This window comes from Microcaecilia unicolor, chromosome 8, assembly GCF_901765095.1.
Source record: "Microcaecilia unicolor chromosome 8, aMicUni1.1, whole genome shotgun sequence".
In the NCBI taxonomy this organism is placed as follows: Eukaryota; Metazoa; Chordata; class Amphibia; order Gymnophiona; family Siphonopidae; genus Microcaecilia; species Microcaecilia unicolor.
In genome coordinates, this window is record NC_044038.1 from 121,584,362 (window position 1) to 121,728,540 (window position 144,179).

Below are 144,179 nucleotides of genomic sequence, written 5' to 3' on the forward strand. Positions count from 1 at the left end.
GCACTTCCTATCCAACTGGAACAGCTTTAGACTTCTTACAGATGGTGCAGGCATGCAGTCCCTTATTTCTAATAATCTTTTTCAATTGTTTTGGGTATACTAGAACCGCGGCAAGCTCTGTGTACTGGCTTCAGCTCACAATGGACTAGATAGGCTCACTTCGTCTCCTGTTTTATCCAACCTCCTTGTCCCTACCCTGCCCCCATCCCCGGTTCGGCAGATCTCCTGCAGAATATGGCGGCGACGGCGGCAGAGCAGCTACAGGTTAGTGACGGTGATATGAAGTGCCGGGCACGGCTCAGCCGCTTTCCTGCCAGGGCCTGGCTGCTTGTACTGACACGTCCCGGTCTCTCCCCAGCCCAGACTGCACCTCCATTTCTGAGTCTCTCTGTCTGCACCCGGCTGGCGGTATTTCTCTTCAGCACCGCAGGATGAACGCCTCCCTCCACGCTGATGCACAAGGGGACAGACCCGGCCCTCTGCTGCCAAACAAGGACTGGGGGCTCGGCTTCTGCTATTTGGGCACTATGGGAGAGATGCACTAAGCTTTAACGAGCAAAAAATGAGCCTTTAGCGAAGAATTTTCAAACCGTTGCATGCACTAAAGCCCTTTTTCCGACGATGGTAGCAGCTACCGAAAACGGAATGCAGATGAACAAAACCCTATTGAAACGACATACACTAACCTTTTCCGATTGGTTTAATGCAAGAAAATCGAACGAAACGCTGTGAAATCGAACGAGAGATCTGGACCTCTCGTTGTGGCTGCGTGGGCCTGGAAAACCTGTTTAAAAAAACCAAACAAATCTGGAGCCAATCCCGGTGCATTAGCTGAGCTAAACGCGCTGTGATTGGCTCAGCTGAGCATAGCACGTTTCCAAAGTGCCTGCAGCACCAGAGGCTGATTTTTAATTTAAAAAAAACGTGAATCCTTCATAGGTTGTCAGGCATGTCATAAGCAAGTTTATGTAGCGCTCGCGTATCGATGCGCTATATAAGCGTGGCTACGTCTGCTTGCACATGTCGGAGAAGTTATGGCTGCACGTGGGAGAAAGCCTAACTTCTCCAACATGGATGTGCTGTGGCTTGCCCAGCTCATAATTATAAAAGAGAAGCGCCTTTTCCCACGTGTTGGCAGAAAGAGAAACATTATAAGAATGGACCAGGGCTGAGAGACACTATAACGCCTGTTCAACAAACGTTCATCGTACCCCAGATCCGTAAGTATGGGACTTATGTGTGTCCCACTTTCCTCACAGTGCAAATGTGGACGTTATATGCATGTACAGAATGTGGGATCAGCTAATGAGCATGACAGTGCATCATATTATCTCAATTCTTGCATGACAGTGCATGACTGCTGTTTTATATTTGTTTGTCAACGTCTGATCGCCCTTCTTCTTGTTTGACAGGTTGAGGAGCTGAAAAAAAGGGCGAGAGCCCTCAGGAAAGACCATCAAGAATGGCTCCAGGAGGTGAAGTCTAACCTGGACAACAGCCCAGGTACTGTTTGATTTCACATGAGTCTGCCACCTGAGATTTGATACTGCCCTCGGGGTGTTATCTGAAAACTGATATTGGTCTCTGCAGAAATGTCTGAGGCAGAGGACGAGGAGGATCCTGGCGATGATGATGATGATGATGATGATGGTGATGGCGGCAATGAGGGGTCACTGGCTGGTGTTGCTCCTCCCCCCCCCCCCCCGTCTGGTCCTACCCCTGCCCCCCCACCTATTGCCTTATGCCCTTGTTCGTCCCGGCCCATCCTCTGCTCTCCCACCACCAAAGAGATCCCGCCATGACATTGTACTGCGGCTCCCAGCACCAGCACACGGCCCTTCCCACCTTTCCTCTCCTCCTTCCCGAACACACTCGAGCCCCCCTGCCTCTCCCCCCCAGCTGCAGAGTCCTGCCAGCCCTCCTGTTTCCCCTGCCTCCCCCCCCAGCCGCACAGTCCCGCCAGCCCTCCTGTTTCCCCTGCCTCCCCCCTCCCCAGCCACACAGTCCAACCGGCCCTCCTCTCCCCCCTGCCTCCCCCTCCCAGTCGCACAGCCTCTCTCTTGCCACCACCTCCCACACCACCCCTCACGAAGTTACCCCTCTCCTGGAGCGATTCCAAATGGAGGTGATAGTACTACATGGTGAGTTTCAAAATAATTATTGTGCGCATGTCAAGGTTGTTTTCTCTTTACTGGCCCGGTCCACGGAATTGTGATAACACATAAATTTATAATTTTGTACAAAAGGAGGATGTGGGGGAAATATATAGGGGGGGCAGATAATATTGCACGGTATTGCATAGGGTTTGGAAGAGGGTGGTAGCAGGGGGAATGGGAGAGTTATAACGGTCTAGGGATGTGGGGTCTGGGGTGTGGGTGGAAGCTGGGGGAATGGTAGGGAAAGGGGAAGCTCACAGACAGCTTTAACAGTCCTTTTGTCTTTACTGGCAGGTGGCGTGGTAGACCTGACAGGGGAGGATAGTGAAGATACCCCCTCTCATCCCCCTGCTACCCTTGACCGCAGTGTCTCCCCCATTCCTCCTGCTCCCACCCTCGCCAGATCCACCTCCCCTATCCCTCCCGCCCCTACCCTGGACCGTTGTACCTCTCCCATTCCCCCTGCTCCCACCCACACCCGATCCACCTCACCTATCCTCCCCCACCCTTGTGGACCGCGCCTCGTCTCCCATCCCTCTTGCCTGTACCAGCCTGTCCCCCGGGGAGCTGCATATTTTGGTTGAGAACATGCGCTTGGGAGGCGTGGCACTGGCTGACCTTTCCGAGGTCCTCCTATATCTGGCTTCCCAAGTGCAGGTGGAGGACGACGAAGACGAAGAAGAGAGGGAGGATAGTTAAGGCTGCAGCTGCCCTCCAGACCTAATAATTACAATAAATAATTTACAATTATTTACAATAAGGGCAATGGCGGCAGCTGGCCTCCTGACCTGCACATACATTGAGATGTAAAATAAAAAGTTTTGTTATGTACAATAATACTTACAATAAATAATTAAGAATTATTTACAATAAAGGTTATGTTAAGGCGGCAGCTGGCCTCCTGACCTGCACATACATTGAGATGTAAAATAAAAAGTTTTGTTATGTACAATAATACTTACAATAAATAATTTACAATTATTTACAATAAAGGCAATGTTCAACTTGTTAAATGTTTGAATACTGACATGATCAAGGCATTGCCTGTATATGTACGCATATGTATGACGTCATAAACGAGCGCCCCGCTACGTGACACAGGCGTGGACGATCCACATGTTGCTGCATTGCCTGCGCTATTGTGCATATATATGACGTGCATATTGTGCGTTTCAAACAAACGCTGCTCCTCGTGTGTGTGTCTCGCTTGTGAATTGCTACAACAAAATGGATGGTGGCTTTTTCCTGGCACAGTTGGACTTTTTTCCTGGTATGCAGTATGACTACATTGCAGCCATGCAGGGACAGGATCAAACACAACCCACTGAAGAACACCCTGCCAACGTTCGCCCTCGCAGGATCCCCCACCCACTTGTATTTCGTCCACGGTTGGTTCTGGAAAACATGTCCGACAGGAAAATTGTGGATGACTACCGCTTATCCAGAACAGCTATATATGAGCTGTACCTGGAAATAAGACATGATATCGACCCAAACACTGCAAGATCTCATGCAGTACCTGGCATGCTGAAGCTGCTGACTGTTCTGCAGTTCCTTGCAACAGGCACATTCCAGCATGTTTTAGGGGGTAACAGTGGCGTGGACCAGGCTACAGTTTCAAGACATCTAGCCCAGGTACTAATCTTCATTTTGCTAAACCCTCTCCACATCTCTGCGCCCCACCTTTATTACACCCCCTTTTCATATCTTTACTGTATAAAACCTGCTAAACTAAATACCGACCTTGCTTTTATGTTCCAGGTTCTGCATGCCATGAAAAAATGTGCCCGCAAGCATATTGCTTTTCCCACAGGGGAAGACGAGCGGAGGGTGATCAAGCAGGACTTCTATAAGATCGCAGGCATGCCCAATGTCCTTGGAGCTATTGACTGCACACATGTGGCCCTCGTCCCGCCGGTGGAGCAAGAAATGCAGTACCGTAACCGCAAGATGGGTCACTCGCTGAATGTGCAAGCTGTGTGTGATGCATACCTGAAAATCCTGGATGTTGTAACACGTTTTCCAGGGAGCTGCCATGACTCCTACATCTTGTCTCACAGTGCGCTTGGAAAACAATTTGCAGAGGGGAGAATTTGAAAAGGTTGGCTTCTTGGTGAGTGGTTTCCATGTTATGTACTGATACAGGGCTGTATTTGGCATACTAATGCTATGGGCATTATTGCGAGGTCTACTGACCTGTTCCTCCTTCGGGACAGGAAAGAGACCCCTCTTTCCTGGCCCGAAGGACGAAAAGGTCACAAGTAAGTAAGGGCACAAGTAAGTAAGGGGAGGCTAGTAATCTGGCCATTTGTAAATGTGCTGGTTGCTATGTATTTTTGTGTTCCTGCAGGAGATGCCGGATATGGATCGAAAACATGGCTATTGACCCCGCTCGGATGCTGAGAAGCGCTACAACCAGGCACACATCTCAACTAGATGTACAATTGAGCGTACTTTTGGGGTACTGAAGAGCAGGTTTCGCTGCTTGCACATTTCTGGTGGATCCCTGCTATATTCCCCGGAAAAGGTTGCTGATATTGTGCTGGTGTGCTGCATGCTTCATAACATCGCACTGAAGGATCATCTGGACATCGATATTGTAGTCCCTGATGAAGTGGACATAACCCCTCCGGACAGAGGATCCGATGTAAGCATGGGAAACGCTGTGCGTCGGCAGGTCATCCAGAAATACTTTTCAAACCCTCGCCAGCCTTTGGAGCCATGAACCACTTATATGTGAAACTAGCCACCCATGCTACTATTATATTAGTATCCCTTTCCCCCCTTTCTTCAGTTTCTCGATTTTAGCCTTTGTGCTTCATTTCACATGCAGGTTATTACTAATTTTATTTGTTATATGTTTTCTGAGTTTTCTGTCTCGGTTAGATTGTGTCCATGTTTGTTGGCAGTTCAATGAGACCTCGTTATATGTTTTCATGGATGCTTTATTCAAACCAATAAAGAAACAGTGCCCAGAAGAATTGACTTGAATGAATACATTACGTGAACTAAAACTTGAAATGATGGTTTAATATATTAAGTAACTTTACTTAAACTGTAACAAACAAGCAATGTATACATGTTAAATCTGACAAACGTCCAAAGTTATGTATGCATGAATTTTGAACACAAACGTCCAAAAACAAGTTAGGTATGCATGAATATTCAACACTAATGTCAAAAAAGAAGTTATTGAAGCATGAATATTTAACACAAACGTCCAAAAAAAGTTAGTAATGCATGAAAATTGCACACAAACGTCCAAAAATAAGTTATTGAAGCATGACTATTTAACACAAACGTTCAAAAACAAGTTAGGTATGCATGAATATTTAGCACAAATTGGAACAGATGTGTCAGCTGCCTTTTCAAACTTGACCGTGCCACACAGGGGGGGTAAAGGAGAGTGTCCTGGTGATCGTTGGTCCTGCCAGTGGTGTTCTATGATTACAAAAAAAGAAAGCGTTGAAGTTTACATGACTGTGCATTGAACAATATAAAGTATCAAGTCAGGTGCAGGTGACACACAATCACGCAAGATACTTACTCAGAAAAGGAGGCCCGGGAGAGCATGGTTTGCCCTGTAGAGGCTGCAATAAAAAAAAAAGGTACAGTGAGGAGAACGGACACAGAGCGTGGCAGTGACGAAATAAAAATAAGGTATTACACAGGGGGCACATGAGATTACTACGTACTTTTAAGAGGAGGAGACCAGGAATAAAGACCATGGGCGATGGGAGGCAAGGGAGGGAGCGTGTGCGGTACAGCTGTCACCAAGACTATGTGAAAAAAAAAACACAGTAGGTTTTAGTACATACATCTGCAGGATTGAACAAAGAAGTGTGGACACAACTAGCACCAGAGATACTATACTTACTTGGAAGAGCATCGTTGGTAGTCCTTGGTTGGCCTTGTGTCCAGGCTGTAATAATGGAGGGGAAAAAAGAACACACACATTAAGCGAACACATGGTAACAGAGGGGATATTATATGTGACTAAGGAAAGATATATTGAGGGAATACATAAGGAGAACATACCATTTGCAGTGTGGGTACTGAAAGCGGAGTCCTCCCGCAATAGCTCACGCTGCTTCCCCCTGATCTCCTGATGGAGATCCCCAAACATCTGCTGTTGCTGCTGGAACATCCGCTGTTGCTGCTGGAACATCTGCTGTTGGTGCTCAAACATCTGCTGTAGCGTCTGGGAAGAAGCTCTCATCAGGTTGCATAGCTCATTCAAACTGGCGTTGGTCTGCTCCAATAGGGCGTTGGTTTTCTCCTGTTGTGCACATATGGCAGTTGTGGAATGCTGTACACATTCTGCCACTTTTTGTAGCTGTGTGTATATACCCTCATTCCACTTGCCCTGCATCTCCCACAACTGTCGACGAGCCTGCCATTCGTCCATAGCGGTTCTCTGAGGCCGGTCCATGGGCAACTGCATAGCGGAAGATTGGGGGGCCCCATGAACATTGAGGGGGGTGTGACATCAATAAGGTCGAGTGTCACGGTTTCCTCGTCCTCCCCATCCTCTCCTCCCTGTGTAGGCGTCATCAACCGTACACCTAACCAATATAAAGGCAAGTGCTTAAACTGAGAAACACAAAGATACACACGAAAAATGCAAATGTGCAATCTTTCTGTTACACACAATAACTTGTCTGTACTCACGTGCTTCCTCTTCCTCGTGTTGTGTGACACATGGTGTTGCACGCCATGCTGACCGTGTTGAAAACCCCAGAACAGGCTCTCGTGTGGCAGAGGAGAGATACAAAATAGGTTTATAAATAATGTTCTACTAATAATGACATATAAACAAAGTGAAGAAGAAGTCCCAAAACAGTTTGGACACAACTACCACCTGAGATACTATACTCACGTGGAACAGCGTCACCGGTACTCCAGGAAACATCGCTGGTAGTACAGGAAGGGGCAGAGGGTGTCATTCTGGCTGTAAGACAGGGAACAAAGGAACACACGCATGGAAACAGGTCTTTCCCAGCATGGCAATAGTTATGTACTTATGTCATTTCAAGCACCCCCAACAAGCACAGCACAGTACTCACCACCTTCTATGTCCTCAGATGTGGGACTTGACAATCTGGAATTGCCGAGATGTTTCCCTAGAAATGTAGACAGAAACGAGGTTGACCCAAAACCATCCACAACGAATGTTCTCACCCACACACCCCCCATTGTATGCGCAACGCTAAATAAACTCACCTTCAATACCTCCAATGGGAGCCTCCGACGTGTCCACAGCAGTAGAAAGTCCAACAACCTGCGCATGACCAAGGGTGCCCAACACAGCCTCCTCCAGGGGAGTCAGCTCCACGGTACATGGAGGGCCACCCCCTGTACCCCTTCCATGTGCCCACTTCTTTTGAGCCTTTGCTTTCACCGCACCCCTGAAGTCATGCCAACGGTGCTTACACTGCTCTACAGTCCGCATTCATTCACCGAGAGCATTCACCTCATCCACAATCTTCAGCCATATGTTGTTCTTTTGTCTACCCGTTAAGGTGGACCTTTTAAATAGCCATCCAAATTCATGACAAACACCGCGAATCAACACATCTAGCTCGTCATCTGTAAATTTTGGAGCTCGCTTCCGCTTACCATGGAAATGAGGGCCCTCACTGCCAACTGTCTCCTCATGCTCCTCACGCCAATTACCCTCCATTGCTTCTATAGAAATAAAATGGAGGAGATGTTAACGACCACTCCACCCCCCCCCAAAAAAAAAACCAGCAGTTACCTCATTCATACCCCACACATTTTATCCTATTCATAAGCTCGATGGAACGTCTTACTCACCTATGAGCACTTTTACGAGAATAAAAAAAAGGGTACACGCCACACACCTTGAAACGAATAATAGGAGAAGTTAGCAAAAAGGAATGGCAGCAAATCATAATAAAAAAAACGCTAATGAGACCGTCACTTACCTATAAACTATTATTTGTTGAAAACAAACAGGATGAAACCAACAGGGAGAAACAAACAGGATTGAACACAGCACACACCTAGAAAAAAAGGGCGAAACAGCGTGGTACACACACCTTTAAAACAAGAGAATAATAGGAGAAGTCAGCAAGAAGAAATAGCAGCAAAATCACAAGTGAAAAAATTGAAACGCCGTTTCTTTTCGGAAACGTCTGACTTACCCATTCAAAATTACAAGCAGAAACAAAAATACGACGCACCTTTTACACGTTCTGGGCGCACGGCTATGACTCACGGCTATGACTCACACGCGCACACTAACCACGCCTACACCGCCTACACCGAATGAATCTGTGCGCATGCATTTCCTACTCCGCTACACCAAAATAACAAAACTATCGCGCATCCCACTTTCGAATACCGCACCAAACATTTCGGAGCCGTTCTTTTGGTGCATTCTTTGTTGTTTCAAATTCGTTAAACACTTTTACGATTTTCATTATTTTACGTTTGCTTGATGCATCTCCCTCTATAGGCCTTTCCAGCCAGTCTGCACATCCCTTTAGTTTTGTCCTGCATCCCAGCGATCAACGGCACGGGCCTGTGCTCCACTGCGTCTCACCTTTGTTTCCGTCTTGGGGTGTGTGTGTGTGTTGCTTACACACTCAAAAGCTTATCCAGTTTCTATCCAATGTCAAACTATCCATATATTTAGAGAAAACTTGCTACTTTTGTCCACTCTATTACTGTGGGGCAGTTTTCGTTTGCTCTAAATATATGGGAAAGTGTTGTCAGTGTACCAGTTTGTTTGTTTTTTTCCAGCTATGTACTCGGCTTTATACAATACTATTATGTAGCAGCTGTCTTATATTGCTTTTTAAGGTACTAACATTTTAGTCCAAATAATAAGCACAAAATTACATGTAGTCCTGAAGGTTTATGAAGTTGAATGACTGTTGGTACAGTTGAAGTGCTGCCGTTAAGGAACATATTACTATAAATCAGGGTATATCCATAAAAAAGCAAAAATACCTGAAGATGGTTGCACAGAATCATGTTACAGTTTTAGGTATACACCATTTTCAAGGGTTACCGCCTTTATTCCTTGTTCAGGCTAGCTAAGTTAAGTGGGTGGATTCTTGGTCTCAAGGAGAGCAAGAACACCTTTTCGGTTGAAGAGGCCAAAGAAACCAATCTCTGGTCACACACTTAAGCTTTCTAATTACTGATGCTGTGCTGGGCAAAATATTGGTAGAAACTACCTAAAAGGAGCTGCTGAAGTGCAAAAAATAAAAACAAAACCTATTCTAGATTTCTGAAAAAAGGAGAGGAAAATACCTCTTCCAGCTGGTGCAACTAATGTAGTCAATCCCACATAACTGCAGCTCAAGACCATCAGTTCTGAATAAACACAAACAGATCTTCAAGGTTTCCAAGAAGACCAATCAAAAATCTTAATAAAAAATGAAACCTCAAAAACTCCCAGTGAGGAAATTCATTAAGCATAATAGCATCACCCTTTGATACCCACTCAACTGATAATGGAGTAGGCTATTATCATTGGTTTCTATTGTTGCTAACCTGAGTCTTACCAATTATGTTTAAAGCTTTTTGTTGACGGTACCATAACATATAAAAAATCTCAAAGCAACACACAGTCACTACATATCATCATCGTAGCTGATGTCACCATATAGTTTTCCATTTTCTCCCCACCTCCCAATCCCCTTTCCGTAACCACATACTTATTCTGTAGTTTCATTATATTACGCTTCACATTGTATGCGTGAATCTGCTTCTTTCAACTTATATAAAGCTATCATCAACAAAGTGTACAACAAGAAGTTGTCAACAGTACACAGATCTTCCTATTGCATGAGGCTTAATACAATTCAGTATAATGTACCGCAAAGGGCCTTGTTTCTTATAGCCCTTCATCTAAAAGTGTCGCCTCCATTATGTTTACATTTATATTTCAAATAGTTTTTATTGACAACATAACATTTCCAATAACACAATACAAATGTATATAGCAGACTAATTTATTTCTGTACTTTAACCATACCGCTGTTGGTCTTTAGACTCACATCTATCCCCCCCCCCCCCCCCACCACCCTTGGCAGGCCGTATCAAATTGGGATCCTTTCCCAGGACTTCTGGCAGATCTCTCCACGTTTTAGCAGGTGTTGAGTAACAAACTACGTCCCTTAGGACTCAGCAAATGTAAATATGGGCCCAAACCTGGAGGAATTGCTTTTTGCGCTTAACTGACCATTTCGAATCTCGAGCTTCCCATGAAGCCAACTGGTGTAGCTGGTTTCGCCAGTGCCAATAGGCCGGTGCCTCTGAGGAGGTCCAATATTGCATTATGCATTTACGAGCAACCAAACTCAGCTTCCTACATAGAAGAACTGCATGCGCAGGTAAAGAGGCAAAAGCCCTAGGTTGGTCCAGCAAGAATTGCAGTTCTGTTCCTTGAATTTTGTTTCCCAGCCGAATCAAGAATCCACGTACCCGTTGCCAAAATGCGCGTATCTTTGTGCATTGCCACATTGCGTGAAAGAAAGAGCCGGGACCCCCTCCACATTTGGAGCAGCTAGAGCTCTCCGGCTGCAATATGTGAGCCAGCTGCGCTTTGGTCATGTAGCCCCGTAGGAGCACTCTATAACCACATTCTCTGTCTTTCATCCTGACCAACCGTCGGATCCCCCTCAAGGCAGCCGCCACGTCCCATGACTCTAATGTAAATCCTAAGTCATGCTCCCATTTGTGTTTGATTCCCTCATTTTGTCTCGTTGGCCTACAACGGACCAGGGCCCCATATAAATCTAAAACCGAATGTCTCTCTGTCGCCAATTCACTGAAAAAGTCCCTGAGCTTTGCCCCCAAACGGCTTCTCAAAGAGGCCTGATTTAAAGCCTTCATATAGTGTTTAATCTGTATATAGGCAAACCGATCACCCCAATTCGACCCTATCTTTTCTTGTAAAACTTCTGAGTCTTACCAATTAAATAGAAACCATGAAGGAATGTAATGTGAAAAAAAACAACTCAAGATTGTGTTAAAAAAATGCAAAACTGCAAAAAAATGGCAGAACCTGCAGGCAAGTGTCAACACAACATTTCCCCCCCCCCCCCCCAAAAAAAAACAAAACCCCAGCAAACAGTCTATAGGAAAATACTTAGAGTCCACGATTCCTCCTAATTCTCTCCGAAAAGTTCTAGAAACTATGCATTGGCAGAGAAGCTAGGACCTTGGACTGTTTAGGAAGGAAGCTGTTTCAGGCCTCAATACTCGTGTCCTGTATACAGTCTTTCCAGCTCTTTACGAGTGTGTACTTGCAGGCCTCAGTGCATAAACTGTTAGACTTGGTGGACTGTCTCCCACAGGAGCAGGCTGAGTCGGTATGCCAGTTGGCCAAGCAGCAAAAGGTGTGTCATAAGTTCTTGGCCAGGAAAGCCTACGACACCTTTGACGTGGTATCCAGGATCTTTACTGAGAGTATAGCATTGTGCAGACTCTCATGGCAGCATAGTTCTGACTTGAACAGTCTGTTCAGCAAAGGTTGGCGGATGCTCTGTGCCGGGGGATAACCTTTTTGGAGAGAAGGTTGAGGAGGTTGCTGAACAGATCAAGCAGCACACTGATACCATCTCTTTTCTCTCCCTCTGGGTGCCTACTGCATCAAACTCTTCAGCTAGGAGGTTTTTTGGTAAGTCAAGGAGGGGTGCCTGCTACCCCCGGAGACGTAGGTACACCGCCACCTCTCGCTAGCCTGCTCAGGCTCAACCCTTTTGACTGGCTCTAGCAGAGCATAGCTGCTGTCTGTCCGTGCCTTATGACCTACTGGTCGGAGGGAGGCTGAAGTTTTTCTATGAAAGGTGGCCCCTTACAACTTCTGACCGGTGGGTTCTACAAATGGTACGCCTCGGATAGGCCCTACATTGGCTTTGAAGACCTCCAAATTGCCCACGAAGAGCTCATTACTTCAGCTCTCAGCACGAGCAGGTACTTGCAGAGGAACTTTCCATCCTTCTGAAGGCCCATGTGGTCGAGCCTTCCATCAGGGGAAGAAGGGCAGTGGTTCTATTCTAGGTACTTCCTTGTGCAGTATTAGGGAGACATTTTCCTGGTTGTTATTGTCGGGGATGCCGCTAAAGCGCAATTGTTCCAGTGCCCCTGATTTTTGATGTCATCCATCTTATATTGTAAATCCTCATATGTATTTCCATGTCATCTTGTTAGGACCTGAGATCACGCACATCCCTATGTAATGTATCCATCCGGGAAGCTAGTTCGCCTCGAATCTCCTTCAATTCAGAGCGAAGGTCAGCAAAACACTTGAAAAACTCTCAATTCAAGCCAATCAAGTTGATCGGAGCTGTTTCATACTCATCTGTGGAAACTTCCAGCGAAGTGGGGATGCAGGTTGTTTGGTGAGCCGTGGAGGCCTCCTCACCTCCTGTCTACCAAAACTGCCTCAAAGAGTCCTTAATTTCTCTCTGTTTTAATCACTGAGACATCGTGGGTGACAGCCACATGGTAACCAAGTCCCAAAAAGCCAAAAGATTGCACCGAAGTGAGATAATGCCACATACAAAGATTAGAGTCAGCTCACTTTTCAGGCTGCCATCTTAGCGACTCATTTCACTTCTTCCCTCCAGTTAAGTATTTAAGCATAAAATATATAAAACTTTACAGATGTAGTTATTTTAAAAAAATATTTTTAGACGGTCCAAAATTTATTCTACTAGTGATGAATGCCGCATATGCATGCCAGAGCATGCATAAGGAGCAGGTTCTACTCCTTTGTACACTTCTTCATATGCACCCTGAGTACATACCCCTCTTTTCTTGGGTTTATTCTGGCCCCCTTGGACTAGCATTATGTTTTTTATCCTCTTAGAAGCCACCGTCTGATCATTATATGTCTGGCACAGCCCATCCCGGCTATCTTGGTCTGTCGGCCACACTCTAGCCATTCATGTCCCTCCTTAGGACAGGTAAGACATCTTTTCCCCTTCGCACCTCTCTACTCCCAATCTCTGTACTCTTTTAGGTGGTCTGATGAACTGCCGCTCTGTCCACAATAAGCACACTGTAGTATATGATCTTGTCCTTTCTCACAATTTTGACCTTCTGTTGCTTACAGAAACCTGGTTAACCGATATTGATGCTGCATACTTAAAACATGCAGTTCCTCCTGGTTATCATTATGTTGTTTGCAATCACACTAGTGTCGGGGATGGGGAGTTGCAGTTTTCTTTTCCTCCAAGCTGGCTTAGTCTTAAAATTTCTACCCTCTCACACCCCTTCCTAGAATCACTTAAATTCTGCTTGCATAGCTATCCACCTTCAGATTTTCTCTTAGTGTATCATCACCCCCCTCTTCTGTTGCATCATGCAAACTTCTTCATTCACTGTTAGCTGATTTTTGTCTTAGCTCACGTTGCCCAATTATCTTAGGAGATTTTAATATTCATCTATATGATCCTGTCTCTTCTTTCTCAAAAGATCTCTCACCCTTTCTGCTAGATCATGGTTTAACACACAATATCACTGGCCCCACTTGTCATCTACTGTAACCCAAACTAATTTTTTGCATGTTACCTCTATGGTTTCATTGCCATGATAAGACCATTCCCTTATCATTTCCATTTTCTCTTCACATATATCTCACCGTTCACTACCACTTAAGACAACGCCCCATAGAGATCTTAAAGCAATTGCCTCAAATTCACTCCTTACCCATTCTAATCTTGGTCTTAGTTCCTTCACCTTACCCATTCTAATCTTGGTCTTAGTTCCTTCCCCACTCCATCCCTGAGAAGATTTCTGTATGGGATGCATAACTACATGTATAATTCAATACTGTTGCCCCACTTCAGCTCTCAGAACAGTGTAGGACATATAGCCCATGGTTTACAAAGGTCTACAGCTATTTAAAAGCAGATCTGCCAAGCTGAAAGGAAATGGCATCGACACCCTTCCAATATCCATCTCTCCATTTTCAAAAGCATTGCTCATTCTTACAAATTAGCCATACTGACAGCTAAAAGGAAGTACTTCACTTACAAAATTGTTAAAGCACCCAATACCTCTATCCTCTATAGCACATTTCTTACCACTTTTCACACCACTCGCACCATTTCCACGCAGGCTGTGTCTGCTCAGTCATCAGCCCGTTTTGAGAAGACAATCATTACTTTGCGTGAAAGTCTCCTACCTTTGACTACACGTCAGTCATCTTTACTTTGCTCATAATTGGTCTGTTCCTTGTAGTACCATGACTTAGTTCAACCAACCATTCCTCTTGGAGTCGAGCAAAATCATTAAGCAGTTGAATTCCCCAACTGTCGCGTGCCCGCCCATGCGGGACGCGCTCTCGCGGTCCTTTGCATACCTTCAGGCTTCTTCCCCGGGAGCGCGGGGTTTGTGAGTCCTTTAAGGCAAAATCACCCTCCAGGTAGAGAGGAGACAAAACTGGACCGGAACTCCGGACTGGATTTCTACACTGGAACACTCGGAACTGGAACGCACCGGACAGGTGCGCACTGGAGTGGGGCCCGCTGGACTGGACACACCGGAGTGGCCCCACTGGACAGGAACATACCGGAGTGAAACCCGCTGGACTGGAACACACTGGAACGGAACTGGAACACCCTGGACCTAAGCTTCACCTACACTTGACTGCCTCCCCCTCGGGTTGAGCCCTCAGGTTCTGGAAGCCGGTAGGACTTACAGGAACAACAGGAAGGAAGGTCCAGGGGTGCCCCCTGGCACCTAGGCGAAGGCAAGGCAGACAAGCAGGAACTGTCCGGGTTCTGGCAGTCAGCAGGAATCAACACAATGACTAGTAGACTGTACCCAGGCTAATAGGAACGCTATACCCAGGCAACCAGTCATACACAGGTACATACACAGAGCAAAACTCAGGAGACTTAGAAAAGCTATAAACCAGCTAACAACAAAGCTGTGCCCAAGCTAACAAGTCATGCACTGGAAACATACACAGAACAAACTCAGGAGACTTAGTAAAGCTATACACCAGCTAACAACAAAGCTGTGCCCAAGCTAACAAGTCATACACTGGAAACATGCACAGAGCAAACTCAGGGGACTTAGTAAAGCTATACACCAGCTAACCACAAAGCTGTGCCCAAGCTAACAAGTCATACACAGGAAACAAACACAGAGAACTAGCAGAGCTAGGCACAGGCTACAAACCAGACGGAGCTAAGCTGGCTAATCTAACACTAGGAACAAACACAGAGAGCTAGCAGAGCTAGGCACAGGCTACAAACCAGACGGAGCTAAGCTGGCTAATCTAACACTAGGAACAAACACAGAGAGCTAGCAGAGCTAGACACAGAAGGGTAGGAAGCCCATAGAGCAAAAAACACAGAAGGGCTGAAACCCTACAGAGCTATACACACAGAAGGGCTGGAAACCCACAAGCGATAAACACAGAAGGGCTAAAACCCTACAGAGCTATAAACACAGAAGGGCTGGAAACCCACAAGCGATAAACACAGAAGGGCTGAAACCCTACAGAGCTATAAACACAGAAGGGCTGGAAACCCACAAGCGATAAACACAGAAGGGCTGAAAACCCACAGAACAAAAGACAAGGAAAGCAAATGGTGCTAACAGCACACTAACCTCGGGACCTAAGGCACTGCAGAGGAAATGGCAATGCAAAGGCCAGGACTGTAGTCTTCAGGTGACTAATAAAGCCCATCAACACCAGAGCCACAGGTGCAGCAATCACCTTGCAACCAAACAGAGGCTTGACACTCAGAGCAGGCATCCCATAGAAAGTAACAGCGGGAGCCATCTTGGATACTGGCAGAGACGAAGAGGCGGCAGCCATCTTGGAAGAGGCAAAGCCCACACAGGTGAGATTCAGTAGGGCAATCAGCACACAGAGCCAGAGAGAAACTAAGACAGAGACAGACACAGACACAGAGACAAGCAGAAGCCAGCACAGCCACTGACTCCCTGAAACAGGGTAAGTATGAGGGTAGTCACGGCCATAGTCGTGACAGTACCTCCCCCTCAAGACCCCCCTCCCGGTCCCCACAGGGGATTCAGGTGTCCAAGGGTAAGTGTGGTGAAACCTCCTGATGGGCTTCAACACACCAACATGAATCACTGGACTGGCAGTAGCAAGCACAACTGGAACTTGAAAAGAGGAGTGGCCCTTGAAACCAGGAAGTCTTTTTGGGCAACCACTATGCCGGCTTAGAGTCTGAGATGCAGCATCTTGGCTGGAACTGGAACTCGGAGCAGGCTCAGCATCTTGGCTGGAACTGGAACTCGGAGCAGGCTCAGCATCTTGGCTGGAACTGGAACTTGGAGCAGGTGCAGCATCTTGGCTGGAACTGGAACTCGGAGCAGGCTCAGCATCTTGGCTGGAACTGGAACTTGGAGCAGGTGCAGCATCTTGGCTGGAACTGGAACTCGGAGCAGGCTCAGCATCTTGGCTGGAACTGGAACTCGGAGCAGGCTCAGCATCTTGGCTGGAACTGGAACTTGGAGCAGGTGCAGCATCTTGGCTGGAACTGGAACTCGGAGCAGGCTCAGCATCTTGGCTGGAACTGGAACTCGGAGGAGATTCAGCTGCAAGGCTGGGCGCCCCCCTCTGGCCGGACTGGGACGTCTCTCTAACATTAGCTTCAGGCAGCGTCTGCCGAGCAGGGTTCAAGAGGAGACGGCCCTGGGATCCCCAGAGCATGCTAGCAGGCTGAAATGCAGAAAATGGGTTTCTCCGGGCCCCAAGCCGTTGAACACATCTTCTCTCAGCTATTGCTTCGGACTGAACAGGAGCTGAACCGGGACTGGGACCCGGACTACAATCAGAGTCTTGACTGGAGCGGGAACTCTGGACAGGAGCTGAACCGGGACCGGGACCCGGACTGGTATCAGAAGCTTGACTGGCAGGGCCCCTCAAACTGGACTCAGGAGCTTGGCTGGGAGCGCCCCGCGAACTGGACTTTAACTGAGGCTTGACAGAACACACCCTTTGGACAGGGATCGGAGGCTCGAGCGGAAGCGCCACTCGAACTGGCCTTCGGAGCTTGATTGGAGGTACCCTCCAGACTGGAAGCGGAGGTGCCACCTGAACCACCCTGTGGACTGGCACCGGAGGCTTGATTAGAAGCCCCCCTCGCACTGGACTCAGTGGCTGGACTGGACGGGTCACTTGGACAAGAACTGGAGACTTGACCCGGAGTGCCACTTGCATAGGCCTTGGAGACTCCATCGAAGGCTTCCCTCGGACTGGACTCGGAGACTTCAAAGGGCGTGCCACTTGAACGAGGACTGGAGGCTCGACCTGGAGCGCCACTTGCATAGGAATCTGAGGCTCCGTCAGAAGCATCCCTCGGACTGGACTCAGGGGTTTCAAAGGGCTTGCCACTTGAAGGAGGACAGGAGGCTCGGTCAGCTGTGCCACTCGAACTGGAATCGGAGGTTCAATTTGCAGCGTCCCTCGGACTGGACTCAGAGGCTTGACTGGGAGCGCTACCTGAACTGGAATCGGAGGCTCAGTATGAAGCACCCCCTGGACTGGATTCAGGGACCTAGGTGTCGGCCCTTCTTGGACTGGAATCAGAGACTTGGTACGCCGTCTCACTTGGCCGGACCTCATGGACCTGCATAGAACCGTCCCTCGGGCTGAACTCAGAAACTTAGCTGGCGGCTTCACTCGAACAGGATTCGAAGGCTCTGCTTGAAACCCTCCTCGGACTGGACTCAGCGCTGGTGGACTGTAATCCTGAATAGGAACTAACCCGCTATGGTACCGCAGGCTGCTCTGCTGAGGAGGCCTGAGCGGAGGAATTCCCCGGCGTCTTCTTTCGGCCTCAGCCTCCGGAGTATCCCGCAGAGCTGGCTCCTCCAGAAGTCTGAGGCGGTAATCCCAGAGCGAGATAGCAGGATTCATGTCAGAAACTGGGCTATGGCGGACCAGACGCCACCAGAGACGCTTTCTTTCAGCTGCTGCTTCAGGAGTATCCTTCAGGGCAGGATCAGACAAAAGTATTTCCCGGTAATCATGGAGCGTCAAAACAGGGTTCAGAGAAAAAATTGGGTTGTAGAAATCCACACCATAATCAGGAACTGCACTGGTGCTGGACCCTGGATTGTCCACAGGGAACGAAGCTGTGGACAGGTAGCCAACCTGGACGGCTGATCTTGCCGGACTCATGGCTTTTGCATTCTGTCGCGTGCCCGCCCATGCGGGACGCGCTCTCGCGGTCCTTTGCATACCTTCAGGCTTCTTCCCCGGGAGCGCGGGGTTTGTGAGTCCTTTAAGGCAAAATCACCCTCCAGGTAGAGAGGAGACAAAACTGGACCGGAACTCCGGACTGGATTTCTACACTGGAACACTCGGAACTGGAACGCACCGGACAGGTGCGCACTGGAGTGGGGCCCGCTGGACTGGACACACCGGAGTGGCCCCACTGGACAGGAACATACCGGAGTGAAACCCGCTGGACTGGAACACACTGGAACGGAACTGGAACACCCTGGACCTAAGCTTCACCTACACTTGACTGCCTCCCCCTCGGGTTGAGCCCTCAGGTTCTGGCAGCCGGTAGGACTTACAGGAACAACAGGAAGGAAGGTCCAGGGGTGCCCCCTGGCACCTAGGCGAAGGCAAGGCAGACAAGCAGGAACTGTCCGGGTTCTGGCAGTCAGCAGGAATCAACACAATGACTAGTAGACTGTACCCAGGCTAATAGGAACGCTATACCCAGGCAACCAGTCATACACAGGTACATACACAGAGCAAAACTCAGGAGACTTAGAAAAGCTATAAACCAGCTAACAACAAAGCTGTGCCCAAGCTAACAAGTCATGCACTGGAAACATACACAGAACAAACTCAGGAGACTTAGTAAAGCTATACACCAGCTAACAACAAAGCTGTGCCCAAGCTAACAAGTCATACACTGGAAACATGCACAGAGCAAACTCAGGGGACTTAGTAAAGCTATACACCAGCTAACCACAAAGCTGTGCCCAAGCTAACAAGTCATACACAGGAAACAAACACAGAGAACTAGCAGAGCTAGGCACAGGCTACAAACCAGACGGAGCTAAGCTGGCTAATCTAACACTAGGAACAAACACAGAGAGCTAGCAGAGCTAGGCACAGGCTACAAACCAGACGGAGCTAAGCTGGCTAATCTAACACTAGGAACAAACACAGAGAGCTAGCAGAGCTAGACACAGAAGGGTAGGAAGCCCATAGAGCAAAAAACACAGAAGGGCTGAAACCCTACAGAGCTATACACACAGAAGGGCTGGAAACCCACAAGCGATAAACACAGAAGGGCTAAAACCCTACAGAGCTATAAACACAGAAGGGCTGGAAACCCACAAGCGATAAACACAGAAGGGCTGAAACCCTACAGAGCTATAAACACAGAAGGGCTGGAAACCCACAAGCGATAAACACAGAAGGGCTGAAAACCCACAGAACAAAAGACAAGGAAAGCAAATGGTGCTAACAGCACACTAACCTCGGGACCTAAGGCACTGCAGAGGAAATGGCAATGCAAAGGCCAGGACTGTAGTCTTCAGGTGACTAATAAAGCCCATCAACACCAGAGCCACAGGTGCAGCAATCACCTTGCAACCAAACAGAGGCTTGACACTCAGAGCAGGCATCCCATAGAAAGTAACAGCGGGAGCCATCTTGGATACTGGCAGAGACGAAGAGGCGGCAGCCATCTTGGAAGAGGCAAAGCCCACACAGGTGAGATTCAGTAGGGCAATCAGCACACAGAGCCAGAGAGAAACTAAGACAGAGACAGACACAGAGACAAGCAGAAGCCAGCACAGCCACTGACTCCCTGAAACAGGGTAAGTATGAGGGTAGTCACGGCCATAGTCGTGACACCAACCTCTCTGAATGAGCCAATTCCATCTTCCTTAATTAAGCATTCCCTTGACTCATTGCTCCTTTATCTGTTCTGTGGTTTTCCTCAGTCTGTCCCTAGTACCAGACTTTTGGAAAACAGATATTCTTCGTCTGAAGATTTCCACCTCTTCTACAGATCTCAACAACACAAGCTCTGCACTCTAATCAAACTGCATTCCACCAATACCACAGTATAAAGACTCTGTATTACGCATTACTTATTTTATCTATTGCTCCCTTGATTCGGCCAAATCTGTCCTTCTGCTATCCCTTGATCTTACTGCCACTTTTGACTTGGTCGATCATCATATTCTCCTTCACCGTCTTCAGTCTATTGGTCTTTCAGGAACAGTGCTGGACTGGTTCTCATATTACACATACAGTATCTATTAATAACTTTCTTTCTGCATCTTCAGCCCTTGCTCAGGAGTTCCACAAGGTTCTTTCCTGTCTCCAACTTTAACATTTTTCTGGCCCTCCTGTTGACCCTGGTGCAACCATTTGGATTGACCATGTACATCTATGCTGACAACACTCAAGTTCTCATTATCTTAGACACCTGATCCTCTCTTGAGATCACATATTCAGATTTCAGAATGGCTTAAGGAACACAAATTAGTTCTGAATCCAGGTAAGTCCAAATCCATATTATTTCAGAACAAAAGAAGTCTTTCTTTACCTGCATCCATCTTTCTCTCTTACACCCCCATGCCTCGGGTTGAAACTGTCCGCATTCTTGGAGAGCTCTTGGATTCTGAACTTTCATTCCTCCTCCATATCTCTAACCAGAATTCTTTTTATACACTTCGACTTATTCGTTCTATTCGTTCCTTCATGCTTCTAGTAGTGCTTAATGTACTGGTTTACTCCTTGGTCATTTCACAGTTAGACTACTGCAACTCTCTCTATAAATGTCTTTGAGTCAAGGAAATGCGCCATTTACAGACTATCCAAAGTACTGCTATCCATCTGATCTCAAATTCACATAAATATGATCATGTCTCCCCCCCACCCCCCATCTTAGAGATGCTCACTGGTTCCCCATTACTCATCATATCACCTTTAAGATCCTGCTGTGTATATTCAAGACCCTGAGCTCAGGACAACCTCTTTACCTCTCTGATCACCTCATTCCTTATAGCCCAGAACGTATAGTTGGGTCTGCCCAACACAACCAGCTGGTAGTTCCCAGTCACTGAGAAATAATCCACGAGCACACCAGGCATGCCATTTTTTGTGTTTAGGATTCCCAACTTTTGAACTCCCTCTGCTTGCAATCATCTCTTGACAAATTGAAGATGAACCTTAAGACTCACCTGTTTAAAGATGTTTACCATTAGTGCCCTTATACATATATTTCTAGCTAGCCTCTGGGGAGAGTCCTGGAGATATTTGTAGCACCCCTTTTTTCCTCCTCCCTTGTCCTATCTAATATTGTAGTTCTACCCTTGTGGGTCATGTCCTGTCCCCCTCTACTTTGATTTTCTGTCTTTTCCCTTATTTTAATTTTTAGGTTGTAAGCTGCCCTGAAGGCTTCTGATAGGGTGGGATAGCAAAACTATAGTAAACTTGGAAACTAGTGGAAAGGTCTTGTTGGCCTTTCCTATTAAAAGGGGCATGAGGCAGGGCTGCCTGCTTTCCGAACTTCTTTTTGTGTTATATATTGAACCTCTGGTGCAACAATTATGGCAAGATGTTAAGGTTGCTGCTATTAAGACTGGCAATCATGAAAGCAAAATTCTTTTATTTTGCGGATGAGGTTTTGCTCTTGATAATCAGCAAATCACGCTTTCTAAGGCCTTGGCCAATTTCAAGACGTTTGAGTAAATTGCAGGTTTAAAAGTTAATTATGATGTCATCAATTATGCTTTTGCTTGTAGGGGGAGAGTGGAAGTGGCAAGGAACCGTTCCTCTTACATGAGCATCAGAAAAATTGAAGTATTTAGGATTGCTTATTTTTATTTGTATTTTAAGTATCCACTTGCTTTAGTAACACAGAATTAGCTAAAAAAAATTAACAAGGAACAAACAACAAATAACAAGGAAAAAACATAGTATTCTTCCTTAGACTACAAACAAGGGGAAGTGGATCCTAAAGGAGGATAAGGAAATCCACAAGGAATAAACAAACTATACAGGCTAACATGATTAACCCCGCAAAGTTCCCTTAATACCCAATCTTAAAAGATCTTCATTTCAATAAAAGCCTTAAGTTGTTCAGGATTCAAGAAAACATATTTAGTTCCACCAAGTCTCTCACCAGACACTTGCAAGGATAAGCCAGAAGAAAAGTAGCTCCAAGCTTTATAGTCTCTTGTTGCAGTGCTAGGAAGGACTTCCTCCTTTCCTGCGTTGCTGTAGTAACATCAGGATATATACACACTTTCTGACCAAAAAATAAAGCTTGGGCATTGTGAAAATAAAGTCTCATTACCACATTGAGATCGTGTTCAAATACAAAGCTCACTAGAAGTGTGGTCCTTTGAGATATATCGGTCACTGATATTTAAATCCACCTGTGTATTTGAGCTTCATTCTCTATCCTTGGGAACTTTTTGAAAGAACAGGTAAATAATACTGTTGAGGAAACTTTAATACTTCCAAAAGATACTTTTTAAACAAAACAGAGGGTGTCATAGCAGGATCCACCAGAGATTTCAGCAACCTTAGATTGTCTCCTATTAAAATTCTCAAGCTGCTCAATCTTCCTTTGTGTTTGTATTTTAATCAGAGCTGTTTTGAAAATCCTGGAAACCTTTAATATTATCATCTATCTGCTGGATTCAACCTGAGTGTTCATTCTTTATCGCATCCACTGTTCCAGTCAAATCTAATTTAGAGTTCAAAGAAGTTACTTCTTGAGAAGTTTTGGAAACAGTGGTTTTCATGTTCTGGAGCAACTTTCACAGGATTTCTAAGGTGACCATCGCGGGATGCAATGGCGACAATGCTGTTACTCCTTCATTGACTTCTAACCAGGAGGCAGAGCTCAGCCTTCTACCTGGACCAAATTAGCTGCTACTTTCAGTCTCTTCGACCCAGCTGGAAATGCTGATAATGCTGTCAGACATAGTGGCTGATTAGGCTCTTGAGGGGACAGCCTGACATTTTGTCCCAAAGTGGCAATCTCTCCTGACTGCCATGTAATAAGACCCTCTTCTCCATTTCTCGTTGAGGCTAGAGCAGTGAAATGATTGATTGTCAGCTCATGCAAGGAGGAAGTATGGACTGGCGCAGGAACTGCCCCCACTATACCCTTCTTCTTGGTATGTGGCATAAAAGTAAAAAAAAAAAAAAAGTAGACAACAGCAATGAAGAAACAAGGCATCCATTCAGCTACTCCTCACATCTTGCCAGCCAGCACATGATGCCATCTTGGCCACTCCCTACCTAGTTAGTTTATATGCCTCTAATGTGCCTCTATTGTTAGAGGAGTTAAGGAGATCCTTTTCTAATTGGAAAGATTTTCCATTGTCACTGATGAGCGTTAGTTCTCTGGTTAAGATGATTTTCCTGCCCAAATGGCTCTCTATATATTACAGAATCTCCCCATCAGATTATTCAGTAAAACTCTTATATTATGGAATGGTTTATTAACCAAATTTTTATGGAAAGGGAAAAAGCCCAGAATGAAATTACACTCTTGAAGATTCCAAAGGAAAAGGAAGACTGGATCTTCTGGATCTCAAATTATATAGTATTGCTTGTCTGTGTCAGGTGAGAGATTGGGTAGTTGGAACAAGAGTGTGAGGGGGTTTAAAGAGCACTGCCCTACACCCTTAAGGATAATCCCTCACATAGTCTGAACCTCTTTAAAACCACTAGTCATGCCCAGGGAGGAATTGAGAGGGGAGATGTTGAGTTAAAAGGGGACAGGAACCAGGAAGTATAAAAGATGTTTTTTGCGCAGAATTTGGCGGCTTTTCTGAACTGGCCATGGGCAGTTTCCTACTGTTATGGGTTGCTCTTTTTTGGGTGTGTTTTTCAGCCACGTTGGTTGGTTACTACTGCTACTACGCTACTTATAATTTCTATAGTGCTGCTGGATGTATTCTATGCTGTATACTGAACATAAGAGACAGAGCTTACAGTCTAATCCTGAAGCTGTTTAGGGGCGAAGTAAAGAGAACATTATCCAACATAAAGTTCAAACCAAAAACAAGAAATTAAAAAAAAAAAAGAATTGTCTCAGCCCAAACCAGGACTTGAGGTTTTAAGGCCAATAAAACCCTTCTTCTGAGTTGGGTCCTGAAAAGGAATCAGGGAAAAAGCACTGAACGCTCCCGTGAACAAATCCCTCACATGTCCAAGATATAATTCCAACATCATAATCTGATCAGGTTCCAGCAGAAAGGTCAGCGATAAAGTTCTTAGTCACTAAGTCCATGGAATTCTCCAGATGAACCATCAAATCCAAAGAGTCACTTTATGCTGACTGTCATCCAGGCGTACAAACCCTGGATGCTCACCCAGGTTGAGATTGGCAGTAATACTATCTTTTAGAAGTAGATAATTAAAGATGTCACCTGTAGACAAGAGTTCACTCTCTGAAAAGCATCTCATAGCTGGTCTAAAATGACCTCAGACTTTCCCACATGACTCGGCTAATCAGCAGAGGGAATAAGTTGACCCCAGGTCAGTGACACTGTTTTTATTCCACTCAAACAGTCCCAGTCCTCTAAACTGGGGAAGAGGCCACTAGGATGTTCCCCTTCTTGGACAATGAGCCCTCCTGAACTCCAAGCTGGAGTGATTCCGGGTTGTAGAGGTGCGTTTTACACGTCAGTCTAGCCGATGTATATTCCCAGCACTGCCCCAACCTCTCAGGGCCACCTACAGCCACAGTTCCTCCATTACTGGACGGACACCAAGATTATCAGAAGCTAGGTGGACAATGTGGAGAGAGTCCTCAGGCATAGAAGAGCAAGTCTGGGGTTTTCCCTTCTGTTCCCCATTTCAGAGCCAGAAGAACTCTGATGATCGTGGAGCTCTGTCCAATACAACATCCACTATCTTGGGCCTCCAGCAGGTTTGGGACACACTTTGGTATCTCCCCAGAGGCCTGTTTGATATGGCTGGCCCTACAGCTTAGCTTTCTGAGTCATGGAAACACACAAGCCCTCTCCACCACAACAAGGTGGAGGGGCTCAGTTCTGTTTTGAATACTCTACTGAACAGATGCAAATCAAAGATCTCTTGTGAAATTTTTTCTGAACTGTTTTCTTCAATGCCGTTTTTTATCAGTTCTTTAAAAAAAAAAAAAAAAAAAAGCTAATGTCAGTTTTTAGACCATGCTCAAAATGCAGTAAAAAGATCCAGAATTTTGACCTTAATTCCAAGTGTCCCATATGCTTGAGTCCCAACCATGATCAAAAAATAATGCGAGCATTGTGCTCAAATGACACCACCAATATGGAGAGATTGTCTGAATTATCTTCGGTAGCAAGACAGGGACCCAGCATTATTATCCACTATGGAACTAACACTCATAGTTCCCATCAAAGAAGTTCTAAGATCCAATACCCTATAGCTATAATACAAAGAAATATCACAATTGTTAAGCATATGCTGCCAGCACAGTATGTCTAGGGTGTGTTATCCCAGTCCCTCTTACCCTGGCACAGATAGTAAATCTGTTTTATTGTGGATAAGAATCAGTACAAAAATAAGCTAATATGAAAAATGTATCTCTCTCTCTCTGGCAACAAATGAATGGAGGAGTGGCCTAGTGGCTAGGGTGGTGAACTTTGGTCATGGGAAACTGAGGAACTGAATTCAATTCCCACTTCAGGCACAGGCAGCTTCTTGTGACTCTGGGCAAGTCACTTAACCCTCCATTGCCCCATGTAAGCCGCATTGAGCCTGCCATGAGTGGGAAAGTGTGGGGTACAAATGTAACAAAAAAAAAAATCACAAAATAGATCTTTTTTTTTTTTAACTTTCAATTTTTATTGAGAGCTCAGAAAAGCATTACAAAATATCAACCAGTGACATTCAGACAAAGTTCCAATTCCTAACTTATATATCTACTACTTAAAGAAGTTTCAAACAACAACAACAAACAAGAGAAAAAAACAATCTCATTTTTCTAATACAGTTGCTCTCTATATAATTCCCCTCCCTCATCATTTATCCATATATTGCTTCTCCACCCCCTCCCCCCTCCCCCATGACCCTCCCCTCAGCTACCCTCCCTCCATTCCCCGAACCCTCACATGCATTCTATTAATTACAAAGTTCATGTAACCACTACTAGACGCTCCAGATATACCCACTCTGTTGCTTCTTGATTAAGGCGCCCCACTCTTCGATCTGTCATTTTATTCATCTCAGCCAACAACTTGATTTTTGCTATCCAGTGCTGCTTGGTAGGGCCCGTCTTTGACTTCCAATGGAGCGCTATGTTGTCTTCGCTGCTGCCAAACAAGGGCGCTTTATATGCCTCTGCCACTTTAGTCCTCTTCTATTCCCCCATCCCAAGAGGCACCATTTAGGTTCACATGGAAATTCTCTGTCCAAAACCAACGTGAGACTACATGCTACTTCCCCCCAAAAGTCTTGCAAAGCTGTGCATCACCACCAAATATGCCAATATGTTCCCACTGCCCTCCCACACGGCCAACATTGATCACTAGCATCTGGGAACATGGTTTTCACCCTGTCTGGCGTATAATACCACCTACTTAATACCTTGTATGCATTTTCTTTAATCAACACACATGTAGAAGCCTTTTTCACTTCCAGGCGTATTACTTTCCACTCTGCCTCACTAAGATCACTTTCCAGATCATGCTCCCATGCTCTCATATAAGGCAGTTTCTCAAAATCCTCCCCCCTTATATGGCGGTACAGAAGAGTAATAGCCTTCCCCTGCTTACTTATAAAATCCCATAATCCCTCCAACCTTTCCCTTCCCTCAAAATCTGGTTTCAGCCAACCTTGCCTGGCAATAAAGTGCTTGATTTGTAGATAGGCAAAGATTGCTGAATTAGGTAATCCGTGCAATTTCTGTAACTCCTCAAAGGGTCTCATGGTTCCCTCATCCATTAAATCTCGAAATCGTACCAGCCCCCATCTATCCCATTCTGCAAATGTTGCCCCCTGGTTTCCAGCTGAAAAGCTGGGTTCCTGCCTTATCTGTGCATAAGTCGACGATAATCTCTTCCCCCGCAGCTTAAATTTTTGTGAGCCCCATAAGTTCATCAAATGTAAAATAAATGGATTGGAAGTTAGCCTTTTATATATGTTGGCCGATACCGAAGCCCAGAGAACCCCATCCAGGGAATAGTCCGGTACAAAGTATTGTTCCAATTTAGTTATCGAGGACTCATCCCCTCCACTCCATTCTGTTATCAATTTTAATTGAGCCGCCCTATAATACCACTGTAGATTAGGGATACCTCTTCCCCCTTGCTCTGCCGCCTTCCACATTACTCTTCTGGAGATCCTCGCCGAGCTCCCTCCCCAGATAAATCTAGATATTTCTGATTGTAATCTATTAAGTTCTCCCTGGGGCACCGGTATGGGCAAAGTCTGAAACAGAAATAACAGCCTAGGCAGTAAGTTAATTTTTATTGCTGATATTCGACCTCACCATGATAACCACCCATTCTTCCACTTACTCAAATCCCTCAGAAGTTCCCTGAACAACGGATTATAATTTAACAAATATATTTGAGATAAGTCTCTGGGAATCTGGGCAGTTCAGCAAACTGAAGAGTAGCAAATCTGTTGGACCAGATGGTATTCACCCTAGAGTACTGGTAGAACTGAAAAATGAGCTTGTGGAGCTTCTGTTAGTGATATGCAATTTATCCTTAAAATCGAGCGTGGTACCGGAAGATTGGAGGGTGGCTAATGTAAGGCCGATTTTTAAAAAAGGTTCCAGGGGAGATCCGGGAAATTATAGACCGGTGAGTCTGACGTCGGTGTCGGGGAAAATGGTAGAGGCTATTATCAAAAGCAAAATTACAGAGCACATCCGAGGACATGGATTACTCAGACCAAGTCAGCACGGCTTTTGTGTGGGGAAATCTTGCCTGACCAATTTACTTCAATTCTTTGAAGGAGTAAACAAACATGTGGACAAAGGGGAGCCGGTTGATATCGTGTATCTGGATTTTCAGAAGGCGTCCGGTCGAGCTGCTAAGGTTTGACAAGGTACCTCATGAAAGGCTACAGAGGAAATTGGAGGGTCATGGGATAGGAGGAAATGTCCTATTGTGGATTAAAAACTGGTTGAAGGATAGGAAACAGAGAGTGGGGTTAAACGGGCAGTATTCACAATGGAGAAGGGTAGTTAGTGGGGTTCCTCAGGGGTCTGTGCTAGGACTTTTGCTTTTTAATATATTTATAAATGATTTAGAGATGGGAGTAACTAGCAAGGTAATAAAATTTGCTGATGACACAAAGTTATTCAAAGTTGTTAACTCGCGACAGGATTGTGAAAAATTACAGAAGGACCTTACGAGACTGGGAGACTGGGCGGCGAAATGGCAGATATCATTTAATGTGAGCAAGTGCAAGGTGATGCATGTGGGAAAAAAGAACCCGAATTATAGCTACGTCATGCAAGGTTCCACGTTAGGAGTTACGGACCAAGAAAGGGATCTGGGTGTCGTTGTTGTCGATAATACACTGAAACCTTCTTCTCAGTGTGCTGCTGTGGCTAGGAAAGCGAATAGAATGTTGGGTATTATTAGGAAAGGTATGGAAAACAGGTGTGAGGATGTTATAATGCCATTGTATCGCTCCATGGTGCGACCGCACCTTGAGTATTGTGTTCAATTCTGTTCGCCGCATCTCAAGAAAGATATAGTAGAATTGGAAATGGTGCAGCGAAGGGCAACTAAAATGATAGCGGGGATGGGATGACTTCCTTATGAAGAAAGACTGAGGAAGCTAGGGCTTTTCAGCTTGGAGAAGAGTGTCAGGTCCTCGAGGCCAAACCGGAATACGTGAGCCATTGGACCACTGCCGAGGAGCAGCAGCAGCAGGCAAGACCACCCTGGAACTGGATACACGGAAGGACAGGGCTGGACCTCTGGACTGGAGTCGGGACTGAGGCAGGTAACTGGAACCAGCAGAACAGGAACAGCTTCACCTGCACTTGACCACCGATGCACTTAGGGAGTAGAAATCCAAGGGAGGCGTATGTGTTAGGTGGGGAGAGCCTGATAGACACGGACGGGGAGAGGGATTTTGGGGTGATAGTATCTGAGGACCTGAAGGCGATGAAACAGTGCGACAAGGCGGTGGCCGTAGCGAGAAGGTTGCTAGGCTGTATAGAGAGAGGTGTGACCAGCAGAAGAAAGGAGGTTTTAATGCCGCTGTATAAGACGTTGGTGAGGCCCCACCTGGAGTATTGTGTTCAGTTTTGGAGGCCGTACCTTGCGAAGGATGTTAAAAAAATGGAAGCGGTGCAAAGAAAAGCTACGAGGATGGTATGGGAGTTGCGTTCCAAGACGTATGAAGAGAGACTTGCTGACCTGAACATGTATACTCTGGAGGAAAGGAGGAACAGGGGTGATATGATACAGACGTTCAAATATTTGAAAGGTATTAATCCGCAAACAAATCTTTTCCGGAGATGGGAAGGCAGTAGAACGAGAGGACATGAAATGAGATTGAAGGGGGGCAGACTCAGGAAAGATGTCAGGAAGTATTTCTTCACAGAGAGGGTGGTGAACGCTTGGAATGCCCTCCCGCGGGAGGTGGTGGAGATGAAAACGGTAACGGAATTCAAACATGCGTGGGATAGGCATAAAGGAATCTTGTACAGAAGGAATGGATCCACAGAAGCTTAGCTGAAATTGGGTGGCGGGGTGAAGAGGGGTTGGTGGTTGAGAGGCTAGGATAGGGGAGGGCAGACTTATACGGGGTCTGTGCCGGAGCCGGTGATGGGAGGCGGGACTGGTGGTTGGGAGGCGGGAAATACTGCTGGACAGACTTATACGGTCTGTGCCCTGAAAAAGACAGGTACAAATCAAGGTAAGGTATACACATATGAGTTTATCATGGACAGACTAGATGGACCGTGCAGGTCTTTTTCTGCCGTCATCTACTATGTTACTATGATAAAGGTTTGAATCAAATTGATGCGTGTGAACATGACCCAGGAGGAGTCCCCCTGGAAGAAATATCTTTGTGAAGAACTGATTCAAACAGCTGTATGAGATTGAGAATACTGTGAAGGGTTGGAGTACTAACTGATTCCCAATCAGATATACCGGATTGATTACTGGATAAGTGAACGCTGCGAACAATATTTATGATTGGAGTATCAACCGATTTTCAAGTGGATATATTTGTGTGACTAGTGGAATATACAAGTCGTACACGCTGGAGTGTTCCCGTTGTTTGGACATCTATTAATGGACATATGGAGGTGGCTTGCCCCCCAGTTTAGATCTTCAAGATTACAGAGGGTTATACTTTGTGTGGGACATTATCACAATTCTTGTTCAGTTGATTTATAGAATAAGAGTGTTCAGTGGTGACTCCCTCTGAAAGTATGAATGGAAAGATTTGATAGTGAATAAATACAATAATAGAAGATATTGATGATATTGTTGTATGTATACTACAATTATAGGATAATAAGAAATCAATAGTCAAATTTTTTTTGTTACATTTGTATCCCGTGCTTTCCCACTCATGGCAGGCTCAATGCAGCTTACATATTGTATACAGGTACTTATTTGTACCTGGGGCAATGGAGGGTTAAGTGACTTGCCCAGAGTCACAAGGAGCTGCCTGTGCCTGAAGTGGGAATCGAACTCAGTTCCTCAGTTCCCCAGAACCAAAGTCCACCACCCTAACCATCCAGAAGGATGCTAGGCTGTATAGACAGAGGAATAATCAGCAAAAGGAAGGAGGTATTATTCCTCTGTACAAGTCTTTGGTGAGGCCTCACTTGGGGTCCCTTTTACTAAGGCGCATAGGCGCCTATGCGCATCAAATTGGTACTACCACCCAGCTACCGCGTTCCCCAGGCGGTAATTCCATTTTTGACGTGCATCCAAAACACACGGTAGAAAATATTTTCTATTTTCTACCATGTGGCACTTACCTGGCGCTAATTGGCAGTTTACATGCACTGATGCTTACTGCCCGATAGCGCATGAGACCTTACCGCCAAGTCAATGGGTGGCGGTAAGGTCTCAGGATGAAAACGGACATGCACTGGTTTTCATTTTGCCACAAGTCCATTTTCAGCCACAGGAAAAAAAGGCCTTTTTTTCCTGGGAGCACTGAAAAATGAACCTGCGTGCATCCAAAACATGTGCCTACACCAGCGCAGGCCATTTTTCAGTGCGCCTTAGTAAAAGGGCCCCTTGCAGTATTGTGTTCAATTTTGGAGGCTGTATTTTGCTAAGGATCTAAAAATCAGTTATGAGGAAAGCAACCCGAATGATATTGGATTTGTGCCAAAAGAATAATTGCAAGAGGACCTTATGAGACTGGGAGACTGGACATCCAAATGCCAGATGACGTTTAATGTGAGCAAGTGCAAAGTGATGCATGTGGGAAATAGGAACCCAAACTATAGCTACATGATGCAAGGTTCCACATTAGAAACTACCACCTGGGAAAAGGATCTAGGTGTGATTGTTGATGATATGTTGAAACCTTCTGCTCAGTGTGCAGTGGTAGCTAAGAAAGCAAATAGAATGTTAGGAATTACTAGGAAAGGAATGGAAAACAAAAATTAGAATGTTATAATGCTTTTGTATTGCTCCATGGTACAACTGCAACTCGAATACTGTGTGCAATTCTGGTCAACGCATCTCAAAAAAGGTATAGCAGAATTTGAAAAGGTACAGAGAAGGGAGATTTAAATGATAAAGGAGATGGGACAACTTCCCTATGAGGAAAGGCTAAAGCGGCTAAGGTTCTTCAGCTTGGAGAAGAGATGGTTGAGGGGAGATATGATAGAAATCTATAAAATACCGAGTGGAGTGGAACAGGTAGAGGTGAATTGCTTGTTTACTCTTTCCAAAAATACTAGGACTAGGAGGCACACAGTGAAGCTACTAAGTAATACATTTTAAATAAACTGGAGAAAATTTTTCTTCACACATTGTGTAATTAACTTTGGGAATTCGTTGCCAGAGAATGTGGTAAAAGTAGTTAGCTTAGCAGGATTTTAAAAAGGTTTGGATAATTTCATGAAACAAAAGTCCATAAGCCATTATTGAGCCTGCCATGAGTGGGAAAGTGTGGGGTACAAATGTAGCAAAATAACAAATAAGATGGACTTCGGAAAATCCACTGCTTATTTCTAGGATAAGCAGCATAAAATCTGTTTTATTGTTCTGGGATCTTGCCAGGTACTTGTGACCTGGATTGGCCACTGTTGGAAACAGGATGCTGGGCTTGATGGACCTTCGGTCTATCCTAGTATAGCAACGCTTATGTTCTTATGACATATGAGATTTTAAGACCTAAGCAAGTATATGCTAGAGGAGAGGAGAAACAGGAGATATATGATGCAGATGTTTAAATACTTGAAAATTATTAATGAGCAAATGAACCTTTTCCAACGACTGGAAAATTGTAGAACCAGATAACATGAAATAAACCTGAAAAGAGGAAAAAGTAAAAGCAACATCAGGAAATATTTTTTCACAGAAAGGGTAATGGATGGTGGAAGTGATTGGAACACAAACAGTTATGAAATTCAAAATGGCATAGGATAAACATTCTGGATCCCTATTACCTAGAGGACAGAATCAAAGGATGGAGCATTTCTGCTCAAAGCAAAACATACATAACTTTCATACTTCAAAAAAAGCATAAAGGGAGTAATCTATTTGGAGCAGCAATAACAACCATAACCACATTACTAGGGAATGCCATCATTTACAATTGTTGCACTTATTTATTCATTCATTTATTCTTATACCCCACTGTTGTCCAAAACTATGTTTCGGTTGAAACAGGCTTACAGTTTACATTCTGGTTGAAAATTACAATGATTGTTTACATTTGCTTTCTGGTAGAAATTACAGTAATGATTTACAGAGCTGGTGGTGGGTGGCGGGGCAGGTGTGGCAGACTTATACGGTCTGTGCCAGAGCCGGTGGTGGGAGGCGGGGCTGGTGGTTGGGAGGCAGGGATAGTGCTGGGCAGACTTATACGGTCTGTGCCAGAGCCGGTGGTGGGAGGCAGGGCTGGTGGTTGGGAGGCGGGGATAGTGCTGGGCAGACTTGTACAGTCTGTGCCCTGAAAATAACAGTTACAAATCAAGGTAAGATATACACAAAAACTAGCACATATGAGTTTGTCTTGTTGGGCAGACTGGATAGACCGTGCAGGTCTTTTTTCTGCTGTCATCTACTATGTTCCCCTGGAGTTGAGCTCCAGTGCGCGGGTGGCCGGCAGGACTTACAGGACGAGGCCGGAACTGGAGATCCAGAGGAGTCACCCTGGGTCAGGGAACACAAGGAAGCTAGATTCATTACTAGACTCAGACTGAAAGCTGCTGCGCTGCCACTAGCAAGGAACACAAGACAGACCAGGGAGACAAGACGAACAAAAGCGTAACAGGAGCAAGGACTAGGGCACGCAGCAAGCTAGGTGGAACGGGGTTCAGGGAATACCCACAGGGTAAACCCACTAGCTAGGTACAGGCAGGATACAGGATAAACACCCAGGAAATACACACTAGCTAGACAGAGACAGGATTCAGGTTTACGCTCAGGATATACAAGCAGGGTTCAGGATATACCCTGAGGGTAAACGCCCTAGCTAGGCAGAGGCAGGGTTCAGGACAACCCTCTGGGTAAACGCCCTAGCTAGGCAGAAGCAGGGGTCAGGATATACCCTCAGGATATACAAGCAGGGTTCAGGATAGGCACTCAGGGTAAACACCCTAGCTAGGCAGAGGCAGGGTTCAGGATAACCCCTCAGGGTAAACGCCCTAGCTAGGCAGAAGCAGGGTTCAACAGGAACCGGCAGAGGACAGGGCAGGCAGCAAGCGAGGAAAGTCAGGAACAAGCAGGAGTCAAACTCATCCAGCAAACAGAAGGAGTAACCAGGAACTAACAGAGTCTTAGGGCTGGCAGCAGGTAGAAGAGTATATCAGGATTCAGGCAATAGTCAGAGACAGGCAGCAAGCAGAGAGTATTGGGGTTCAGGCAATAGTCAGAGGCCGGCAGCAAGCAGAGAATATCAGGGTTCAGGCAATAGTCAGAGACAGGCAGCAGATGATAGAATACACCAGGAACTAGCAGATTCAGGCTGAAGCTATAGTCTCCCACTACAAACCTAGGGAGAGTGGCTGAAGGCTTCAGACTCCAAACACAGAGCAAGGGAGTAGAAGGACAAGCAGTCCACAGACACAGAGAGAAGCTGGGCCAGAACCCAGAGAAAGGCTACGCAGTAGTGCAGCAGAACACTAACTAACCTGACCTGGCCTAAAGGCATAACACCATGGAAAGGCCCTGAATGCCAGCACAGCACTTCCTTATGAAGGTCCTCACTGATGATGTCACCTGCGCAGGACAGAAGCAGGAAACACACTCACACCAAGGGGAGGCTGGGAACACATAGGAAGTGAGCACACAGGAAAGACAAGCAGGAGCCATCTTGGAAGCTGGCACAGAGTAGGTGGCAGCCATCTTAGATGCTGGCTCCCCAGAGAGGCATAGCCCACACAGGTGAGGTCTAGTGAAGTAATCAGCACACAGAGCCAGAGACAAAACTAACACAGAGACAGACAGAAGCCAGCACAGAGGCTGACCCCCAGAAGCAAGGTAAGGCTGAGGGTGGTCACGGCCACAGACGTGACAAAGAGACGGCTGAGGGGAGATATGATAGAGGTATATAAAATAATGAGTGGAGTGGAACGGGTGGATGTGAAGCATCTGTTCACGCTTTCCAAAAATACTAGGACTAGGGGGCATGTGAAGAAACTACAGAGTAGTAAATTTAAAACAAATCGGAGAAAACTTATCTTCACCGAACGCATAATTAAACTCTAGAATTCGTTGCTGGAGAACGTGGTGAAGGCGGTTAGCTTAGTAGAATTTAAAAAGGGGTTAGACAATTTCCTAAAGGACATGTCCATTAACCACTACTAAATGGACTTGGGAATAATCCACAATTCCAGGAGTAACATGTATAGAATGTTTGTACGTTTAGGAAGCTCGCCAGAGTTTAATTATGCGTTGGGTGAAGAAACATTTTCTCCGATTTGTTTTAAATTTACTACACTGTAGTTTCATCGCATGCCCCCTAGTCCTAGTATTTTTGGAAAGCGTGAACAGATGCTTCACATCCACCTGTTCCACTCCATTCATTATTTTATATACCTCTATCATGTCTCCCCTCAGCCATCTCTTCTCCAAGCTGAAAAGCCCTAGCCTCCTTAGTCTTTCTTTATAGGGAAGTCGTCCAATCCCCGCTATCATTTTAGTCGCCCTTTGCTGCACCTTTTCCAATTCTACTATATCTTTCTTGAGATGCGGCGACCAGAATTGAACACAATACTCAAGGTGCGGTCACACCATGGAGCGATATAACGGCATTATAACATCCTCACACCTGTTTTCCATACCTTTCCTAATAATACCCAACATTCTATTCGCTTTCCTAGCCGCAGCAGCACACTGAGCAGAAGGTTTCAGTGTATTATCGATGACGACACCCAGATCCCTTTCTTGGTCCGTAACTCCTAACGTGGAACCTTGCATGACGTAGCTATAATTCGGGTTCTTTTTTCCCACATGCATCACCTTGCACTTGCTCACATTAAACGTCATCTGCCATTTAGCCACCCAGTCTCCCAGTCTCGTAAGGTCCTTCTGTAATTTTTCACAATCCTGTCTGGAGTTAACCTTAAAGCCAGACAACCCAGAGGAAGTGATGTCATGCATCCGAATGGACGCTTGATCCTCTCGCTCCGCGATCCCTCGCCGATTAAACAGCAGCAACTGCGTCTAAAAACACCCTAACTGGCAGAAATAGCACTGTCTCGAAGGTGAACACTTCGCCAATAACATGAGCAAAAAAAATATTGCTCCTCCGCGGGACAACGAGCGGCTCTCCACGAGGCAGTTGGCGCGGTGCCTGTCTCAGCCAGCTTCTCCCAAACCACGAGGCTCGCTGATGTCCGATTCGGATGGATCCTTTTCCCGCGACGGGGCTGGCGACCCTGCCCCAATACCAGCCCTACCTGCTGAACTGACGAAATGCCTTGAGGTAATCTGTGCCAAAATCCGGGCTTCCAAAGATTTTTTTTTTTTTTTTGTTACATTTGTACCCTGCGCTTTCCCACTCATGGCAGGCTCAATGCGGCTTACATGGGGCAATGGAGGGTTAAGTGACTTGCCCAGAGTCACAAGAAGCTGCCTGTGCCGGGAATCAAACTCAGTTCCTCAGTTCCCCAGGACAAAGTCCACCATCCTAACCACTAGGCCACTCCTAGACGCGCTAAATGTGGATCTGAGGGAGCTGGGGGGCAGGGTGGAGATACTGGAGGAAAAAGCGGACGAGCAGGAGGAAAAGAACACTGCAGTAGAGAAGAGACTAAATAAGCTGGACGAGCAGGCCGAGGAGCTGCAGTATCAGATGGACGACCTTGAAAATCGAGGGCGCAGGCAGAATCTAAGGTTCCGTGGTGTCCCGGAGAGCAATGGTATGGAGGACATCCAGAAGGTGGTGAGAACTATATGTGAGCAGCTGATGGGAGAGAGCTTCGATGCTGCAGGAATGGGCATTGATAGAGCCCACAGAGCGCTGGGTAAAAGCAGAGACAACAGACCATGAGACATAGTGGTCAGATTCACCTCTTATGTCAGCAAAGAGCAGTTATGGCAGAGAGCACGTCAGAATCCCACCTTGGAGTTTAATGGGGCACGAATATCGATTTATCAGGATTTATCCATATTTACTCTCACCCAGAGAAGAGCCATGAAACCGGCTATCGAAATCCTGATTAAAGAAAAAATAGCATACAGATGGGGTTTCCCATTTGCTCTTTGTTTTGAGCTAAAAGGAGAGCATATCCGATGCAGAAAAGTGGAAGAGGCGTGGAGATCCCTGCACAAGGCGGGATTGGCCCCCGATGGAAACCTTGCCTGTGGGTATGGCGTCCTCAACAAAGATCCGGATGCAGAAGTGGAAACGTGTGGAGAAAGCAGGCAAGAGGAATGTGAATCAGACATGAAAGACTATAAACTGAACTGGGTGAATTACCTTAACTTTTGGCTTATTTGGACAGTTCGGGGGAAGTTAGAACTCGGAGGGAAAACAGCAAAAGTTTAATTTGGGTCTGGGTAGAAGTTCGCAGTTGGCTAAAATGAGGGTGAAGTGGGGGGGGGGAGCGGGGGGATTGAGTGTTCTAATCTGGGGGTTTATAGTAACCCTAATTTAACTTTAATTCGGCTGGTGAGGTTATCTTTCTCTTACACCCCAGGTAGTGCTAATTAGCACTAGTTGGTGGGTAGACGTTGGAGGGAGGGATTGGGATGGTAGGGGGTGGGGTGCAGATAGGATGGGGAGATAGGGACAAGGTTATGGGGCTAGATTGGGAGGGAGGAAGTGGGGAGGGGGATGGGTAAGAGGGAGTGGACTATTGGATTAAAATAAACCTTTCATCAACAAGAGGTACTGCAATGCAGAGGTAGATGGCTGATTTTAAGTTGCTAACTTAAAATGTAAAAGGCTTGAACTCTCCGTATAAACGACATGCCTTGGGGAGGGAACTACGTATGATGCACCCACATGTGGTATTCCTACAAGAAACCCATTTCCTAAAAACACATGAGAAATATGTAGCCTTTAAGCAATATCCGAGGGTGTATTTTGCTTCGGATGCAAAGGGAGCCAAAAAGAGAGGAGTGGCTATCATGCTTCATAGAGATGTACAGGCTCAGATATTGCATGTGAGAAGGGAAGCGGAGGGACGATATCTATTTTTGCATGTCCTTTTGGAGCAGGAGGAATACACATTGGTCAATGTGTAAGTCCCTAATGAGCGACAGGAGCGCTTTTTTGTGCGACTCCGCAGAGAACTACAGGCCTTTGTTAGAGGGAAGCTGCTGGTGGCTGGAGACTTTAATGCTACCATGCAACTTGGATTAGACCAGTCAGCACCTCCAGCTCCAAATGACTTGAAAATATCTCGATCCCTGAAGAATTTTGTAGATGAGATGGGGTTATATGATGTGTGGAGAGTGGGACACCCTAGAAGGAGGGACTACACTTATTATTCCCAGGTGCATCTTTCCTATTCTAGATTGGATTATGTATTTGTCGATAAGACTCTCTCGGAGGGGGGAGGAGAATCTCACATAGGTCATATTACTATTTCAGACCATGCTCCGATGTGGACCACCCTCCCCTCTTTGAGAGAGGAAACGAGAGATAAAAGATGGACACTAAATAATTGTCTATTGCAGGACCCGGCCACTGTGGCTAAATTCACGTCAGTAGTACAAGAGTACTTTGAGCTTAATATGGACTCAGGGCCGGAACTAGACATAGTGTGGGACGTCTTTAAGGCGGTAGCCAGAGGTTAATTTATTAAGAGTGCTAGCCAGAGGAATAGAATACATAAGCAGCGTTTGGCTCAATGCATGGAGAGATTGGGGGCCTTGGAGGTCAGATATAGGGCCACTGGCTCGGTGTCTGACTACCGAAAGCTCCAAGCAGTGAGAATAGAGATAGCAGACATGCATGAAGAAAGCTTGAAATTTGTACACACACGTTTGAAACAGGTATATTATGAGTCCACAAATAAACCAGGGCGCTTATTGGCTAACAAATTGAGGAAGATGAGAGTGAACAGACACATTTTGAGAGTGAAGAATGACAAGGGAAACATGTTGCACACCTCAACACAGATTAGGGAAAGATTTGCACAATACTATGAATCTCTATACTCGGAGGATGCTGCTGTACAGACAGGGGAAATAGATGATTATTTGAATGACAGGGGACTGACAGTGCTGACGGAACAGCAAAAGAGGGACCTGGAAGCCCCGGTGCAGGTGGCTGAAGTGATTCAGGTTATCAATACATTGCCAACAGGGAAGGTGCCGGGCCTAGATGGATTTACCAATGAATTTTTAAAAACATTTGGGGGGATATTGGCCCCATACCTTACATTGGTTATTAACTCGGTGAGAGCAGGTGCCCCTCTCCCTAAGACCATAATGGAGGCCTGGGTAGCAGTCATACCGAAACTGGGCAAAGATAAAACGGACTGTGCTGCATATAGACCAATATCAATACTTAACACTGATGTAAAAATATTAGCAAACGTACTAGTGAACCATTTGGGTGGGATGCTCCCATGCTTGATCCATCCGGATCAGGTTGGATTTGTGGCTAAAAGACAGGCAGGGGATAATATACGAAGAATGTTGGACCTAGTGTATCAGGCACAAAAGAAAGCTTGCCCGATGGTGCTGTTAGGCCTAGATGCAGAATAGGCCTTCGATCGGGTCCACTGGGGCTATCTGGACAAGGTCCTTCAGAGAGTGGGGATTGGACAGTTTTATAGGTCTTGGATTCGAGCGTTCTACACATCCCCAAGGGCGTGTGTGAGGGTCAACGGAAGGAACTCGGCGGCATTTAAGCTGGGGCGCGGTACAAGGCAGGGGTGCCTGTTGTCCCCCCTCCTATTTGCACTGGCGATGGAGCCTCTAGCGGAGGCCATACGGGAGAATGTCGACATAGCGGGGGTCAGGGTGGAAGGACAGGAACATAAAATTGCGTTATTCGCGGACGATGTACTTTTGTCACTGACTAAACCGTTGATATCCTTCCCTAATGTCATGCGAGAGATAGAGAGATACACTCGAGTGTCAGGATATAAACTCAATGCCAGTAAATCGGTTGGCCTAGTGGTGGGAGTTCCGGAGGCACTGTTAGATTCATTGAAAACATCTTTTGCTTTTAAATGGGAGGAGCGGGCAATAAGATATCTGGGGGTGCAAATTCCGAATAACTTGTCCGCGGTGTTTGATGTTAATTATCCGGGCCTTCAGAAAGAAGTAAGGTGGGATTTGGAAAGATGGATGCCAATGGGATTGTCTTGGATGGGGCGGATAGTGGCCCTTAAAATGAATATTTTGCCTCGGCTGTTATACTTGTTCCAGGTACTCCCACTTAGATTGCCAAGAACCTTCTTGTCAGGACTCCAGGACAGTCTGGTTCGATTTATCTGGAACAATAAAAGACCGCGTTTACCATGAGTGTTTTTATATAAAAGTAAGAGGGAGGGGGGCCTGGGGGTTCCCAAACTATTTGGGTATTACTGCGCGGTGCAGTCGAGAGCAGCGGTGGAATGGTTCCGAAAGGAAGATCATAAAATATGGGTGAGCATTGAACAAGCATTGGTCGGGTCTCGAACATTAGGGCATTTAATGTGGTTACCTGGTAAACAAAGAGGACAGGTAGATAAATTTCCACCAACTGTACAGGCTACATTCCACTATTGGGACCGTATGTTCGTGGAGCGCCAGCCCTTGGTGTCCAGGTTGGCACCCATAGTGGACAACCCAAGGTTTAGTCCGGGAGTGGGAAATACCACATTTCGACGGTGGGCCAAATTGGGGTTAGATCTGTGCGGGCAATTGCATGTGGGAATAGATATGATATCATTTGACAGACTGGTAGAAGATTACGGGCTTAGGTCTGATGACAGATACGCATACATACAATTACAACACTTCCTGCAGGGACCAAGTTATGTAGAATGTATGAAAAGAGAGATACATGCTCTGGAAGAAGTATGTGTAGAGACACGGACCACGCGGGGTATGATTACTTACCTGTACGAATTCTTCGGTACTCATCTCAAGCCATACACCTTGCACCGGCAGCAGTGGGAACAGGAATTAAATTTCACCTTGCTGGAGCCGGACTGGCTTAGGCTTGAGAGGACGATCTTGAGATCCTCTCGGGCTGTATCCGTGAAGGAAAACACTATTAAAATATTTTATAGATGGTACCTTACGCCGCTAAGGTTACATCACATGTATGCCCATGTTTTAAAAGAGTGTTGGAGAAAGTGTGGAGGAGTGGGAACTATGGGACACATTTGGTGGACCTGCCCTAAGGCGCAGGCATATTGGAAAAGTGTGCAGTCACGACTTCAAGTCTGGACAGGAAGAGCTGTGCAGTGGCATCCTTTGATTTTCATTTTGGGTCGGAGGCCGGACGGTCTTACGGCTAGTCAGTGGGTCCTTGTGAGGGGGTCCCTACATGCTGCCCGCATGAATTTGGCTCAGCAGTGGAAGGTGGAGCAGGTTCCCTCACTGGTGTCCTGGATTACGAAAGTGAGATATGTGAGATGGAGAGATTGACAGCTATTAAACGACACTCCTTGCCTGAGTGGGAAAAGGCCTGGAAATCCTTTTTGAGTGCATGTGCTTGATGGAAGATATAAAAATGGTGGGGGGGATGGGGGTTGGGGGAGGGTGGTACAGGGTTAAAAGGGAGGGTTAGGTAGAGTTAGGAGGTAGGTATCTTAATAAGAAAATTAAAAATGTCTTGAAGTGGCATTAGACTTCAATTAAAATGGATACAGGATCTCACTATCTGTTCAAGAATGTAATTGGTGAAAATTTTTGATACTTGTTCAAAGATGCGTTGAGTTGAACTGAATATATATATTTTTTCAGTTCTGTATCACTATTATTCAATAAAGACTTCTACAAATTAAAAAAAAAAAAGCCAGACAACCCCCCAAATTTCTTAAGCTCCCTAATTATAATGGGCAAAGTGAGCAAAGGATTACCTACATAAAACATCATCTGCGAACATTGCTATCTTACGTTCTATCCCCCCCCACCTGAATTCCTCTTATATCCGTTAGGGATCTTACCTGCTCTGCTAATGGCTCAATAGAAACAGCAAATAACAGGGGAGACAGAGGGCAACCCTGGCGAGTACCCCTGTAAATCCTGAACTGTTCAGAATATCCCCCATTAACCTTAACTCGGGCCACAGGAAATTCATAGACATTTAAGCCATCCCACAAACTTAGCTCCCAACCCCATTGAATTTAAAACTTCCCACAGATATGACCAATCTACCCTATCAAATGCCTTCTCGGCGTCAGTGGTCAACAAAGCCAGTGGGACCTTCTGTCATTGGGCTTCCCAGAGAATACGTAAGGACTGTCTGATATTATTTACTACTTGTCTCCCGGGTACAAAACCAGATTGATCTACATGAACTAACTGCAGTAGTACTTTCTCAAATCGATTTGCCATAATTTTGGCCAATATTTTAATATCTACATTTAGCAAGGATATCGGTCTGGACGAACCACATACCACGGGATCTCGTCCTGGTTTTAAAAGTACCGATATCCCCGCCTCATGCATCCTAGAGGGAAAGGAACCTCCTGTGAAACAATTATTTCCCACCCTACTCAAGATTGGTACCAACTCTGAAGCGAATATTTTATAGAATTTGGCCGTATACCCGTCCAACCCCGGGGCCTTTCCCCCTTTAAGACCTTTAATCACTTTTATCATTTCCATATGAGAAATGGGGCACTCTAGCTCCTCCCTCTGCTTATCAGAAAGTCTCTGAAGTCCTAATTCCTTTAAGTATTTCTGGGTTTCAAATTTGGATACTCCTTCCCCCCTAAAGAGTGGTGTAATATTGGACAAATTGCTCTCTAATTACTCTATCCTGGTGTATTAGTGTCCCACCCGCTCCTTTTATGGTTGTTATCGTACTTTGATGCTGTCGCTGCCTAAGAAAGCGGGCCAACATACTTCCTGATTTATTACTGAACTAAAAAAATTTTTGCTGGAGCAAACGTCTGGAATACTCCATTCTCTCCACCTGTAATTTTTGTAGTTCCGCTCTGCAATCCAATAATTTAGGAAGAATTTCTGGGTTCTCCCCCCCCCCCCCCCGGTGTAACGCCTCAAACCTGGCCAATTTCCCTTGAAGCTCCAACTCCTGAGCACACCGCTCCCTCTTACGAGTAGCACCCCATTTAATTAGGTGCCCCCGAACAACTGTCTTAAGGGCATCCCATAAATTTCCATCAGTTACCTCTCCATTGTCATTGAATTCCATATATTCTTTAATGATCCCCCTCAGTTCCCCACATGTCTTCGCCTCACTTAGTATAGATTCATTTAATCTCCAGAACATATTTTTACTTTCCTTCTCCAGCCCAGAGAGTGAAACCCAAATCGGTGCATGATCAGAGGTGTGAATGTTCTCTATTTCAGTTTCCCGTACCTGTCCCCATAAAGAATGACTACACCAGATCATATCTATGCGTGTATATGTTTGCTGTGCAAATGAGTAAAAGTAGAAGATTCGTTGCCTAGGATGTTGTAATCTCCACACATCTATTAAATCCAGCTCCCTAACCAGTGCCATTAGTTTGCCTCTATGTGTCCAGGTGTCCCTTGCCCTGCCCTTGGAGTGATCAAGTCCTGTCGCTGTTAGATTAAAGTCTCCCCCCATAATGACTCTACCAGATACAAACTCTATCAGCTCCTCTCGTAGTAGATCAAAGAATTGACCCTGACCTGTATTGGGAGCATACAAGTTGATAATTGTTACTGGTTGGATATATAACTTCCCTTTTATCGCTATGCATCTCCCCTGGGCCTCTGTATATACACTTTCCTTGATAAAAGGAACTCCTTTTCAAATATATGTGACTAGTCCTCCTTTCTTGCCTCCCCTGAGGTCGGCTAAAGAATAGCATTCCTTATAACTCTTGTGCCTGAGTAGTGGTGCGTCTCTCTTTTGTATATGTGTTTCTTGAAGCATAACAACATCCCATTTTAAACCCCCAAGTTCCCGAAAGATAATGCTTCTCTTTCCTGGGTTATTTAAGCCATTGACATTCCATTAACCCACCCTCCCCCCCCCCCCATGCACTCTCGACAACCGGCCTCCTCCCCTTCCAGCCAGTGAGCTCCCCAAGGAAGTGTGTCAGCACCGAGGGGCCATGTAAATGTCTCAACTGCTGGTTCCCCCCCTTTCAATTCAACCTTCAACCATTCACTCCTCCATTCAGCTTTCCATTTCCACACTTGTAGTTATGCAAATCGCAATGCAAACTCGACGTTTGCCCTACCAGTCTAATAAGAGTTGCACCCAAACAATTCAAAAAAGACCTCACGAATCAAATAAACTATAGACTCCTACATGGTCTCTTCCCTACGGAAAATGGAAACATATTACTCACTCCGCTGCCAAAAGATGCCAAGAAAAGCTCAATGGACTTAACTAATTACCGACCAGTCGCCTCTATCCCACTCACTACAAAGTTGATGGAAGGAATAGTGACGAAGCAACTTACGGACTATTTGACCAAACACTCCATCTTACACGAGTCACAGTCAGGTTTCCGATCAAATCATAGCACCGAAACCGTACTTGTGTCTGCAATGAACTCCTTCAAAAAAAACCAATTGCAACCAGCAAGAACATACTCATATTACAATTTGACATGTCCAGTGGATCATAGAATACTAATACACATACTAGAATACTTCGGAATCGGAGGCTCAGTTCTCAAATGGTTCAAAGGATTCCTCACTACTAGATCCTTCCAAGTTATAACGAATACTGCCAGATCACTGCCTTGGACACCGGAATGTGGAGTACCTCAAGGTTCCCCCCTTTCACCCACAATCTTCAACCTAATGATGATACCACTAGCCAAACACTTGGCTAATCAAAACCTCAACCCATACATATATGCTGACGACATCACAATCTACATCCCGTTTAAGAGTGACTTAAACGAAATAAACAACGAGATCAGCCAGAGCTTCCAGATCATGCACTCATGGACGGACTCATTCCGGTTAAAGCTCAATGCAGAACAAACCCAATGCCTAGTTCTCTCCTCCCAATACAACACAAACAACTACTCCACCATAACCACACCTCACTGTACACTTCCTATCTCAGAAAACCTGAAAATTCTCGGAGTCACCATTGATCGAAACCTCACACTTGATACCCACGTGAAGAACACAACAAAAAAAATGTTCCAATCGATGTGGAAACTCAAAAGAATGAAACCTTTTTTCCCAAGAAACGTCTTTCGCACCCTGGTTCAGTCGCTAGTAATAAGCCACCTGGACTACTGCAACGCTCTGTTGCAGACCATCAAAAAACTTCAAACAATCCAAAACACGGCAGCCAGACTCATCTTTGGAAAGCCTAAATTTGAAAGTGCGAAGCCCCTAAGAGAGAAACTACATTGGCTTCCGCTCAAGGAACGCATTGAATTCAAGATCTGCACAACCGTGCACAAAATCATTCATGCAGACGCCCCACTATACATGCTAAACCTAGTGGACCTACCGCCCAGAAACGCCAAAAGATCAGCCCGCAAATTCCTCAACCTGAATTTCCCCAGCTGCAAAGGAGTGAAATACAAACAGGCTTATGCTACGACCTTTGCATACAAAAGCACACATTCTTGGAATGCGCTACCCAAGGCCCTGAAAACCATGAACAATCTAACCAGCTTCCGCAAAGCTCTGAAAACACACCTCTTTAACAAAGCTTACAAAAGTCACCCTCAATGATACTAATCATCCCCAAACCACCCAAGCACACCTAAAACACTTCACATAAGCCACCCAGCATCTGTCCATCTAACGCCTTGTTTACCTCAGCTCATGATCAACTATCTCTTAATCATGTACTAACTTTAGCTAACTCCTTGTTTACCTCAGCCCTTGATCAACTGTATTTTAATCATGTACTGACTTTAACATAACCCTACTCTGTAAGCCACATTGAGCCTGCAAAAAGGTGGGATAATGTGGGGTACAAATGCAATAAATAAATAAATAAATAAATGGACTGCTACAGCACCCCCCCAGGTCAGTATGTCCATAACTTACTCAGCTCCCGGCTTGATGCTGCTATAGGAGAAGCACGCCTCTTCTCCCTGTTTACGTTTTTACATCCTGTTTGAACTGGCACTGAGGAACCCAGGGTTTCGTTTTGCGACTCTACTCCTTCTGCCGGTAGATCTGTCCATCCAAGCTCTGATAAGGCCTTTCGGGCACCCGCCACAGTTTGAACCTTCCTGGATTGGGATCCTACTGTTAATTGCAGTCCAAATGGAAGTAGCCATTGATATCTTAAGCCCGCCTTCTTGCAAGTAAGCCGTCACATCTTTGAAGTCTCTTCATCGCCGCAAGGTCTCCTGGGCTAAATCCTGAAAAACTTTAAGTTTGCAATTTTTCCAAGCAATTTCTCCCATATTCCTGGCTTTTTTCCAGATTGCTTCCTTTACTGTGAAGTCATGGAAGCATACTATTATATCTCTAGGCATTTCCCCTCTCCGAGGTCCCAAGCTTCTGTGTGCTCTGTCCAGATCTATGGCTTCAACTCTTTTGTCCCCATGGGAAATTTCTCCAGATTGTTGAATAAAATCACAGATCTCTCGTATCACTTTAGCACTGTCTTTAAACTGGTCTTCCTCAGGAACTCCTTTAAATCTTAGATTGTTTCTTCTTGATCTATTTTCTAAGTCTTCCACCTTCAGCTCCATGTCCAATCTTAACTGCTTCTCCCTCTTTAAAGAAGTTTTAATATTTTGCACCTCATCCACTACTCCCTCCACCTTTTCCTCCATTTCAGCCACCCTGTTTCCAATGTCTCTCACCTCCCCTCGGAGCTCTGCTACCGCTGATTTGATCTCTCGTTTGGTATTCATCAATTCTGCTTTTAGATCCTTAAACCACCAGGCAACGTCCTTTTTCGTAAGCTCAGCATCACTCTCCAATTGCTCCTCATGGTCTGGATCTGTATCCGAGTTTTCCGCCACCATTTTTGCTCCCTGCATCGCCGCCCTGCATTCCAGGGTTGTTCCCGCTTTCTGCTTGTCAGCTTTGCACCGGACCTTTTCGAGCTTTTTCCGGGTCGTCATTCTCCTTGGCAACTATCACTATAGGTTTGGAGTGAAAACAAACGTTTTCCTAGGAGGAATCGATTCTTGATTCGTAAGCACTGGCAGAGCTCCGCGATCAGGCAGCCATCTCTCAGCGGTGACGCCACTTCCTCCAAAAATAGATCTTATATGGTAAAAGGTGCTAACAATTTCTGAGTTACAATGATTGTTTTAGAAAAAAAACAAAATTATACTTCAGGAATCCTTCTCCTTTAAGTGGGTAAAGGGAGGTCTAGCTTATTTGGGGGTCACTATTACTGCTAACTTCTCAGCAGTGGCGTAGGAAGGGGGGGCGGTGGGGCGGTCCGCCCCGGGTGCACGCCGCTGGGGGGTGTCGGCGCCTTGCTGGTTCCTTGCGCTCTCTGCCCCGGAACCTGTTCCGGGGCAGAGAGAGCAGGGAACCAGCGAGGCACCGACACCCCCCAGCGGCGTGCACTCGGCGGATTGGCTCTCCCACCCGCCCCTCACCGCCTTCCAGGTATGTTCTCGGGGGGGGGGGGGGTTGCGCTCCAGAGGGGGGAGGGTGCGCCGCACTGCTCCCGGGGGGGGGGGGGGTGCGCAGCGGCGACCTGCCCCGGGTGTCAGCTGCCCTTGCGACGCCACTGCTTCTCAGAGTTGTTTGCAGCTAACTATCCGCCTCTCTTGAAGGTTATCTATAGGGATCTTGAGAGATGGGATACCACGGGCCTGTCTTGGTTAGATAGAATTGCGGTGCTAAAGATGAATGTACTGCCAGGGTTGCTGTACCTTTTTCAAGTTTTACCTATAAAGGTTTCCAGGGGCTTTTTGGCGGGGGTACAGGATAAATTGGTTCGCTTTGTATGGCCTCGTATGCCTAGGGCCTTACTTTATAAAGAGAGGAGGAGGGGGGTTTGGGTGTTCAAAATGTTTTGTGGTACTACAAGGCTGCTCAGGCACGAGCGGCTTTTGAATGGTATCAGGATCATCCACACAAGTTATGGGTTGGGCTCGAGCAGGTGGAGGTGGGCTCTTGTCCGCTCCGTGCTTTGCTGTGGCTTCCTCGTAAACATAGGCCACTGTGTGGGGGTTTGTGCCCTTCGATTCTGTCCACTTTCTTTTATTGGGATGGATTGTTTGCTAAGCCTGATGATGTTTTATCTAGGCTTTCGCCGATAACAAACAATCCACTCTTCCCTCCTGGTATCTCCTCGGGGCCCTTCTCTAGGTAGCATTCTTTGGGTCTTGTAACATGGGGTCAGCTATTTGATGATGGGCAGGTGCTTTCGTATGATACTCTTCAACAACAATACTCTATTTTACCTAATGAGTTGTTTGCTTATTTTCAATTGAGACATTTTCTTAACTCCAGGGAGATCCATTCTAATATAGTGCGAGACAGTACGTTCCTTGAGGACCTCTGTGAGGACTCCAAAACCACTAGGGGCCTTATTACTTGTTTGTATTCTCATATGCGTGAGCAATTAGGCCTTACTTTAGCACATAGGGAGCGGTGGCAGCAGGAACTGGGGGTGACTATTGGGGAGGGGGATTGGTCACTTTTTGAGAATAATTGGTCCAAGATTTCCATTTCAGTTCAGTTTCAGGAGAATGTAATTAAAGTACTCTACTGGTGGTATTTAACTCTGGCTAGATTACATCATATGTTTCCTGGGGTGTCACCACTGTGCTGGCGTGGCTGTGGTCAAAAGGGTACGATGGGCCATATTTGGTGGTCCTGTTTTAAAATTAGAGCTTACTGGAAAGCAATACAGTACAGATTGCAGTCTTGGTTTAAAAGGCCCATTAAGTGGTCTCCAGAGTTTTTCATTTTTGCAAAAAAACTGCCAGGGTTGACTCAGTCTCAGGCCTTACTGACCAGGCAGGCAGTGGTGGCGGCGCGTGTTGTGCTAGCAAGCTATTGGAAATCAAAGCAAGTCCCTCCTCTGTGGAGATGGTTGAACAAATTATGGTTCATCTGTGAAATGGAGAGACTTCAGGCGGTGAGAGGTCATACGGAGGCAAAGTGGGAAGCAATTTAGGAGCCCTTTTTACGGCATTGTCAAAGTTGAAGGGGGAGGGGGGAGGAGATGATGGATAGGGGAGTAGGGGGGGAGAGTTTTGTACCTGTTGTGGGTTGGGGGGAGGTTAAAGAGGGGACTCAGGTTAATTTCACAAAAACATTAAAATATTGGAGTCTATGTTTGAAATTTTGCTTGAACTGGTAATACTATTTCTGTTAAAATGTAGAAGGGTATTTTCCTGTAAATGAACTTGGGGTCATTCGGGTTTTATTCTCATGTATAATTGTGACTTGTTACCATCTTGTGCAGTACCTTTTGTTTATTGTATTCACTGTATTTCAATAAAGACTTCTTATAAATTAAAAACAAAGAACAAAACTATACACTGCATATCAGCACAAGTGAAAATACAGTCCTCACACAAGCTAATTAGACCGGATTTCCCTTTTTATTGGACAAGGGGCTATTTCTAGCTAAGCCCAAACTATAGAAGTGTGTCCAGAACTCGCCCAGTGGGTCCCAGGGATGACAGAGTTCATAGGTATATGGAGTCCATAAATCTTCTAATCTTGTGCCTGCAGTGTCTTCTCTGGCTGTACAGTCTTTTGCAGAGAGGCTTAGAAGGTAGTTATTTTGATGGGCACCGATGCACATGCAATAATTCCTTCTTGCAACTCCTCATAGTACCTGTCTGACAAGCAGGATAGGAACACTGTCTCATTAGCTGTTACTTCAGGTCTTCACTGCCCCAATCAGAAGTATTGAGTCCATCTAACCAGCCTGCTCGATGGTCCAGTTCCTTCCTTCCTTCAGTGCCAGACTGGTTTTAACTGGTTCTGATACAATGTTGCTTTCCAAGTTTAGTCTTCAGCTGGGAACCTCACATGCCCCAGGTCCACACAGTGAATAATAAACAAAGATGATATTCAGGCAAATGGTGTCCTTGATGGCACAGCACATAATCCACAAAACTGGAGGGCAGTGAATTTTGCAGAAACCATGACAGTATGGCTTAGAGCATGGTAGGCCTCAGATCATAAAGGTGACCCCAGAAACACTTCTATAGTCCTAGACTTAAAGAAATTGGTTAACTGATCACAATTTGGACTAACTTCCATCCCTCAGATTATGTTATTGGCTGAGTGCAAAGTTCATGCACAAAACATATGTTCCCTTGAACTAGTTGCACTTCTAATAATCTTGTCTGTAAAAATAAATAAAAAATTCCCAGCCAGTCTACCTATCTGCAGAGATCTAAGAGTAGTGAAAAGGATGAGAATAATACTGTCATGGAGTCAGGAGTAGTGAGTCACTGCCGGCAACCGGCAGCAGCAGGCGAACCACCCAAACAAGGATTGAGGCTGGAAACAGGACTGGTACAAGCTGGACTGGAACCGAAGCTCAAGACAGGCAGGACCGGAACAAGCGGGACTGAAACTGAAGCTGAAGACAAGCAGGACTGGAACAAGCAGGACTGGAGCTGAAGCTGAAGACAGGCAGGCTGGAACAAGCAGTAGTGGAGCTGAAGCTGAAGACAGGCAGTAGTGGAACAAACAGTAGTGGAACTGAAGCTGAAGACAGGACTGAAACAAGCAGGCCTGGAGCTGAAGCTGAAGGCAGGCAGAACTGGAACTGAAGCTGAAGACAGGACTGGAACTGAAGCTGAAGACAAGCAGGACTCGAACTGAAGCTGAAGCCAGGCAGGACTGGAACAAGCAGACCTAAAGCTGAAGGCAGGCAGGACCAGAACAAGCAGAACTGGAACTGAAGCTGAAGACAGGCAGGACTGGAACAAGCAGGACTGAAGCTGCAGGCAGGACTTGAATAAGCATGACTGGAATCGAAGCTGAAATCAGGCAGGACTGGAACAAGCTGGACTGAAACTGAAGACAGGCAGGACTGGAACAAGCTGGACTGAAACTGAAGACAGGTAGGACTGGAACAAGCTGGACTGGAGCTGAATCCGAAGGCAGGCAGGACTGGAACCGAAGCTGAAGACAGTTAGGACCGGAACAAGCGGGACTGGAACTGAAGCTGAAGACAGACAGGACTGGAGCTGAAGACAGGCAGGACTGGAACAAGGACTGGAACGGGAGCTGAAGGCAGGCAGGACTGGAATAAGCAGGACTGGAACAAGCAGGACTGGAGCTGAAGCTGAAGGCAGGCAGAACTGGAACAAGCAGTAGTGGAACTGAAGCTGAAGACAGGCAGGGCAGAATACATGCAGGGAAGGGACTGTAGTAAAAGACAAGCAGAGCTGAAGCAGAAGCAAGATTATAGACAAGAGACAAAGCAGGAGCAGGCTCGAAGTGCAACAAACACACACAGACAACAACTCATCTGAAGACTTCTGTTGCAAAGGCAATGCATAAATGTTCCAAGTTGCTTATAAAGGACTTTACTGATGATGTTACAACCAAGAATGAGGTTTGGCAGCAGGAACACCAGAGTAAGGCTAGAATGCTGGAATATCAGAATAGGACTGGAATGACTTCTGGAACATGATTGGGGAAACAGAGAAAAAGCAGTCTACAGCAGCCATAGGGCCTGGTCACTGGAACGAGAGGTGAGTATAGGCACGGGGCACGGCCACAACCATGACAAATACATTAATACCTTTACTTTGTATTGTTTTATTTTATTTTTAACAGCGCTCCAATTAATGAATTGTGTTCTGTACCACCTCTTTTGTAGACCCAGCCACCAAACAGATATTTTGGAAGTAGCATCCAGTGGGTATGTGATGTTTGGGTGGGGGTGGGAGGGGGTTGTATTAAGAATTATTTGTATATTGATTTATCGGGATCCAATTCTCTTAATTAAAGCTCTATATATTAAAGAAAATCAGGACAAATGTGTTCAGTTTTAATTTCACACAGTACGGCCTTCATGTTAGTGGAGATTGAGGAATTTGTGCTCTAATCTCTGCTCTGGAGAATTTATTAACTTTACCTATAGTAGTTCTTGTGTCTTGGGTCACTTTATGAAACGCATCTATAAATGTAAAACCGTGAAAGAAGGTGAGAGAAACCAATTTTTCCACTCTTGTTTCCGCTAAAGTTCTCCTACCTGAGGCGATCTAATATACAGAATAATAGGTGTGAAAAGTTCAGCCGAACTGGCAGTCACGTTATCTTTTGTTTGAACTCTGAAGATAGCTATATGTCTCTCTCTATTTACAGAGCCTATCTGAACTGGTAGTTCTATGCACTCAACTGTATGAAGGCACAGATCTAGGACAGTGGGTACAAGCAGAGAAGGTGCTAGTGGAGCTCATTGAAAGCCCAGAATGCCTTAGCAAATGCCAGCTGTTACTGGAGCAAGGAACTGTAAGTCTGGACTTTTTGCTGCTATGCAGGAGACGTTTTTGGGGTTCATGGTTCTGGGAATAGGTGGGTGGAGGGTGGGGGCAAGCCAAGGCACTTGCCCTGGAATCCCCAAGCCTATCCAAAGCTGAAGAAGGCTTTGAGGCCCTCTCCTGGTTTCTGCTGTGGGCCCCAGCATACCAAATACTGGTCCTGTCTGAGATTGCTACTGAATGAATGAACACTTTTGGAAAGGCATAGCTTGGACCAACTATTAATCATTTGTGTCAAGATGCAGGGGAGTATTGTTAAGTAATGGAATGGAACTCGGTTCTGTCATCTCTGCCACTGCTTGCCTGGGATGAGTAGCATGAAATCTTGCTACTATTTGGCATTCTGCCAGGTACTTGTGACCTGGATTGGCCACTGTTGGAAGCAGGATACTGGGCTACATGGACCATCGGTCTGATTGAGTATGGCTAGTTTTATGTTCTTGTGTTGTGCTGAATATAAAAATGTGTGGTTGGTCCTGGGGAAAAAGTAATGTACTACTACTACTTATCATTTCTAAAGCGCTACTAGACGTACGCAGTGCTGTACACTTGAACATGAAGAGACAGTCCCTGCTCGACAGAGCTTACAATCTACTTAGGACTATATGGGGTGGTTTCCTGATCGGAGGTGGAGTAGATTGGTGTAATATCAGACAGGATATGCACAAGAAGATTCTCTTTTGGTATCTTTAGATTCTTAAAGTGTTAATGCTAACTGTATTTCTTTCTAGGTTTCTTTCCAACTTTCATATTAAACTTCTGTTTAGCAATATGTTTGGTGTGTTGAAGGCAAGAAACTACATACAGCAACAAAAAAGTTAAATTTCCTGTAATTGGAGCAGTGGAAAACATTTCACCAGACTTGTTAGAATAACATGAGTTACTTGTAAAAATAAGTAAAAAAATAAATACAATTGAATGGAATGGAATGTGTAAAACAAAGATTGTATGTTTTGCATTTAGATTTACAAATGAGACCATTCAGAGTAAACGTTATATAACTTCTTTAATTTATGGATTAGTGCCCTATTAGATCTGAACATATTCATTTTCCTGTTCTAGTGACCCTTGTTTTATAAGCAGTTTGTGGTCATTAGCGGGAAGCACGTTGGGATTATACGAGTTGTCTGAGGACAAGCAGGCTGGTTGTTCTCACATGTGGGTCGACGTCTGCGTCGGCCCGGAAAGCAGCATTTTGCAAGCAAAATATAAAAAAACGTTTTGCTAGAGTCTTCTGGTGTGCATACGCAGACAGATTTCCCTGCCTGTCGCACATCCTCAGTTTTCTTTTTTCTGTGGTGAGGTGCGACAGGTATCTCCTGTGATCCTCGCTTTGGCCCGGGATCAAGAGTCTTTGGTTGTTTTTTTTAAATTTTTGCGTTTCTTATATATTTTTTGGTTTTAGTTATTTTCTCCAACTTTTAAGTTGTATGTCTTTTGCGATGCAGCCGGCCTTCTCCCCTTTTTGTACCCTCTTCTTTTTGGTACAATCACGTCATTTGATTTCGCCGACGCCGTTTTTCCTTCCATGTCATCGATTACACCCAGTGGCTACAAACGTTGTACTCGGTGCAACCGGACCATCTCAGGTATCGATACTAACTCGTGGTGTATCCAGTGCCTTGGGCCTGACCATAGCCCAGCCGCTTGTAGTCTGTGTTTTTCTATGAAAAAACGGACCCAAGTGTCTCGAGAAGCCCAGCGAGAAAAACATTTTGGGGCTCGGTCTGGTCTTTCGACATCGACATCGGTACCGAGGTCGTCGACATTGATGGAAGCATAGAATTCGGGAGAAGAAGTAATGGCTGCCGAGAGACCAACTTGTGCTGGGAGCAGTGAGGTGTCGAGTGGGTCTCCACCTGCCTCGAGGCCTCCTGTTATGCAAGCCCCCTAGGACTGACCTTCGTCGGACCCGGCCCCGAGGAGATGTGAGGAATCCACGTCGTCCTCATCGGTGCCGAGGAGTCTCGACAGGTGTCGAGCGAAGGCGAAGAAGCACCATCATTGTTCTTCAACAAATGGTGCCAGGAGCTCCGGGGCATCGATGGCTCCCAAGAAGCGTTGGTGCTGAGAGGACCGCTCCCCCTCTATACAGGAGGTGCCGATGCGTCGGTCTCCTGGCAGCCTGGTACCTGCTCCCGAACCTTGGCAGATTCTGCCACCTGTTGTTCCACTGACCCCGCAGCCTTCTCCGATAGTGGCTCTTGACGAGCGCATCTGGGCCCTGCTTCCAGAGCTTCTGGAAGGATTGCTGCGCCAATCTGCTTCAGTGTCGGGGGTGCTTGCACCTTCTGTACCATCTGTTGCAGCGGCATCTGGCCCTTCACGTGCGGTGAGGTCTCCAGCCTTGGTGCCGGCTGCCACCCAGGTCGACTCTCCTTCGACGTCGGTAGAGGAAGCTTCGCTGCAGTCCAGGTGGGCATGGGCCTCTCGACATTGCCATTGAGGACGTCGTTCCTCGGTGTCAAGGCAGGCTCAGTCTTGGAGTGCCCTGAGAGAGGTCTTATCTGATACTGAAGAGGAACGTTCGTGGGAGTCGGAGGAAGATCCCAGGTACTTTTCTTCTGATGAGCCCTATGGGATTCCCTCTGAACCTTCCCCTCCACCAGAAAGGAGACTATCTCCACTGGAGAGTCTGTCCTTCACATCTTTTGTTCAGGAAATGGCTACGACTATTCCTTTCCCTATAGAGGTTGAGGATGAGCCCAGGGCTGACATGCTCAAGGTCTTGGACTATCCTTCTCCATGTAGAGAGGCTGTGACAGGTTCTCTACATAGGGTACTGAAGGAAGTCCTTATACTGAACTGGTCATGCCCTCTGTCTGGCCCCATGATTCCAAAGAAAGCTGGTGCCCAGTATCGGATCCACGGTGAACCTGGGTTGATGAGGTCTCAGTTACCCCACAATTCCATGGTGGTGGACTCTACCCTCAAAAGAGCCAAGAGTACTAGAGACTATGCCTCAGCGCCCCAGGCAGAGAAGCTAGGACTTTGGACTCTTTTGAGAGGAAGATGTATCAGGCCGTTATGCTCGCTGCCTGAATTCAGTCATACCAGCTCTTCACGAGCGTCCACTTGCAGAACTCGGTGAGGCAACTGTCCAGCTTGGTTGATGCCCTCCCTCCGGAGCAGGCCAAGCCTTTTCGCCAGGTGGTCAGGCAGCAGAAGGCGTGTCAAAAGTTCCTGGCCAGGGGCATGTTCGACACTTTTGATGTAGCATCCAGAATCACTGCCCAGGGTATAGTGATGCACAGACTCTCATGGCTGCGTGTCTCTGACCTGGATCATTCAGTCCAGCAGTGAATGGCGGATGTTCCTTGCGGGGGGGGGGGGGGGGGGACACAACCTTTTTGGTGAGAAAGTAGAGGATTTTGTTGACCAGAAGCTTAGCGGAGATTGGGTGGCAACACCGGTGGTTGGGAGGTGGGGCTAGTAGTTAGGAGGCGGGGCTAGTGCTGGGCAGACTTCTACAGTCTTTTCCCTGAAAATGGTAGATACAAATCAAGGTCAGGTATACATATAAAGTAGCGCATATGAGTTTATCTTGTTGGGCAGACTGGATGGACCATACAGGTCTTTTTCTGCCGTCACCTACTATGTTTCTATGTATGTTACATCAAGAAGCATAATGATGCTACGGATTCTCTCTCCCGCCAGGCGTCTTCTGCTACAACCTCCTCAACTAGGAGGTTTTTTTAGAGGGAAGAGGAGTGTTCACTATTCCTATGCTAGGCGTAGATACAGTCCTGTCTCTCGGCAGCCTACCCAGACTCAGTCCCAGCGCGCTCGTTCTCGTCAACAGCGTGCACCTAAGGCCCCAGCTGCTCCCCAGCAAAAGCAAGGGACGGGCTTTTGACTGGCTCCAGTTAAGCATAGCCACAGTAAAAGTGTCCATGCTGGACGACTAGCCGGTTGGGGGGGAGGTTAATATTTTTTGACCAAAGGTGGCCTCTCATAACCTCCGACCGGTAGGTTCTTCAAATAGTCTGGTTAGGATACACCCTCAATCTGGAATCCAAACCTCCAAATTGCCCACCGGGAGCTCATTCTTACAGCTCCCAGCACAAGCAGGTACTTGCAGAGTGTTGTGACCCGGTAGAGTGAGCCCCTGTGCCCCAACTTAGCATGGCAGAGATGGAGTGACACCGCACTCGGTCAGGCAGCCAGACAACCCCTAGCTTCACCTGAAAAGTGACTACCGTTCACCAAGAGTTGAGCTTCCAGCTGCAGGTGGCCACCAGGACTTCTGGAACCGGCGGGGTTGCACAGCCACTGACCAGGCTGACGGGCAAGCAGACACAGTCCAATAGCCAAGTAATCCTTAGGGCAAAGAATAGTCAAACCAGTCCAAGGTCTAGGCAGGCAGCAAACAATCGTGGTCAGGAAAACAAGCCGAGGTCTGGTACACAGGAAAACAGGAACTGAGGAAAGCTGGTGAACAGAACTCCGGCGTGGACCTCTGAGACAATGAAGGCCGAAGCAACGAAGGACTGAAGGCAGGGTCTTAAGTAGTGGAGGAATTAGGCTCAAGCATGTGCAGCTGATTCAAGATGGCTGCCCCAATCAGCAGAGGTGCCTACGTCCAAATATGGGCTTCCTTCCTGACCTCGTTACTCCAAGATGGCTTCCCAGGACCTGATCTATCCAAGATGGCTGCGGCCATTGATCCAACCCATACATAAGTACATAAGTAATGCCATACTGGGAAAAGACCAAGGGTCCATCGAGCCCAGCATCTTGTCCACGACAGCGGCCAATCCAGGCCAAGGGCACCTGGCAAGCTTCCCAAACGTACAAACATTCTATACATATTATTCCTGGGATTTGGGATTTTTCCAAGTCCGTTTAGTAGCGGTTTATGGACTTGTCCTTTAGGAAACCGTCCAACCCCTTTTTAAACTCTGCTAAGCTAACTGCCTTCACCACATTTTACGGCAATGAATTCCAGAGTTTAATTACACGGGTGATGAAATATTTTCTCCGATTTGTTTTAAATTTATTACACTGTAGTTTAATCGCATGCCCCCTAGTCCTAGTATTTTTGGAAAGCGTGAACAGACGCTTCACATCCACCTGTTCCACTCCACTCATTATTTTATATACCTCTATCATGTCTCCCCTCAGCCGTCTCGTCTCCAAGCTGAATAGCCCTAGCCTCCTTAGTCTTTCTTCATAGGGAAGTCGTCCCATACCCGCTATCATTTTAGTCGCCCTTCGCTGCACCTTTTCCAATTCTACTATATCTTTCTTGAGATGCGGCGACCAGAATTGAACACAATCCTCAAGGTGCGGTCGCACCATGGAGCGATACAACGGCATTATAACATCCTCACACCTGTTTTCCATACCTTTCCTAATAATACCCAACATTCTATTCGCTTTCCTAGCCGCAGTAGCACACTGAGCAGAAGGTTTCAGCGTGTTATCGACGACGACACCCAGATCCCTTTCTTGGTCCGTAACTCCTAACGTGGAACCTTGCATGACGTAGCTATAATTCGGGTTCTTTTTTCCCACATGCATCACCTTGCACTTGCTCACATTAAACATCATCTGCCATTTAGCCGCCCAGTCTCCCAGTCTCGTAAGGTCCTCTTGTAATTTTTCACAATCCTGTCGCGAGTTAATGACTTTGAATAACTTTGTGTCATCAGCAAATTTAATTACCTCGCTAGTTACTCCCATCTCTAAATCATTTATAAATATATTAAAAAGCAGTGGTCCTAGCACAGACCCCTGAGGAACCCCACTAACTACCCTTCTCCATTGTGTCATCAGCAAATTTAATTACCTCGCTAGTTAATCCCATCTCTAAATCATTTATAAATATATTAAAAAGCAGCGGTCCTAGCACAGACCCCTGAGGAACCCCACTAACTACTCTTCTCCATTGTGAGATGACAGTTGCCAGAAATAGGAAACAGAAACAGACCCTCCTTTCCTCCTGAAGCTAACCAACACCAAGATGGCCGGCTATCTTTGCCGGACCACGACTCGTCGGCGAATCGGCTGTGCAGACCTGGCACCAGGTGAGGGATGTAACACAGAGGAACACTCTGCCCTTCTAAACGCCAATGCATTCGAACCTGTTCCACCAGGGGAAGAAGGGCTGGGATTCTATTCCAGGTACTTCCTTGTGCAAAAGAAAACAGGAGTGATGCGTCCCATCCTAGACCTTAGAGCCCTGAACAGATTCCTTGTCTGAGAAAAGTTCCAGATGGTTTCACTGGACACCCTTCTTCCCATGATTCAGGAAAACGATTGGCTATGCTCTCTAGACTTGATGCTTACACACACATCTCGATACTTCCAGCTCACAGGAGGTATCTTCGATTTCGGCTGGGAACACAGCACTTTCAGTACCGTGTACTGCCTTTTGGTCTTGCATCTGCACCCAGGGTGTTTACAAAGTGCTTTGCAGTAGTCGCAGTTGTCAGCAATCGTTGTCTAGGGTTGGTCCCAAGTCCAGTTCACAGAGGCAGTGGGTTCCTAAAGAATACACAATCCACACGGGTTTAGGGTATATAAAGTATATTATATTTGCAGATATGTATAGATTCACAGCATTTAGTACAGGTAACTGGTACAGGCTGTCTCTGGGTGTGTGTTTAGTGGGAGAAAGAAAGGATAGGGTGTTTGTTCAGAGGAAGAAAGAAACCTTGGAATAGGGCTGTCTGAGAATGGGGGGGAGCAGAGCCAGGTGCTCTGGTGGCTAAAGATGGAGATGTGCAGAGAAAGAAAAAGAAGAAACAAAGGCAGCCCAGCAGAGTCCTGTGCACTCTGCTGCAGGGAGAAAGAAAGAGAGAGACGTAGTGCCCAGGACACAGAGAAGTGCCCGGGACAGAGAGAAGGGGGGGAAGCTGCCCCTAGCACCATGTGCTCTGTTTTTATACCTCCAGAACAAAGGGATCATAAAACTTATCTTCTTTCCCAGCCAACTCCATTGTACTTTTCTTTGATGTCAGGAGAGATGAGCAATTTCACCGGTTGTCCTTTTTGAAGTTACTAGTCATGGAGCCTCTATGTCTGGCCTCCTTTGTTCTTAGAGAGAGAGCCCTGCTCCCAGATGGAACAAAAAGTATGCTGATCAAAAGCAATTAAACACAGGGCTAATTAGGCCATTTGGTCCATTTCATCCTCTGATTCCTGAAGGGGAGGGGGGAAGTTCTCAGAGGTCAGAAGCTGGTTTAATATTATGTCAAGCTGGTTTCATATTAATATAAGTATGTCCAGCAATAATTTTGACTTCCAGCAATCCTGACAGCAGTGTCACTACACAGACTGGGAGTGCAAGTGTTTCCTTATCTCGATGATTGGCTAGTGAAGAGCACCTCGGAGGAAGGTGTTCTGGAGTCTATGCGAATGACTATTCAGGTGCTGGAGCTACTGGGGTTCGTAGTAAATTACCCCAAGTCCTATCTCACCCCAGTCCAAATATTGGAGTTAATTGGAGCTCTGCTGGACATGAAGACAGCTTGAGTTTATCTCCCTGAGGCAAGGGCCAGACATCCTTCTGTCCCTGGTGTCCATAGTTCGAGCATCTCAGCAGATCACAGCTTGGCAGATGTTGAGACTTCTGGGGCACATGGCCTCCACAGTTCTTGTAACGCCATGGCACGTCTACATATGCGATCAGCTCAATTGACCCTAGCTTCCCAGTGTTATCAAGCTGCGGGGGACCTAGAGGGTATGATCCAACTGTCCACCGACTTTCGGAATTCTCTTCAGTGGTGGACAGTTCAATCCAATTAGACCATGGGACGACCATTCCAACCACAAAAAGTGCTGTCGACGGATGCATCCTTCCTGGGCAGCTCATGTAGATGGGCTTCACACTCAAAGAGCCTGGTCCTTTCAGGAAAGAGGTCTTCAGATCAATCTCCTGGAATTGCGAGCGATCTGGAACGCTCTGAAGGCTTTCAGAGATCGGCTGTCCAATCAAATCATCTTGATCCAGATCGACAATCAGGTTGCCATGTATTACACCAACAAGTAGGGGGCACCGGATCGTGCCCTCTGTGTCAGGAAGCCGTCCAGATGTGGCTTTGTGCGTGCCGTCATGGCATGTGTCTTCAAGCCACTTATCTGGCAGGTGTAAACAACAGTCTGGCCGACAGGCTGAGCAGAGTAATGCAACCTCACGAGTGGTTGTTGAATATGGGCATTGCCCGCAAGATCTTCCGAGCGTGGGGCACCCCCTCGGTGGATCTTTTTGCCACTCAGACCAATCACAAGGTCCCTCAGTTCTGTTCCAGGCTTCAGGCCCACGACAGAGTAGTGTCAGATGCCTTTCTCATACATTGGGGAACAAGCCTTCTGTACCACCCATACCTCTAGTAGGGAAGACTTTGCTGAAACTCAAGCAAAACCTCGGAACCATGATCCTGATTGCTCCCTTCTGGCTGTGCCAGATTTGGTTCCCTCTTCTTCTGGAGTTGTCCGGGGAGCCATGGAGATTTAACTGTTTTCCAACCCTCATAACACAGAATGAGGGGTCGCTACTGCATCCCAACCTCCAGTCTCTGGCTCTCACGGCCTGGATGTTGAGAGTTTAGAATTTGCCTCCTTAGGTCTTTCTGAGTGTGTCTCCCGGGTCTTGCTTGCTTCCAGAAAAGATTCCACGAAGAAGTGTTACTCTTTCAAATGGAGGAGGTTTGCCGTCTGGTGCGACAACAAGGCCCTAGATCCTCTTTCTTGTCCTACACGGACCCTGCTTGAATACCTTCTACACTTGTCAGTCTGGTCTCAAGACCAACTCCGTAAGAGTTCACCTTAGTGCAATTAGTGCTTATCATCGCCGTGTATAGGGTAAGCCTATCTCTGGACAGCCTTTAGTTGTTTGCTTCATGAGAGGTTTGCTTTTGTCAAACCTCCACCAGTGTCATGGGATCTCCAACATCGTTCTCACCCAGCTGATGAAAGCTCCTTTTGATCCTCTGAATTCCTGCCATCTGAAGTACTTGACCTGGAAGGTCATTTTCTTGGTGGCAGTTACTTCAGCTTGTAGGGTCAGTGAGCTTCAGGCCTTAGTAGTGGATTCACCTTATACTAAGTTTCATCACAACAGAGTAGTCCTCCACATGCACCCTAAGTTCCTGCCGAAGGTGGTGTTGCAGTTCCATCTGAACCAGTCAATTGTCTTGCCAACATTTTTTCCCTGTCCTTATGCCCACCCTTGTGAAAGCAGCTTGCACACCTGCATTGGTCTTTTGCGTGGAGCGGACAAAGTCCCTCAGCAAGTCCGCCCAGTTGTTTCTTTCTTTCGATCCCAACAGGAGGGAAGTCGCCATCGGAAAACGCACAATCTCAAATTGGCTAGCATATTGCATTTCCTTCACTTATGCCCCAGCTGGGCTGACTCTGGAGGGCCATGTCACGGCTTATAATGTTAGCGCCATGGCTGCGTCGGTGGCTCACTTAAAGTCAGCCTCCATTGAAGAGATTTGCAAGGCTGCAACGTGGTCATCAGTCCACTCATTCACATCTCACTACTGCCTTCAACAGGATACCCGACGTGACAGTCGGTTTGGGCAATGTCAGACTTGTGAGTTCTTCTACCAAGTAGAGCGCTGCTGAGCCCGGTACTCGGACCAGGTTCTGCTTGACGGCTAGACAACCCTGGGTTTCACCTGTGCTGACTGTCGTTCCCCAGAGGTTGGGCCCTTAGGTGCGGGCGGACTGCAGGACTTATGGGATGGAGCTGAAAGCGGGGTGATGAATGTATCGGCCAGGCAGGCAGCAGGTCAAGAGAGTAATCCAGGTACAATTGGCAGTCAGTAGGCAGGCAGCAGGCAAGAGAGTAATCCAGGTACAGGCAAGTCAGTAGGCAGGCGGCAGGCAAGAGAGTAATCCAGGTACAGGTGAAAGTCAGTAGGCAGGCGGCAGGCAAGAGAGTAATCCAGGTACAGGCGAAAGTCAGTAGGCAGGCGGCAGGCAAGAGAGTAATCCAGATGCAGGCGAAAGTCAGTAGGCAGGCAAGAGAGTAATCCAGGTACAGGCATGTCAGTAGGCAGGCGGCAGGCATGAGAGTAATTCAGGAACCTGCAAAGTCAGCAACGAGAGACCAGTAGATAAGAAGCAGACTACAGAGTTAGAAACACCTACCAAAGTAGAAGCCGAAGCATGGAGTCCAGGGAGAGCTCAGCTGATAAAGTGCTGGCGTCTGACATCAGCAGGGAGAAGGGGCACAGCCATAGGACAAGAGCAGGGGAAGGAGGAACCGGAAGACCAATAGGAGAGAAGCAAGGGAAGCCAGGCAGAGGAAGAGCAGACCCAGGTGGATGGAAGCAAAGCAATCAAGGAGCCTGGAAGCCAGGCAGAGAGAGAGCAGAAACAGGTGCATGGAAGCAAAGCAGTTAAGGAGCCTGCAAACCACCACTCTCTGAACGAACCCAGCGAGGACTACACACACATGGCTCAGGCAGTGCTACTACTACTACTACTACTATTTAGCATTTCTATAGCGCTACAAGGCATACGCAGCGCCAGTCAAGTGTGCGTGTCAACGGGACCCCGTTCAGCCCGAGGATGCCGCTTGCTTTGAGGTAGGGGACATGACAGGCAGTCAGTGCTGCAGAATCTGCTTGGGGTTTAGAATCCAACTCCACCCCCCTAGGACCTTTTTGTTCTGTTCCAGGCTGCACTCTCAGTTAGTTGTTTTTGTTTCAGGTCAATCTTTGTTTCGTCCTCACCGTTGCGAGGCCCAATTGACCACTGTTCATTGTTTTGAGTGAGCCTGGATGCTAGGGATACCCCACATGTGAGAACAAGCAGCCTGCTTGCCCTTGGAGAAAGCGAAGATACTTACCGGTAGCAAGTATTCTCCAAGGACAGCAGGCTGATTGTTCTCACAAACCCGCCACCTCCCCTTTGGAGTTGTTTCTTTATATGCTTTTTGATTTAACTGAGGAGACGCGATTGTGCGACAGGTGGGAAATCTGTCCGTGCATGCTGCATGTATGCCAGAAGACTCTGGCAAAACATTTTTTTATATTTTGCTTGCAAAATGCCGCTTCCCGGGCTGATGCTGACATCGACCCACATGTGAGAACAATTAGCCTGCTGTCCTCGGGGAATACCTGCTAGAGGTAAGTATCTTTGCTATATTTGTGGTATTATTTTTTTTTTGTTAGGGCCCATCAAAAAGGAAAAATACACTTGAAGCTTTTCATAGAAAAAAGAAGAAAAAGCCATTTTCTCCAATTTGTCCATTTTTTTCAGGGCTTTCACATCTCTCAATCTTGTGTTTTGTCTTTTTCTCTCTCAGACATCCTATGCTTGGCTCCTTGCAGCTACATGCTTAGCAAAACTTGTCAGCAGAGTCAATCCCTTGCCAATTGAACAGAGGATTGATATCAGTAAGTAGAGAGACAGCATAGATTCTTGGGATGCACATGTCAGAATACTGATTGCAAAACAAACATCCTGCAATGAGTAAATAGCTGGGAACACACCAACACAGAGCATGATGAAGGATTTGTACACACATCCTAAGGCTCTGAATACTGAAGACTGTAGAGTCCCACTGCAAAGTTTGCTTGCTGTTTATTCTGAGTATCTGAAGGAATTTGATCTCCGGTATATTATTGCAGACTAGTAAAAAAGGCCCGTTTCTCAAAGAAATGAAACGAGCGCTACAAGGTTTTCCTCGGAGTGTGTATGTTTGAGAGAGTGTGTGTGAGAATGACTGTGTGAGAGAGAGAGAAAGTGAATGTGCGAGTGTGTGTGTGTGACAGATAGTGAGTGTGGGTGCGAGTGTGTCTGTGTGTGAGAGAGAGAGTTTGTGTGTGAGATTGAGAGTGTGTGGCAGGGGCTCCCCCCTCCCTCCCCCCAGTTCCAGTGTCCCCCCCTCCCTCCCAGTTCCAGGGTCATCGCCCTCCCCCCCTCCCTCCCAGTTCCAGGGTCATCGCCCCCCTCCCTCCCTCCCTGTTCCAGGGTCGTCGCCCCCCTTCCCTCCCTCCCTCCCAGTTCCATGGTCGTCCCTCCCTCCCTCCCTCCCAGTTCCAGGGTCATCCCTCCCTCCGAGTTCCAGGGTCGTCCCTCCCTCCCTCCGAGTTCCAGGGTCATCCTCTCCCTCCCTCCCAGTTCCAGGGTTGTCCCCCTCCCTCCCAGTTCCAGGGTCCCCCCTCCTCCCTCCCTCCCAGTTCCAGTGTCCCCCCTCCCTTCCTCCCAGTTCCAGGCCCCCTCCCTCCGATTTTTAAAAGTCATCTTCACCAAGTCAGGGTTACGGCAGCGGCCAGCAGCGGTAAAACGCGTGCAGGCTAGGCCCTTCTCTCTCTCTCAGCTGTGGTCCCGCCCTTGCGGAAACAGGAAATGAGGGCAGGACCACAGCTGAGAGAGAGAGAAGGGCCTAGCCTGCACACGTTTTACCGCTGCTGCCGGCCGCCATAACCCTGATTTGGTAAGTGAAGATGACTTTTAAAAATCGGAGGAAGGGGGCCTGGAACTGGAAGGGAGGGAGGGAGGGACGATGACACCCTCATGCGTGTGACGTGCCCTTCCATCTCACTGTTCCGCCCTCGACGTCATCACGTTTTGATGCGAGGGCAGGACAGAGAGAGATGGTGACAGAATGACGAACCTTACGAACCCTTCACTCCAGTGTTCCATGGTCAGCTTCAGAACGTTGGAGGTGCTTTTTATTATTTATTGTATTTGTACCCCACATTTTCCCACCTTTTTGCAGGCTCAATGTGGCTTACAGAGTATAGATATGATAACATTGTTACATGATTTAAAAAACAGTCGATCATAAGCAGTGGTGAAAGAGGATTTAGATGGAAGGTGTTAGGTAAGGTCATGTGAGAGGTGTTTTTTTGGTGTACTTGGGTGGTTTAAGGAATGATTTGTTTCATTGAGGGTGACTTTTGTAGGCTTTGTTGAAGAGATGTGTTTTCAAAGCTTTGCGAAAGCTGGTTAGATTGGTCATGGTTTTCAGGGCCATGGATAGTGCGTTCCAAGACTGTGTGCTTTTGTACGCCAAGGTGGTAGCATAAGCCTGTTTGTATTTCATTCCTTTACAGCTGGGGAAGTTCAGATTGAGGAATTTGCAGGCCGATCTTTTGGCATTTTGGGGCGGTAAGTCCACTATGTTTAACATATAGAGTGGGGCATCTGTGTGAATGATTTTGTGTACAGTCGTGCAGATCTTGAATTCAATTCGTTCCTTGAGCGGGAGCCAGTGCAGTTTCTCTCTTAGGGGTTTCGCACTTTCGTATTTAGGTATTTAAAAAATGAGTCTGGCTGCGGTGTTCTGGGCTGTTTGGAGTTTTTTTGATGGTCTGTTCTTTACAGCCTGCATACAGAGCGTTACAGTAGTTCAAGTGGCTTATTACTAATGACTGTACTAGGGTGCGGAAGATGTTTCTTGGGAAAAAATGTTTTATTCTTTTGAGTTTCCACATAGATTGGAACATTTTTTTCGTTGTATTCTTTGCGTGGGTGTCGAGAGTGAGGTTTCGATCAATGGTGACGCCAAAAATTTTCAGGTTTTCTGAGATAGGAAGTGTGCAGTAGGGGGTGGTTATAGTAGGGTAGTTGTTTGTGTTGTATTAGGAGGTGAGAACTAGACATTGAGTTTTAACTTGAATGAGTCCGCCCAAGACTGCATGATCTGGAAGCTCTGGTTGATCTCATTGGTTATTTCATTTAAGCCACTTTTGAACGGGATATGGATCGTAACGTCATCGGCATATATGTAGGGGTTAAGGTTTTGGTTGGCTAGGAGTTTGGCTAATGGTATCATCATTAGGTTGAAGATAGTTGGTAAGAGGGGGGATCCTTGAGGAACTCCGCATTCTGGTATCCATGGTGGCGATCTGTCCGTATTCGTTGTTACTTGATAGGATCTGGTGGTGAGGAATCCTTCAAACCATTTGAGAACTGGGCCTCCGATTCCGAAGTACTCTAGTAGGTGTAACAAAATTTCATGATCCACCATGTCGAAGGCACTAGACATGTCAAATTGTAGTATGAGTATGTTCTTGCCGGTTGCGATCGTTTTTTTGAATGAGTTCATTGCCGACACTAGTACAGTTTCAGTGCTATGATTTGATTGAAATCCTGATTGAGACTCATGTAAAATTGAGTGTTTGGTCAGGTATTCCGTGAGTTGTTTCGTCACTATGCCTTCCATCAATTTTGTTGTGAGTGGGATAGAAGCGACTGGTCGGTAGTTGGTTAAGTAGATTTCTAGAACAAGAGGTCATGTTATGAAACTCCAAGAGAGTAAACTTGGGAGGAAGATCAGAAAACTGTAGTTCATAGAGGGCGTTGTGGATGCATGGATGAACTTTTCAGTAGAGGTAAAAAATGTGAAGGAATGTACATAAAGATGGGATGAATACAGAGGATATTTCACCATGAAGATGTGAAGGAAAGTTTGAGATTAACAAGTGCATGTGGCAGGAAGTAATTTGGGAAGATTAGATAAGATTAGATGGGCCTTATTCCATGTTTCTGTATACAGTATAGGTTATCTCTGGTATATGAAGATTCAGCAGCAAGAACTAGTTTGTCCTGTGTATTGGTTTTGAGCTGTCTTATTAGTATACCTCCCCTTGTTTTGGTCTTTGGTTATTTGTAGTACTATTGCATGATGTGGATATTTTGTTTTTTTTTGTATGTTTTGGTTGTTTTTTTGATGACTGTTATTTTTTTTTTAATTGTATAATTATTGTGTGACATATTTGAATTCTGTCACCATTTTTGTCTCTACCACCTCCCTCTGGAGGGCATTCCAGGCCTCAACCTCCCTCTCCATGAAAAAGAATTTCCTGACACTACTCCTAAATCTATCACCCCACAACCTCAATTAATGCCCTCTAGTTAAGGGGAGGAGGGAGGGAGGTTACAGGAGACATTACCAGACAACACAAGTGATACCTGAAAAGAAAGATAGACTATTCGCTCGATTATTTGAACAGGGGGGGGGGGGCTGGAGGCTGGGCTGGCTCCTCTCGGACACCAAGATCATGTAAATATGGAGATGGAAGGCCAAAGCAGATACATTAATTAAGGTAATTACATGGAATGTTGGGGGCATCCCTTCGCCCATAAAAAGATCAAAAATCTTAAGACACCTCCAAAGGCTTAGGGCTGACATAGCCTTCTTACAAGAGACACATTTAACTGCAGAAGAACATGCTAAATTGAATAAATGGTGGGTGGGGGAATGTATGTCAACAGCAGCGGTGGGGAGAAAAAGGGGAGTAGCAATTCTAATTAGAAAAGGAATAACAAACCACATTCATAAGATAATCCAGGATCCTGAGGGACGATATGTGTTAGCTATTGTCACAATTAATAGACAAAAACTCTTACTGGGCAGTATATACGCCCCAAATGTCCTAGATCTTAAATTCTACAAAAAACTAGTGGCAAAAATAGCACGTTTAGAATCAATACCAATAATACTGGGAGGAGATTTTAATATGACCTGGGACCCACAAATAGACCGATCGCACCCTCCGGCAACAATCCACCGAACACAAACTGGAGGACTACCTGAATTATGCACCACACTAGATCTCATAGATATATGGAGGACGTTGCATCCTGGGATCAGAGAATATACACATATGTCAAGAGCTCATGGTACCTCTTCCAGGATTGACTACCTATTAACATCAAGCACATTATTTCCCACAATTAGAGACGCTGATATAGGACCGTGCGTTATCTCGGATCATGCGACGGTACATATGAGTTGGATGGGGGGAGGGGAAGAAGAGAAATTTCGGGGGTGGATGTTCCCAACGTATTTAGTGAATAATGTGAGATTTCGAGAACATTTACAAACGAAATGGGCAGAGTATAAACATTTTAATGAGGACACAGTACCAACATCAACTAGTTTTTGGGAAGCCGCAAAGGTGGTCTTGCGAGGAGAAACTATCAGTTTTACTACCCAATACAAGCGTGCAAGAGATAGGGAAATCCTGCGACTGGAGAAACAATTGAGAGAAGCGAATAGACATTATGGCTTAAATCCTTGCCCTCGGCTTAGACAGGAGATATTAGAAATACAGGCGGCTTTTAACTCCTTACTACACGATAGGGAAGTGAAATCCCAAACATATTATAGATTCCAATTGTATAAATTTGGGAATAAGGGAGGGAAACTTCTGGCAAGAGCTATTGCCCCTAGATACGCTTCCAGAAATATCACTAGTATAAAAACACAAGAGGGAAATTTGATACATTCTAATAAAGGAATTAGACAGGAATTTAAAACATATTATCAACACTTATATAGCTCCACAGAACAAGAAGGGTTATCAGGCAAGCAATATCTTCAAAACCTTACGATCCCACAGATAAATGAACATGACCGCAATCTATTGAACGCGGAGATTAGTGAGGATGAGATCACATGGGCTATAGGACATAGCAAGATGGGTAAAGCGCTAGGTCCCGATGGATACAAAGCAGAATTTTATAAATTAATGGGAGAGTCGATTGTACCTACATTAACTAAAGTGTTTAAAGAATGGATATCAAATGGTACATTACCTGAACATTTAAATCTAGCGCGTATAATTGTGTTTCCAAAGCCCAATCGAGATGCGCAACTAGTAACATCGTATCGCCCTATATCGCTTATTAACCATGAAGCAAAATTATTCGCAAAAATTTTAGCAAATAGACTAGGCCGTGTTCTACCAAAAATAATCCATGAAGCTCAAGTTGGCTTTGTGCAGGGTAGGTCGGTTGCTAAGAATCTCAGACGAATTTTGACATCATTGGAATATTTAGAGCATACTAATGAACAAGCTTTAATGATTAGTTTTGACGCTGAAAAGGCGTTCGATAAAGTGGAATGGTCTTTCTTATATGAGGTGATGGAGGGATATGGTATAAAAGGAGAGTTTGTACAGGCGATTAAAGCTTTATATGCAGACCCTCTAGCGCAGGTAATGGTCAATGGAAACTTATCTGAGGTAATTCATATAGGCAGGGGAACGAGACAAGGCTGCCCGTTATCGCCCTTACTATTTGCACTATATTTAGACCCTCTAATTAGGGATATTCAAGAATGCCCAGCAGTGCCTGGAGTGGACATACAACATCAGCAGTTCAAAATGGCTGCATTTGCAGATGATTTGCTAATTATTTTAAAGAACCCAAGAGAAGCGCTGGGTAATGTATTAGAGATTTTTAGGGAGTTTGGAGACTACTCGGGATTCACGCTAAACCTTGACAAATCAGAGGCCTTAGCTATAAATACAGATGCCCATAGTCTGTGGCCCATAGACTTCCCTTTAAAGCGTGCAACTAAATCTTTTAAATATTTAGGCATTCTATTACCGGTAAATACAAGAGATCTATATGATTTAAATGTTAGCAAACTCAAAGAGCAGACCATGCACCAGTTAAATTCTTGGCAAAACCTTACGATATCTTTGACAGGGAGGATATGTTTAACAAGGATGGTGATAATGCCGAGGTGGCTGTATGTTTTACAGGTTCTACCACTAAAACTCAAGCAGACTGACATAAAACACTTTTATAAAATTCTGAGAAAATTCTGTTGGGCTGGGAAAAGGGCCAAACTTCAACTGAAATTCCTGCTAGGAGGGTGGAGACAAGGGGGAATGGGGATTCCAAATATTAAATACTACAATATGGCTTGCTTGCTAAGACAGGTTAGAGATTGGGTAATGGATACATCGGATCATACACCACTTGAGTATGAGACAGTGTACTTCGCCCCATATAATTATCTAGCGTTATTACATACCCAGAATAAGATACTCCCCCATAGATTTAAACATAGTGTCTTGCTCCAGCCTACCAGGGAAGCGTGGAGATATATAGGGAAACTTCTGGGGCGGGACCCCTTTAATACCGAGCTGTTAACTATTAGGAGCAACCCGATGTTTGTACCGGGGATAGAGAATCAAACTTTTATCACATGGGAAAGAAACGGCTTAGCAACCATGCAGGATATATTGGGGGTTGATGGACATATCAAAGCAGTAACACAAATGCAAACTAATGCACAGTGGAGGGATCATTTTGCGCATAGCCAACTCACGCACTATGTGCGCACACTAAATACAGATGAGATTAAGAAACACTTAGGTGAGAAAATTAGAAAATTCTTCGAAGAAATAGCTGAGGAGGTGCCGTCAATCTCCAGCATACATCTGAAATTGTGGGGACTGATGCCTGAGAGAGAGTTTAGTCTACTCCGTCAGAAATGGGAAATAGATATAGGCAGAGCATTGACCAGTTGGAATATTGTAAAACAAATACAGGATATACCCAGAATAGTAGGAGGGGCTAACCTTAGGGAATGTGCGTTTCGCATATTGCATAGGGCTTATTTTACCCAGACACAATTATACAAATCAGGGGGCATCCATACTGCTACCTGCTTGAAATGTCAGAGGGCAGATAATACGCTATATCATGCGATATGGGCATGCCCTGCAATAAAAAAATACTGGAGACACATAGCTGTATTTCTATCTACAACTGTTAATTGTGATATAGCATTGAACCCTCTATGTTTAGTGCTAGATAAACATGACGCCTTTCCCAGGCTAAACAAAGATAAAATGGTGCTATGCCACAAAACATGTCTCATTGCCAAGAAATGCATAATGCAGCACTGGACCTCTGCACACCCTCCGACCTTCTGGCATTGGCGGAACCAGGTACACCAATTGCTTACTTGGGAAGCGAGAGAGGCAAAAGGGACATACAAGCGTAAAGAGCGCTTTCTAAAAATCTGGGGGTGTTATCTGGATGGGATGACTCACAGAGGGAGAAGTCGAATTCTTAACACTCTGTAATGTTTTTTTTTTTCCTTTTTTTCTGGGTGTCAATTGAGATAACAGAAGACTCAACTATAGGTAAATAGGGGAGGAGGGGGATCTTATGATCAAGATGTGATATTGGTTATAATATATAGCCGAAACTGGAGGATAAGCAATGAAAACACATAAGACATTGGAGGTTGATACTATTATACTTTATTATGTAAATGATGTTACTCCTTTTCTTTTGTCAATAATATCACAATAATATATCAGCTTGTTGGAGGGGAGGAATGGGGAAGGGAGGGAGGGGAGAAAGGGGAACATGGGGGGGGGGGAAATTATTACAAACATGTTGTTGATGATATATTTAGTTGACTGCGATGTATACGTATATACTCATTTTGGTGTTGTATAATGGTTTGTTATTACGATAATACAATAAAAAAGTTGAAACATAATGTCCTCTAGTTTTACCGTTTCCCCTTCTCTGGAAAATTTTTCTATATTAATAATATGCATAATATAGATTTGTGTGTTAAGCAAATTTTATATGTTTTCTCTTCTAAAATTATCCCAAAATTGGCAAAATATCTAAAAATGATTGGAAAACAAACCCCCAAATTTTCCTTGCATACACCTAACTCTCTCTCTCTCTCTCCGTCCCACAATTATGCCTTTATGTCTTTTCTGTTTCCCACTTCTGCTGTATCTTATTCTTTAAACTGTTGGTGTTAATGCATGTTATTTTCCACCAGTCCCATTTTTGTTACTGGAGTCTATTCACTAATAATGCACATTTTTCACAGTAAATTGCTGTGTTGCTCTTTCAATCCTCTTGAGTGCACAGTAAGATCTTTTTATTGGATTAGCTTAGTATATTTCTTAACGAGCTTTTAGAAGTTACACTTAGATTAGGGACAAGATTCTTAAGTTCCCAAAGCTACTCAAAAAATTGGTCCAACGTTTCTTCACTTATGTTTAAACCTCTGCAGGTAAGCTTGTTTACAACAATCAGTACTGGATGATCTAGGACATGCCCTGTCCCCATACAGACTGATTGTTGGCCTTTCATAGGTGACATTTGCAACCTGACAATTTCTTGTGGTTTGTTGGAGGAGATGACACTGGGAGGTCTCTGTATGTCCACCCTACTCGCCCTCCACCTTGCCCATTAAAATGAATGAGGCATACTTCCATGTAAGGCAGGAATGCAAAAGTTCAGTTAGGCTCAAACAGGTTGTGTTTTTAGGATAGCTCTAATGAATATGCATCTTGCTGGCCTCCCACTTAGTCACCTCTCCCCTCTCCAATCGGTTCAAAACTCTGCTGCCCGTCTCGTCTTCCGCCAGGGTCGCTTTACTCATACTACCCCTCTCCTCAAGTCGCTTTACTGGCTCCCTATCCGTTTTCGCATCCTGTTCAAACTTCTTCTACTAACCTATAAATGTACTCACTCTGCTGCTCCCCAGTATCTCTCCACACTCATCCTTCCCTACACCCCTTCCCGTGCACTCCGCTCCATGGATAAATCCTTCTTATCTGTTCCCTTCTCCACTACTGCCAACTCCAGACTTCGCGCCTTCTGTCTCGCTGCACCCTACGCCTGGAATAAACTTCCTGATCCCCTACGTCTTGCCCCATCCTTGGCCACCTTTAAATCTAGACTGAAAGCCCACCTCTTTAACATTGCTTTTGACTCGTAACCACTCGCCTCCACCTACCCTCCTCTCTTCCCTCCCGTTCACATTAATTGATTTGATTTGCTTACTTTATTTATTTTTTGTCTATTAGATTGTAAGCTCTTTGAGCAGGGACTGTCTTTCTTCTATGTTTGTGCAGCGCTGCGTACGCCTTGTAGCGCTATAGAAATGCTAAATAGTAGTAGTAGTAGTACATAGATATTTTTAATTTTATGGCTTGTATGTTGCTTTTGCTTTTATACACTGCTTTGCTGTGAATGTCAAGAAGTGAATTAGCAAATCTGTAAAGCACACAGGCGAGGGTATTCCCAGCTTAAACCATGCTCAGCATCCCAGCCACTGATATTCAGTGGCGCTTAACTGGGCAGTGCCATTGTATATTGGCTCTGACAGCCATGACGCTGCCTGGTTAGTGTGCAGAGTCGAGGAGGAGCCAACAGTTATGCAGGCACTGACCATATTCAGTGCTAGAGCCCACACAGCTAAGCAGACAGAATTGCCTTTTGTGCAGTCCAATTTTGCCCACATAGCTTTGCAGGTGCTGCCATTGAATATCAGTTGACATATGCATAACCTTCCAGATCAGTTGCTGACTCTGGATATTCAGCGGTGCTGCCTGGTCATGGCTCAGCATTGAATGTTATATTTGGGCTGAAGTCTGCCCTTGGTTGTCCTCAAAGAAGAGGATGTATTACAAAATTCTATTGAGTCGCATGAAACTGGGGTAATTTTTTTTCACAACATAACTGAAAATTGAATATTGATCTAAAATGAAAGGCTTTGCTTCTAAATTCTGAGTTTGTATGATGGCTGATTTATGGGAGCTGGCTCGAAGATGATGAGGGAAAGGTCAGGAGGCAACTTATCCTGAGACCTCTATGGGGAGTAATTCTCATCTAAAGTTAGGGCTACATGTGCTAAGCACAGATTCAGTAATGACATTGCTGTTATAAAATACTAGCATGAGTCCGCAGTTACATGCTTGACTTTTAGGTGCGTGCACTTATGCTAGCTCAGTAGCTAGTGTAAATGCTTGTGCCGAGCTGTCTTTATTCAAGCGCGTAACTGACAGTATCCTGTAACTTTAGCGTGTAAAATTCTAAGCATACCTCTGAACTGCCCATGCCCCTCTCATGTCCACACCCAGTGCAGCTCCTTGTGACCCTGGGCAAGTCACTTAAGCCTCTGTTGGCCCAGGTGCAAAAACTTAGATTGTGAACCCACTAAGTACAGAGAGAGTACCTGAATATAATAAATGTAAACAGCTTTGGTGGTTGCACAGAAATGCACTATATCAAATGCATTACCCTTACCCCCCTAGCAGTTGGGTGCTAAGGGCCAGATTCCATATTTGGAACAAACAAAATCGGCACAGATGGAAAACGCGTTTATGCATATTCTATAAACCGCGCCTAAGATAGGCATGGTTTATAGAATATGCATAGCACCATCCATGCAACTAAAATTTAGGTGCAGCCATTTACACCAATGAAAAGCTGGTTTAAATACCCATACCTAACTTTGGGCATGTAAATGTTTGGAACTCCCATGGCCCATCCATGCTCCTCATATGGCCATGCCCACTTTTGAAATCCACATAGTAGAATTTATGCAGACTACTTTATAGAATACATTTAGTGAGTAGTGCTTGTAAATTCTAATTAGTGCCAATTAGTGCTGATTGCTTGTTAACATTCAATTATTGGTGCTGATTGGCTTGTTAACCAATTGAGTTGTGCATGCAAATCAGAATACACCCAGGTTTGTATGAGCAGCTCTCGTCGCACTACATAGAATTTGTAGGTAAATGAATTAAGCACCAAGGTTATACAGTACCAACTAAGTGTAGTTGTGTGTGTAATTGCAAATTTGTGGCGATTAACCCCAGTTATAGCCAATTATTGATTGACAATGCCAATTAGCAGCTAATATGACAAGTTATGTGCGTAACTGGTAGTGTCCTATAACACAGAGATAAGCAGAGGTGAGGATCCACACACACAATAGCAAAAAAAGGAGGAAGAGCCTAAAGAAATCCAAACAACAAAGTAGAAAGGTTCAAAATACCTAATGTTTAATTACCCCTCTCTAGACCCCCGCAGGACCCTTCCCCACGGAGGTGTACAGAGGGTTTGTTCTTCTAAGATCTTGTTAATCACCCCCTCCCTGAATTCCAGTGACACCCCATTCCATGGTGTTATGTCTCGGGGTTCTAAGGAGCGCCTCCGGTCATGAAGGCGTAGGGGGGGGTGACAGAAGGCGCAGTTCAAATCTAATTCCCATAACCACAGCTTTCTGTCTATCTGGATCTAAGTGAATCTTTGGCCATTTATGTTCCCACATGAAATTTATGTGAGTGAGAAAGAATCTTACTTGTGTGTGTGTGTAGTATTCTGTGAAACAGGGGGAGAAGAGAGAATAGATTGAAACAGAGACTGGAGCAGTTTAGTGAAAGAAATAGTCTTTTATTCTCACCCAAGTCAGGACTTCAGTTTGGTACAAACATCAGACAGATTCTGGGTTCAACCGGCCAGAGCTTCGCCTTTCGGAGATTTCAGTGGGGAAAGAATCCGATTTTAGCTCAGCTCTGCATTTCTTATATAGTATTTCTTCCCCATACAAGTCAATTGGAGAGAGACTTTTTTTCTAATCTTTCTTCATACTTAACCGCAGGTCAGGTGCCCACCTGCCCCTCCTCTCAAAGATTTCTTCATAGTGCCAATTTCAACACTTTTAAAACCTCTTTCCTAATATTGAGAGAGATCTGTGTCTTTGTATCTTGTGATACTGGGAGCCATTTTATAAAGACAAACTCCATTTTAAGAACCAAGCTTTTTACCATTTTTGTCATTAATTTCTACATCTTAAGTGTTACACTCAATGTGAAAGTTGTACCAGGTTTCAATAAGATTCACCAAGCAGCCCTGCTCTTGCAGGCTCTCTGCTATAAGGCCATCAGCTGATTATCAGGCCTAGTCAGTGCTTTTCAGCTTGTTTAAGCTATGCAACTTGGCCCACCACTATTCCAGTGGATAGGTCTCAAGCTGGGACACCTATTAACATTCCCCTCTTCACCCTATCTCATAGGGTGACACCAGGGTTAATGTACCATGGTACCATCCATTCCAGAAGGTATCCTATAAAACTATCGAATTGGAGAGTCTAATTGAAAACTGGTATGGTCATAATTTTGGAATTCAGGTCACAACATAGGCACTACTTCGGTTATTTCAATCCTTCTTGAGGCTTACCCATATCTGCGATTAAGTAACATACTATGATTACAACAATAATATCTTTCAACCTACTAATATGCAGGTTTAATCTTACGCTTACATATGTGTGTATATATATTGCTAACAATCATTGATTCTTTGGTTATATACTGATTATATTTTGAGTATACATTTGCATTGATTACATAGTCATATTGATTATTGATCACATCATTTTATAAAGCCTTACGTTATTATATTGCATCCCTGTGTGCTTTTAATTGATCATACAGTCGCAGACATTTCTACATTGTCTCTAGCATTTGCATAGCGATTGGTCCATCTCATAGGAAGATAGTCCAATGTGTTATCTCCTGTGGTATTGGGAAGGAGATTTTCGTACAGGACATATTGTCCTGTGGTTGTTTTCTTGGTTATGGCAGTTTCAATTAAGCGTTCTACTAAGCCTCTAGCACAAGGGATTATGCAGCATCCTACTAATACAAAAATTGCTACCACTATGATTATGGTGGTGGCTGCAGAGATGATAAATGTCTTCCATTTACCAAAGGCTTTATCCATCCAACCAGTCCAAGATGTATCAACACCAGAGTTCTCAGCCAATTCCTTTGACAGTGAGGTAAGGCCTTTCAAAGCTCTGGTAATTGATCCATCTGGAGCAGTATTGTTGGGGATAAAGGTGCAACACTGTGTACCTATTTTGCGGCACACCCCGCCATCGGCCGCTAGCATCTGGTCAAGCACTAATCGATTTTCTAACGTCATTCTGCTAGTGGCGTCTAACTGCGCTGCAATTCCTTGAACCGCATCTCTAGTATAATTTACAAATCTCTGCTGGTTGTAATATATATAGTTAATCCAATCTACGTTCTTGTTGATCGTAGACCACCAAAAGAAGGCAGATTCGAATCCTGCGGCAATCTGGTTTCTGGCTTTGAACTCATCAGGGACCCCTCTTGGAACTCCAATTGCATCTATATAAACCCGATCATCAAAAGATCCAGGCATTGCATGTCTCTTCACACGTGAGGAAGAGCTGCTATGAGGAGGAATCAAAGATGCTATAATGATTGGAATTACCAATTTGACTAGGGCACATCTGCCTGTCCAGCTTCTGTGAAGTGTATGGTGGATGGTGTGGGTTCCACAATACCACCATACATCTGCTCTAGCCTGTGAAAAGTCTGTGAGGTTCAGACCTCGCAGAGCCCCTCTTTCTAGGGTGGTATTACAATTGGTCAAATTTCCCAGAAACCGTGTATTTCTAACTCCATATCGTTCCAGACATGTATGATACCTTGTAGCAGGGTCTGGAATTCTGAAGGCAGGTGGTACCCTCATCCGAGGGGGCAAGTAGGGATGATGTTTGTTGAGATGTTGACAAGACTGATTAATTTCTTCCTTTACCTGTAACAGCTCTAACATACACCAAAAACCATCTGGATCATTGTAAAGATCTAAAGGAAAGGGGACTACAGTAGGTTCTGCTCTTGCATGGGCGCAAAAATAACAGTTAGAAACATTCAAACTCTTTGTGGTATAATGGGCCCATTCGAGCCACAGATTAGTATCCCCAAACCCAGTTTCCAGTGCAATTAAATCTTTGGAGTTATTAATCGGTACAACTTGATAGGGTATCTTTACTTCAGGGATCTTTGTTGGCATTAAGGGATTCTTTTCTGGTTGGGGAGGGGGAATAATCTGAAATTTGCCTATAGGATCCCTGCCTGTGGTATCAATTCCTAAGGAATAGGTTCTGTACGTAACAGCAGTTATTCCTCTGAAAGTGATAGCTACCTGATTACACTTGGTCATTGGACAAGTGTTAAACACTCGTGGTTTCATAATAGAAATACTCTTTTTGAGATCTGGAATTTCATTACCTGAATAGGGAACCCATGTACCTGTGTACCACCATACTTGTGCCCAACTTCCGCATGTGGAAAAGGGACACAGGTATATCTCAAAAGCTGACAGATACTGCTGCACAGGATGTTCACCACACATAGTGTAGGCACACACATCAAGGGTTATTGTAATCGTCTCCTTAGTAGTGGGTAATGTTATTTTGTAGTTGGGTATTATTTTCTGCAGAAAACTTTCTAAACTCTGTGTTCCTTGTACAATGGGTATGGTGAACACACACGGCAGGAGGACTAGGCACATCATGTTGGCAGGTTTCATGATTAAACACTGTATCAGGACTGTAAGAATGGCAATTGACGGCTAATGATTAAGGTGAGTAACAAAATTAGTCCTAGGGTTTTAGCAAGAGCTGCAATTACAACAATCACTATTCCAAAATGTTATTTTGTAGTTGGGTATTATTTTCTGCAGAAAACTTTCTAAACTCTGTGTTCCTTGTACAATGGGTATGGTGAACACACACGGCAGGAGGACTAGGCACATCATGTTGGCAGGTTTCATGATTAAACACTGTATCAGGACTGTAAGAATGGCAATTGACGGCTAATGATTAAGGTGAGTAACAAAATTAGTCCTAGGGTTTTAGCAAGAGCTGCAATTACAACAATCACTATTCCAAAATACACCAAAGCTTGATATATCATTAGGGGTTACTTGTGTAAGGGGGGTAAATTCTAATAGCTCCTTTTTCGGTGGGACTACTTATTTCAAAAAGGCTAAATACCTCCAAAGGTCCTAATCCAACCTCTCTAATGAATAGAAAAGGTATCCAATCGGTGTTAAGTACGGCGTATGTGATTAACCAGAAATCTACTACCTCACCAGTTTCTGGTCTCACTAGGGGCACTTCAGTCTGCTCTACTTGTAAACCTAAACTTCCTCCAAACAATGCCAGGGTATGAATAACAATTTGACTGGGGCCAAACGTCCAACTCTCAAGTAAGGGTTCACACAATGTATGATACCGAGTGAAAGGATCCCAACTGGGATCGTCTTCTGGAGCAGGGTCCCAGTGGGGATATCTCAATCCTCGAGGATCTGAAAAGTGGTTCGGGGGTTCAGGGATTACTGAATTTCCTAAATCGGAAGGCGACAGTGGTGGGGATTCAAGGGAAGGTACTGTTTGTGGCGGTGAATGCTGGTTATCTAGCCTTCTATGGGACATATATTGATATGTTACGGGTGTAAACGGACTGCGGCGAATGAGCCTTTGCCGTCTGGTGAGATGCAATACTTCTCAAGCAATCTGTTCCCAACTTTTCTAACGAAAAGCCCAGGCAACCAATCCGTACAATAGAGCTTATAAGTGACAATCCAAAAGATAACTTCTTCACCTGTGTGAGGTCTAATAAATGGGAGAATACCTCGAGCAACTTTTACTGTCACTGTGTTGTGAAGTATCGAGGCAAGATATTGTACAATTCTGGCGGGGCCAGGACCTGAGGCGTGTAATAGGGGCTCACACAACAAATGATATCTGTAATTGGGATCCCAAAGAATACAATCGTCGGGCGCTGGATCCCAATATCCAGGCAAACTATGCAGTGGGTCAATCAGGCTCATATGGGGGCTTGTAACACTTAATAGGGGTGTTAGACTGCAATGGCCAGGTTAAATAGGAAGCCTTCTGAAAGTGATGAAACGGCAATGCTATCTGGGAGGGCGTGTAGCTGGGACTTTGGTATCTGGAGTGGTCAAGGTAGTATTCGTGGGAGGAGGAACGTCACTATTAGGCACCCGAGGATAAGGAGGAGGGGTGGGTCGCAGTTCAGGCAAGGTAATATTATCCTCAGAAGTAGTTGTAAAAATGGGGACAATATGGTCCGAGCTACTGTTATTATTGGGAACACTTGTAGGATGCAGAATAGGAGAATCAGTGAGGACAGGAGTAGTCGCAGAATTTTCAATTGGCACTGTAAGATTGCCAGCCGAAAAGTCTGTCGCGGTAGGTATGTCTGCCAAGGGGGTGGTATCACTGGTGGTAATGGAACTGATCCTTTTGATCGTGTGGAGGGATGTGCTTTCAAATAGGCGTGTTAATGTGGTGTTCTGTTGGGGCGTTGTGTAGGCTGCTGGAGTAGTTGCAAGTACAGGAGTTGTTGCAAGTACAGTGGCGTTTCCAACGGGCAAGGTAGAGTTGCCAGAGGGAGAGGCACTAAGTGTGTACCAATGATCACCAAGGTTTCTGTTAGCAGTGGAGGTAAATAGTGCAGTGAAAAACAACACCAAACCTATGCAAAGTATGATAAAACACAAAAGTCCAACTGCAAACAATCGAACAGATGGGAAGCAGAAGAAGAGGGTGTACTGGTGTACCACCGCGACTTCTGCTGAGGCAGCACTTGCAGCGGTGCTTCCTTCGTCAGTGTCCTCAAGAGCAGTGTCTTCAAGATCGGTGTCGTCAAAGTCGTTGGACCACTGAGTGATGGTGTCGGAGAACTGCTCAGAGTTACACTTATCAACAGGGTAAAGTTCAGTTCTACGTGGGTCTGGTTCCTTGATGTCGTCTAGGGCAGCAAGGTTCTCTGCAGTTGGTTCCCTGCGGAGGGCAACACCAACGGGAGAGGCTGAAGGAGGTGATGATGAAATGGAAACTTTCTGTAAGGGAATAGTCTGTAAGGGAATAGTCTCTTCTGGAGTGGACTGTGGCTTAACTTGCTGTGGCATTTATCTGGCTTGATTCGGGAAATACAAATGTAAAATGTCGAGCAGGTCAGTGATGTTGCGGTATAAATCCTGCAGTGTAGAATACTCGGCAGACTCAGGTTCTCCCAAATCCAATTCTCCTGCTAAATTGCGGATTCGGATGAGACGGATACGGAGATCTACGTAGGGAAGTGGGAATTCTGGAACACTGGAGGGTGGTGGTGTGGATGGCCACTCTCGGGGAGCAGGGACCAGTAGCGGTGGAGACGCAGGTGGTGACTCAGGTGTTTCTGCGATCTTTTGGATGGTGATATCGGAGAGATCAATCAGCGGCGACTCAGGGGATGGTTGGTCCAGTTGATCAAAATGATTAAGAAGAGTTGGGTGGTCTTGGGCTCAGTGGCGGTGGAGATGGGGTCCGTGGTGGGGCAGGTTTCTCCAGGGGCTGCTGAGCTGGAAACATCAAGAAGGCCTGATTCGATATTCGGATAGGCTCGTATAGCTTTCAGATGGACCCAGGATGAGTGATCCTCGAGCTTAGCAGCTGTAGCTGACAGAGCTTCAATCTTGAAGGGCCCAATATAGATGGGATCTCGCCAGGTCTTGTGCGTATAATAACGCCGGTGCACTAGATCACCCACTTTAAAAGGGGGGGATCTATTGGCATCACAATCCCCTCTTCTGTCTGAGACAGCCTGCGGAATTGAGGACAGAGAGCTTACTATGGTCTGTAAGACATCCCAATATACTGAGTATTGATCGGGCAATAGAGTGTCTGGATTGCCAGGTAGAAGTCGCATAGGGCGACCGGTACATAATTGAAAGGGCATCAGCTTAAGGGAAGCGGATGGAGTGGCACGAAGGGATAAGAGTGCCAATGGGAGGGCATCAAGCCAATTTTTAATCCCATTTGCCATAAGCTGACGCAATTTGGTTTTAAGCAACCCATTGTATCGCTCAACCAAGCCATTACTGGTGGGTTTGTAGACACAGACAGTTCTGTGAGTAATGCCAAGTGCTGGAAGGAGGTTTTGCAGGAGTTCGTTAACAAAGTGTGTACCATTATCTGTGGTGATCTTGGCAGGGATTCCAAATCGTGGGATAATTTCATTACAAAGTGACTGTGCCATAATTTGTGCAGTTTCTCTAGAGCAAGGGAAAGCTTCCACCCACTTAGAGAAAGCGTCCACGCAGACAAGCAGATACCGTTTACCACGAACAGGTGTCTGCATATCTGTAAAATCAACGTACCAATGTTGGCCGGGTCCTTGGACCACGGGCAAATGACCCGAAGGAATAACGGGTCCCTGTTTGGGTGTATATAAGAAACACTTATAACAATTGTGAACTACGGTGTGACACATGGGCATCAATTGGGGAGCCCATAATTTGGAAGAAAGTTGATCATACAGTGTATTAGCATTCAAATGTAAAGGGTAATGGAGAGCATGCAGAAGAAGGGACAAAACATGCTGTGAAACACATAATTGACCGTTGGGATGGGTCCAAATACCATTTGGATTAAGGAAACATCCAGCTTGCTTCCACAAGGTGAGTTCTGCTTGTGTGAGGGAGGAGGTAAGGGTAGTAGAGAAGTCTGAAATTAGGGATTCGGAGGAGGTAGGAGACGTAGCAGGAGAAGAATGCTCCTTCACAGTAGGCTCTGGTACAGGAGATAAGAGGGAGGTAATGACGGGAGGAGCATGAAAAAGGGGAGGGGTACTTGGAGAAGAAGAATCAGAGTGTGTGGAATCCGATGGAGTAGAAGGAGGCATGTCAAAAAGAGGCGCTGAGGACGCAATTACAGGAAGTGTAGCATCGACAGCGGATCCGGAAGAAAGGATGGAACTGAAAGTGACCTCACGGGCCAGCTCATCAGCAGCATGATTGCCATTGGAAAGAAAAAACCGTCTCCTGATGCACTTTTATCCAGGAGATACTGGTGCGGAGACCTTTCTGATGACGCTGCTCCAGCGCATCAAAAAGTGCAGTCCACAAAGGTAAATGACTTAAAGGTTGCCCAGTAGAGGAAATCATACCCCTCTGATTCCATTTGCGAACATGTGAGTGCAGGGAAGCAAAAACATAGTCAGAGTCAGTTACAATGCTCAAATCTGAGTGTAGTGCTTTAAACAGCAGAACATATAAAACGGCGGCTAGTTCTGCAGTTTGAGCTGTGAATGCATCGGGTAGTCTAAATTGTACCGGGTCCAGTATGTATTCATCTGGTGTATAACGGAGGGCAGCAAAACCAGCTACCCCATTTTGCTGGGAACCGTCAGTAAACCAAATCTCGCCACTCTGCAGGATTTCAGAATGCACATGGAGGGATTCGGGTACAGACAATTGGGTAGTGCACTCGTGGGGAAAGATAGCATTCTGTGCTGTCTCTGTAACGGTCAGTAGTGGATCCAGACGTTGAAGGTCAGTTAAAGTTAATGGGTGAATGGAGTGCACTACACTAAACAAAAGTACTTGATACTTTTGTAAGCGGCAGACAGTCATATGACTAATCTGTTTGTCCAGCAGATATTTAACATCATGGGACGTGTGGAGAATCACTGGAAGGTGAGGAATGTAGCTGTATAATTTTGTAACAGCGGTGCTGGCGGCAACAAGGCCTTTCTCACAAGTAGCAAATGCTCTTTCAACAGGTGAAAAGGTACCTGAAAGGTAACCGCATGCAAGGTCATCGTGTTCTTGAGTAATCAGGCAGGACCAAGTATCTTCAGTATGCACAACCCAAAGGTGCACATCCTGAGAAACATCAATGGTTGCCAATGGTGAGGAAAGCATAACATCTTTCACCAGGGCCATAAGATCAGTTGTTTCCTGAGTTGTAAAATGCAAGGGTTCATGTTTTACTTTTTGTTTGCCTTGTAGTTTCATATAAAACGGTTGAGTCCGGGCCGAATAATTGGGTATCCAGAGGCGACAAAAATTTAACATGCCAAGGACACCTCTGAGATCGGAAACGGTAGTGGGCATACGCAAGGATGAAACATGTTGAAGAGTATCGGGACCAAGGCCCTTCTGACGGGGGCCAATGTGATGGCCAAGGAAGGTAACATGTGTCTGAGCAACTTTTAATTTTTTCTTGTTAACTTTGTAGCCTTTCGTGGCAAGAAAGCCAAGAAAGTCACAGGTGACTTGAACACAAGTGTCAAAGTCAGGGCATGTGATAAGCATGTCATCCACATACTGAACAATAGAAGTATGTGGTGGAAGGACATACCTGTCACGTTTAAATTCCCGTATGTGCCCCGCTAAAGTTTGGGAAAAGACGGTAGGACTGTCGGTGAACCCCTGGGGAAGACGGGTCCATTGATAAGTTGTGTTATCGAACTGGAAAGCCGTTAGTGGCCGGCTTTCAGGGTCGAGAGTAATGGAGAAGAAGGCGTTAGATAAATCAATAGTGGAATGATATGTCTGTAGGGAGATACTATTGAGGAGTGTAGTTGGGTTTTCAACATTCGGATATGTGGAATAAGTCAGGTCATTTAGCGCGCGTAAGTCTTGCACTATGCGGAAAGTTCCAGGTTCCTTCTTTGGAACGGAACAATGGAGTATTGTATGGTGAATTACACTTCTCAATAATACCTTGCTGTAATAAGGAATCAATTTGTCCCTGAGCTCCAGCAATGACTTCAGGTTTCAGTGGGTATTGGGCGATTTTAGGGCCTTTGCAGCCAGGTAGGAGCTGAATACGATGGGGAGGGCCTGTAACTTCACCATAGGGTTTCTCAGGTGTGGCCCAAAGAAAACCAGGTAGGTCATTCAGTGCAACCTCTATTTGTTTCTCAACCATAGAGGTGACAGCCATCATAAGTGAAGTACCTTCATCAGGGGAAGGATCAAAATGAATTTCAAAGTGAAACAATGTCAACAGATCTCTTCCAAGTAAATTAACAGGGCATAGTGGAGCATACAAAAAGGGGGCCGAAAGCTGGAGATCGGCATATTTGATAGGCAGAGGTTCAAGCAGTGGTGTGTCCATTGGGACACCATCAAAACCGGTGGTGGTAATGTTGTCTGGAGAAACTTTGAGAAGTTTCTGCAGTTTATGCGGAACGTGGGCCAGCACAGAGCGAGACGCGCCTTTGTCAATTAAAAAGGGGACAGGGACATCACAGATAAGCAGGGTGATCATAGGATCATCCAAACCTGCTGTAGTGTGGACCACGCCTAGTCACTGTGGGCGGCGTTGATCCGGGTTCCACAAAGGGAATGATTGGCGGTCGGGAGGATCGTGACGGACCTGCTTTCTAAATCTACAGTATATGGTTGCGTTTGAGGGCATTCAGCAGCATAATGACCGTATTGCTGGCAGCGATAACACTGCACATCAGGATAGCGGTCAGGACTAGGTCTAGAACGGTAGCCTCTGGGCCGTCTATTTGAATCAGGAGGGCCCCGTGGGGGACCTCTCTGAGGTTGAGATCGGCGACCTCGTTCTTCAGGGTACTCAATTCTGCAATCTGGGCGGTAGGGCCGTGGGCCCTGGTTTCGAGTGTTATTGTCGTAGTGTTGGTCAGCATACATGACTATAACAGGGGGAGAGGTTTCGGGAGTGATAGGATCAATGTCAGAGCTCTTAGAGGCTCTTTTCTCTTTGAGGTCTTCTGTCTGCAACACGTCCAGATTAGTGCGTATGGTCTTACGATTTTGAACCTCATCTTGCTTGCTTTTAATAAGCCTTCTGCAACGATGTAAGATATGTTCCCGAATTTTGGGCCATTTTTCCAATTGGAGACCAACTGTGTTCTCCAATTTATTTCTAATCTCTGAAGGCAGGGTTCCTTTGAGTAGGTGATAAAACACAGGAAGAGCATTATCGGAGTCAAATTTTTCCTCTGTCTCTTCTTTAAAGAGATCTTGGAGTCTGAGTAAGTAAGCCTCAATAGGCTCAGAGCTCACTTCCCACCTTTGGGAGGTGATAACAGAGAAATCTTTGAGGGCCGGATACATGGTCAGGATCTCCTGAAACACTTTGGTTTGTATCTCTGTCAAAGGGTTACCATCATACTGGGTATCGGTCACAAATTTGGCATAGCCCGATTGAGTGAATATTTCGGTGACGCTAACGTGTGGGGTTCTGCCCAATAATGCTTTCATGTCACCAACTGACAGGGTGGTACCTAATGTAATGTCTTGTAATTTCTTCAGCCATCGGTTGCCACCCATAGCAATATCTGGGAGCTGAAGTATAAGGCTATTTAGTTCTACAGCCGAAAGTGGGGTGTACTCTGTGTGAGGAACACCACCTGACATCCTATTCAGCAGGGGTAAGTTGGGGGAAACTGATTCTCATACTTTTTCCAAACCTGAAGGCCTTGGATTAAGTATAATGTAGTCTCCTGATCCCAATGGGGGTCAGGGTGGTCATAAATAAGATCCCGCACTAACAAGAGCTTGTCAGAACGCAAGGATCCTTCACGTGGGTAAAGGGCGGACTGGGGCTGGTTAGCCTCAGACCATCCTGCAAGATCATTAATCCATGGCTGAACATAATGCCATGAATTTTCATGTAACGCCACATATTGGGCAGGAGTATTAGGTGGGTTAGATAGGGTATGCACTGTGCTAGTATCTGAGGCAAGGAGCACCGTAGGTTTACGAGGCCTGCCTGAAGCAAGTGTATGGTTTAATATCTAACTTGTATCCTATAAAGTAGAGTTTATAAGTAAGCCTAATATAATTTATGTATACAACTGTCGAGCAAAGGGTTGCACAGGAAGTGAATGCATATCAATCATGCCAAGCACAAAAGATCTAATACGCAGAGTGGGCAGGCAAATTCCCCTTATCTTTCAGAATGGGAGATAAAATACCTCAATAACAAAGGCAAAAGATAAACAAATCAAATTTTTAAGAAGGGCCTTTTTTTTTTCATTTTTAAATATATGATACTGCTTCCAAATCCTACTACCATAAAACCTCATTATAAGTTATCAATTCAGTTACATCTTCAAGGCTAGATATATGCAGCTCAAGAATGAAAAACAACAACATGTCTAATCTCAATCCGAAAACTGAATCACAAAATTAAAGTTAGAATAAAATAGTGTAAAACAGAAAATAATCAATTCTAAATGACAAGCAGAAAACTAAATGTCATTGTCTAAAAACAAATGAGCTAACCAAAATAATATGAGTGGACTCTTCCGAGGGTTAAAAAGAAAGATATGTAGCAATAGCAATCTTTTAAGGGCCGAACATTAGAATGCCAATAATAATATCCCATTGATTACCCAATAAATTGAATATACAAAAGTAATGGAGAAAAGAGACAGTTGAGAAAAAGTAAATTATGCAAGAATTAAAAGATGTGAGGGGGAGGGCAGAAGGCATATCCAGAGTGTGGAGTGACACCAGTAGTTACGCCCCGGGCCACGCCCATAGTGGAAGGGCAGATAAGAAAAGAAAAAGTCTTAACAAACCGAAAGATCATGACAGTCAGTCATAAGTAAAGGTATAAAGCATTTACAGTATATAAAAGAAAAACAAGCGTTTTTTTTTTTTTTTAAGACTTTGGCAGACATAGAGAGCGAGAGAATGCCATGTCGGGAAACAGAGGGTGTGTACGCAGCCAAAAGTAAACAGTTATGTGCCGCTCTAGTAGCTAATGAAGTCAGAAACAGAATACAAGGCAGAACGTTAGTGGAGGAGCTAGAGGATTTAAAGATAGGTTTTAAGGTTAAGAATAGCAGAAGTCCTAGTATGACAGAAAGGAGAGAGAGAGAAAAAACAAGGGGGGGAAATGGGCAACGCCCAAAGAACCTGGCACTTACAGAGAAAAGGGAAGCAAAGTAGCTACGCACTTATAAATTGAGAGGCTAAAGATTCAGAAAAATGGGACTACAAATAATCCACCCACCAAGTGGCAGGGCTTCCTCAAAGGAGTTTCAGACAAAGATAGAGAGAAAGATCTAGATAGAAATCTCAAAAGCAGTAAGAAAGCAGTGGCGTGTACACTTACAGCCACAAATTATATAGATAAAGAGCAGAGAACAGCAAATAGTGCTGAAAAAAAACAGCCGTAGATAGGAAACAGACATTTCCTTTATCTATGGCGCAGTGAGAAAAAGGAAAGCAGAAGTAGAATGACCGTAAGTAGTTAGGGAGCTGAGCACCGTAAACCGGTGCTTCCAGTTGACGGTGAGAGCAAGTAACCCCACTCTATCACCAGATTTGGACAATATGAAGGGAACAGCTGTAAAATCAGTAGAAAGTCAAGCAGAAGTATGTAGGAGTGAGAATACATACAAAAGGATGCAAGAAAAAAGGGACACGCCCTAGACATCTTTATATGAGATGTAAAGGCTGTGTCGCACTCACAAAAGGAAAAGCAGAAGTGGATAGGCACGAGAAGGGAGGGGCACAACCACACAGACCCGAAATGATTAAAAGAAGAGAAATAGGATTTCAGCGAAATAAGGCAAGACAGTTAACCTGGGATTTAAAACACACCAGAACAAAAGATAGGAACAAACGACACAGAGACACACAGAGAAAAACCTCTGGATCGCAGTTAGCCCACGATCAACAGAACAACACAGAACAAAAACCTGTCTGGATCTTACTTAACCCAAGATCTACAGACAGATAGGCATGGGGGAGACATAACGGAAATCAAGCAATGCACACACCTAATAGGCAAAAGAGACAGGTACAGGGGCATGCAAGGGAGAACAGAGAGTTAAGAAGAACAGAGTGAGGGCAACAAAGAAATTAAGTAAGAAAGAAGCGACAGGGAATGCCACTTGGACAACCAGAAGGACAGAAATGACACATCAACAACACAGGTAGAACAGAAAAAGACAGAACATAGCAAGAAAGAAACCAGAAAAAAACAGAAACCATACAAAGAAAGGGAAGGGAAGAGAAGGAGTAGAAAACGCACAACCTCTAAGGACCATTAAGCGAGAAGCTAGCATAAGACCGATCCAAAGAATTGAACGTGATATAATCAAACAGCAAACGCGAGATCGCAGTCTCCTGGTCTCGCAATTATGTGCCAATCATACAACAATCACACACTTGCGCAAATCACGCAAATCAAAAAGGAACAGGGTAGAAGAAGGAAAAGGAGATGAGAGAACACAAAACAAAGAAAGCAAAGACATAAAAACGCTCACAAACGTCAAGGAAAGGGACTTAGTAGGATAAAGGTCAAAGACGGGAGACAAAAAGTTAAGGAAAGAAACAGTAAAGGAAGACAGGTCTAAGAGAGAGGAAGAAAAGAGAAAGAGAAGATATTAAACTCAGTGTAAGGAGATGTAGAAAAGCTGGGACAGCTTGGATGCACAGAATCACCCCTCTGCGTCCAAGGACGGACAAAAACAGGAAAGTGTGGAAATAGGGAAAAAGAGCAGCAGACGGGGTTCACCACTGTTTAATTACCCCTCTCTAGACCCCCGCAGGACCCTTCCCCATGGAGGTGTACAGAGGGTTTGTTCTTCTAAGATCTTGTTAATCACCCCCTCCCTGAATTCCAGTGACACCCCATTCCATGGTGTTATGTCTCGGGGTTCTAAGGAGCGCCTCCGGTCATGGAGGCGTAGGGGGGGGGGGGGGTGACAGAAGGCGCAGTTCAAATCTAATTCCCATAACCACAGCTTTCTGTCTATCTGGATCTAAGTGAATCTTTGGCCATTTATGTTCCCACATGAAATCTATGTGAGTGAGAAAGAATCTTACTTGTGTGTGTGTGTAGTATTCTGTGAAACAGGGGGAGAAGAGAGAATACATTGAAACAGAGACTGGAGCAGTTTAGTGAAAGAAATAGTCTTTTATTCTCACCCAAGTCAGGACTTCAGTTTGGTACAAACATCAGACAGATTCTGGGTTCATCCGGCCAGAGCTTCGCCTTTCGGAGATTTCGGTGGGGAAAGAATCCGATTTTAGCTCAGCTCTGCATTTCTTATATAGTATTTCTTCCCTATACAAGTCAATTGGAGAGAGACTTTTTTTCTAATCTTTCTTCATACTTAACCGCAGGTCAGGTGCCCACCTGCCCCTCCTCTCAAAGATTTCTTCATAGTGCCAATTTCAACACTTTTAAAACCTCTTTCCTAATATTGAGAGAGATCTGTGTCTTTGTATCTTGTGATACTGGGAGCCATTTTATAAAGACAAACTCCATTTTAAGAACCAAGCTTTTTACCATTTTTGTCATTAATTTCTACATCTTAAGTGTTACACTCAATTTGAAAGTTGTACCAGGTTTCAATAAGATTCACCAAGCAGCCCTGCTCTTGCAGGCTCTCTGCTATAAGGCCATCAGCTGATTATCAGGCCTAGTCAGTGCTTTTCAGCTTGTTTAAGCTATGCAACTTGGCCCACCACTATTCCAGTGGATAGGTCTCAAGCTGGGACACCTATTAACACTAACAATTTACATTATCAGCTTCCTCAGGGGAAGAGCCTTAGAGGCAGGGAGAGGCAGCCACAAGTAAAAAAAAAAAAAAAAAATCCTAAGTCAGAGCTCTAATTGTTTTGTTTTCTTGCAGTATCAGGCATTACAGCTCCTGTTTTGATTTTCCCTGTGTTTTGCCTCTGCTGTGCTGGACTGTGTGTACCACTTTAAAGAAATATAAATAATTTAATAGTGATGGCTGAGTAACTCCGCCGCTGTTTAGTCTGTCAGCGGCGGGGTGTTGTAAATTCTGTACCACTGTGGAAGCTTCTTCGGGGGAAGGGGTAGAGACATCGTCTTCGTCCTCGGGGGGGGGGGGGGGGGGGGAATCTGTTTCGGCTGATTCTGTAGCGGCAGGCTCAGCTCCATCGGCGGCTCCGATTTTGGTGGGAACCGCCGCCATCTTGTCTCCCTCCTCGTTCGCTGCATCCCTGCCTGCGGTGCTGGTTGCGGTCTCTCCCCCACCAATCCTCCCTGCTCTTGGCTGGCTCACTATGTGGGTCCTGCAGCAGCTCAGACTCTTCGTGGGAAGAGTCTCTGAATTTGGGAGAAGCAGTAACATTTCTTTCTAGTTTTGGAAGACTTCTTGCTCTGCCGATTTGGTGGTTCTCTTTGAAATGCCGCGTGTTTTTCCTCTTGCCGCTGGAAAAGCTTTGACAGCTGCGGTTTTCAGTGTCGGCGGGAAACACCGCCATTTCTACAGAAGGTCATGCCATGGCAGAGCGGCTAGTTTCTTTCACGGTTGTATTGTTGGAAGTTTTTTCTTCTGAGCCCTTATTTTCTCCAGTAGCACCGTCTGGAGGGATGAATTCCATATTACTAATTATTTCTTTAGCGTTACGGGATGTGGGCAGCGCTCTACATGTTATAGGCAGGTATTTTTGTCCTGGGGTATTAGTTTGGCTACAGTACTAGCCATATTATCCCTGCTCCCTCTACTTTATTTTTGCTGAGGGTTTTTAAATTCTTTGTGCGTTCCATGGTTCTCTTGAATCTGGTGGGTGACCCTGTGTCTGATTCACACCCTGTTATCTTGCTAAAGGCCCTGTTAGGTCTTTTCTATGACATAATTGTTCGCAGATCAAATAATTTTCTGGGAGTGCTGAGTCAATGGTTTTGATTCAGAATGGTTGGCTGCCAGGAGAAGTTCCTTCCGTAGGCAGATTCCATATCTTCTAGCTGTTCATGCATGGCTGTTCTGGAAATTCAGTCTCTCTGACTCAGAACGCAGAATGCCAAAAAAAGGGGCAATTCTGTGCCTTGATGCTTCAGCTTAGGGTGAGTTTGGTGCTCAGCGTGGCAGGAAGGCACATTTACGATAGACTTACTAGTGCAAACCTGCTCTTGTATCAGTTCTTAGGTCCAAAAAAAATCTTCTTTTCTCTGGGTGCATGGGTTTACAGTGGGGGTCTACCCCAGTTCCCAAGGGTTCTCATCTAGCTGCACTGCCCGTTGGGGTTTTAATTTTTCCTCTCCGCTCTATATACCATGTATTCCATGGAGTGGAGGAGTAGCCTAGTGGTTAGTGCGGCAGTTTTTGATCCTGGAGAGCTGGGTTCGATTCCCACTGCAGCTCCTTATGACTCTGGGTAAGTCATTTAACCCTCCATTATCCCAGGTACAAGTGAGTACCTGTATATATGTAAACCGTTTTGGACATAGGCGGTCGGTGGCCCAACTGTTTGGGGAGGCTAAAGGGGCGGGGTTAGGGGGTGGGGCCAGGGGTGGAGCTTAAATCCATAATTGTCTGATAACACATAGAAAAAAATAAATAAATAAAAAGTCACAATTAATACCTTTTATTAAATTTAGATATTAGATATGTATCATATGTTGCTCAAAGCATATACTAACCATAATCGCTCAACTACAAAACACTATGCACAACTTTGTGCAAAAACAAAAAACACTATGCACAACTTTGTGCAAAAACACACTCAGAACCTTACTGTACCATAAATATTACACTGGGCAGAACCTAATACACCAATATACCACCCATACGGAAAATGCAGACCGTCAACAATATGAAACAAGGATCATAATATCACAATTCTCATGTAGAGCCACAAAACATCCTAATTCATGTTTAATGTGGGATAAAATGCCATACATAAGTAAATAAATATAAACATTTAATGTTGAGCACCTGATTCTCAAAGTGGACATATTCAAAACACTATAGTGAAAATAAAATTATCTTTTCTACCTTTGTTGTCTGGTGACTTTGTTTTTCTGATCATGCTGGCCCAGTATCCGATTCTGCTGCTATCTGTCCTCTTAACTCAGTTTCCAGGGCTTCCTTTCCATTTATTTCTTTACTTTCTGCCTTTCTTCTTCATTTCTTGTCCTCGCTCCCCTGCCCCCCCCTCCAGCCATCCATACCCACCCATTGATTCTCTCCTCTCCCCTGCCCCCCCTCCAGCCATCCACACCCACCCACCCATTTATTCTCTCCTCTCCTCTCTGTTCCCGGGCAGATTTTCTAACAGGAGCTGCTCATCCAATCAGAGAGCTCTATTTGAATGCAGATTAACATACAGACACTCTAATGGGAATTTTTAGTCAAAAACACTAGCTAAACCCTTCGTTTTTGGATCAAAGTTCACATTGTTGATCAGAGCCATGCCCTAACATTAAGGCTGTAAACATTTCCAACAATTTTTACCCATAAATATGCAAATGAGAACCTCCCAAAAACGGACTAATTTATATATGGCTTGAGCAAATTTGAGTACATAGCATCAGTGGCGTACCTAGGGTAGTTGACACCCGGGGCCGGTCATTTTTTAACACCCCCCCCAAATCCAGTACTAGGCATATTGAGAATACAAAACACTCAGGACCTATAGAGCAATTCTACCATACCATAAGCAGTCATTTCTACGAGTCACACAAGGAAAAGGAAAGCATCTTAAACACTACAGTGAGCACTAGAACATCAATTCACCTATTGTAAAATGAAAACAGACAGATTAGTATAGATCGTCGATCCTGCACAGTCAATGCCAACCGAAAGCCATGTCTTTTTCACAAACACAGATACACCCTAATCCACTATAGAATAAGTAATCATAAACTTTCTATTTAGACAAAAATTAAACTGAACCCCCGATGCCAGACTCTGCATACAATGCAACACCACAGAAAACAGAAAATGTCCCCTAGTACTGTGCTAAATATAAAGACAGCAGATGTAAATTTGAAAAAACTATCAAATACCAATCACCACTTTACAAATTAACAAATAGAAATAAAACAAATACAGAAAATAAAATAATACCATTTTACTGGACTAATACATTTAGCTTCCAGAGGCCAAAATCTCCTTCCTCAGGTCAGTACAGTATAGTGCTGTTACAGTATCTTATCCTGACCTGAGGAAGGGGGTTTTGTTCTCTGAAAGTTAAGTCAAAATGTATTAAAATGAGTCCAATAAAAAGATTACCTTATTTACATGTTCTATTTATAAACAACACAGCTACAATACTATATCCTAAAGCAAAATAATAAAAATATATATTTACAGTTTGTTGTCTCTGGTTTCTGCTTTCCTCATCTTCTTTTCACTGTCTTCCTTCCATCCAGGATCTGTCTTTGCTCTCTCTCTGCCATCCAGTGTCTGCCCTCTCTAATGTCCCTTCCATCCACTGTCTGCCCTCTCTCTCTCTGCCCCTTCCATCCACTGTCTGCCCTCTCTCTCCCTTCCATCCATCCAGGGGCGTAGCTACGTGTGGGCCTGGGTGGGCCCAGGCCCACCCAATTTCAGTCCAGGCCCGCCCAGCGCCAGTGCCCATTGCCGGCCACTGCTGCTTTTCCTGATGAGCAGCAGTGGCCGGCGCTACAAAAAGAAGAAGCGCTCAGCTGACTGAGCTGAGCGCCAACGCATCGCTAAGGAAGAGAAAAAAATGTTTTTTAAAAAATGCGGCACCGCAGGCAGCCTCGAACCATTGGCTGCTGACTCTGTGCAGGCTCCTCCCATCTCTTACATACTGCCCCTGTAGCGAAGCAGGGGCAGTGACGTAAGAGACGGAAGGAGCCTGCAGAGCCAGCAGCCAATGCTTCGAGACTGCGTGCGGTGCCGCATTTTTTTAAAAACATTTTTTTCTCTTCCTTAGCGATGCGTTGGCGCTCAGCTCAGTCAGCTGAGCGCTTCTTCTTTTTGTAGCGCCGGCCACTGCTGCTCATCAGGAAAAGCAGCAGTGGCCGGCAATGGGAGCTTGGGGCTGGTGGGCCTGAATGGGAGAGGGAAAATGGATGGCAGGATGGGGGGAGAAAGAGGGAAAATGGAAGGATGGGGAGAGAAAGAGGGAAAACAGATGGCAGGATGGGGAGAAAGAGGGAAAATGGAAGGATGGCGAGAGAAAGAGGGAAAACAGATGGGAGGATGGCAGAGAAAGAGGGAAAACGGAAGGATGGGGAGAGAAAGAGGGAAAACAGATGGGAGGATGGCAGAGAAAGAGGGAAAACGGAAGGATGGGGAGAGAAAGAGGGAAGACGCTGGATGGAAGGGTAGGGAGAAAGAGGTGACACTGGATGGAAGGATGCAGAAAGAAAGAGGGGAGACTATTGGAAGGATGGGGAGAGAGAGGGGAGACACTGGAAGGATGGGGAGAGAAAGAGGAGAGGCTGCATGGAAAGGGGGAGTAGTGAAAGATTGGAGAATAAGAGGAATGGGCATGGGGAGAACAAGGGTGAGAAAAAGATGAAAAGCCATAGGTGATGAATGGACAAGAAACCCTGGCAAGAGAAAGACGAAGGAAAGCAGAATCTAGAGACTGGGAGCAACACAATGAGAAAAAATAAATGGCCATACAACAAAGGTAAAGAAAATAATTTTATTTTTAATTTAGGATAAAGTAATATGGTGTTAATAAAGTTTCAGAGACCAATACTTCCTTCCTTAGGTCAAGAGAGGATACCGTAACAGCATTATACTGACCTGAGGCAGGAGGTTTTGGCCTCTGAAAGCTCACTGAAAAGGATTAGGCTATTAAATATATTGTCTGAAATCTGATGCACTGAACAGCACTTTACCGTGTGACAAATGCATCTGAGTGTGACTACATTTTGCTGGGGGGGGGGGGGGGGGGTAGAGAGAAAATTTTGTGCCCACCCACTTTGGGTTCAGGCCCACCCAAAATTGGTAGTCTGGCTACGCCACTGCATCCACCATTTGCCCCAGTCTGCCCTCTTTCTCTCTCCCCCTTCCACCCACCATCTGACCTTTCTCTCTGCCCCTTCAATCCATCTGCCCTCCCTCTCCCATCCATCCAGGGTCTGCCCTCCCTCATGCTCCCCACTTCCTTCCAGGGTCTGTTGTCCCCTCTCTCTCTGCCCCCCCTTTTCAGCCCCCAGTTCCACCTGCCCCTAGTTCCAGCCCCAGCCCACATCTCCCACCGGCCCCCCTTTTCAGCCCCACTATCCCACCTGTCCCCAGCCCTTTTCTCCCATCAGTCCTGAGCTTCAGTCCCCAGCCACTTCTCCCTGCCCCCTTTTCAGCCCCTAGTTTCAACCCCAGCCCTTTTCTCTCACCAGTCCTGAGCTTCAGCCCCAGCCAGTTCTCCCTGTCCCCTTTAAAGCCCACAGTTTCAGCCCCTGCCCCGTTTCAGCCCACAGTTCTAGCACTAGCCCCCTTATCTCAAATACCCTCCTTTTCAGCCCCCAGTTCCAGCCCCCTTCATCCACCACATGCTTTGCAACCCCCCTTTTCAGCCCCAGACCCATTCTCCCACCTGCCCCAGGCATGGACCCATTCTCCCTCCTGCCCCCTTGTCGGACCCCAGTTCCAGCTTCAGACCCCTTCTCCCCTCTGAGCACCCCTCTCAGCTCCCCCACCCCTCCCCAGCTCCCTTCTCCCCAGTTCCCTTCTCCCCTCTGCGAACCCCTCTAAGCTCCCCCACCCCTCCCCAGTTCCCTTGTCCCCTCTGCGAACCCCTCTGAGCTCCCCCACCCCTCCCCAGTTCCCTTCTCCCTTCTGCGAACCCCTCTGAGCTCCCCCACCCCTCCCCAATTCCCTTCTCCCTTCTGCGAACCCGAGTTCCCCCCACCCCTCCCCAATTCCCTTCTCCCTTCTGCGAACCCCTGAGCTCCCCCACCCCTCCCCAGTTCCCTTCAACCCTCTGCGAACCCCTCTGAGCTCCCACACCCCTCACCAGTTCCCTTCTCCCTTCTGCGAACCCCTCTGAGCTCCCCTCACCCCTCCCCAATTCCCTTCTCCCCTCTGAGCTCCCCCACCTCCTTCTCCCATCTGAGAAACGCTTTGTCCAGGCCATGGAGATGGGACCTCTAACTACGGTGGTTAAAGTGTGGAGCGAGACGTGGTTCCTGGACACGAACAGTTTAAAGGAGAGCCCTAGGTCCCATCAGATGGAGTTGGTTGAACCCAATTTTATATTGCACTGTATAAGGGGTTGGGGAGGGGTAAGGGAGGGGGAAAAGCAAAAACGCATTTGTGGTGAGTTATATTATAGCAGCGTGACATTATCTCAGTGGTGCATGGAGTGTTATCACAGTGACAGTATTGTGTCTGTTTATTTTCTGCACCAATAAAAATATTTAAACATATTCTAGATCAGACGACCTAAAAGAGACCATGGCGAGAATGCATAGAGGAAACCCTCTGGCCACGGTTCAAACAGCGCCTCGAATCCTTGGACCCAGGGGGTCTCCTTGGCGACTGAAGTATGCTGGCACTTTCGCATTGGCCACCGAGACAAACAGATCTACTGACGGGAATCCCCAGCGAAGCACGAGATTCTGGAATGCGTAGTCGCTAAAAGTCCACTCCCTGATATTCAGAGAGGTGCGACTGAGAAAGTCCGTCTGCACATGTTCCACCCCTGCCATAAGGACCACCGTCAGATCTAGCAGATGACTCTCCACCCAGCCTAGAAGAAGAAGAAGCAACCTCTAGCTCAAACTGAAGACCTTTATTCCTTCTTGGTGATTGAGATAGGCCACCGCCACGACATTCTCAGACAGGACACAGACTGACCTGCTTTCTAGCAATGGACAAAAGGCTCAAAATGCCAAGCGTATTGCCCTCGACTCTAAGAGGTTGATGGAGCTATTTGCCTCCTCCGGAACCCAGAGACTTTGAGTAAATTGTCCCAGACAATGTGCTCCCCAGTCCTTCAGATTGACATCCGTCGTAACCCATTGTCCACTGTGGAGCATCCAGTGGCCTTCCCCTGGCAAGATGAAGATAAGGAGGTACTGAGAGGGCTCCAAATCGAAGAAGATAAGGAGGAACTGAGAGAGCTCCAAATCGCCATTCAACAGGGCTTACTACGTAACCAAGGACAGCAGACAAAAAACTGGGTAACTGGCGAAGTACCTTGTAGCCTCTATAGGAGTGACTTAGCGACGACCAACCAATCCTCTCGGTAAAGGTGAACTAGAATACCCTCCAACCTGAAAGCTGCAGCCACTACTACCATGAAGTTGGAGAAAGGTCGATGTCAGACCTGCGAGTTCTCATACCAAATAGAGCGCTGCCGAGCACGGAACTCGGACCAGGCTCTGCTTAGCGGCCGGACAACCCCGGGTGTCACCTGCGCTGACCGCTGTTCCCCAGAGGTTGAGCCCCTAGGTGCGGGCGGCCTGCAGGGCTTACGAGAAGGAGCAGGAAGCGGAGTGATGAGCGTGACAGCCAGACAGGCAGCAGGCAAGAAAGTGACTCCAGGTGCAGGCAGTAGGCAGGCAGCAGACACAAGAGTAATCCAGGAACAGCTACCAGAAGTACTGTGTCAACCATTGAAGGATGAGAAGCCTGTGGAAAACAACCCTGACAGCTTCTGCTTCGAGACACGGATGACAGGGAGACTCCAGGAGAGTAACTGGCAACTTCCTCGCAAACTCAAATACATTTTGCTTCTGTCTTCTCCAAACCAGCAGAGCTGACAAAACAAAGCTGGAAACACTAAACTGCAAAGACTAGTAAGAAGGGAGTGTCAAAGGATTAAGCATTACAGGAGAGAGACCTTGACTGGTTTATATGAAGACTATGGAGAATCCAAAGGGCTTTGAAAGTCAGTGACATGCAGGAAGGAAGAAGAATTGCAAATCATAAGAAAAAGGGGAAGAACTGTGAAATCAGCTATGGAAATAGTGCTAAGGCCTTGCGTGCCACATGCAAGCGTAAGAAAGGTGCTTCAATTGACATTTTCCAAAAGAAAAAAGAAAATGTGCCAAATATATGGGAGGAGCATGGGGAGACCATGGACATGGCCTGAGAATGGCAAAGACAGACCAAACTCAGGAATCCATATAAAGTTATATAGGGGAAAGAGAAAGGGAAATGGGACTTAATATACCGCTTTTCTGTGTTTTTTGCAACTACATCCAAAACCATAGGCGCCTGGTATAAGAGGCTTGGGGAGGCTATGCCTCCCCAGTCACAGCAGGATGGATCAGCTGTTTCTATAGAAATGCTAAATAGTATTAGTAGTAGTTCTCCTGCGAGTCCTGCTGCTCTGGGGAGTTTAAATAGCAGCAGCTGCAGTGAAAGCCGTCTCTAGCCTTGTGTATAACCAGTTGTAATTTGATTATCTTACTGCTGGGAGATGTTGGATTATTTGTAGTAAATAATTAGCAGATTTTAGTACACACAGCTTCAGCTTTAGAAATGTTAATTTCTTTCTTCATCTCTCTCTCATTCACCCCTGAATAATTCACTGCTGAGTCACTTTAAAGTTGAAGTAACAAAACATCTGTTTACTCACAGTTTGTAGTTAGATTATAATCAGACAGGCTTATATATACATATTACTATACATTTGTCTTATCAGCTCCTTCCATGTGCTTAGATGGTAATGGATGCTCACACCACCATAGATCCTCTCAGGTTAGGAGAGATCATGAGCTCCATGTGCTCCATGTGCTGCATCTGCTGTGTCTAACCCCCACAGGAAGTTGCATAGCTATGTGACCTCTCTAAGTAATTCACATCAGAGGTCACAGAGTAATCACAGAGAAATAATAGGTGACAGGCAATGCATGTAAAAATACAATTACATTCCAACAAACCCCTTCTCATGCATAACTGTCATGCAATTATTTATTCATACAAAGTCTAAGCTTTATACGCAGATTCACAAAATGTTCTCTGGGTAACGGTTTGGTCATGATGTCAGCTGTCATCTCACTGGTGTGACAATAGTGTAGACTGATGACCCCTTCTTTTGCCAACTCTCGCACGTTGTGGTATTTCGTTGCGATGTGCTTGGTGCGTGACTGAACCTTGTCATTCTGTGACAGTCGGATGCAGCTCTGATTATCTTCCATTATCTGGATTGGTCTCTTTTCAGCTATTCCGAAATCCAGCAAAAGTTTTTCAATCCACATCAGTTCTCTGCACGCTTCCGATACGGCCACGTATTCAGCTTCTGTAGAAGACAAACTCACAATACTTTGTTTATGACTGGCCCATGAAATTTGTACATTTCCATACATAAACACATATCCACTTGTGGATTTATAATCAGAATGATCCCCTGCCCAATCTGAATCACAGTAACATATTAGTTTTGGATTACTATTGGCTGAAATCTTTAATTTACAATCAATGGTACCCTTTAAATACCTTACCATCCTTTTAACTGCAGTCCAATCTGATTTGGTAGGTGAGCTGACCCTTCTGCTCAAAATTCCTACTGCATTTGCTATATCAGCCCTGTATGTGGTAGCTAGATATAAAAGCTTACCTATGGCTGATCTATATTGGATGTTATCTGGTAAAGGTTCTCTTACTGTTTCATCCTTCAGAAAATCAGTGATCATGGGAGTGCTTACAACTTGGGCATCTTGCATACCTAAACTTTCAATAAGCTCATTTATTTTCTGCTTCTGGCTTAGAAGATAAGAACCATCATTTTGTTTCTCAATTTCTATACCAAGATAGTATGACACATTTCCAAGTTCTTTTATCTCAACATTGAGGTTTAAACACTTTACAATGTCCTTGTACTCTTGCTCACTTTTGCTTGCAATGAGCAGATCATCAACAAAAGCTAAAATGTATGCATATTGTCCATTTGTGCACCTAGTGTACAAACATTTATCTGCTTCACCTTGCTTAAATCCTAAATTTGTCAATATTTCATGCAATTTATCATTCCAACATTTTGCACTTTGCTTTAATCCATAAAGACCTTTGTTTAATTTACACACTAGCTGTCTTTGTTTTGTATTTATGAAACCTGTTGGTTGTTCCATGTACAAGTCTTCAGTTATTTCTCCATGAAGAAACGCTGTTTTCACATCAATGTGGTTGACTTGCATGCCTTTTGAGACTGCAATGCTCAGAAGTGTTCTTATTGTCGTGTGTTTCACTACAGGTGCAAACACTTCATCAAAATCTTCTCCATATTTTTGAAGATATCCCTTTGCCACTAATCTTGCTTTATACCTTTCCACTTTTCCTTGTGCATTCCTTTTTAACTTGAATACCCATTTGCATCCTATAGCTTTCTTGCCAGGAGGTAATTTTGTAAGAATCCAAGTATTATTTTTATCCAATGCATCAATTTCTTCTTGTGCAGCTTTATGCCATTCAGCAGCTTCTTCTGCTGGCATTTTCTCAATCTCATCCCATGTTAAGGGCTCTTGAGCTTCTGCTGACTTTGTTAGGTAAGACAGTCTTGGGGGTGGAACACCTTTGTTTTCCCTGGATGAGCGTCTGACAACAGGTTGGTCTGACCTTTCCGCATCCTCTAAATCTGAGAGTCCTTCTCCAATTGATTCCCCTTCTCCAACTGTACTGTCTTCTTCAATGATCCTTTCTGTGTCTGCTTCCTCTGCCTGTTCCTCGTTAGATACAGATGAGTTGCTTTCAGACATCTGCCTTGGTATGGCATTTATATACACTGGCATGTCTATTATGGTTCTAGTTTCATATTCTGGATGATAAGGCTCATCTGGGATAATCCAGCCTTTATCAACCCTTTTGTTTTCATCAAAATATGTAACATGTCTTATGCCAACAATGCCAGTTTTCAGATTCAAAATTCTATATCCTTTGTGTCCTGGAGCATAGCCAACTAAAATGCCCCTTTCTGTTGTGGAATCCAGCTTATGCCTTCTTTGCTTTGGTACATGAGCATATGCTGTACTTCCAAATGTTCTTATGTGTGACAGGTTTGGCTTCCTACCATGCCATGTCTCATGTGGTGTGCGCTCAGCGCCTTTAGTTGGCATTCTGTTTTGTAGGTACACTGCTGTGAGAATGGCTTCCCCCCATAGTCTTTTAGGGAGATTGCTATCTGACAGCATACATCTGGTTATTTCCACAAGTGACCTAAATTTTCTCTCTGCAACAGAATTTTGCTCTGGTGTATAAGCTACTGTTGTGATATGCTGAATGCCTTCTTGTTCTAGAAATGTGCGCATGCTTTGTGAAGTGAACTCACCACCATTGTCGGTCTGAAGAACCTTTGGTTTTCTTTCAAATTTATTGCTCACCATGGCTACGTATTTCTTCAGCATGTCTGTGACTTGACTTTTCTCTTTCAGCAAATAGGCCACACAATATCTAGAGAAATCATCCAAGAATATTAGCACAAATCTGTTATTTCCCAATGATGGGATATTAAACGGTCCACATAAGTCACTGTGTATTAAGTCCAGCACTTTATTACTCCTATTTCCTGTGTATGCAGGAAATGAGGGTCTCACACCTTTTTGAGTAACACAGTCTATGCATTTCTCCATTTTACCAGCATCTGCACTTATCTGAATGCCGGTGGCCAGTTGCTTACTGTAAAGATCCTGGATCACCTTACAATCACGATGTCCCAGGCGGCGATGCCAGATTTCCGGACTACATTTACCATCATTCTTCCTTACTTGCGCCATATGTGAGGCTTCACCTGAAATGCTCAGTTTATAAACATCATTATGCATAAAAGCTTCAGCATACACTTCATCATTTTTAGAGATTGTGCACTTACTGTTTTCAAAATGAATCGCAAATCCCTTCTTATCTAATGTAGATACACTAAGCATATTACAAACTGCTTGGGGAATATACAAGACATCACTTACAGGAATTTCTTTAACTTCATTAGACACTTTGCATTTTAAGAATCCAATACCTTTTGCTTGGATCTTAGCAGTCCCTGCGTTTGCAGTTTTAAGAATACCTTCCTCTGGACACATTTCCTGAAAGAAATCCTTACAATTGGTTAAATGGCATGTGCTCCCCGAATCCAAAATCCAAGTACTTTCATTTGAATTATTATTTACCATAGTCAAAGATTTTTCTGTCATTAGAAAGCCCTTGTGTTTATCTTTGTCCTTCATACATTTCCTGGTTTGAAAATTCTTTAGTTCCATTGGCTTAGGTGAGCTAGAGGGAGTGTCTTGTGTTTCCTTACACCATTTAGATACATGTCCCTCCTTTCCACATGAGTAGCAAATCAGCTTGCCCTTGGGTGGAGTTTTCCCATAGCTCCGCCTTCCTCTGTTCTTTGCCAAGAAATTTGTTTCATTTCTCTCTGACTTGCTTTGAGAACACATCTCCTCAGAATCATTTATTATGCATTCCTGCCTTAGTTTTGATGTTGCCTGTTCAAAAGATTGCCCTTCAATGGCCTCATTTACAGACCTAAAAACATCAAACTTCTTTGATAGTGAGGTAAAAAGAAATGCTCTTTTCAATGCATCACACATGGGAATTCCAGAAAGTTCTAGCTTTTGAAATGAAGACATAAGATGCATAATGTGATCATTACATTTACTTTTATCCCTTAATTTGGTTTCATTCAACTCTGCCAGCCAAATTGGTTGCTGCTTTGCATATGTAGTTGCATACATAGTTCTCAGTTTATATAAGATGTCCTTTGGTGTATCTTTTCCCTCCACTAATATGGCTTGTTTCTCTGAGAGAGCTTCCAAAAGCATGCACTTCACATAATAGTTTGCATTGTCCCATTCAGCCATATTTTCAGCTGTTCTGTCTTGGTCTAAGCATATATTTAATCCTTTTGCTCGAAGGAGACATATAAATCTTAGTTCCCACTGCTGATAATTAAACTCATTTAATTTAGGCACCTTGAGAGAATAGAAAAATGGTGAATTTCTTCCCTCAGCCATTTTCTTAGCCTTCTGTCTGCTGTGTGGGGGGGGGAGAGAGACAGACTGAATCTTTCCTTTAAAACTTAAGAGAAAAATGTGGCCTTTTTTTCTGCCTGGTAATATTTCTCTTCTTTTTCAATTCCTGGCCCCTGGGCCCATAACCCTTTTGTTGGATTATTTGTAGTAAATAATTAGCAGATTTTAGTACACACAGCTTCAGCTTTAGAAATGTTAATTTCTTTCTTCATCTCTCTCTCATTCACCCCTGAATAATTCACTGCTGAGTCACTTTAAAGTTGAAGTAACAAAACATTTGTTTACTCACAGTTTGTAGTTAGATTATAATCAGACAGGCTTATATATACATATTACTATACATTTGTCTTATCAGCTCCTTCCATGTGCTTAGATGGTAATGGATGCTCACACCACCATAGATCCTCTCAGGTTAGGAGAGATCATGAGCTCCATGTGCTCCATGTGCTGCATCTGCTGTGTCTAACCCCCACAGGAAGTTGCATAGCTATGTGACCTCTCTAAGTAATTCACATCAGAGGTCACAGAGTAATCACAGAGAAATAATAGGTGACAGGCAATGCATGTAAAAATACAATTACATTCCAACAGGAGAGCAGAGCAGGGGGGTTGGCTGGAGGTGTCCTGGGTTGCCAGGGAGATATTTAACTAGGATCATGAGTTCCTGCACATGAGCAGTTCACACCAAAGAGACTTTCACTGACCCCTGAAATTTTAAAAGTGCTAAAAATAAGTTTTAAAAGTATTTGCATTAAATCTAATTGCAGAATTTAGGTGCTAGGAAGTGGGATTGGTATGCTATGCAGTGGCGTACCAAGGGGGGGGGGGCGGTGGGGGCGGTCCGCCCCAGGTGTCTGCGGGTGGGGGGGTGCTCCGTCGTCTCCTGCTACCACCCTGCGTTTTGTTTTTTTTAAATCCATTCAGCGAGCGATGCAGGCAGCGCCTCGTGTCTGCCCTGCTGTGTGCTGTCAAAAAAGAAAATCGCTTCGCCGGCGTCGGGCCTTCTCTCGCTATGTCCTGCCCTCGAGGAAATAGGAAGTTACCTCAAAAGTGGGCGGGACATAGCACAGTACTAGGGGACATTTTCTGTTTCTGTGGTGTTGCATTGTATGCAGAGTCTGGCATCGGGGGTTCAGTTTAATTTTTGACTAAATAGAAAGTTTATGATTACTTGTTCTATAGTGGATTAGGGTGTATCTGTATTTGTGAAAAAGACATGGCTTTCGATTGGCATTGACTGTGCAGGATCGACGATCTGTACTAATCTGTCTGTTTTCGTTTTACAATAGGTGAATTGATGTTCTAGTGCTCACTGTAGTGTTTAAGATGCTTTCCTTTTCCTTGTGTGACTCGTAGAAATGACTGCTTATGGTATGGTAGAATTGCTCTATAGGTCCTGAGTGTTTTGTATTCTCGGTATGCCTAGTACTGGATTTGGGGGGGGGGGGGGTGGTGTTAAAAAATGACCGGCCCCGGGTGTCAACTACCCTAGGTACGCCACTGCGCAACAGGGGTTCCAAATAAGGCAAAAACAACAACGGCGAGAGTGGACACCCCTGCCTTGTCCCCCTCGCTATCGGGAACGTGGCTGAGCAGATTCCATTTACTAGTAGGGCAGCCCGAGGGCGGAAATACAGAGCCGCAATCGCATGCGCAAACCAGCCCTTTAAGCCCACATAGTCGAGAACCCCAAACAAGTAATCCCAGCATACTTTATCAAACACCTTTTCGGCGTCTAGGCTCACCAAAAGCAGGGGTTCCTCTGACAGTCGACTATAAGCCACGGCGATGCAGACTTTGCGAACATTGATGGAAGAATGCCTACCCCTGACAAACCCCACCTGCCCCTCCCCCACAAATGCGCTCATATGCGGACTCAACCTCTCTGATAATACCCTAGTTAAGATCTTTAAATCCACATTGAGGAGAGAGATTGGTCTGTACGACTCAGGGTGCTCCGGGGGTTTTTTTTTTGTTACATTTGTACCCTGCACTTTCCCACTCATGGCAGGCTCAATGCAGCTTACATGGGGCAATGGAGGGTTAAGTGACTTGCCCAGAGTCACAAGGAGCTGCCGGTGCCTGAAGTGGGAATTGAACTCAGTTCCTCAGTTCCCCAGGACCAAAGTCCACCACCCTAACCACTAGGCCACTCCTCCACTCCTTCTTCCCCGGCTTCGGTATAAGTGTGATCCATGCTTCATTAGAGCTGCGTGGAAACCCACCCTCCTCTACCGAGGCATCAAAAAAGGAAACCAGGGCGCCACAGAGTTGTGGCAACATACACTGATAATATTCCGTTGTGTACCCATCCGGGCCCGGGGCCGTACCTCTTTTCAACGCTTTGACCACTTTCTGAATTTCCTTAGCTCGCAAAGGAGAGTTCAGCTGATCTATCACCTCTGTTGTTAATCGTGGGATACCCGAGTCCTCTAGGTAGTCTACCAATGAGGGCCCACTCTGCTCATCTGGCTTGTTATAAAGGGAAGCATAGAAATCATGTAGAATCTGTACTATCCCCTCAGGCCGAACTTCGCGCGTGCCATCCGACCTTACCAAAGAAGGGACGAACCTATTACCCCCCCAGTTCTTTGCCACTCTTGCCAGCAATTTCCCTGATTTATTACCAAATCTATGGAAGGTGAATGAACGGTGAAAAAGTTGCTTTTTGGTGCGTTCGTGAATGAGAGAGTTTAACGCCGCGAGCGTCGACACCATCTCTTCCCTACTCACAGAGGAGGGGGCTGCCAGATATTTACGTTTTGCTGCCTTAAATTTATGCTCCAGCTGTACAGTACCCTGTGCTAACCTTTTTGCCCGGGCACACATGTAGGAGATTACCTCCCCTCTCATAACTGCTTTTGAAGTTTCCCAATATAGAAGGGCTTCCTCCTCATGTCGTGCACTGGTGTCCGTAAACAGTTGCCATTTTTGTCTAAGATGTTCTTGAAAATGTACTTCCCCCACCAGATGTGATGGAAATTTCCACCGGCTTCCTCTAAGTCTTCCTGCTCCCAGGTCTATGTCCACCCATATCATGGAGTGGGTCCGAAATCTCCATTGGCCCTATCTCTGCATTCACGATCTGTGGGAAGAGGGTACCCTCAGCTAAAATGTAGTCTAACCTGGACCACGTGCCGTGCGCTCGGGAGAGGTGGGTATAGTCGCGCACATTAGGATTGACCAAGCGCCATGGATCAACTAAATTCAGCGCCCTGCACAGATGTTGTGTGCTCTTGCCCCCCCCTACACAATGCCTTCCCCGCCGAGGGGGCCGACCGATCTAATTGCTCATCCATCACCTCATTAAAGTCTCCCACTAGGAGCCAGGGGCCAGTTGTATGTTGGAGGCCCAGACGTACTATATGCTGAAAAAATGTATGGTCATATACGTTCGGCCCGTAGATATTGTAAATGATCCTCCTCTCCGCCTGAGGGTCCTCGGGATCTCCCCTTCACCCTTGCTGCCCAACCTCCTGGTTCACTGCAGTCCACAGGGCAGGGCTCAAAGAAATCAACTTCAAAGCAAAACTAACAAGCTCTTTATTTTGCTTGGGATCCAACAGTCCAGCAGTGCAAAAAGACACAATACTTGAAGCAAAAAAAAAAAAAACCTCACAATTCCCCCTGTTGCTCCTCTCAGGGGTACAACCACAGCAAGAAAAAAAAAAACAACCTTTAACTCCCAGGCTTCCAGCACCCAGCTGGGTTCCTTTCCGACAGTTTTATAGCCCTGGGTCTTCTTTCTCCCCCCCTCTCCCTTGGAAGGGGGCAACACACTGCAAGCAGTTCCAACAAAAAAAAAACCAAACACAGTTCTTGAGGCTTCAGCACACAGCTCAAACCCCTTCAGCTTCTTTTAGGCTTTTTAGCCACAGTTCACACTCCACCTTCTTCCTGCTGGGCGCAGCCCACTCCGAGAAAATCTCTCATCCCTCTTCAACCAGAACTCTTTAACCTCACAGTTCAATCACAGCCTGAGCTCTGGAAAATGAAAAGGCCCCACCCATCTGGGTCACTCTCTCTAAGCACTGACCCATTCTCCCACATGACCTTTCCTCTTTCCTCTCTTAGCCCAGTTACCATACCATGAAGTTACCTGGTCCCTTATTTTGTTACCTAAGGAGTGAGCCCAGGCTGAGAGGTCCATAGGCTCTTCCTCGCTCTCCTCTCTTTCTCTCTGCCCAGCTTCTTGATACTCCATGGGCTCCCCGTCCCACCCACTTTGCAGCTGTTCCTCTTTCCCTTGATTACCCTGCAGGGGCACCACCCTTTCCTTGTTAGAGTTCTCCCCCTGTTCCTGCTGGGGAAGGTAATCTCTGTACCAGGCTTTGCCCCGAGGTTGCTGGGAAATGTAGTCTCTTCCTCTCCTCCATTTTACAGGGGTCACGAACCTTTCTCTGCTCTCTCTCGGGGGATGCTGGGTAATGTAGTCCTTTTTCCTCCACCCTTTTCTAGGGGGCATTACTACTTCTCTCGCTCTCTGGGGATGGAATGGAGGCAAGGCTCTGTTCTGCCTATGTCTGCTCGTGAGCCGCCTCCCTTCTTCCTCTTCCACTTCCATCTTATCTACCCCCAGGTCCTCTCCTTCACAATATTAAGCAAAAATATCTCCTGTCCCATTATATTCAAATGCAACAGTATATACCTCCCCTGTGCGTCCTGGGCTACTACACGGGCTTTACATTGTAAAGTTTTATGGATAAGGATTGCCACTCCCCCCTTCCGCCCCAGCGCTGACGAGAAAAAACATTTCCCCACCCACCTGTGCTTGAGCTTTTGGCTTTCCTCCTCATTCAATTTTGTCTCCTGTAGACATGCTATGGAGGCCTTGTGACGTTGCAAGGCTGTTAAAATGTTTGCTCTTTTTATTGGCGATCCAATCCCAGCCACATTCCACGAGATTAATCTAGGCGGATGCATCTAGCCCGGGTCCCAAAACTCCATCTCAGTATCCTTCAAGCTCAATGGTGTTGTTAAGGCCCCAGGGCACCCAGCCTCCACCCCGGGTCTAATCTCTCTGAACCACTCAACACAGTGCGTAGTTTCCCCTTCCTCCAAGTGCGAACTTCACTGTAACATTCCCATCCCACATATTCCCCAAACAAAACCCTCCTTCCAAGCCCACCCACCCGCCTCCCCCCTCCTCCCCCTCTAGTAACCCACAACTGAATTACCCCCATGGTAACCGAGTCACAACGTGCTGTGGACCCCACCCCACCCCCCACCCATCGCTCAACCGCACTTTTTAACCATACAAAACTTTCTGAACTCAAACATACAAACCAATGCAGGATTGCCCCTGCTTTCTGCAGTTATGTGAATTCTTCCATGTCTGACTGACCCAACTGTCCAGTCCCCTTCGTTCAGGTAGGGGTCTCAGGTACTTTCAGTTCCCGGTTTATGAACTGCATAGCTGCTTGATCTGATACAAAAGAGATCCATTTCCCCTCATGCTAGATCTTCAGGGTAGCCGGATACAACAACATGAAGCGCTGATTTCTTTCCACCAGCGAGGTGCAGACCGGGTGAAACTTCCGTCTCCTCTCTTGCAAGCTGGCTGAATAATCCTGGAAAATTCACACCTGCACTCCGGCATACGTTAGTGATTCCCTTTTCAGGCGGTAGCCCCTGAGGATCTCTTCTTTGTGTATGTAATTAAGCACTTTGATTATAACAACTCTGGGGCGCTGGCTATTCTGTTGCTGTTGCCCGATCCTGTGTGCTCTCTCTAAGCAGAGCGGCCCACGGCTGTCTGATAGTGCAAATTCTTTCACGAGCCACTCCTCCAAAACCGTGCTCAAATTTTTATCTGGGATGGTTTCTGGCAACCCCACTAACCGGAGATTACTAGCCCGGTTTTCAAGCTCGTCCAGCTTCTCTGTCTGCTGGTTCAGTTTTTCTTTAAGGCTCTTTATCTCCGGTTCACACGGCTGCCAGGAGTCCTCCAAAGCAGACGCTCTCGTTTCCACCTCCGTTGTACGGCTCACAAGTGTTGCCATCAGCCCATCCAACTTTCCCAACTGACCGTCCAGCGATGCGAATTGGGGCTCTAGCACCGTTCCCACCGCTGCCACCAACTGCGATAGCTGGCGGGTTGAAAACTCTGTTTCACTTCTTGGCGTTCCGGGCGCCATCTTGGATTTGCCGCCAGCACCAGCTGGCTTTTCTTTCTCTGGTTTCGCGCTTTTCTGTGTTGTTCCCAGCGACATGGACACCAGATATTGGTCCATACACTCTCAGCCAGCTACAAATGGTCAGGTCAGTCTATTTCGGGGCTGTTTGCAGGCAGTAGCGGGTGGGAATCGGGCAGGGACCCCAGAGCAGTGCTAAAGCGTGGCTACTGCTCCCTCGGCATCACATGACCTCTGATCTAGAATATAATAGCTCAGGGTTACAATGATTTTGTTAGCCCTGGATTGGCCTCTCAGTCCCTGGTACGCTGATCTTCGGAATCTGTTGGCCGGTTCCCCTCTCAGGTTCGCAGTCTTTCCAGGTTTATTAGTTGCAGGAACCGGTTCTTCATACAGACCCTGGTCGATTTTGTCTTACTGCTTGGCTCTTGAGCAGACAAGGTTAGTTAACAGACGTTTCTCATGGGGGTGTGGGGGGAGTAATTTCTACTATACTGAGAGGTAGGCATCGTGCCACTTCTCTTTCTTGTAGATCATCGTTCTTGGAGTTCAGCTCTGATCGGGTGTTCCTGCGCCCGGTCCCCTCTTTTCCGCCTAAGGTGTAGTTTCGTTTTCATGTTTCTCAGCCGGTGGTACTGCCTGTGCTAAGTTCTTCTTCTGAAACAGAGGAGCAGCATTGCCTGAAATGTTTGGATATCAAGAGGGTTCTGAAGCATTATGTCAAGTCTTCCGATGGTTTGCGTCATTCCGATTGGTTGTTTATTTTGCTGGGCGGTTCGCGCTAGGTCCTTATAGCTTCTAAGTCCACTATTTCCCGATGGCTTAAGGAAATGGTTGCTTCAGCTTACATTCCTTCTGGAAAATCCGTTCCGGAGGGCGTGGAGGCACATTCTACCAGAGGTCAAGCGACTTGTGGGCGGAGCGGTGTCTCGTGCCTCCTGAGGACATTTGTAGGGCGGCAACTTGGTCTTCTTTGCATTCCTTTTCGAAGCATTATCGTTTGGATGTATTCAGACGTCAGCAAGCTGGTTTCGGGGCGCAGGTTTTGACGGCGGGGCTGCTAGGGTCTCTCCCATGATCGTACTGCTTTGTTACTTCTCATCAGTCACATTCTGGGCCGGTCCGGAGGGACGCTAAGGAAGGAGAAATTAGGCCTCACCTGCTAATTTGCTTTCCTTTAGTCCCTCCGGACCGGCCCAGATCCCTCCCTTCAGATATTCAGATTTATTCAGTGATAGTTTGTGGTTATCTCTTGGGAGCAGTGTTGCTTGTTTAGGATTTCTTACAAAAAAAAAAAAGATATATATAATGAATAACAGAATTGGAAGAAATTTCTAGTCTCTCAGTTCAACCATATTTCTGTGGTTATGGGGACACTATTTTCTTCTGTGGCACATACCCTGTGTTGGCAAGGTGTTGGTGGCTGCTCAGGCTTTCGGGTGCACAGATGGTTCTTTGGCTTCTTTCTGCCTTGGTACTTAGTTACTGGATCTTTCTCTGGTTGGCAAGGGCTCTTATTGGCTCTCTCTACAGTCACAGTTTTTTCTTCAGTCTCCACCTACTGGAAGGCATGCACAACCCATCAGTCACATTCTGGGCTGGTCCAGAGGGACTAAAGGAAAGCAAATTAGCAGGTAAGGCCTAATTTCTCCTTCATGTCTACCTGTTCCACTAGGCTGCTTCTCTGCTCTGCAGGGTTGTCTGTTTGGCTGTTCTTCTAAGAATGCTGCCATTCGTATGTTGAACATTCCAATTTGTAAAATAGCTGTTCACTTTGGATGTCCTCAGCACACAAATGTCCATCTCACACATTTTTGGACAGGAAATCTTGATGTAGTTCCTGTTGGAAACTATATGCAAGCAGGGGCGTATCTGAGATTTGGCGGTAGGGGGGGCAGGGGCTAGAATGAGGGGGCACATTATAACCCCCCCCTACCGCCGTCGTCATCATCATCGTCGTCAACCCAACCCCCCTACCGCCGTTAACCCTCCCCCGCCTACCGCCAACCCTTTCCCCACCTACCGCCGTCACCTACCCCGAGGTCCGCTCCTGCCGGTTTTTTAAACTATTACTTCAGCTGGCGGGGGACCCCAACCCCCTCCAGCCCAGCCAAGGTCTTCTTTAACTTCATCTTCATCCTCGTGCTGTTAAAGCTGCATGATGCATCCTTCCAGTTGGACGGAGTTTGACGTCGCAGCACGTTGACGTCCGTACAACGTTGACGTCCGTACAACGTGCTGCGACGTTAAACTCCGTCCAACTGGAAGGATGCATCATGCAGCTTTAACAGCACGAGGATGAAGAAGTTAAAGAAGACCTCGGCTGGGCTGGGGTCCCCCGCCAGCTGAAGTAATAGTTTAAAAAAACGGCAGGAGCGGACCTCGGGGTAGGTGACGGTGGTAGGCGGGGAAAGGGTTGGCAGTAGGTGGGGGAGGGTTAACGGCAGTAGGGGGGTCCAGGGTGAAATCTGCGGGGGCCCAGGCCCCTGTGGCCCCACGCAGATACGCCTCTGCATGCAAGATGGACGTCCATTTTGGACATCGAGCTGGATGTCCCTTTAAAATGCCCCTCCATGTGTCCATAGAAATGTGCCTAAATGCAGCTTTAAAGCAGAGCTAGCACATTTGCCTTTACAAATCAACAGGCAAAAATGATATATACTCAAATTCTGGTGTGACCTCAGCAAGGGCATTAGTGTCCTTCCACTGCAAGACACTTTGATAGAAATTGTAGAACAGTCTGCTTAACTTATGTAGCAGATATGCATGCATATATATATATATATATATATAAAACAGAAAGTGTATGCACACTTCCCCTTTTGAAAATTACCCCGCAGAACGTACATACTCACATTTACGCAAAGATTTCTTGTCTTATTTTATGTACATAGGGAACCTTTTACAAAGCGGCGTTAGGTGCTAACACATTCATAATGCAGCTTAAAATGGCATACTGCAAAATGTGCTCAGAAAATGCGCTAAGAAAAAAAAATATATATATATTTTTAGGGGACATGTCGGGGGCAGAGAGAAGGCATTCTTGTGCTAAACAGCACATCTACATTAACGTGCTAACTAGTTAGTGTGACCCGCAGCCTCTAGTTTTCTGTGGAGCAGAAAAGTCATGTTCTGGCCTCTCCTCAGTGCATCCAACTTTTTTGGTGTTTTTTTTTTTCAATTCGGTGTGCCTTCTCTTGCAGTACTTTTTGTTATTTTCTTTCTCATTTTTTCCCCTTCCTTTTAGTTTCCTTAGCTTTTGCACCAAGTTTAACTTTTCTTTATTTTCATGGCTCCCGAGGCCTACTACTACTATTTAGCATTTCTATAGCGCTACAAGGCGTACGCAGCGCTGCACAAACATAGAAGAAAGACAGTCCCTGCTCAAAGAGCTTACAATCTAATAGACAAAAAATAAATAAAGTAAGCAAATCAAATCAATTAATGTGAACGGGAGGGAAGAGAGAAGGGTAGGTGGAGGCGAGTGGTTACGAGTCAAAAGCAATGTTAAAGAGGTGGGCTTTCAGTCTAGATTTAAAGGTGGCCAAGGATGGGGCAAGACGTAGGGGATCAGGAAGTTTATTCCAGGCGTAGGGTGCAGCGAGACAGAAGGCGCGAAGTCTGGAGTTGGCAGTAGTGGAGAAGGGAACAGATAAGAAGGATTTATCCATGGAGCGGAGTGCACGGGAAGGGGTGTAGGGAAGGATGAGTGTGGAGAGATACTGGGGAGCAGCAGAGTGAGTACATTTATAGGTTAGTAGAAGAAGTTTGAACAGGATGCGAAAATGGATAGGGAGCCAGTGAAGGGTCTTGAGGAGAGGGGTAGTATGAGTAAAGCGACCCTGGCGGAAGATGAGACGGGCAGCAGAGTTTTGAACCGACTGGAGAGGGGAGAGGTGACTAAATGGGAGGCCAGCAAGAAGCAGATTGCAGTAGTCTAAACGAGAGGTGACAAGGGTGTGGATGAGGGTTTTGGTAGAGTTCTCGGAAAGAAAGGGGCGAATTTTACGGATGTTGTAAAGAAAGAAACGACAGGTCTTGGCAATCTGCTGGATATGATCAGAGAAGGAGAGAGAAGAGTCAAAGATGACCCCAAGGTTTTGAGTTGAGGAGACAGGGAGAATGAGAGACCATCAACAGAAATAGAAAATGGGGGGAGCGGGGAGGTGGGTTTGGGGGGGAAAATGAGAAGCTCGGTTTTGGTCATATTTAATTTGAAGTGGCGTTGAGACATCCAGACAGCAATGTCAGACAAGCACGCTGAAACTTTGGTTTGGATGCAAGGTGAGATATCAGGGGTAGAAAGGTAGATTTGGGAGTCATCAGCATAGAGATGGTAGGAAAAGCCATGGGATGAGATTAATGAACCAAGGGAAGAAGTGTAGATAGAAAAGAGGAGGGGACCAAGAACAGAACCCTGAGGTACGCCGACAGGCAGAGGGATAGAAGTAGAAGAGGATCCACCAGAGTGAACACTAAAGGTGCGGAGGGAGAGGTAGGAAGAGAACCAGGATAGGACAGAGCCCTGGAATCCAAGTGAGGACAGGGTATCGAGAAGTATGCTGTGATCGACAGTGTCAAAAGCAGCGGAAAGATCAAGAAGAATGAGGATGGAATATTGACCTCTGGATTTAGCCAGTAATAGGTCATTGGAGACTTTAGTAAGCGCAGTTTCGGTTGAGTGGAGAGGGCGAAAACCAGATTGTAGTGGGTCAAGAATAGCATGTGAGGAGAGAAAATCAAGGCAGCGGCGGTGAACAGCACGCTCAAGTAATTTGGAGAGAAAAGGAAGGAGGGAGATGGGTCGGTAATTAGAGGGACAAGTAGGGTCGAGTGAAGGCTTCTTAAGGAGAGGTGTGAGGTTTGAGTACCAGCAGAGTTCTTTTCCCTCCTTTTTCCTTCAGTGAGATTCCCTGACCATTGAGTCATTTGATTTCACATCGGCTATTTTTCCCTTCTTGTCCCAGAAGGTTCTCTGGGACTGATCCCTATAGCTGGTGTTTATCGTACTTGGGTCCAAACCACGAGGCCTCTAACAGAGTTCTTTGAAAAGAACCCAGAAAAGCATAGCGGACCAACATAAAAAAAATTTGGTACCCTGTTTCCCCGAAAATAGGACATCCCCCAAAAATAAGACCTAGTAGAGGTCTTGCTGCAATTGGAAAATATAAGGCCTCCCCCAAAAGTAAGACCTAGCAAAGTTTTTCTTTTAAAGCAGGGCTGCCGAGAGCCAGACAAGGCCCCCCCCCCGAGGTCGCTGGGCCCCCCTCCACCCGCCCTCCGTCGCTCCCAGAAGTTGGAACTAACCTTAAACACCTCCTTTCACCTTTGCACTCGCAGCAGCAGGGCAGACCTCTCCTTCCTTCCGTGCCCCGCCCTCGCAGACGTTACGTCAGGTTAGTTCCAACTTCCGGGAGTGACGGAGGGCGGGTGGAGGGGGGGGGGGCCCGGCGACCTCGGGTGGGGGGGGTGACCCCGATGTTTCCCCGAAAAATAAGACATCCCCTGAAAATAAGACCTAGCGCGTCTTGGGGAGCAAAAATTAATATAAGACAGTGTCTTATTTTCGGGGAAACACGGTACTTCTAAGTCCTGTTCTTTGAAATCGTCATCAGAAGCATGAGTTCCCATGGCTGCAGGAGCTGCATCAGACACAGAGTATCGGGCATTGATAGGGGGGTCCTGGGACTGGTCAGCATCAGACCTGTCACTGAGGACAAGTATGGATTGGACATCATCCTCGTTGACACCAATGCTGAGCATTGAGTGAAAGCTAAGAAGCATCAGCATTGGTCCTCCTCGAGGCCCAGTGCCAGGAACTCTGGGGCATGGGCATCGGTACTGGGAGGAGTGCTCCCCCTCCTTTGTAGCGGTACTGATGCACCAGTCTCCCCGCAGCCGGGACACCATCGATTCAACACCGGCAGACTGTCTCCATACTGGCTCCTCTAACCTTTCACAATGCCTGACCTCGAGGAATGGCTCCGGGCTATGCTGCAGGAGGAACTGGGCGTCTTTTGCAGCACAGTGCAGAGGCATCAAGGGCGCTTGCGCCAGCCATGGAACTGCTTTGGTCCATCTTGGAAGCCTATACCCTTGTAGTTGAGTGGACGTTGGTGCAGGTGCCTCGCCAGGCATAGGAGTTAGCACCGATCAACGTGGTGACCCTTTCCACGTTGGTGGAGGAAGCTGCCCCAGAGTTGCAGAGTAGCACTTTCCTTTAGTGCCAATCATCAAGGCTTAGACAAACCTCCAGGTGGCCGAGGCAGGCACAGACTCCCAACTTCTCATGATGAGTATTTTGCTGAGTCTGAAATGGACTGTTCCTTGGTGTTTGAGGAAGAGCCACAAGACTTCTTGAAGGAGAAGTCTCTTGGCCTACCCTTGGACTTCTCCCCTCCAGTGGCGTACCAAGGGGGGGGGGCAGTGGGGGCGGTCCGCCCCGGGTGCCAGTGGGTGGGGGGTGCTCCGCTCCCACCGCCTCCCGTGGCCGTTCCCGCGGCACCGCACATTTAAAAAACCGGCGAAGCAGCGTCGCAGGCAGCGCCTCGTGCCCTACTTGTAAAAAAAAAAATCAAATCTCCTTCCTCCTTCTCCTCCTCGTCTTGACGTCGACTCGGGCCTTCCAATCAATTTGATTGGAAGGCCTGAGTCGACGTCAAGACGTCAAGACGAGGAGAAGGAAGGAGATTTGATTTTTTTTTTTACAAGCAGGGCACGAGGCGCTGCCTGCGACGCTGCTTCGCCGGTTTTAACGGGACTGAGGTGGGGAAGGAGAGGGGCGAAAGGGACTCGGGTGGGGGTGTTCAGAGGGGAGAAGGGGACTGGGGTGGGGGTCTCAGACAGGGGAGGGGAGAAGGGGACTGGGGTGGGGATCTCAGAGGGGAGAAGGGGACTGGGGTGGGGGTGTTCAGAGGGGAGAAGGGGACTGGGGTGGGCGTCTCAGAGGGGAAAAGGGGAGGGGAGAAGGGGACTGGGGTGGGGATCTCAGAGGGGAGAAGGGGAGGGGAGAAGGGGACTGGGATGGGGGTGTTCAGAGGAGAGAAGGGGACTGGGGTGGGGTCTCAGACAGGGGAGGGGAGAAGGGGACTGTGGTGGGGGTCTCAGACAGGAGAAGGAGAGGGGAGAAGGGGACTGGGGTGGGGGTGTTCAGAGGGGAGAAGGGGGCTGGAACTGGGGGCTGAAAAAAGGGGCAGAGAGAGAGAGGGGACAGATCCTAGATGGAAGGGGGAGCGAGAGGGAGGGCAGACCCTGGATGGATGGGAGAGGGAGGGCAAATGGTGGATTGAAGGGGCAAAGAGAAAGGGCAGGCAGTGGATGGAAGGGACGGCAGAGAGGGCAGACACTGGATGGCAGAGAGAGAGAGAGTGAAGACAGATGCTGGATGGAAAGAAGATGAGGAAAGCAGAAACCAGAGACAACAAACTGTAAATAAAATATATTTTTTTATTTTTTTTGCTTTAGGATAAAGTATTGTAGATGTGTTAAATGTTTATAACAGAACATGTAAATAAGGTAATCTTTTTATTGGACTAATTTTAATACATTTTGACTAACTTTCGGAGAACAAAACCCCCCTTCCTCAGGTCAGGATAAGATACTGTAACAGCACTATACTGTACTGACCCGAGGACGGAGGTTTTGGCCTCTGAAAGCTAAATGTATTAGTCCAATAAAATGGTATTATTTTACTTTCTATATTTGTTTTATTTCTATTTGTTAATTTGTAAAGTGGTGATTGGTACTTGTTAGGTTTTTTTTTCAAGTTTACATCTGCTGTCTTTATATTTTGCACAGTACTAGGGGACAGTTTCTGTTTCTGTGGTGTTGCATTGTATGCAGAGTCTGGCATTGGGGGTTCAGTTTAATTTTTGTCTAAATAGAAAGTTTATGATTACTTATTCTATAGTGGATTAGGGTGTATCTGTATTTGTGAAAAAGACATGGCTTTCAGTTGGCATTGACTGTGCAGGATCTACGATCTGTACTATTCTGTCTGGTTTAGTTTTACAATAGGTGAATTGATGTTCTAGTGCTCACTGTAGTGTTTAAGATGCTTTCCTTTTCCTTGTGTGACTCGTAGAAATGACTGCTTATGGTATGCAAGACTTGCTGTATAGGTCCTGAGTATTTTGTATTCTCGGTATGCCTAGTACTGGATTTGGGGGGGGGGGGGGTGTTAAAAAAATGACCGGCCCCGGGTGTCAACTACCCTAGGTACGCCACTGCTCCCCTCTACAAAGAGAAGAAAATCCCCTCTAGAGGAGCTCTCCTTTACTGTTTCTTTGTGGGAAATACTGATCACGAAAAATGTATGGATTGCCTGGATCCAACTCCCGACGAATACCCAGTAGATTGAATTTGGATTAAATTCGATCTATTAACCGAAGAAACCGTCACTCAAGCAATCAACAAATTATCCAAAACCCACTCCAAACTAGATATTTGCCCCAGCAATCTTATAAGGTCCGCCCCCAAACGCTTCATAACAGATCTCACTTCACACCTGAACTACATGTTACAATACAGGCTTTTTCCCGAGGACAAAGAAAACATACTACTCACACCTATACCCAAAGATTTAAAGAAAAAATTAAACAACACAACCAAGTATCGACCAGTAACATCCATCCCCTTAATCATAGGCGGTCGGTGGCCCAAATGTTTGGGGAGGCTAAAGGGGGCGGGGTTGGGGTGGGGCCAGGGGCGGAGCTTACCTCCATAATTGTCTGGCAACACACAGAAAAAAAATAAGTAAAAATAAAATAGTCACAGTTAATACCTTTTATTAAATTTAGATATTAGATATGTATCATATGTCAAAGAATAAAGTGGTTGCTCAAAGCATATACTAAACACAATCACTCAACTGCAAAACACTATGCACAACTTTGTGCAAAAACACACTCAGAACCTTACTGTACCATAAATATTACACTGGGCAGACCCTAATACACCAGTATACCACCATACAGAAAATGCAGATCGTCAACAATATGAAACAAGGGATCATAATATCATGATACGTGTACAGCCAAAAAACACCCTTTTAGGGTGGCTAGTGTTCACAATGAGCTCCTTTTATTAACGACCATATGTAGTTCCTTCAAGAGGTAGTGTGTCATGATTTACGCTGTACACCCTTTCTGATGTTTTGGTGCCACCTCAGTAAGGCCAACACACAATCTCTCCACTGCAAAACACTATACACAAACTTGTGCAAAAACACACTCATAGCCTTACCAAACCATAACAGCACTAATTCCAAGGACAGGACGAGCTACAACCTTTATGTGTGGAAAGGCAGCACTATAATTACACCGGGCTCTAAAACACCAGTACACAACCTAGTGAAACAAAAACAAAACAAAAAGGGCTGCAAATACTACACGCTAGCAGAATACTACATCTTGATCACACATGAAAAACACATGACACAACAGATATGAAGGCAAAATACAAGAAGTCGGACTCAGCATGCAGCAATACTAGAAAAATTGAAACTTACATGCAAAATATCACAGATGTACATTTCCAAAAGCTGACATATTCCAATTAATAAATTTTGAATAAAAAATGTTTTCTACCTTTGCTGTCTGAGCATTTAGTTTTTCTATTAGCTTTGGTCCCAGTGTCTTCTTTCCATTTGATATTTTTTTCTCTCACCATGTCCACCATCTTTCTATGTCCTTATGCGTCCTGTCTACCATCTGTAGCCCTGTCCCTATCCTTTCTCCAGTTTCAACATCTGCCCTCAAAGTGTTCCAATCCAGCCCTTAAATTCAGCAATTTCCCCTCCATCCATATAAAGCATTTCTCCTCACTCCCCTCCCCTCCATCCATGTGCATCTACATCCTCTGTCTTCTCTCCCCTCCATCCATGTCCAGCATTTCTCCTCTCTCCCTTCCACTCCATCCGTGTGCATCTCCTTCCTTTATCTTTCCTTCCCCCATCCGTGTCCAACATTTCTCCTCTCTTCCCTGCCGTCCACTCCAGCCATGTCCAGCATTTCTCCTGTCTTCCCTCCCCTCCATCCATGTGCATCTCCTTCCTGACTTTCCTCCCCTCCATCCATCCATGTCCAACAACTCTCAATTCTCCCCTGCCCTCTCCTCCATCCATCCATCCATATCCAGCAATTTCCTCTCACCCCTGCCTCCTCCATCCACATCCATGTTGTCCAGCAATTCTCCTCTCTACCCTGCCCTCCCCTTCATCCATGTCCAGGAACTCTCCATTCTCCCCTGCCATCTCCTCCATCCACCCATATCCTGCAAATTTCCTCTCTCCCCTGTCCCCATTCATCCATCCATGTCCAGGAATTCTCCACTCTCCCCTGCCTTCTCCTCCAACCATCTCCAGAAAATTTCCTCTCTCCCCTGCCCCCTCCATCTATGCCCAGTAATTCTCCTCTCTCCCCTGCCCTCCCCTCCTCTACAGCAGTCTGTTCTCTCCCCCTGCCCTCGCCTTCTCTCCACATCCAGCGATTCTCCCTGCCTCCCTCAGCTCCCCAACAGCCCTCCTCTATGTTCCTTTCCCCTCCCCCCCAACCCTTTTACTCTCCGTGGCAGGCTGCAGCGCTTTTGCGAGGCAGCTCTGGCTCTCCCTCCTTCCTTCCTTGGTTCCCGCTCTGGATCCCCGATCAGCAGCCCCCCCCCCCCCCCCGAGCGTTTTAACCTTTACTTTCCGACGTGGCAGCGACGTCAATCAATGAAGAAGAAGAAGGCACAACAGGTTCGCTTCCAGCTTCTCTCTTCACACAGTGTCCCGCCCTCGCGGAAACAGGAAATGCATCATCGCTGACACTGAAGGCGGGACACTGTGTGAAGAGAGAAGCTGGAAGCGAGCCTGTTGTGCCTTCTTCTTCATTGATTGACGTCGCTGCCACGTCGGAAAGTAAAGGTTAAAACACGCGCGGGGGGGGGGGGGGCTGCCGATTGGGGAGCTAGAGTGGGAACCAAGGAAGGAAGGAGGGAGAGCCAGAGCTGCCTCGCAAAAGCACTGTGCTTGTGAGGGCAGCAGGGAAGTCGGAAGTCCACGCCTCCCCAAGCCTCCTATACGGGGCGCCTATGCCCTTGATCGTCAAACTAATGGAAAGCATGGTAACCAAACAACTTACCAACTACTTAAACAAATTCACAATACTACATGAATGACAGTCAGGATTTCGATCCAACCACAGCACTGAAACTGTGCTAACCACTCTCATAACCAAATTCAAACAACTAATTGCAACCGGAAACAATGTGCTGCTCCTACAATTTGACATGTCCAGCGCGTTCGACATGGGCAGCCATCAAATACTCTCGAATATCCTAGACTACTTCGGGATTGGAGGAAACGTACTAAGATGTTTTAAAGGCTTCTTAACAGCAAGAACTTATCAAGTGATTTCAAAATCAAAAACGTCAACACCATGGAAACCCAAATGTGGAGTACCACAAGGATCACCGCTCTCACCAACCCTTTTTAATTTAATGATGACACCTTTAGCCAAATCGCTATCCAACCAAGGACTCAACCCGTACATCTATGCAGACGATGTCACGATATACATCCCGTTCAAATACAATCTAACTGAAATCACAAATGAAATCAAACACAGCCTCCAAATAATGAATTCATGGGCGGACGCATTCCAACTAAAGCTAAACGCAGAAAAAACAGAGTGTCTTATCCTGTCTTCACAATATAACACATATAAACACAATACCATAAACACCCCAGATTACACTCTTCCTGTCTCTGACAGCCTGAAAATTCTGGGAGTCACAATTGACCAAAATCTCACACTCGACGACCATGTGAAAAATACAGCAAAGAAAAAGTTCCACTCAATGTGGAAACTTAAAAGGATCAAACCTTTCTTCCCAAGGGACATATTCCGCAGCCTGGTACAATCAATGGTGCTAAGCCACCTAGACTACTGTAATGCCATTTATGCCGGATGCAAAGAACAAATCATTAAAAAACTTCAAACCGCTCAAAACACAGCAGCCAGACTCATATTTGGGAAAGCGAAATACGAAAGCGCCAAACCCCTAAGAGAAAAACTACACTGGTTTCCATTAAAAGAATGAATTGTGTTCAAAGTTTGCACCCTGGTCCACAAAATTATACACGGGGAAGCCCCGACCTATATGTCAGACCTTATAGACCTACCTACCAGGAACGCAAAAAGATCAGCACGCACATTCCTCAATCTCCACTACCCCAACTGCAAAGGTCTAAAATACAAGTCCACATACGCAACCAGTTTCTCATACATTTGCATGCAACTATGGAACACACTACCGAAGGCCATAAAAACAACGCAAGACCTAGCTATCTTCCGAAGGCTACTGAAAACTGACCTGTTCAAGAAGGCATACCATAAACAACCATCCAAATTACTAAATAATAAGAGTGATCATGAACTAGACAGAACCAAACTCTTATCACCTGACTGAATAACCTCATTGCTATTAATGAAAAAGCGCTAATACTTTAATTCCTAATGTCGAAAATGATTTCTCTATAATTGACCTAACATAGGTTACAATCCAATCTATTACTCAGGAACTTATATGCAATACCATAACGTATTCTTCTTTACCATGTATGTACACACCTCAATGCAATACCACTCTAATTCTTATGTCGATAACGATCTCTCTATAATTGAAGACCTATCATATGTTATAATCTAATCTATTACTCAGGAACCTATATGCAATACCATAATGTATTATTCTTTACCATGTATGTACGCACCTCAATGCAATACCATTTGTAATTCTGTTAACCGGAAATGGCAACCGCAAGCCACATTGAGCCTGCAAATTGGTGGGAAAATGTGGGATACAAATGCTACAAATAAATAAATAAATAAAATAATTATTTTGACACCCACCAGACAGGACTTAACAAAGATCTGGGTTTTCTAGCCCATTATAAACCATAAAATTGTACTGCTTTGTCACCCTCTGATCACCATGTATATTTCCCTGTCCCTCATCCTCTCAGCCCTCCCTGCTTCTCACCTAACCCACCTCTCCCTCATCTTTTCAGACTGTCACTGAAATACTTTGATGTTTCACTTATATATTCTGTTATTTATCAAAATTTGCTTATTTCTGATCTGATGAAGGGCTACCTTCAAAAGCTAATCAAAAAATGTATTGTTAGTCCAATAAAAAAGGTATCATCTTATTTTCGTTTCTATGTTTTATTTTATTTCTATTGATTACTTTTAAGTATAAACGGTTTTTATTGATGGACAAACTTCAATTCAAACATAGTAAATGCTTACAGTGTATAACTTACCAATATTTCTATAACAGCAACGTATCTTACAGCGTGTCTATCCCATCGCTTTTTTAACATTTACCCCTTCCCCCCCTCCCCCCCCCCCAAAGAAAATGAAACATTACTCTCTGGATTGAAGCTTCATACATCCTACTGACACTCTTGTACAACCTTATCCAGTCCTTATTCACTTACACGAGGGGCTCATAACTTCATTATATCGGTCCTAGTCTATTAAGTATAGCACTTCTGGCTCTATGGGATATATTTTGCAAATAATGAGTCCAAACATTAAGAAATTTCTTTCTTTTCCTCAAATTATCATATGCGTCCCTTGCCTCCCACAGCATTAGCTCATGTAGCTTATTCCTCCATAGCCAAACAGAGGGTGGCTCTGCCTGCATCCAGTGTCTCAGTATGCATTTTTTGCCCACTGCAAATGCTTTACATAAAAATCCCTCCAAGTTTTTATCCGATATCCCATATGCATTATTTTTGTTCAAGAGTACTCCTCTCCAAGAGGGGTGCACCTTTTGCCCCAATACTTGTTCTAGGTATTCCTGTATCGCTTTCCAAAATGTTTTAATTTTATCGCACCTCCAAAATGCATGCAAAAATGTGTTCCTCTCTCTTTGGCATTTAAGGCATTGGGGATCAGAGCTCCATCCCGCCCTTACAGCCTGGGATTGTGTTATATAGCCTCGATGAATGACCCTGAATTGACTCTCTTGTAATTCTGCCCCCCCCCCACCTGCCCAGGTATGCCTTTGATTAGTTTCGCAAAATTTATTCCCTTCAACTCATATCCCAAGTCCTTGCTCCATGTGTCTTTAAGCTTCTCATATGTTCTGGGAGGTCCGAGTGGGACTAGAGCCTTATGTAAGCTCGATATTGATACCTGTCCATGTGCATCCCCTTCCAGGAATTCACGTATCTTCTGACCCAATTTTGTGCCCAGGGCTGCCTGATCTAAACTATGCCAGTAATGATGCAATTGTCTGTATGTATAATAGTCCTTCTGGGCCAATACCTGTCTCTGCTGCAGGTTCTGAAAGCTATGCAGGTTTCCCTCTTCATTCATTAAGTGTTCAAATAAAGTGATGCCCATTTCCGACCATCTAGCCATTATCCCTTTCTCTAACCCGGGGGGGAAATCCCTATTCCCCTGTATTGGAAGTTGATCACTAACATTAGGGTCTTGTCTCCAGCTGTGCATGAGGAACTGCCAGACACGTCGCAATGGTTGCAACAGTATACTTCTTCTACAGGTAGTTGGCAAATTCTTTGTTTTTGCCTGCAGAAGAAAATTCAAATGCCAGGGGTCAAATAGCGCTCGCTCCCAGTTCGTCGGTGTGTGTTGATGTGTATTAAGTGTCCAATCCCTGATATGTCTCAAAAGGCACGCCTGATTATATCGCTTAATACAGGGGAAACCTAGCCCACCCTGAGCCCATCCATCATATAAGTATTCAAATCGCATTTTGGACTTCTTCCCCCCCCACACAAATTGCCGACACATCCTATTTAATTTCCGTAAATCTTTACCTAATATATGTATTGGCAACACCTGCATGATATAGAGCCATCTCGGGAATATGATCATTTTGAAGAGATTTATTCTGCCTATTAGTGATAAAGGCAAGTGGTTCCATCTCTCCAGAACACTTTTGGTATCCTGTAACAACTTGTCAACATTTATCCTATACAGAGTGGTAGTATCCATAGTTAATCGCACCCCTAGATAGCGAAAGGATTCCTCTGCCCATCTCAATGGAAGCTGTCTGTGCCACTCTCCCACTTGAGCCTCCTTCCTGCATAAGGCTTCTGATTTTTCCAGGTTTAGCTTAAAGCCAGAGAAATCCCCATACTCTGCCATACATTCTAATAGCGCCTTCAGTGATGTTTCAGGAGAAGTCACATGTGCCAACAAATCATCAGCGAAAGCCGCTATTTTAAAGCTTTTTGTACCCACCCTGACTCCCTGCACGTCAGGGTTACATTGGATATCTCTAAGCAGTGGGTCTAGCGTTAACACAAACAATAAGGGTGACAGGGGGCAACCCTGCCTGGTCCCCCTATGGATAGGGAACGAAGGGGATAGAATTCCATTAACCCACACCTGAGCCTGTGGGAGGTAATATAATGCTCTAATTGCATCCTGGAATGATCCTCTTATGCCATACGCGTCTAGCGTGCCAAATAAAAAATCCCAGACCACCCTGTCGAACGCCTTTTCGGCGTCAAAACTGACTAATATTGATGGTGTGGCCTTTGTAGATACCTCCTCCAATGTTACCAATATCTTCCTTACATTTTTAGTGATGGTTCTGCCCTGTACAAATCCTACCTGCGAGTCCTCTATAACATCTGGTAGTATTCGGGACAGGCGGTTTGCCAGGACTTTTGCAAACAATTTTGCTTCAAAGTTTAATAACGAAATAGGTCTGTATGATTCAGGTTTTTGTACATCCCTCCCTGGTTTTGGAAGAACTATAATCTGCGCCGTTCGTAATGACATGGGCATTCGTTGCTCTTGCACTATCGTGTTAAACATTGCAGTAAGGGGTTCTACTACTTCCTCCTTCATCAATTTATATAATTCTCCCCTATATCCATCAGGGCCTGGGGCCTTTCCTAGGGGTGCTTGCTGTATTGCCCATGATACCTCCTCAACAGACATGGGAGCATTCAGCATGGTTAGGCTCTGTGCATCTATCTGCGGAAGATCTTGCCCCGCTAGATAGATCTCACTGTCCATTGGGGGCGGGTCAGGTGAAGCATAAAGCTTCTGATAATATTTTTGCATGATACGATTTATACAATCATCCTTATTTTCTAATACCCCTCTTGAAGAGTATAACGCGTTTATTTTGTAATTTCCTTGTCTTGGGTTTGCCATCCTGGCCATCATCCTACCACTTTTATTTGCAAATTTGTATAATTGATACCTATAATACATATGATTCTTTTGTGTTTTATCATGTATTCTCTCATTTAGTGTTTGCTGCATTTCTAGAAGCTTAGCTTTCAGCAGAATATTATGGTGGTGTCCATACTCGCGTCTCAATCGGGTAATATCTTTTTCCAACCTTTGCATGTCCCTCTCCCATGTCTTTTTCTGGTGGCTTGTGTACGCAATAATCTCACCTCTTAATACCGCCTTTGCTGTGTCCCAGTATAATATGGGAGTTGTCCTATGCTCCTGATTAGTGTCTTGAAACTGTCTATATTTGGCTAGTATAAATTCCCGAAATTTCCTATCTTTATATAGCCTTGTAGGGAACTTCCATTGGTATGGACTAGATTTACTCTCTGTGGGTTCCCACAAGGCCATTACCATTGCGTGGTCTGATATTTTTATGGGTCCTATTTCCGCCTTGCGGATTTTCGTAAATAGTGGACGGGAGATAAAAATGTAGTCAATCCTCGACATGGTGGCATGCGCCCGGGACAGGTGAGTGTAATCTCGTTCCAACGGATGTAGTGTTCTCCACACATCCACCAGGTCAAGAACCCCACTCAGTAGTCCAATTCCTCTAGATTCTGCTCCCGCTCCCCTCCTTTTGTCCCCCTGTGACCTGTCTAGTTTGGGGTCTCCCACTTCGTTGAAGTCTCCTCCTAACAACAGTGGAACTCCTTCCAGACCTGTTAGGTGATGCAGAAGCTTTTTATAAAATGTTTTGTTGTAAGTGTTTGGAGCATATACATTGCACAAAACCATTGGTTGACGCTCTATTGTCAGGTGTGCCAACACATATCTTCCTTCCTTATCTGCTATGATCTTATGTGTAGTAATATGGATCCCTTTCTTGATTAGTATTATTACCCCTGCTTTTTTCCCCAGTGCTGGTGAATCATAATATGATCCTACCCACCATCGACATAATTTCTCGTGTTCTTTAGCTGTTAAGTGTGTTTCCTGAAGCATTGCTATTGATACCTGTTGCTTATGGAGTGCGTGAAGGATCTTCTGCCGTTTAATCGGCGATGAGATGCCTCCCACGTTCCATGTCACAACCTTAAGGACCATCACATATCCTCAAGCGTCTTTTTAAATACCTGGTGAATATCTCTCTTTGTGCAGGAGGGGCACCCCAGCCTGTGTCCCCCCCCACCTCTGATACTGTGAATTTTCACTAGAGTGCCCTCCTCGTGAAGCTCTTTGTGTGTTTCTTATGTTGCCCTTTTCCCTTGTTGCCCTGAAGCTCCTATTCTCCTCTATACCCTCCCTCCCCTCCTCCCCCCCTCCCCTGCCCCTCCCCCATCCTCCCGTCTTCCCCCCTTCCCCCAATCTGAACAGCACCGAGTGTGCTGTCTGCCTCCGTGCTTCCGATCAGGGACCCCATTCTTACTTTTTGCATATGTTGCATATTGCTTCCCCCCCCTTAAAGTTCACAACCCCCCTTAGATAACATCAAATAACAGTATCAAGTCCAACATTAGCAACCACACAATTATAGTTACAGATCTTCTGTCTCTCGCTGCTCCCTGTCGTTCAGCAGTGTCACTCCCACTGGTGAGCCTCGGATTCATTACTCATGTGTCTCTTGATGCTTCCGAGCTGTCTCTCTCTAAGCGGTCCACCAGTGCTTGAGCGGCCTCTACCGTGTCACAGATTCTCACTGTCCCATTATGCTGAATCCTGAGTTTAGCCGGATACAATAAACTGAATTTTATCCGCATTTTGTGTAGCCGCCCACAAATGGGCGAAAATTGCTTACGTTGGAGGGACACTTTAGTGGAATAGTCTTGAAAGCATAGTATCTTTTGTCCCTCCACCTCCAGCGTTCCTCCTTTCCGAAGAGTTGCTAGGATCTCCATCTTATGTTGATAATTAAGCAGTCTCAGTATGACCACACGTGGGCGGGTATTTGCCTCCTTCCTCGGCCCCAAACGATGCGCCCGTTCTATCTTCAGTTGCCCCACCGTGCTCTGATTTGGCAATAACTTAGTGAGCCTGGGTTCCAGAAAATCTCTCAGATCTGCATCTGGTACTGATTCAGGTATACCTATCAGTCTGAGGTTGTTTCTACGTGAGCGGTTCTCCAAATCATCCACTTTCTCTTCTAAGATTGATACTGTTTTTTGGAGGTGTTCAATGGATTTAGAAGTTTCCTGTGAGGCGTCTTCTACGTCTCCTAGTCGCTGTTGGACCTCCTGAAGTTCGTTAGTAAATGTAGTAAACCTTTGGTCCATGCCATCAAGCTTATCAATTATTTGCTGTAACTTGTGGCTCATGGTTTCCTCCACCGCTATTCTTACCTCTGCTACTATTTCTGAGGCCCAAACCGAGCTCACTGGTGGCGATGGAGGCGGGTTTTTCTCCGTCATTTTTGGTCCTCCGCTCTTGGTTTTGTCCTTCTCCAGCTCTTTTTTTGTACTTCTGGTCGCCATACAAAATGTTTTTGGAGGGTAAGCGCAGCGTAATCTGTCTGCAGAGTTTAATGGCGTCTGTCCCTTTTCTTTGCCAGCTACTTTGGAGAGTCACGCGGCTTACTGCTGTAATAGCTTAAACATTGGCCCAAGCCCAGACTGCCAATTTTTCTGGCTATTGTGCAGGTTTTTTTTATTTTCTTAAATTCTTTCTAAGTTTTTTACACTTCCACCTGCCTCATGGCCGCCATTCGGGGGCTGTGCTCGATGTTTCCTCCGTGCCTCGCCATACAAAAAGTTTTTTTTTTTTTTTGGGATAAACGCAACTTGATCTGTCTGCAGAATTTGGTGATTTCTACCCCTTTTCTTTTCCGGTTGCTTTGAGGAATCTCGAGATTTACTGTTTTACTAGCTGAAACAGTGGCCCAAATCCAGACTGCCGATTCTGCTGGCTATTGTACCGGTTTGTAGAGCTGCCTGCGACTCCTTTTATTTATATTTTTATATTCCCACCTACTTCGTGGCCGCCATTCGGGGGCTGTGCTCGATGTTTCCTCCGTGCCTCGCGGCTCGCCTTCCCTCTCTCCCTCCTTTCCGCCGTTGATATCGCCGAGCCCTTTGCTTACTCTTATGCCTTGTAAGAAGAAGGCTTCTCAGCCTGCGGATTTCGGCGCTCTTTTCTCGGCGCGATTCCTCACATGGGCGGGTATCCGCCGTCGATCTGTTCTCGCCTTTTTTTCTCCCCCCCGAATCGGGGTTTACGGGTCTCAATCGCGCTAGTGCGCCTTCCGGAGGAGAGGGGAGGCTAAACCGCCGACTCTGGAAGCTATTTCATCGCGTTTTGGTGGGGTCCCCGATCGTTGCTAGCTGGAGCTCACTGTGCGGCGGCCATCTTGGCCGGCAGCTCCACCGGAAGTCTCTCTATTGATTACTTTTAAAAGTGGACTAACATGGCTACCACATCTCTCTACTTAAGCTCATCAAGAAACATGCTGACACCATCAAGTCCCCTCTCTCGGTCACCGTCTTCTGCGACCTCCATAAAGGTTTTCTGGAGGACATAGAAGGGGTTCTTATTACTCAAAGGCATAGGTTCATCCCTTTTTCATGTTCTCAGCAGCAAGATCCATCCTCAGCACTCCTGGTCTAGACAGCAACACTTTCAAGAGATCCAGTGTCTCCTCAAAGTAAGCAGGGGACAAGCTTTTGACTGGCTCTAGGAAAGAAGAGCCACCGTAAAAGTAGCTGTCCTAGACGACCTACTGGTGGAAGGGAGGCTTAATTTCTTTCCAGGAACAGTGGCCCCTTCTATCCTCAGACTGGTGGGTTCTCCAAATAGTCCAGGAGGGTTATGATATGAATTAGGAACAAAGGCCTCCAAATTGCCCACTGAGAGCATAAAGCCTCATCTCTCAGCACTCACAATTGCTCACAGAGGAACTCTTCTCCCTTCTAATGACCCATGTGGTAGAACCCGTTCCATGAGGGAAAGAAGGGAAAGGATTCTATTCCAAGTACTTCCTCATGCCCAAAAAGATGGGGGGATTCTGTCTCATCCTAGACCTAAGGGGCCTGAACACATATCTGGCCAGAGAATGGTTCAGGATGATTTCCTGTGATTCAGAAAAATAATTGGCTGTGGTCTTTGAACTTTGTAGAGATATGGTACGGCCAGGAGCCTCCACTGGAATGGTGGAAGGCTAAACCTTGGAGTTTAGGCTATTAAAAACAACTGGTAATACTGGCCCAAGTTTAAAACCAATGGCTAGTATGATTGAGGCCTTGTTGGAAAAGCAAGGCCTAGTGATTAAGCCTGGAAGAAGGGCTAGATGACTTGAATTGGAAAAGTTAGGTCAAGAAACTGAAAACAAAATGGAACCCAGCTACAAAATGGATTCTCTTAGTTAGAGAAAACTTGTTTATCTGTATTAACAGGTGCAAGAGAATAGAGAAGTAAAATAGAGAAGTAACAGTTGAAAAAGGGAAAGTAGCTGTCCGAGAGGGGAGGGAGACTTTTCCTGTGAGCATTCTTGTGGTCAAGCGAGTTTGAGCGAGTTTGGAATAAATAAGTCTTAACATTGGAGTGAATGTAAATGCATTGCTTTGGATTGGACCAAGAAAGTATATAAGAAAGGGTGAATCTGGGAGGAGACAGAGAAGATCCTGCTGTCCTCCAGAGATGCTGCCCGTCTGTCCACTCATCTGCTTGTACTCCTAATCCTGCTGTATTGTTGTGGTAAGCTATAATAAAGGTAATTATCCTTATAACCTCTTCTCTCGCTCCTTTCTATCAAGTGTCTAGAGACTTTAATAAACTTGTGGGGTTAAAATGCTTGACAAGAATACACATAGGTCTATAGACATTGGTTGGAAGTCAGATAAGCGCAAACATATCATAGACAGCCTTCAAGGGAACCTCTCTGGTGGGTGGCCAGCTTGCCAGCCTACCACAGAGGGTCCTCATGGGTCTATCCAACCAAAATTAAAAACAACTTAAAGGATGCATATACCCACATTCATATACTTTCGTGTCATAGGAAGTATCTCAGATTTAATGTGGGGAAACACCACCACTAATATTGAGTTCTTCAATTTGGCCTCACATCCGCTCCTAGAGTATTCCCAAAATGCCTTGCCATCATAGCAGCATCGCTGTGCAAATTGGGAGTTCATGTGTTTCCCTACTTGGACAATTGGCTCGTCAAGAGCACATCAAATGAAGGATCTTTGCAGTCCATTCAGAGAGCTATTTGAGTGTTGGAGCTACAGGATTTGTCACCAACTACCTCAAATTCCATCTGCTCCTACTTCAGTATATTGGAACCCTGCTAGATATTGTTCAGGCTTGAGCCTACCTACCTCTGGCAAAGGAGGATGCCATTGTTGCCATTGCCACTCAGGTTCAGGTCATGGCTTGGCAGATGTTGAGATTGATGGGCCACATGGCCTCCACAATTCATTAAACTTCCATGGCATGCCTTCATGTAAGGAACATCCTTGTTAACACTGAGGGACCCCGATGTTGTGCATCGGGTAGAGGCCAAGAAGCACCAGCATTGGTCTCCTTTGAAGCACAGTGTCAGGAGCTCCGTGTCATCAGTGCCCCTGATACCCGAGAAGCATTGGTACTGCAAGGGTCACTCCCCCCTCCAAGGAGTCGATACCAATGTGTCAGTCTTCTGACTGCTGGGACCAGCCATCTGATTCGGCACCGGCATTTTTGCAAGCTATCACCAAACTGACTCCGGCTCTGCCTTTACCGATGCCTACTACCGTGGAGTGGTTCCAGGCCATGCTGCAAGAGGAGTTGGCATGGATTCTGGCCTGGTGTGATACTGAATTCCCCCAGGACAAACAGGCTGCTTGTTCTCACATGTGGGTCGGCGTCCACGTCGGCCCCAGGAACGGAGATTTTCCAGCAAAATCTTTTAAAACTCTGCGACAGCCAGTAGGGCGCGGGACAGATATACTGTGCATGCGCGGCCATCTTCCCGCACGTGCGCGTCCATTCCCGCCTCAGTTTTTTCTTTTCCGCGGTGTAGAGTGGCTGTGTGTTGGCCTCTCTCCCTCAGGCCCCAGGAAAAACTTAGGCGCCTTTCACGTGGTGTTTAACGCTTTCTTTTTGTTTTACGTCGCCTTTTTTGTCTTTTTCTTTCCAGTTTAAAAAAAAAAAAAGAGAACCCTCTTTTTCTTAGTTTTTGTCCCCTGGTAAGTTTCCTTTCGTTTCCGTTGCGGCCTTTTTTGGCCGCATGTCTGCTGTACTCCTTTTTTGTGCCCTTGGTTGGCACAGTCGAGCCGTTTGATTTTGCCACCACGATTTTCCCACTGATGTCATCGAAGCCTCCCAGCGGCTTCAAGAAGTGTGCTCGGTTCCAGCAGTCGATCTCGGGCACTGACCTGCACTCCTGGTGTATCCAGTGCCTTGGGCCCGACCATTGCCCAGACGCTTGCAAGTTGTGTCTGAGTTTGAAGAAACGGACACAGGCGTCAAGAAGCGCTCTTCGGGACCGTCTTTTCAGAGCTCCGACTGATTCCTGGCATCAACATCGGTACCGGGGTCGTCGTCGTCGATATCGGCACTGGGGATGGCATTGACATCGGGAGCGCAGGTAATGGCTGTCCGAACTTCACCTTTAGCTGGGAGTAATGAGCCGTCGAGTGGGTCTCCACCTGTCTCGAAGGCTCCTGCTGTGCAGGCCCACCGGGACCGACCGATGTCGGACCAGACCCTGAGGAGGCGTCTGGATTCCATGTCCTCCTCGTCAGTACTGAGGAGTACCGGTGGCGTGCTTTGAGCAAAGGCAAAGAAGCATCGGCACAGGTCTCCCTCGAGACACGGTACTGGGAGCTCTGGGGCATCGAAGGATTCGGCACCCAGAAAGCGTTGATGCCGGGAGGAGCACTCACCCTCTATACAAGAGGTGTCGGTGCGTCGATCTTCGGACAGCCCGGTACCGCCTCCCAGACCTTCACAGATTCTGACCTCGACTCCGGTACCGGCCCCACAGCCTTCCTCGACAGCGACTCTGGAGGAGAGCATTTGAGCCATTCTTTCAGGCCTTCTGGAAGGGCTGCTGCATCAGTCTGCTCCGGTACCGGGTTTGCTTGCGCCCTCGGTACCGTCGATGGAAGTAGCAGCTGGCTCCGTGCCTGTGCTGAGGTCTCCGACGCCGGTACCGCTTGTGGCATCGGTCTCCCTGTCGACGTCGTTGGAGGGAGCTTCATCACCGCCGGCATGGGAATCGACTTCTCGTCATCGCCATAGGGGACATGGTTCCTCGGCGTCAAGACAGGCCCGGTTTCAGACTGCAGTTCGAGAACTCTTGTCCGATACCGAGGAGGATGCCTCCTGGGATGAAGGGGAGGATCCCAGATATTTCTCTTCCGAGGAGTTTTGTGGTCTTCCCTCTAATCCCACTCCTTCACCTGAGAGGAAGCTTTCTCTGCTGTATTCTCTCTCCTTCTCGTCATTTGTCCGGGAAATTTCTGTGGGCATTCCCTTCCCGGTGGTAACTGAGGATGAGCCCAGGACTGAGATGCTCGAGGTCCTCGACTATCCTTCACCACCTAAGGAGTCATCCACAGCCCCTCTGCATAATGTCCTTAAGGAGACATTGCTGAGGAATTGGATGAAACCATTATCTAATCCCACCATCCCCAAGAAAGCGGAGTCCAAGTATCGAATCCATGGAGAACCTGAGTTGATGAGGTCGCAGTTACCTCACGACTTTGCGGTTGTGGATTCCGCTCTCAAGAGAGCCAGAAGTACTAGAGATTTCGCCTCGGCGCCCCCGGGGCGGGAAGCTAGGACTTTAGACTCTTTTGGGAGGAAAGTCTACCAGTCCTCTATGCTTGTGTCCAAAATTCAGTCCTACCAGCTCTACACGAGCATTCACTTGCAGAACAATGTTAAGCAACTGGCAGACTTGGTGGATAAGCTCCCTCCGGAGCACGCCAAGCCTTTTCAGGAGGTGGTCAGGCAGCTGAAGGCATGTCGTAAATTCCTGTCCAGGGGTCCTTATGAAGCTTTTGATGTTGCATCCAGATCTGCTGCTCAAGGTATAGTGATGCGCAGTTTCTCCTGGCTGCGTGCCTCTGACCTGGATAATCGGACCCAGCAGCGGCTTGCGGATGTTCCTTGCCGGGGAGATAATATTTTTGGCGAGAAGGTCGAGCAGGTGGTAGAGCAGCTCCACCAGCGGGAAACCATCCTCGACAAACTCTCCCACCAGGCGCCTTCAGCATCTACCTCAACAGTTAGACGTTTTTTTCAGGGGAAGGAGGAGTGCTCCCTATGCTTACAACAGGCGTAGGTACAATCCACCTTCCCGACAGCCTTCTCAGGCTCAACCCCAGCATGCTCGTTCGTGTCAACAGCATGCGCCCAGACAGGCCCCTACAGCTTCCCAGCAAAAGCAAGGGACGGGCTTTTGACTGGCTCCAGTTCAGCATAGCCACTATAAAAGTACCTGTGCCGGACGATCTGCCGGTCGGGGGGAGGTTAAAATTTTTTCTCCAAAGGTGGCCTCTCATAACCTCCGACCGGTGGGTTCTTCAAATAGTCCGGTTAGGGTACTCCCTCAATTTGATCTCCAGACCTCCAAATTGTCCACCAGGAGCTCAGTCCTTCAGCTTCCAGCACAGGTGGGTACTTGCAGAGGAACTCTCCACCCTTCTCAGCGCCAATGCGGTTGAGCCCGTTCCACCAGGGCAAGAAGGGCTGGGATTCTATTCCAGGTACTTCGTTGTGCAAAAGAAAACAGGGGGGGGGATGCGTCCCATCCTAGACCTAAGGGCCCTGAACAAATTCCTAGTCCAAGAAAAGTTCAGGATGGTTTCCCTGGGCACCCTTCTTCCCATGATTCAGAAAAATGATTGGCTATGCTTTTTGAACTTAAAGGATGCTTATACACACATCCCGATACTTCCAGCCCACAGGAAGTATCTTCGGTTCCGTCTGGGAACACAGCACTTTCAGTATTGTGTGCTACCCTTTGGTATCGCATCTGTGCCCAGGGTTTTTACAAAATGCCTGGCAGCAGTCGCAGCGTCGCTACGCAGACTGGGAGTACATGTGTTCCCTTATCTCAATGATTGGCTGGTGAAGAACACCTCAGGCAGGAGCTCTACAGTCCATTCAGGTGACTATTCGACTCTTGGAGCTACAAGGGTTTGTCATCAATTACCCAAAGTCCCACCTTCTTCCAGTTCAACAACTAGAATTCATAGGAGCTCTGCTGGACTCTCAGACAGCTCGAGCCTATCTTCCCGAGATGAGGACAGACAACCTTCTGTCTCTCGTTTCCATGGCCAGAGCATCTCAGCAGATTACAGCTCGGCAGATGTTGAGACTGCTAGGCCATATGGCCTCCACAGTTCATGTGACGCCCATGGCACGCCTTCACATGAGATCTGCTCAATGGACCCTAGCTTCCCAGTGGTACCAAGCTGCGGGGAATCTAGAGGATGTGATCCAACTGTCCACCGAATTTCACAATTCCCTTCAGTGGTGGACAATTCGATCTAATTTGACTTTGGGACGTCCCTTCCAAATTCCTCAGCCTCAAAAAGTGCTCACCATGGATGCATCTCTCCTGGGGTGGGGGGCTCATGTAGATGGGCTCCATACTCAAGGAGCTTGGTCCCTCCAGGAATCAGGTCTTCAGATCAATCTCCTGGAGTTGCGAGTGGTCTGGAACGCTCCAAAGGCTTCCAGAGATCAGCTGTCCAATCAAATTATTCAAATTCAGACAGTCAACCAGGTTGCCATGTACTACATCAACAAGCAGGAGGGCAATGGATCTCGCCCCCTGTGTCGGGAAGCTGTCCAGATGTGGCTTTGGGCTCGCTGTCACGGCGTGTTTCTCCAGGCCACATATCTGGCAGGCGTAAACAACAGTCTGGCCGACAGATTGAGGAGGATCATGCAACCTCACGAGTGGTCGCTCAATTCGGGCCTGGTATGCAAGATCATCCGGTAGTGGGGCACCCCTCGGTGGATCTTTTTGCCACTCAGATCAATCACAAGGTCCCTCAGTTCTGTTCCAGACTTCAGGCCCACGACAAGCTAGCGTCAGATACCTTTCTCCATTGGGGGAAGGGCCTTCTGTATGCATATCCTCCCATACCTCTGGTGGAGAAGACTTTGCTGAAACTGCAGCAAGACCGCGGAACCATGATTCTGATTGTGCCCTTTTGGCCGTGTCAGATTTGGTTTCCTCTTCTTCTGGAGTTGTCCTCCGAAGAACTGTGGAGATTGGAGTGTTTTCAAACCCTCATCACTCAGAACAAAGGGGCGCTTTTGCATCCCAACGTCCAGTCTCTGGCTCTCACGGCCTGGATGTTGAGAGCTTAGACTTCGCCTCCTTGGGCCTCTCTGAGGGTGTCTCCCGAGTCTTGCTTGCTTCCAGAAAAGATTCCACGAACAGGTGTTACTCTTTTAAATGGAGGAGGTTTGCCGTCTGGTGTGACAGCAAGGCCCTAGATCCTCGCTCTTGTCCTACATAGACCCTGCTTGTTTACCTTCTACACTTGTCAGAGTCTGGTCTTAAGACCAACGCCGTAAGAGTTCATCTTAGTGCAATTAGTGCTTTCCATTATCGTGTAGACGGTAAGCCTATCTCTGGACAGCCTTTAGTTGTTCGCTTCATGAGAGGTTTTCTTTTATCAAAGCCCCCTGTCAAACCTCCACCAGTGTCATGGGATCTCAACGTCATCCTCACCCAGCTGATGAAAGCTCCTTTTGAGCCACTGGATTCCTGCCATCTGAAGTACTTGACCTGGAAGGTCATTTTCTTGGTGGCTGTTACTTCAGCTCGTAGAGTCAGTGAGCTGCAAGTCTTGGTAGCCCATGCTCCTTATACTAAATGTCATCATAACCGAGTAGTCCTCCGTACGCACCCTAAGTTCTTGCCGAAGGTGGTGTTGGAGTTCCATCTTAACCAGTCAATTGTCTTGCCAACATTCTTTCCCCGTCCTCATACCCTCCCTGCTGAACGTCAGTTGCATACATTGGACTGCAGGAGAGCATTGGCCTTCTATGTGGAGCAGACAAGCCTCTTCAGACAGTCAGTCCGCCCAAATGTTTGTTTCTTTCGATCCCAACAAATAGGGAGTTGCTGTCAGGAAACGCACCATTTCCAATTGGCTAGCAGATTGAGTTTCCTTCACTTATGCCCAAGCTGGGCTGACTCTTGAGGATCATGTCACGGCTCATAATGTTCGCGCTATGGCGCCGTCAGTGGCCCACTTGAAGTCAGCCACTATTGAAGAGATTTGCAAGGCTGCGATGTGGTCATCAGTCCACACATTCACCTCTCATTACTGCCTTTAGCAGGATTCCCGACGCGACAGTCTTTTTGGGCAGTCGGTGCTGCAGAATCTGTTCGGGGTCTAGAATCCAACTCCTCCCCCCTAGGCCCATTTTTATTCTGTTCCAGGCTGCACTCTCAGTTAGTTGTTTCTTCGTAGGTCAATCTTTATGTCCTCGCCGCTGCAAGGCCCAATTGACCTTCTTTATTGTTTTGAGTGAGCCTGGGGGCTAGGGATATCCCACATGTGAGAACAAGCAGCCTGCTTGTCCTCGGAGAAAGCGAAGATACTTACCTGTAGCAGGTATTCTCCGAGGACAGCAGGCTGATTTTTCTCACCTACCTGCCCATCTTCCCATTGGAGTCGTTGTTTTATTCTTTATTTGCTTTTCATTTAACTGAGGCGGGTTCGAACGCGTGCGGGCGGGAAGATGGCCGCGCATGTGCAGTACGTCCGTCCCGTGCCCTACTGGCTGTCGCAGAGTTTTTTTAGATTTTGCTAGAAAATCTCCATTCCTGGGGCCGCCCTGGATGCCGACCCACATGTGAGAACAATCAGCCTGCTGTCCTCGGAGAATACCTGTTACAGGTAAGTATCTTCGCTGTCTCAAGAGTGTTGATGCTGGGCATGGTTCTGCCTCAGGCGATTTTTGGAGGCACATTCCTTGTCTGTTCCTCATGGGTCAACACCAGCCTCCTCAAAGAGGATCAACCTCGGTTGAGGTGGTGCTCCTCTCCAGCACATCAAGAGAGGAAGCTCCCTTGGTGTCCAGGTCAGGACCTGCCCTTGAGTGCTCAAGGTCTGTCTAGACAGCAATCTGGTCACTCGAGGCATACACAAGGTGAGCCTTCTCAAGAAGAGTACTATGCTGAGTTTGACTCCCACTGTTCCTGGATATCTGAAGTGGACTCGAGGAGGTCTTGAAGGAGGGCTCCCTTGGTCTGCCTTCAGACCCATCCCCCCCTCAGGAGAGGAGAAAGTGCCCACCAGAGGAACTTTCCTTTATAGGCTTTTTGAGGGAAATAGCTATAGCCATTCCATTTCATTTGGAGGTAGAGGATGAGCCCCTGACTGCTATTTTGGATATTTTTGATTACCAAGATTTTCCCAAAGAAACCATGATAGTGCCTGTTCATGACATCCAACAGTAGGTGCTGATGAAGAATTGGGAGACTCTTCTCTCTCTGTGCAGCCTGTTCCTAAGAAGGTGAACATTTTGTATAGAGTCCAGAAGGCTCCGAGATTCGAGAAGCCCCCGATACCCCACCATTCTATGGTGGTCAAATCCACTCGCAATAGAACTAAAAGTTCTAAAACCCATGCCTCATTGCCCCTGGGGTGGGATGCTAGAATCATAAAGTCTTTTGGGAGGAAAGTTTATCAAGCCTTTATGCTTGTATCCTGCATACAGGCAAACCAGCTCTACATGAGCTTATACTTTACTTGCTGATCTTGGTTGCAGTGTGTTGGAGTTTAGACTCTGTGCCCCCAGATATGTCTGTAGAACTCCGTCAACTAGTAGCAAAGCAGAAGGAGTGCCAGAAGCATTGGGCCCGGGCAACTTATGATACTTCTTATGTGGCATCTAGGCTTCTGCATTGGATATTGATATGTGCAGACTCATCTGGCTGCCTGTGTCACATTTATAACTAGTTGTTCAGGAAAAGCTAGTGGATGTCCCCTGCTAATAATCTTTTGGGGATAAGGTGGAAGAGGTGATTGACCTCATCAAAAATAGAACTGACACTATGAAAACACTCTTTTGGCCGATTTCATTCTGCGGCCTCCACTTCTCTGAGGTATTCAGGCAGGAACCAGAGGAGGTCCTATTGCTGTCATAGGTACACTCCAGCCTGGCCTTCCCAGCAGTTTCAGGGGGCCCCCTCCAGACCTCAGCAGAAGAAGTCTCAGAAAGCCAAGCCAGCACCCCAGTCAAAGCAGGGGATGAGCTTTTAACCGGCTCAGGATAGCATAGCCACAGCATAGGTGACTGTCCTGGAGGCCTACTGGTTGGGGGCTAATTTTTTTTCCATCAAAAGGTGGGCCCTTGTAAGTTCTCAAAATAGTCCAGAGTGATTACATCTTCAGTTGGCATCACCTTCCTCTAAATTGCCCCCAAGTACATAGTGTTTCAGTTTTCTGCACTAGGCAGTGCTTGCCGAGGAACTGTCCTTCCTTCTACAGGTCCACTTGGTTGAGCCCATACCACTAGGTGAAGAAGGGAAGGGATTCTACTTTAAGTACTTCCTCATGCCAAAAAGGTTAGGGGTATTATGTCCCATCCTAGATCCTAAGGGTCTTGAACAGTTATTTGGTCAAGGAAAGTTCAGGATGGTTCCTAGGGCACTCTCCTCCCCATGATTCAGGCAGACAATTGGCTATGCTCTCTGGACACAAAGGATGCTTTCACCCGTATTCAGATACTGCCAAGTTAAAGAAAGTATCTCCAATTTTGAGTGGTAAACCACCACTACGTATATTGCATTCTGCCATTTGGCTTCGTGTCCGTTTGCAGAATTTTCACAAAATGCCTCGCCGTAGTTGCAGTATCACTATGTAGTCAATGTGTTTCTCTACCTGAATGGCTGGTCAAGAGCACGTGGAAGGAAGATGCCCAAGTGTCAATTAAGGGAACTAGTTGGTTGTTGGAACTACTAGGGTTTGTTCAACTATTCCAAGTCCCATGGCATGCCTCCATTTGAGAGATGCCCAGTGGACTCTTGCTTCCCAGTGGTGTCAGGCCAGTGGGTGTGGATGTCATCTTGGTCACACTGCAGTTTACTCAGTTGCTTCTCTGGTGGACAATTTGATCCAACTTAATTCGGATTCCTGTTCCAAATTCCTCCACTTCAGCAGATTCTGACCACAGATGCATTCAGTCTGGGCTGAGGAGTTCATATACAAGGGCCTAACACCCATGGACTCTGGTTTGCTCAGGAGATCAAACTTCATATCAATCTGCTGGTGATTCGGGCAATCTGAAACACTCTAAAGGCTTTCAGAGATTGTCTGATTAGCCAAATTGTTCTCAGTCAGACAGGTTCTGACCACAGATGCATTCAGTCTGGGCTGGGGAGTTCATATACAAGGGCCTCACACCCACGGACTCTGGTTTGCTCAGCAGATCAAACTTCACATCAATCTGCTGGTGATTCGGGCAATCTGAAACACTCTAAAGGCTTTCAGAGATTGTCTGATTAGCCAAATTGTTCTCAGTCAGACAGGCAATCAGGTTGCCATGTACTACATCAACCAGCAAGAGGGGGGGGGGGGGGTGCGGGCTCATACCCCTTGTGTCAAGAGGCGGTTGGGATGTGGCAGTGGGCTACCAGCCATGGCATGGTGCTCCGAGCCACATACATGGTAGGGAGAGAACAGTCTGGCGGACAGACTGAGCAAGGTGATGCAACCACACGAGTGGTCTCTCAGCATTGGCATTGCCGCAAGATCTTCCGATACTGGGAACTCTCTTGGTGGATCTTTTTGCCATTCATCTCAAAACAAGGTTCTTCAATACTGCTCCAGACTTGGATTACATGACAGTCTAGCATTGGATGCCTCTTTGAGGGGGGGGGGGGGGACTTATGTATGAGTATCCTCAGTTATCCTCCGAAGATGATTGGCGTGTTTTCGAACCCTCATCATGCAGAATGAGGGCTCTTCCCAGCCTGAATGTTGAGAGCATAGAATTTGCATCACCTCAACTGCCTGAGTTTGTATCCTGCTGGCTTCCAGAACAAATTCCACCAAGAAGTGTTATCAGTGGCATCTCTAAACAGAAATATTTGTGATGACAACAGGTGGGCAAGTCAAAGTGATATTTCTGCATGTCATAACCTCCTTCCCCCTCCTTTTAAATAAAACACCACAGTCTTCTGTGTATGAAAGAAACCGTCCCTCTTCCAGCCAGTTTCAACGACCCAGTAAAACCGCCATTATAACTGACAGAAGAATTTGTTGAATGATGCTATGTGGGCATGGAGTTTGGATTCTGTACAGAATTGGTCAGAATCTCAATATAAACCCAGAAGCTCCAGTTCTGTACTACAAACTCTATCTTCCCCAACAATGAAACTTCCCCTTTACAACTTGCAACCCAAAAAATATTCTAATTCTTATCACTTGAGAAATAGCAAACACTCCTTCCAGTGCCAGAGATTTTATTTATTGCAGATGGATTTTTGTTTGTGTAGTGACTCTATTGGATGTGGAGACTACTTGTCCTGTGCATTTTTAATTTTCAAACAGGCTGGGCACTTTGCAAAATAACACAAAACTCTGCAAAAAGACACTCAAAATCTGTATAGGAAACTGACAATCCATAATAGCCCTAACCCACCTATGAAAAGACAGTGCTATATTACACTGGGTCCTAGAGCACAAATGTACCTGTTACTGGGAAACTGGAACAAGCTGAACTGTGGCAGATTCTTACAGACATTACATTCTAGCAGAATCCTTCACCTCAGTTGCAGATGGAAAACATGACTCTCACCTGATAAAAAGTAGAGGACCAGAAAAATATGCAGACAAAAATTGAAATGGAGACAAAAGCTAAAACCAGAAATACTAGATCCTGCATGTTTTGCAACACCACAGAAATAAACTGAAATGTATGTCTTCCTATACAGTGCAAAATAAAGCAAACATGTAAATTCTCGACATAATGCTATCTCTAAACTGAAAATAAAATAATTTTCCTACCTTTGTTGTCTGATTTTATTATTCTAATTATCTTGTTCCCAGTCTCTGCTTCTATTTCCCTCTTAACTCTGTTTCCAGGGCCTCCCGTCCATTTGCTATGACTTTTCTCACCTCCTTTCTTCTTCTCTGCCCTATGACTATGCTTGGCATTGATCTTTCATGTTCAGCTTTCTTCCACTTTTCTGCCTCCTTAAATCTGTTGAGGTTTCTATCTCCCTTCCCCTCCGTCCATGTGCAGCATTTCAACTTCTCTCTTCCCTTCATCTGAAGCATTTCCCTCATCTTTCCTTCCCTTCCTTTCATGTTTCATGTTCAGCATTTCTCCCATCTCTTTCTTTGTCTCTTTGGGTGCATTGTTTTTCCTCCTTCCCACCCCCATTTCCTCTTGTGGATCCAGTCTCTTTCCCTGCCTTCTTCCTCCTCCCCCTCACCCCTCAGGTCTGGCCTCTCTCCCCTCAGCCATGAGTTTACAAACTTGTGGCATTTGCTGGCAATGATAAGATCAGGCCTTCCTCTGGCTGCCCCAAGGTTTTCCTTCTGCCGCGTCTCACCCAAAATACATTGGATTAGGGCGTTTTTTGAGCTGGGCGTTTTTGTTTTTTAGCGATAATCGAAACCGAAGCGTCCCAGCTCAAAAACGACCAAATCCAAGGCATTTGGTCGTGGGAGGGGCCAGCATTCGTAGTGCACTGGTCCCCCTGAGATGCCTCTATGCCAGCCTCAAATATCATACCTAGCTCCATGACAGTAGTATGCAGGTCCCCAGAGCAATTTTACTTTAGTTGGTGCTGCGCGGGACCCATGCAGAGAGGAAAAATCGGAAGAAAAAAAAAACAAGCAAGCAAGTGCAGTCAGGGACGTCCAAATTAAAAGATAGTAAAAGGGGGAATTGAACCAGCAACCTTTTGATTACAAGCTCAGTGCTCTAGCCAGTGCACCACTGATTAGATGTCCTTCCCTTTCCATTAAGTCCCTCCAAGTTTCTGTCAGCCAATCACAGCTCATTTAGCTGACATCTGTGTCAGCTAAACAGCGGTGATTGGCTGACAGAAACTTGGAGGGACTTAATGGAAAGGGAAGGACATCTAAGTACCTGAATAATGTGGTTCACTGGCTAGAGCACTGAGCTTGTAATCAGAAGGTTGCTGGTTCAATGCCCCCTTTTACTATCCTGGTAATTTAGACGTCCCTGACTGCACTTGCTTGTTTTTTTTTTTCTTCCAATTTTTCCTCTCTGCATGGGTCCCGCACAGCACTAACTAAACTAAAATTACTTTGGGGACCTGCATACTGCTGTCATGGAGCTGGGGATGACATTTGAGGCTGGCTTACAAGTTGGGAAAAAAGTGTTTAACATTCGTTGTTTTTTTTTGTGGGAGGGGGTTACTGACCACTGGGGGAGTCAGGGGAGGTCATCCCCGGTTCCCTCCGGTGGTCATCTGGTCATTTAGGGCACTTTTTTGGGACCTGTTCGTGAAAAAAACGGGTCCAACAAAAGTGACCTAAATTCTCTCTGAAAACGCCCTTCTTTTTTCCATTATCGGCCGAGCACGCACATCTCTGCTCAGCCGATAACCACGCCTCAGTCCCGCCTTCACCACGCCTCTGACATGCCCCTGTCAACTTTATGCATTCCCGCGACGGAGTGCAGTTGGAAACGCCCAAAATCGGCTTTCGATTATACCGATTTGGGCACCCACAAGAGAAAGACGTCTATCTCCTGATTTAGGTCGGAATTTGGGCGTTTTTCTCTTTCGAAAATAAGCCTCACAGTCTCTTCAAGGAACACAGCATGAACTCTTTTGGGAAAGAGGAAAAGATCCCCCCCTTTCTGGGTCACTCTATTACTTCACTGACTCTCCTCCCGCATGACCTTTCCCCTTTCCACTTTCAGCCCAGCTCTGACACCAAGAGTTCACCTGGTTTTTCAGTTTAGCTTTCAAGGCATGAGCCCAGGCAGAAAGGTCCATGGGTTCCTCAGAGCCTGCCTCCTGCTCCTTCTCTCCAGCAGCTTGCCAGTCCATGGGCTCATTCCCCTCCACTCTGGGCGGCTGTTCCTCTCTTACTTGATTATGTTCCAGGTGCCCCTCCCTTGCCTTGTCAGAGCCTTCTCCCGGGGAATGCTGGGGCCAATAATCCCTATACCAGGGTTTTCCCCGGGGATGCTGGGAAATGTAGTCCTTCTCCCACCTCCATTTTCTAGGGGGCACTACCTTTTCCCTTCTCTCTCTCTCTCCCCGAGGAATGATTAAAGGTAAGGCTCTGCTCTGTCTCCCTCGGCTCTTGAGCCTCCTTCCTTCTCCCCCCTCCACTTCCATCTGTTCAAAACCCTTATCCTCCCCTTCACAATAGGGGCAGAGCAAACTTATATTGAAGTTCTCAATGATATATCATCAGTGAGATCTTTTTCAAGGACAGCACATGTGCTTTAAAAAGTGCATTGGTTGCTGAGTGAGAGCGGTGGACAGAAGGGGAAGTCTCTGTGTTGGGCCGACCAGAAGGCTGATGACCAGGATCTACTTCGGCTATGCTGCAGGAAAGCAGAGAGGGCTGGTAGCGGGCGGAGCTCCTGCTGCTTGCTGTCTCAGTTACTGCTCTGAAAGTGTGTGTGAGTGGGGTATAAATGGATGGTTTTGGTAGTAGGGTGGTGGAGATGGGGGGGGAGTGAGTTCATGATTGGTATGCTTGGATAGATATGAAATGTGTTGGGTGTCTGATGGAGTAGTGTAATGAGTGGGAGGCTGGAAGGGGTGAATGAGTGTGAGACGG

At 46.0% G+C, this 144,179-nt stretch overlaps 1 protein-coding gene across 1 annotated transcript; it reads left to right on the forward strand.

Annotated features, from left to right (window-relative positions):
• The first annotated feature begins 218 nt into the window (after nt 1–218).
• Nucleotides 219–63,659, forward strand: LOC115476816 (ran-binding protein 17-like). The gene is made up of 3 exons (XM_030213390.1): nt 219–264; nt 52,119–52,265; nt 63,561–63,659. Exons 1-3 carry the CDS (start codon nt 235–237, stop codon nt 63,657–63,659), a joined length of 276 nt encoding a protein of 91 aa, XP_030069250.1. The 5' UTR covers nt 219–234.
• Nucleotides 63,660–144,179: the final 80,520 nt, after the last annotated feature.

What these genes read in the sequence shown, in the direction of transcription:
- LOC115476816 (XM_030213390.1), top strand. Translation starts at nt 235, where the DNA reads ATGGCGGCGACGGCGGCAGAGCAGCTACAG. An exon ending in CGGCGGCAGAGCAGCTACAG is followed by an intron (nt 265 to 52,118) that starts GTTAGTGACGGT and finishes CTCTATTTACAG; the next exon opens with AGCCTATCTGAACTGGTAGT. An exon ending in TGTTACTGGAGCAAGGAACT is followed by an intron (nt 52,266 to 63,560) that starts GTAAGTCTGGAC and finishes TTTCTCTCTCAG; the next exon opens with ACATCCTATGCTTGGCTCCT.